The 118007-nt window shown below is 52.0% G+C and overlaps 1 protein-coding gene across 8 annotated transcripts; it reads left to right on the top strand.

Annotated features, from left to right (window-relative positions):
• Positions 1-26288: 26288 nt before the first annotated feature.
• On the top strand, positions 26289-115233 carry ARHGEF10 (Rho guanine nucleotide exchange factor 10). Of its 8 annotated transcripts, none has more exons than XM_022570866.2 (29): positions 26290-26369; positions 41602-41681; positions 47543-47731; positions 48347-48625; positions 50159-50222; positions 52895-52971; positions 54949-55005; positions 57102-57259; positions 59521-59637; positions 62368-62482; positions 65492-65598; positions 69591-69668; positions 69896-70075; positions 71746-71862; positions 73625-73717; positions 76564-76734; positions 78218-78363; positions 79249-79430; positions 88344-88459; positions 88843-88970; positions 89144-89244; positions 90604-90725; positions 91449-91535; positions 93357-93562; positions 94163-94320; positions 96447-96589; positions 103806-103980; positions 110935-111057; positions 113492-115233. In XM_022570866.2, exons 2-29 carry the CDS (start codon positions 41645-41647, stop codon positions 114001-114003), a joined length of 4038 nt encoding a protein of 1345 aa, XP_022426574.2. In that variant the 5' UTR covers positions 26290-26369; positions 41602-41644; the 3' UTR covers positions 114004-115233. The 8 variants fall into 8 exon arrangements, with proteins under 8 accessions (XP_022426578.2, XP_022426574.2, XP_022426571.2 ...); XM_022570863.2 differs by having other exon boundaries at positions 41602-41711; XM_022570867.3 differs by lacking the exon at positions 26290-26369 and adding an exon at positions 41292-41398.
• Positions 115234-118007: the final 2774 nt, after the last annotated feature.

Raw genomic sequence — 118007 nt, 5'->3', positions numbered from 1 at the left:
AGAGGCACTGCCTGCCCAGTGACAACTGTTAAACGGCCGCAGTATCCTGACCGTGCCAAGTAGCATAATCATTTCTCTAAATAAGGACTTGTATGAATGGCCACACAAGGGTTTTACTGTCTCTTACTTTTAATCAGTGAAATTGACCTTCCCATGAAGAGGCAGGAATAACAAAATAAGAAGAACCTATGGAGCTTTAATTAGTTAATCCAAAAATATATAATTAAACCACCAAGGGATAACAAAATTTCATATGGGTTAACAATTTTGGTTGGGGTGACCTCGGAGAACAAAAAAGCCTCCGAGTGATTAAAATCTAGACTTACCAGTCAAAACATAAGTATCCCTTATTGATCCAAAAACCGATCAACGGAACAAGTTACCCTAGAAACAACAGCACAATCTTATTCCAGAGTTCATATCAACAACAGGGTTTACGACCTCGATGTTGGATCAGGTGGTTCTGAAGAACCTAGGGGCAGGACAGGAATAAAGACGCAGACGTAGAGAATGGACTTGAGGACACGGGGAGGGGGAAGGGTGAGAGAGTGGCATGAACTTATATACACTACCAAATGGAAAATAGATGGCTAGTGGGAAGCAGCCGCATAGCACAGGGAGACAGCTCAGTGCTTTGTGACCACCTAGAGGGGTGGGACATGGAGGGTGGGAGGGAGACGCAAGAGGGAGGAGATATGGGGATATATGTATACATATAGCTATACAGCAGAAACTAACACACCATTGTAAAGCAATTATACTCCAATCAAGATGGTAAAAAAAAAAAAAAAAGTCCTACATGATCTGAGTTCAGAGCAGAGTAATCCAGGTCGGTTCCTATTATATATTTCTTCCAGTATGAAAGTACAAGAGAAATAAGGCCCACTTCACAGAAGCACCTTAAAATAATTAATGATATAATCTTAACTTAATTAACAAACACAAAATAGCCACCCTAGACCAGGGTTTGTTAAGGCGGCAGAGCCCGGTAATTGCGTAAAACTTAAACCTTTATGACCAGAGGTTCAAATTCTCTCCCTAGCAAGATGCTTATAATCAACATCTCAATGCCTATTATCCCTATTCTTTTAGCCATAGCACACCTAACACTAACTGAACGAAAAATTTTAGGTTATATGCAACTCCGAAAAGGGCCAAGTATCGTGGGACCATACGGCCTATTACAACCCATTGCAGATGCAGTCAAGTTATTCATCAAAGAACGGCTACTACCAGCTACATCCTCCATCTCCATACTCATCATCGCCCCAATCCTAGCTACCCCTAACCAGACGAGTCCCCCTACTCCTTCATTAATAGACGCCTGGGGTGTTATTTATACTAGCTACATCAAGCCTGGCTGTATACTCCACATGATCCCGATGGGCCTCCAACTCAAAATACACACTAATCGGGGCCTTACGAGCAGTAGCACAATTTCACATATGAAGTAACACCAGCAATTATTCTTTCACTGGTTCTCCTAATAAATGGATCTTTCGCTCTTTCAACCCTCATCACAACACAAGAACAATTATGATAATTTTCCCATCATGACCACTGGCTACAATATTTCTTTCCATTCTAGCAGAAACTAATTGAGATCCCTCGGACCTGACAGAAGGAGAATCTTGATCTTGCATCAGGTTTCAATGTAGAATATGCAGCAAGCCCATTCACCGTGTTTTTCCAGCAGAATATGCCAACGTTATCATGATAAATATCTTCACGACAATCTTACTCCTAGAAGCATTCCACAACCTATACATACCAGAACTCTATACAACCAATTTTATCATCAAAACACTGTTACTGGGTTTCCCTGGCAGCTCAGTGGTTAAGAATTCGCCTGCCAATGCAGGGGACACAGGTTTGAGCCCTGGTCCAGGAAGATCCCACATGCCGCAGAGCAACTAAGCCCATGCGCCACAATTACTGAGCCTGCACTCTAGAGCCCGTGCTCCACAACAAGAGAAGCCACCGCAATGAGAAGCCCATGCACCGCAACTAGAGAAAGCCGGTGTGCAACAAAGACCCAACACAGCCAAAAATAAATAAAATAAAAATAAATTTTAAAAAAACCTACTATTAACAGTCTCCTTCCTATGAACTCAAGCATCCTATCCTCGACTCTGATATGATTAACACATTTAACTCTGAAAAAATTTCCTACCACTAACGCTAGCCCTATGCGTATGACCCATCTCATCACCTATTATAATATCAAGCATCCCTCCACAAACATATGTCTGACAAAAGACTTTGATAGAGTAAATGATACAGGTTTAAATCCTCTTATTTTTAGGATCATAGAAATTGAACCTACCTTTCAGAATTCAGAATTCTTCGTGCTTCCATATTACACCATATTCTATAATAAGATCAGCTAAATAAGCTCTTGGGCCTACAAAATTGTTGGTTTATACCTTTCCTGCACTAATAAATCCCATCATCTTTATTACCATCTTAACCATTATCTCAGGAACTGTAATAACCAGCTCCCACTGATTATTAATCTGAATCAGCTTCAAAATAAATGTACTGGCCATTATTCCCATTGTAACAGAAAAATTTAACCCACAAGCTATAGAAGTATCCACTAAGTATCTTCTAACACAGGCTGCCGCATCAATACTACTTATAATAGCAGTTATCGTTAACTTGCACTCCGGCCAATGAACCATCACCAAAATATTCAATCCAACAGCAGCAACAATAGCCCTAACCATAAAACCAGGCCCATCCCCATTCCAGCTCTCAGTGCATCTCGTTAATAGCAGGCTCAATGCTATTAACACGACAAAAACTTGCACCCCCGTCAGTACTGTATCACATCTCACCACCTGTCAACCTAAACCTCATATTATCTATAGCCCTGTTATCCATCTTAATTGGGGGCTGAGGTGGATTAAACCAAACCTCATTCAACATGCATGTAGTGGAGGATATTTTGCAACCACATGGATGTAATAGAGGATATTTTGCTAAGTGAAGTTAGAGAAAAACATACCGTATGAGTCTCACTTAAATGCGGAGTCTAAAAAATAAAACTCGTGAACAAAAAACACTCAAGAGAATGAACTAGTGGTTCCCAGCGAGGAGAGGCAGGGCGCGGGGTAATGCTGGGGGATGGGATCAAGAGGTACAAGCTACTGCATATACAGTAAGCTTGAAGGATGTACTGCACAACACGGGGAACACAGGCGATGCTGCACAGTAACCGTACATGGAGCACGATGTACATGATGTCAAAGCTCGGGATCGCCGCACTGTATATCCGAAAGGAACGCTGCTGGCTACACCTCAGTGCGGTTATGCAGACAGGACCGTGAGGGCGGGGCAGGGGACCCACCCCTACACTATTCAAGGTCACCTGCAGTCCCCGCTGTCCTGGCGCTGCCGGGTCTTCTTCCCGTCTCTCCAGCCTCTTCTTCCTGGGAGGGGAGGCAGTTCTGGTCTGCCGCAGGCTGTTCCTCTCAGAGATGAGGACTCAGCCTAGCCTGAGCATCTGCAGGTGACCCTTCTCCAGCGTTAACGTGGCACAGCGGGTAGGTCCGTGCCCCCTGGGCTCCGGCCCCGGCCCTGCTCCTGAGATGGACGAGGTCTAAGCACGGCCACGTGTGTCTCCTGGCCCTGTATGCCTGCCCAGGAGAAGGGGGTGGGCGGCCTGAGAGCTCCGGCCTTCACTCTGCCAGCCACCCGCCCACCCACCGGGCTGTGAGGAGGCGCCTACGACCCGCCCGGCCCAGGCCACCCCCAGACTGGCGAGCACGGTGGGCGTTATAACTGAAGCCGGCCAGCGAGGGACCTGGGGCCAGCCCCGGCCATGTCGGGAGCCAGAGACAGTCCTCCGCCGGGTCCCCCCTTCCCTGTGACACGGGCTGCTACAGGGCCCCCTGGGACGACCTGCTCCAGGTCCCACAGCACGTGCTGCGCGGTACGCATTCAGTAGGCACTGAGCGCGGAGGTGACGGCATCTGTCGCAGCAGTAGCAGTGGAAGAAGTGTCTCTAGAGAACGCTCAGCGGGCGAAGGGCAGGAGTCACCAGCTCTGCGTGTGGTCACCTCGCTGGGGGAGGGGCAGGTGGCCGTGTTCCCAGGCCGGCCGCCCCAGTCGCCAGCATCCTTGCCCGCGGAGCAGAACGGGAGGCCTCCGTGCACGTGTGTCTGCAGAGAACAGGACGCAGCCAGGACCTGCAGGATCCGGGCTTCCCCAACCCGCAGCTGTGGCTCCGTCCACACACAGCCCCACGGCCCACCCTCCTGCATCCCACCACCCTCCCCACTCAGCTTCCCCCAGGCCCCGCCCAGCAGGGTCACGGAGCTGCCCAGCCTGGGGGTCATTCCAGGTGTCCACCTCCTGCATCACCTGGTCTCTTTCTGTCAGACTGGGGAGGTTGCTCAGGAAGCTAACAGACCTGCCCCACGACCCTGAAATCCTGCTTCTGGGTATTTATGGGTAGGACACAAAAAACAAGATCTCAGAGGTAAAGGTTTTACCATGTGTACACGCTACTGGGTACACGAGTGTTTACTGTGCACCCGGGAGTAGTCTGCACCTGTGTGGATACAGGCTGGGGTTTGGGGAGGACAGAGCAGGAGCTGGGACCCACCACGGTCAGAGGCAGATCAAGTCGGCCCTGTAAAAGGAGGGTATCCGGAGGGTCTCAGAGATCAGAGCCCAGGCGGCGGGGAGGGAGATCAGAGCCCAGGCGGCGGGGAGGGGGATCTGAGCCTCTGCACCGAAGAGAACATCCAGATATTCTCACCTTCAAGTTCACCATCTCCCGCTGCCTCGAGGGCCCCGTCCGCACCCGTCTAAGGCCTCTTCGCGCTGGCGCCAGGGGCCCGTCCAGGCCTTTCTCAGCAGCCGCCCTGCCCTCTCCCTGCACCTAACCATTTCCTCTTCTGCTTTATGAAGGTTACCCCACAAACGCAGCGACAGCTCCCGACACTGAGAGGTCCCGGGAGTTCACTCCTCCAACCGCCACTTTCCCTCTCCTCGGAACACCCGGCAAGGATCTCCCACACACGCAGCCCCCCGCGCCCTCTGTCCCCTCATCGACAGGCCTGGCTCCCTCACCACCTCCCGCCACCCCGCCCCGCCCCATGGGCACTGGTACTGGACCCTGACGGCGTTCACTCGCTCGCTCCCCCTTCGTGAGGCTCCTCCTGGGGGTCCTGAACATGACGGTCTTCATCCTTCCGTCCTCCCACTGCTTTCCCCCATCTCCCAACCTCTCCCATCGTGCCCCCCACGGGCGCCCCCAGCCCAGCTTTCAGCTACATCTGTTCCCCACAGGCTCCCAGGTTTTACCTCTGCCCCGGCTGCACAGCCAGCTTCCCTCGAACATCTCGTCCCCCGTGTTGGGCAGGTGTCGGGCTCCACTTCAACCCAAATAGGCTTTGATTTTCTCTTCGACAGCCTGTCTTCCTTCAGCTTCATCTTTACTGCCTGTTTACGTCACAACTCCTGGCATCGTCCTCGATTCCACTGTTTGATTCCTGAACATCCACTCCGTCAGCAGGCCCCACTGGCTCTGCCCGCAAGATGTACCCGCAAGGCACACCGTCACCGCCACCCACGTCTCCCCAGCTTCCCAGCCTCCGCCGTCGTCCCGCTGCTCCCTACAGCCTGGCCCACACGGCAGAGCGACCCTGGTGCTAGAGTGGGCACACAGCCGCCCTCGGCTGAAGGTCCCCCAGCAGCCCTGCTCTCAGGGTTGGAGCTACAGACCTCACATGCCGGCCAGGCTGCCGCCGCAGTTGCCCGGGGGTGGCCTGGGGCCCCAGAGGTCACAGTTGGGTTCCCATCAGCCCCAGGGCATTATTCCCTCCGCACTCACGTTCCCCCAGTTACAGGCCAGGGTTCCAGGCACTGGTACTGTTACGACCAACAAATTCAGAAACAGGTGTTAACACTTCTCGCTTCTGTCAGTCGAGGATAAGATGACAAAAATGTAAAATTTACTCTTCTCAGTGGAGAGCTGTTTTTGGTAAAGCAGTTCTCATAAAACAGGAAATGTTTTGTTAGTATGTAACGGGCTTACTATATTTTAGTGATTACTATAAATGAAAACCGAGACAACTATCGATGCAGCCCACCAAATCCCAGCTCCACACTCTCCTCTGTGAAGTCAGGAGTTGTCCAGTCCTGAGACCAAACACATGAGGACACTGCATGACAGGATGCACGGCAGCCACCCCTCTATCCTTAGGTCCCGTCGCTGTCCCACCCAACACTTGTCAAGACGGAAGAAGATCCAGGCGAGAGGGATTCATTCCTGCCCTGGGGTTGTACATAGGGGACAAGTCAGACTCACCTCCCACTGCGGGGGTGACAGCCGGGAGCAGGGTGGTGCCACCAACGGGAAGTCAGAGGAAACAGCAGGGGTGGAGGTGTCTGTCTGAGCTGCTCTAACAGGACCAGACTGTGGGCTTAAACACGAGTCGAGTCCTCACCACCCAGAGACTGGACGTCCAGGATCAAGGCGACGGCAGATTCAACGTCTGGTGAGGCTTCTTCCTGGTTCACAGACAGCGTCTTCTCCCTATGTCCTCACATGGGGGAAGGGCTGGGGGCTCGCTGGGGGCTCTTATCAGGGTACTAATCCCATTCACAGGGGCTCCACCCTCATGACATCATCACCTCCCAAAGGCCAACACCATCACGTCAGGCATTAGGATTCGACAGGAGCTTGGGGGATACACATTCCGATCACAGCACTGAACCGACGTACAGGATTCATGCTGAGGGCAGACCGGAGAGTGAGGCCTCAGTAGGGGAGGAAGGCGGATGAGGGATCCAGTCAGATGTTGATGGCGGTCAGAAGTTGAGCCTGGGGAGCTCTGACACAACAGGAATCTTGCTAAAATGAACCATGAAAATCCAGACGCTGAAGCCTGAAGGGTCAGGGCCTAGTTGGGAACTGCTCAGAGAAGCCCAACCAGTTTGGTCCAGGAGAGACTGTGACCCTCCTCTGCTCCAGACCACTTGTCACTTCTGTCACACTAGTCCAGGCTGTCCCTTCTACAGGGTGCAGGGGGACACAGTGTTCCTGGAGCCCCAGTCCTGTTCCCAGAGCTCCACAGGCTCCCCCAGGGCGTGTGACAGGCAGACCTCAGATGTGAATCCAAGATCTCTCCATCACCGGAAACTGATCACAATAACACGAATCACATGACTTGGTGGGTGTCCCGGTGCATATAAAGCTTGTTCACACTATGTTTCAATCTGTTATGTATACAGACTTACATCTGAACAGCCTATATACACCTTAACACTTCATCGCTAAAAAACACTAACCAGCACCTGAGTTTTCCAAATCAGAATCAATAAAATCACTGTCACACATCAACTAATGAAAGTTTGAAACACTAAGAATAACTAAGACACGACAAAGTGAGTAAATGCAGTTGAAGAATCGGCACCAGGTTTGCTCAACGCAGGACTGCCACGAACCTCGGATTTGTGAGAAACGCAGCATCTGAGAGCACAGAGCAGTGGTCGCCAGAGCCCGTGGGGAACAGCAGAAACGTGAGCGGCAGCTACCCGGGAGGATGTGCTATCTGACCCAGTGCCAGGAAAGTCACCCAGGGTCCCACTCAAGGAGCACCTACCCTCAGTGCAGGACCAGGCGGGGGTCTCACGTGCAGGAGGCACAGCTGCCCACCGCCCTCTCCTCAGCCCTGCAAACGACTGCATTTCCCACAATGGTCGGGGGACTCGGCCGTTGTCCTTCACATTCAGAGACTGCCATCTCTTGGAAAAGCGTTAGTGACCCTGAGTTTGCCTCGTACCTGGTTCCTCAGGGCTCCATCCTGCAGGTCGGCCCCTTAGGTTGATCGGGAGGGGCTGCACAGGCCAGCCCTCCAGACCCCAGAGGCCTGGGCCACCTTCCTCCCCTGCTGCCCCAGGTAATTCCAGAGAACTCTGTGCTCTGATGGCACGGGGTCCACTTCTCACTTTTAAAGGTGAGCAGCTTCCCCTGACGGAGGCTTTGCTGGGGTGAGACCCCCTTTCCAGCTCTGGCCCGGGGGTCATGCGACAACGCCCCAGGATCAGCCAGGACGTGACAACACGGCTCCCTGCATAGAGCCTGAGTGTCTTATCCTGACCCACCCCGGAGGGGAGCCTGCAGGTCGCATCTTCATTCTGAAGAGGCAGCACAGGCGAGCTATGTCTTGTGAAGTGACCCCACTTCCTCATAGCTCAGAAAACACTGAAATACGTACACCTGTGGTTTCTATTACGTTACATTTAAAACTGTACAATCAGAGACTTCCCTGGTGGCACAGTGGTTAAGAATCCACCTGGCAGTGCGGGGAACATGGGTTCGAGACCTGGTCCGGGAAGATCCCACATGCCGCAGAGCAACTAAACCCGTGTGCCACAACTACTGAGCCTGGGCTCTGGAGGCTGTGAGCCACAACTATTGAACCTGTGTGCCACAACTACTGAAGCCAACACACCTAGAGTCTGTGCTCCACAACGAGAAGCCACCGCAGTGAGAAGCCCGTGCACCACAAAGCACAGTAGACCCCGCTCGCCACAACCAGAGAAAGCCGGCGCGCAGCGAGGAAGACCCAATGTGGCCAAAAATTAACTAATTTAAAAAACCTGTACAATCAGGGAATGGAAATCCTGTGTCACAGCTGCTGATGAAATCCACAAACATGGTCTTACTGCGTTGAAGCCCCGGGCTGAGAATAGCATTCTGTCCGCTGCACCAAGGGCACACCCGCTCAGCCCGCAACACAGGACGGCGCGTGGGGACACAGCCCAGCACCCCAGGCCTGGGTCTCAGCTGTGACGACTGGCCTTGCGGCCACGGGTAGCTGGCCCTCCCTCCGGCTCGTTCCTCCACCTGCAAGCTGAGCCTGGCCCTCACAACCGCAGAGTTGTATCTGTGCTCCCAGGGACAGACAGACAGACAGGGCCCAGTCTGTGTCGAGGGTGAGGGGATGCGTAGAAGCCTCAGGTCCCCAGGCGGGCTGAGCGCAGATGAGGTTCCCTCAGCAGGTGACCTCTGTCCCCTGGGACGGCCTCCCTCCAGCCCACAGCTCTGCCTGCGGTGCGTCAGCCTCCCCCCTCCAGCTTCACCTGCCGTGAAGGGTTAGGCGTTAGGAAAGCCGTTTACTAGTCCTCTGTGCCGAAAGCCAGATGTTTACCTCAGGCAGTCACCTCCTCGCTCCGGGTCAGGCTCGCCTCCCTGGGAGCTGAGATGCTGGACCGGTCCACGGGACCAGCTGATGTCCATCCTGGCGGCAGCGGGGGCGGTCTCCACCCCCCGGATCCAGTGCCCTGGGCTTCTCCAGCTTTCGTCCCCCACTCAGGAAGTGCGCTAGCCAGGAGGGAGGGGAGGACTGCGGGCCTGGGAGGAAGGAGTTGCCTCCGAGTTCTGAGACCTAAACAACTGAAAGACTAGCTATTTCTGGTAACGAGTTACTTGTGTCTTCAAACCAGCTGGGAAGGCCCAGCGTCTGAGGGTGCTGAGCTCACCTGGACCAGGTTTCCCATCGGGGGCTTTCTGGAGATGGTGCATTCGAGCACCCTCCTAGGTGACATGTCACCATTAGTCACAGTTGCTGAACCAGGTTCGCTCTGCCCGGTGCAGAGCAGCCAAGACGCTGAGCTGCCGAGGTCTGCAGCAAAAAGTGCTCAACCGCAAGGCAGCCAAGCAAGGAAGCTGGAGAACAAATCCCAGATCTGCCTCCCAGAAGGCAAGGCGCTGGGGTGCTAATGGGACGGCGAAGTGGGCAGCCACAATCGGAAAAAGGTGTGTACTCGTCCTTCTGCACAGGCGTAACTAGGCTCCAGGCCTCTGCACGTTCACAAGGTCTCCAATGCAGGCGCAGGCCCAGCTGAGGGGCCGGTGGTCCTACCCCACCTCAACTGGCTCAGCCCTAACTCGACACAGCTGACTCCAATTCCTGGAGAACAACTCCGACAAACACTTACTAATGATTAGGCTGCCACGCCAGTCTTCACAACCTCCATCAGGGACGGCAGGTGGAGTGCGTTTAAGCCACGGTTCAAGGTTCAGCACCCCCGTCTTCTCATCGTTCCTCAACCTCAAGGGAGAGGGGTGAGGATGCCTCTGGCTACTCCCTGCTCGTAAGGGGCATAGATCCAACAAGGGCTTGAGAAGTCAAACTGTCAAGCACTCATTTGAGTGTTTTCTTGTTTCTGGTTTGACATTGACACTGTTCCCAATAAACAAATACCACCCAGACACCAGCCATCAAGGTAGCCACAGGACCAAGACTGGTAATTGAAACTGCAAAGACATACCCCTCAGGGGCACAGAGAAGACCAGCCAGGGTTAACATTTAGGATTTTTAGGGATCCAGGGAAAGACAGGGATCAGGTGATCAGCCTAATAGGTTACCAGCGCAACCAAAGTAGAAGTCCTTCCAAGCCTGGGCGATTAGAAACAAAGGACTAACAAGAGAACAGAGCCTTCTTATAACAAGTTATTTAAATTGCCTTCTGAAGTACCTGATGTGACCAAAGCCACCACTGCAGCAAACCCACTCACCTTGATTTCTTTCTCGCAGCTTCTGAAAAGCAGCTGAAGGTCTGTTGGGGTTCACCTGCCGCTGGAAGAAGTCAGTGTCGGGGGCTGGAACCAGGCAAGGTTTGGATGACCTTGGTCGCGGTTTCCCATCGCATTTCTCATAACGTCCCGTCCTGCAGGGATGAAGCCGGTCTCCTGTATGTTTATCCTTCAAGATTTCAGCCTAGGGTTTCTGTGTAACTGCCTTTAAAAGTTTCATTAAAAGGATTTTGCGGGGCTTACCCTGGTGGCGCAGTGGTTGAGAGTCCGCCTGCCGATGCAGGGGACACGGGTTCGTGCCCCGGTCCGGGAAGATCCCACATGCCGCGGAGTGGCTGGGCCCGTGAGCCATGGCCGCTGCGCCTGCGCGTCCGGAGCCTGTGCTCTGCAACGGGAGAGGCCACAACAGTGAGAGGCCCGCGTATCGCAAAAAAAAAAAAAAAAAAAGGATTTTGCTATGAGTCCAAACTTGGGGGTCCAGGTGTAGCAGCACCCAGTCGCTCCCAGGAATCCCACAGTTGTCTCCCGATGGCAACTGCAGTCCTGGCTAGAGCTTCCCTCCCAGCAGGGAGCAGCCCTACTGTCCTTGAGATCAAAACCCCAGAATATTTAACAGAGGGCTGAGAATCTACCTTTTTCTCGGACACCTGACAGCCTCTTTCAGCCAAGAAGTTGGAAGTCAAACCCGTATCTTGGTCTCAGAAGTCCTTTGTCTCACTGGTAATGAGGGCGTTGTCCACAGCCCGGAGCAGGGCTCCCCTGTTTAGTTCAAGGTCCCTCAGGTCTCGTCAGGATTTCTCCAAGTATTGTGAGAATTTTTAACTCCCTGAGAAAGCACTGTCCAACAGCGAAAGCAGACAAGTCGGGATTCAAAACTCAAGCGTGTGCAAAAAAGACCTCCTTCAAGTCCAAGATGGTAACCCAACAAGAGTCTGTGGAGAAAGTCAGTAGCAAAATATGGTTAGGGGCTAGGGATGAATTCCTACAACTTGTTAATTGCTCTTCAATCACGTAACATACATTCAGCTGTGGACCAGTCAATCACCACGTGACCAGCAAGAGCATGTTGGGTCATAACGCAGGGAGGCTGTTAGAAGTTCACCCCACGCTTTGCTTGCTACTTTATTGGATACTGCATTAAGTTTGGAATGTCTAGTCCCCTGCAGAGCCTGGCCCGTACAGGTGTGGCCATCTCTGCTCTCCCCAGCACCCCCCATCCGCCCATCCCCCAGACTCACCCTCTGTGGTATCGCTCCCGGAATCACTGCAGGCTGTTTTTGAGGTTAGAGTAATAGAGCCTGCAGCGTGCAGTTCTGCTCAGGTGGTGCTTTAATGTCCACTCAGCGTCCAGGTGCAAAGGTAACCCTGGCGTTTAATTCAGTCCATCTCATCCCAGAAGGGGAGTGAGGCCACCACGCATGTACAGAAAGCTATCAATGGTCCTTTCCCAGCCGGAGAAAAGGTTTTCTCAAGGGTTCTCCGCACACCCCTATTACTAACAGTCTCAAAACAAAGTTTAGAAAGCCAGATATTTAAAACCAAGTTCCCCCCCCCACCTGTGTTGATAAGCCCCACCCTTGACTCCCACTGCCACGTCGTCACCCATATGGAAAACAATAATGGACTCGGAGCGATCATCCTTGGTCACCGGCATCAGCAGTTACCTGGGGCACCTGAGGCGCCACCTGCTTACCTTCAAGAGTCTCAGGATGGGGCACTCTTCCAGCGTCCCTCCTGCCTGCAATATCCACATTTGGGGGGGGGCCCACTCTCAGGCTCCGCATTCAAGGAGGGGGGCCTTGAGGCCTCCTACCTTTTGCCGAGTCCCTCCTGGGGGTCTCCGTTTGGTCCGGCTCTTCCCTGGGTTCAGGCGGCCGCCAGCAGAATAACCTGTTTCATTCTCCTTTGTTCCCTTTTCTCCTGAACCTGGTCCCTGCGATTAAAAACAAAACAATCAGACACAGACAGACATGAACACATGAGACCAGAAACCAGAGCCCCAGCCTCCAACCCCGGTACCTCAGCAGCCGCGACCTTTCCTATTGTCCCCCAAACGCCCGCCAGCCGGGCCTCCAGCCCCCATCGGGTCAGGACCATCCAACGTTCGAGACGCAGGTGCGTTACTTTAACATCACTCACCCCGAAGATGTCTTCCTATCCAAACCCCAAAACCGTTTTTCTGGCACAAAACGAAACAAGCACAGGTCGGGGTGCCTGGTGGGGAACTGAGAGACGGCCCTGGAGCCAAGGGACCCGAGGCTCAGGCTCGGCCACCAGCTCCCGGTACCCAAGAGGGGCCACGACCCTCGGGCCAAGGTTCCTCTGGACTCCCTCCCGGCCGGCTTCCAAATCTGTTACCAAACCAAGTTCGTTTTGCTCAACGCACAGCAAACTGAGGTTTAGAAGCAAGGAGAGGTTTACTCACAGCCAGACCAGGAAAAGACAGGGAGCCTCAAGCCCACCTCAGCGAAGGCCAGGCCTTGCCGGGCCAGGAATAAAGCAGCTGGGAGGGGTGGGGCCTGAGCTGCGTGGGGCACGTGGGGGCGGGCTGAGGCGTGAGGCGCGTGGGGGCGGGCTGAGGCGGGGCGTGGAGGGGGCGTGGGGGACGTGGGGGGGGGGGGGTGGGCTGAGGCGGGGGGCGGGGCGTGCGGGATGTGGGGGGCGGGCTTAGGCCAGGCGGCGTGGGGGACGTGGGGGGTGGGCTGAGGCGGGGGGTGGGGCGTGGGGGACGTGGGGGACGGACGTGGGGCACGTGGGGGGGCGGGCTGAGGCGGGGCGTGCGGGAGCGTGGGGCACGTGGGGGCGGGCTGAGGCGAGGGGGGGCGTGGGGGGCGTGGGCAGTGCGGGGAGGGCGCGGGGGGAAAAGGATAAGGTGCGTAATAGACCTTCTGCGCAGGCGTAACTAGGCGCCAGGCCTCCCCAAGGTCACCAGGTCTCCAGTGCTTCGGCAGGCCCAGTTGAGTGGTCAGTGCTCCTATCCAGTCTCAACCGGCTCAGCCTAAGCTCGAGGCAGCTGAGCCTCCAAGCTGCCGGAAAACAGCTCGGGCAAACAGCTTACTGTTTAGGCTCCCTGCAGCTTGGAGGACATGAAGTCTTAAAAGACCTTGATTAGTGAGGGCAGGTGCAATGGATTGACTCATTACCCACGGTTTCAGTTTGAGCCTCAAACGAGGGACGTGGCTGTGATCCTTGACTCATAAGGAGGTTTTAAAATGAGATTGCTCACAGGAATAGAGCCTCCAGGAGACGTTCAATTGTTCACGGTCAGTGTCCGGGGTTGAAACCTGGCCCGACTAATAACAGGGTCTGGGTGGGGACACAGCGTGTCTCATGCCTGCTTCCTCCTCCTGAAACCCGGGGCAATACCTCTGACGAGTGTTTAATGACTTAATGTAGGAAAGCAAATATCTCGACTTGCTCTCATGTTTTAAACTGACAGCCAGCGCTTCTGAGGATCAGAACCTCAGGAACGGAAGCCTTAAAAATCATACAACCCAAGTTTAAAATGCGTTTTAGAGCATCACATAAGCAAACAACCTGACCTATAGGGGTTCAGAGAAAGAAGAAACCGCTAGGCGGCGGGGGCTACAACGGAAACAAGTCTTAAGCCCCGAGTTAGATGGGAGCTCTGAGGGCACAGGTGTGGCCTGTATGGTTGTTGACTGCACGAGGGACTTGTGGCAGCTGAAATCCAAGAGCTCCACTCACCAAGCCCCGTACTTCCACTTTGTGGACCAGTAGGAGAAGGGCAGTGATGAACCTCATTCAGGGGGTAGAATCTATCAGCGTGGGTTTAGGGAGAAGCGCTGCACCACCTTCTAGAACTGGGACTTCATGGAGGGAGAAGGGAGCAGACTGGGGGCCAGTTTCAGCAGGAATCTGCCCTGCTTTACTGCGGTGCCTGGCAAAACAGAATCCCTCAGCATCAGCTGGGTGCAAGTAACAGCGGTACAAGCAATAAATAGTGATACAAGTAATAAATAGTGATACAAGCAATAAATAGTGATACAAGCAATAGTGATACAAGTAATAGTGATACAAGCAATAAACAGTGATACAAGCCATAAATAGTAGTATAACTAATAGTGATACAAGCAATAGTGATACAAGTAGTAAAGAGTGATACAAGCAATAAATAGTGTTACAAGCAATAAATAGTGATACAAGTAATAAATAGTGATACAAGTAATAAATAGTGATACAAGCAATAAATAGTGATACAAGTAATAAATAGTGATACAAGCAATAAATAGTGATACAAGTAATAGTGATACAAGCAATAAATAGTGATACAAGTAATAAATAGTGTTACAAGCAATAAATAGTGATACAAGTAATAAATAGTGATACAAGTAATAAATGGACAAGCAATAAATAGTGATACAAGTAATAAATAGTGATACAAGTAATAAATAGTGATACAAGTAATAGTGATACAAGCAATAAATAGTGATACAAGTAATAAATAGTGATACAAGTAATAAATAGTGATACAAGCAATAAATAGTGATACAAGTAATAAATAGTGATACAAGCAATAAATAGTGATACAAGTAATAGTGATACAAGCAATAAATAGTGATACAAGTAATAAATAGTGTTACAAGCAATAAATAGTGATACAAGTAATAAATAGTGATACAAGTAATAAATAGTGATACAAGCAATAAATAGTGATACAAGTAATAAATAGTGATACAAGTAATAAATAGTGATACAAGTAATAGTGATACAAGCAATAAATAGTGATACAAGCAATAAATAGTGATACAAGTAATAAATAGTGATACAAGCAATAAATAGTGATACAAGTAATAAATAGTGATACAAGCAATAAATAGTGATACAAGTAATAGTGATACAAGCAATAAATAGTGATACAAGTAATAAATAGTGTTACAAGCAATAAATAGTGATACAAGTAATAAATAGTGATACAAGTAATAAATAGTGATACAAGTAATAAATAGTGATACAAGTAATAAATAGTGATACAAGTAATAGTGATACAAGCAATAAATAGTGATACAAGTAATAAATAGTGATACAAGCAATAAATAGTGATACAAGCAATAGTGATACAAGTAATAGTGATACAAGCAATAAATAGTGATACAAGCCACAAATAGTAGTATAACTAATAGTGATACAAGCAATAGTGATACAAGTAGTAAAGAGTGATACAAGCAATAAATAGTGTTACAAGCTATAAATAGTGATACAAGTAATAAATAGTGATACAAGTAATAAATAGTGATACAAGCAATAAATAGTGATACAAGTAATAAATAGTGATACAAGCAATAAATAGTGATACAAGTAATAAATAGTGATACAAGCAATAAATAGTGATACAAGTAATAGTGATACAAGCAATAAATAGTGATACAAGTAATAAATAGTGATACAAGCAATAAATAGTGATACAAGCAATAGTGATACAAGTAATAGTGATACAAGCAATAAATAGTGATACAAGCCACAAATAGTAGTATAACTAATAGTGATACAAGCAATAGTGATACAAGTAGTAAAGAGTGATACAAGCAATAAAGTGTTACAAGCAATAAATAGTGATACAAGTAATAAATAGTAGTATATGTAATAAATAGTGATACAAGCAATAGTTATAGAAGCAATAAATAGTAGTACAAGTAATAAATAGTGATAAAAGGGATAAGAGCGCAGCCACCACCACTCTTTTTCTTCCCCTGTGTCATGAAAGGCTTCATTACATTTACAAGGAAGTTCAGGCTTGACTTTTATTGGTTTTTTTCCAATTTTTTAAAAAAGATATATTTGACATATAGCATTGTATTAGTTTCAGGTGTACAACATAATGATTTGATATATGTGTATATTGTGAAATAATCATCACAGTAATTCTAGTTAACATCTATCCCCTTACATGGTTACAAAATGTTTTTCTTGAGATCTTTTAAGATCTAGTCTCCTAGCAACTTTCAAATATACAATATTGTTAACTTTGGTCACCATGCTGTACATTACATCCCCGGAACTTATAACTGGAAGTCGGTAGCTTTTGACCCTCTTCACCCATTTCGCCCATTCCCCACCCTCATCTCTGGCAACTGTCAATACAATCTCTGTATACACATATATATATGTATACATAAGTGTGTATATATATATACACACACACACACACACACACTACACCTTCTTCATCCAGTAATATGTTGATGGACACTTGGGTTGTTTCTATATCTTCGCTATTGTAAATAACGCTGTGGTGAACATGGGGGTGCAGATATCTTTTCCAGACAGCAGTTCTGTTTCCTTTGGATAAATACCCAGAAGTGGGATTACTGGACCATATGGTAGTTCTATTTTTAATTTTTTTAGGAATCTCCATACTATTTTCCATAGTGCCTGCACAAATTTACTTTCCCACCAACAGTGTACAAGGTTTCCGTTTTCTCCACACCCTCACCAACACTTATTTCGTGTCGTTTTGATAACAGCCATTCTAACTGGTGTGAGGTGATGTCTCATTGTGGTTTTGATTTGCATTTCCCTGATGATTAGTGATGTTGAGCATCTTTTCATATGCCCGCTGTCCATTTGTATGTCTTCTTTTGAAAAATGTCTATTCAGTTCCTCTGCCCATTTTTAATTAGTCTGTTTGGGTTTTTTTTGGCTACTGAGTTGTATGAGTCCTTTATATATATTTTGGGTATTAACCCCTTATCAGAAAAAGAGGCTATCTATTCCCGATTGTATTACTGGGGGGAAGTGTGAGATCATCCATCCCATCTCACAGGGCTGAGAAATTAAACACTTTATCCAGTCATCCAACTAGTTGAAGCATGGCTAAGGTGAAGACATACATCTTTCTATTTTCAGCCAAATGCACATTTTTTTACCACAGGATGGTGCTTCTTATGAGTAATGTTTAACTAGCTTATCATTTTCAATTAAGATTCCCATGTCTGTTTTCAGAAAAGGAAATGCTTAGGAGATTTTAGAAAATGGTATCGTTTTCCCCCTCAAATTAGTTTGTTGATTTTTTTCATCTTCGGCAACATGGTGGTCTTGTCTAAGTTTCATTTGGGAGGGAAATAGGAAAACAACCATACTGTGAGCATACACTGAGTCATGGCTTTTCCACAAATGCTTTCAAATCTTGGCTGGATCTGACCCAGCAGGGGCCAAGAACCAGAAAGGGTGGGGCTCTTTGTTTTTGAGAATAGCTTCTTTGTTGTCTGCTTGTTAAATAATTCAGTCAGATTTAAGTTTGGGGATAATTAGGTGAAAATCAAAAAAGGTAAAACGTGATAAAAGCTAATTAAAATCTCTGATTTGGGATGTAGTAAGAACACTGAATCTATTGCTACTAAGGGCTTGCCAGTAAAATTGGCACGTTATGGGGGAGTGTCTGGTAGACCGAGTGTCCCTAAGCTGAAGGTGGCTTGTGACACAGAACTTATCCTGCTCATTAGTTGAAGTTAATAATCTGTGACTGTATTGCTCTGATTGTTGCTTTACACCCAGGCAAGCGCACAAAACCTAACAAAGCTACAATACCATGCATTTGGAACTATAACATAGAACACAGTGTTTCTATCCACATAAGTAAACCAAAGAGAAAAATAATAGAATTGAACCTGAAATTATTTAAATTTTATATCAAATGTTGCTGCCCCCAAAGAAGTAAGTTTAATTAGAGAGGAAGGAGGGAGAGCCTTGAGAGTCTGAAAGGAGGCCGCAGGGATGATGAACTCTAACATTCACAGAGTTTCTTTATCACATTAAAACTCACTTCAGGGATTCCCTGGCAGTCCAGTGGTTAAGACTTCGCCTTCCAATGCAGGGGTACCGGTTTGATCCCTGGTCAGGGAGCTAAGATCCCACATGCCTTGCGGCCAAAAAACCAAAACATAAAACAGAAGCAATATTGTAACAAATTCAATAAAGACTTTAAAAATGGTCCACATAAAAAAAAAATCTTAAAAAGAATAGTCTCTTTAACAAAAAAGAAAAAACTCACTTCAAATTCTGCCTCTTCTTTACCTTGATATCTGACTCACTTAAAAAAAATGAACTCGGGGCTTCCCTGGTGATGCACTGGTTGAGAATCCGCCTGCCAGTGCAGGGGACAAGGGTTCGAGCCCTGGTCCAGGAAAATCCCACATGCCATGGAGCAACTAAGCCCATGCACCACAACTACTGAGCCTGCGTTCTACAGCCCTCGAGCCACAACTACTGAGGTCGTGAGCCACAGCTACTGAGCTTGCGAGCCACAGCTACTGAGCCCACGAGCCACAATTACTGAAGCCCGTGCGCCCATGCTCCGCAACAAGCAAAGCCACCACAATGAGAAGCCTGCACACCGCAACAAAGAGTATCCCCTGCTCGCTGCAACTAGAGAAAGCCCGCCCGTGCACAGCAACGAAGACCCAACGCAGCCAAAAATAAATAAATAAATAAAATAAATTTATTTAAAAAAAAAAAGAACTCCCTTGAGGTACAATTTACATACTATAAAGTCAATGGACCCATTTTAAATATACAGTGAGATGAGTTTAGAAAAACGCATACACCTATGTCACTGGCACGCCAGCCAACATCTCCATCACCCCAAGTGCCCTGGGGGGGCTCCTCCCAAGCCATCCCCCCTCTTGCCCTAGACTTCACTGTAGATTATTTTGCCTGTTCCAGAACTTCATGTACATGGGAATAGACAGTCCTATGTGTCTGACTTCTTTCACTCAGTTAACCTTTGCAGATTTATCAATATTGTTCTTTTTGATTACCAAGTAGCATTCCGTTGTATGGATGTAACAAGATTTATCTAGTCACCTATTTATTGATGGGTTGTCTCCATAGGGGCTGTTTTGAATAAAGCTGCCAAGAACACTCCTTGTACAAGTCTTTTTATGTAGCTGGGATAAATACCTAGTGGAATTGCTGGGTCAGATGGCACTTATACACTTAATTTATGAGACTGCAGGCGGTGTTCCCAATACAATGTCCTATCTGTGCCCCCATCACCAACATACAAGAATTCCAGTCGTCCCACAGCCTTGCCAACACTTGGTGTTGTCAGAATTCTCCACTTTATCATTCCAGGAGCTGCCTCATTAGTTAATCTTTTGAATAACTACAAGAATTAAACTGTAGTGTGATCTGCTAACACGGTCTAGTGGGAAAGGCAGAAACCAATGCAGCTGACCCTTGAACAATGGGGAGGTGGGAGCACTGACCCCCAAGCCATCGAAAACATGGGTACTGCTATCTCTGCCTCAAAAACAAAGGAAATGGTCCATGACTCGGCCAAGGGCGGGAAGCTGAAACAGTATGGATGGGATCAGGACTCCACCCCTTGTTCTTTTGATTCCACATATTGTGATCTCTAATCAAACACAAACTTTCCCCAAACTTAGTCAATTTAAAAATCTGTAAAATGAAAATACAGGTACTACGCTTATTGAAAAAAAAAATTCGCATATAAGCAGACCCTTGTAGTCCAAACCCGTTCAAACCCGTTCAAGGGTCAGCTGCAATTATACACTCCAAGCTGCCCATTTCTGTAAAGTAGAGGTTGGGAATTGATTCTGCCGGAGGTCGGGAGGGAACCATCCTAGGTCCCTGAGATTCGGCGTGACTGCATCCGATCTGCTTTGTGCATCTCTGGCTGCTGTGCAGAGACTGGCCATCAGGAGGATGAAACTTAAAAACGGAAAACAGAGACACATGACACAGACCAGACTGTGATCCTGAAAGCTGACTGTAGGGTGGGAGAGAGTGAAGGCGGAGAAACGGGCAGGTCTGAAAACACCTTAACCAGGAAGGCACCTTGTCAGCTAAGGGAGAAGGCAGCTTTGAGCAGCCAGGCCTCAGGGTGCAGAGCTCGGCACAGAGACAGAGCTGCCCGCTCGCTGCCTGGGGGCAGCAGCCGGGGACCAACCGGGTCCTCAGCCAGATGTTTCAGCAGAGTGATGGCAAGAGAAAGAACTTCTACTCACAACACTTCTGACAGCAATCGTGTGGGTTTTTCCGCATGCCAACCAATCCTCAGATGCCAGCTGGGTGTGCTACCATCCACACGGAGTTAGCATCACGTCCTGCAGTTGAGGGCTTGGTGCCACGATGCCCAGCTCCGCACACCAGCCCAGGTCTCTCACACTTCTGACTTGGGTCCCCACAAGCCCTTTCTTGGGTTCAGTAATTTGCTCACAGAACTCAGGCAAACACTGCTTACGTTTACTGGTTTATTACCTACTGAAGGATAAGATTAAAGGATACGGACGAACAGCCAGGTGAAGGGGCACAGAGGGCGAGGTCTGGGAGGGTCCTGCGGGCAGGAGCTTCCGTCTCGGGGAGTTGGGGATGTGTCCATCCACCTGGAAGCTCTCCAAACCCCATAGTTTGTGAATTTGTTTGGAGTCTTCATCAGGTAGGCACGATCCATTGTTAACTCAATCTCCAGCCCTCTCCCCTCCCCGAGGATGGGGGTGGGGCTGGAAGTTCCAAGCCTCTCATCCTGGCTCAGTATTTCTGAGCCATCCGGGAGCTGCCTCACTAGAACAAACATGCTCCCATCACCCAGGAAGCCCCAGGGGATTGCGGAGCTCTGTGCACGGGCACTGAAGGCAGACACACATCTGTCCGCTAGGTCACAGCTGTGTCACAACAGCCAGGTGGGACGGGGCGCAGAGGGCAGGGGAGCTGGGAATTGAAGCGGTGAGCATCTCAGGTCGGGTTCTGCAGACACACACCCTCGTTCAGAGTTCACGTGAAGGGTCCCAGAAACAGAGGTGGGGCCCGCCTGCAGGTACCGTGATGAAGGTCTGGAAGTCGGGGTGGGGATCTGTGGGGTGGATGGAAGCAGAGACAGAGCAGAGATCTGAACCTGGACTACAAAGTAACCGCGGTGGCCTTGGGCAGGAGCAGGGCGACTCGTCCCCGAGAAAGGCGTTCACGTCCTTCTGGTGTGGATGGGAGTGGACAGAGGGAGGGCACCCTCTGCCTCAGCAGTTCTAGATACAATGGGAGTCAGCGTCCTGCTGAGAGGGAGAAGCGGTGGTCAGGGGGTCAGCCCCGTGGCATGCTCAAGGCTGGGATCATCCCTGTGGGGATGGGAATGAACCCGAGCTTAGGAAATATCCTCCAGGATCGTCCTGGGTGACGCAGCTCCAGAAACAGGGGGGAGAACTAGAAGCAGGGACTGCGGGTGGGGTCGGTCTGAGCCCCTCTGTCCACTGCAGCCTCCTTCCTCTCCTCCGCTGCTCGGACCACTCGGCACCAGAATTCCCAGAGCCCAGACACGGTCCTCCCCAGCCCCCTGCTCCTCCTAGCAGTCCTGGATGATAATAAGGTCAAGGTGGCTGACTGCCCAACCCTGAGGTGTGCTGGCCTCTTACAGGACAGCAGGGGCTGCAGATGCCCTACTTCTCACCGGCGGAGAAGCTCAGGCCACCAGGTCAGAAAAACAGATGTACCTACACACAGGAGTGGGGTGCGGGGCGTTCCTTTGGGCTCCTCGAATCATGGCACCTTCCTGACTGCGTGTCTCCTCGACACCGACGACCCCTGTGCTCACCCTGCTGAGAATCAGAGCTTATTCTGGGCAGGACCAGGGCTCTCCGAGCAGGAAAGAAGCTTCTAGAACACCCGTCCTCCTTCTCTGTCCCTTCTTGGACATTCCTTTCCAGCTCCAGCTCCCCAAACTTTGAACCGTCCTGCCAGAGAAGAGGAGGGGAGGGCGGGATGGAGGGAGGGAAGAGACACAGCACTCCAGCCCACACAAGTCCAGGTGTCACCTGCTGGCCTCAGGGGAGCCTGCATGTGAACCTGAAGCCCTGGGATGGAGGCCTTGCACCCGGCTCTCGACCCACGTCTGCGGCTGGTGGGCGCTGCCTGCCCTTCTCGGGGCCCTTCGCCTCCCCCGCTGGACACGGAGCAAAGTGAGAAAACAGCTCGGGCCTCACGGCAAGGGCTCTGGGAACAGAACAGCCCTGTCTCCGCCTGGAACAATGCTTCCTTCTCGCCCTCCAGATTCCCGTGACGCCAGAAACAGCAGTCGTGGGACCCGCCTCACTGATCTTGCCGGGTTCCTCCGCCTCGTCGCCGCTTCTTGGCTTTCCTTTCCCTCTCCCGCCCCCTCGTGTCTCGTTGGGCTGCCAGCCCTCGGAGGGGACGCGGGTAGGGGCGGGGCGGCGGGGCGGGGCGGAGATGCTGCAGGCAGGCCGCGGAAGGGCGAGCGAGAGCGAGGGAGGGAGCGGCCCGGATCAGGGCACAGGGGCTGGGAGCCCCTCCCACTCGCCAGCCGCCTCCGGCCCAGCCCGCTGGTTTGGGGCTGAGCGAAGGCACCCACACACCCACCACGGCGGTCGTTTCCGTAGAGACGGACACGCAGCTCTGGGCAGAGGGTGTGCTCCAGGTCTGTCCTCTTTTCACGCAACGCAGTGTGTTTGAGGTTCATCTCAGCCACTGAGTGCAGTTTATTCCTTTCTGTTACTGTCCTTTCTGATACTGTTACACGCAGCGCTCTCCTGTGGGACCAGACCACACTTCGTGGCTACAGCCGCCCTTTGATGCAATTTGACTTTTCCCAGTTTTGAACTATGTGCACTGTTTTGAACAGTTTGAACTGTTAACGAATAAAAAAATTCTTTTAATGGTCTTTTTACGGGCTTATGTTTTCCTGTACCTTGAAGAAATACCTAAGAGGGCTGTTGCTGTGCTTGTCCTACGAGAAGCTGCAAAACAAATGTTCCAAATGATTGTACCATTTTACACTCCCATCAACAATGTGTAGTTGTGATGGTTAATATTATGGGGCAACTGACGGCCATGGGTTACCCTGAATGAACATTTTTTCCAGGTGCTCCCAGAGAAGATTGGCGTTTGAGCCCGTGGACTCAGTAAAGGGCCCCCACCGCATGTGCGTGGGGATCGTCCAATCAACTGAAGGCTTGAAAAAAACAAAAGACGGAGGAAGGAGGAATTCCCCATTTTTCTGCCTCATTGATGAGCTGGGTCATCTCAGGTCATCTCCTGTCCTCTGACTGGGATTCACACCATCGGCTCCCTTGGTTCACCGGCTTTCCTGAGTCAGATGGCACATCCTGGGGCTTGTCAGCCTCCATACTTGTGTGAGCCACTTCCTCATATTCAGTCTCTTTCTCTCTCTCTCCCCCTCTCCCTCTCCCTCTCTCCATATATGTATATAATATCCCACTGGTCAAAGAGGAAATTACAATGGAAATTCTGATTCTCTTCCACATCAGGGCTTACAGGAAATGGTGATATATCTGAAGAACACTAGAATAAACTAGACAGGACTGGAGGCTTCAATCAGAGTTCTTTCTGCCCCAGCACCATGCCGCACCCACTTCAGCATTGCCCTGCCTGGTGGCCCTGAGCCTAGGGGGTCAACACAGCCATTGTGGAAATGGGGAAGCTGCACTCCGTGCTTCTAGTTATGACGCTGCTACTGTATTGTCCCCATGGTCCAAAAGAGCATGATTTCTGAGTGAAAAATGATGACAATAGCAGCCTCCTGAACTTCCTTAAGTTTCTTAAAATGAACTTGTGAGCCATCTATTAGAAATAGTGATTCAATATGTTTTCTTGCTCCTGAAAAAAAAAAAGTTAGACCCAAATTATATTATGGCTTAGTGAGCATCTACTCTTCCCAGACATCATACTGCATTCTTTATATAGTTCTCTCTTTTAAACATCTTATCTATGATGTAGATATTATTAGTCACATTTTCTAGATGGTGAGATGGAAGCTCAGAGACCTGTGTAAGTCACACAGGATTTTGTTAGTGTTAGAAACCAAAATAGGATCCCCAAATCGACTCCCAATCCCTTGTTTCATCCATATACAGTATAATTTCCCTCTTATCTCTGCTCCACTAGATCAGAAACACAACACGTAACAGGATTTTCCTATTGTGTGGTGAACAGAACTAATTCACTTGGTCTTTCTACCTCTGTCCACCATGGCTACTAAGAAAATTGGGTAGGAGAACTTTGAATAAGGTACTCAAAGAGCCCGAGGAAAAGAGACCCCAAATAATGTTTCTGATACTAAAGACACTGAGAGGAAGTATCTTTTTCAATTGATTCAGGCTCTAGTATATTCCCAGGGTGCTCTAAGATAGGTCTGAAATAGTTTAAAAACAGCTCAGTCTTTTTCCATAAAGTTAGAGAATGCTAATAATAAACATTGCTAAAATATTCCCTTACCTACTCTTATTTTTTCCCAACCATTGTAGCCTTTATATGGTAGCTATGATTTATATGAGTCACAATTTCCAGGGAAAGAAATTTTACAGAGCATGGGGGCTTTAAAGGCACTCAATGTTCAAATTAGCTTTCTGACATTTAGCTACATGGTCTTCCTTCTATAAACCTAGTGAATGGTACCTCAGATCTTTAAGGTGTCTGGCAGTTCTGACGTTCTGACTTTAAATTACTTCTAGAGAGAGATTTGATTGAGAGATTTGGGCAGGAGATGGGAGAGGAGCTTAGGGCATGGCTCATCTGTTTACCTTGTTGACCAGGTAACAGGCAACATTCTTCAGCTGTCATTTCGGTTTGTATTCTTGTTAAAGATGCTTTGTCTCAAGTTTTGTCCTATAGCAGAAATTAGAGCAATAATATGCTTCCTTTTTTAAATTATAAAACAAAGAAATGCTCCTGGCAAACAATTCCAACAGCACAGAAGGAAATTCTTGTTTATCTTAGGCGCTTCTGTGAGGAACCAAGCATATGCGTGGATTTTTTTTTTTTTTTTTTTTGCGATACGCGGGCCTCTCACTGCTGCGGCCCCTCCCGCCGCGGAGCACAGGCCCCGGACGCACAGGCCCAGTGGCCATGGCCCACGGGCCCAGCCGCTCCGCAACATGTGGGACCCTCCCGGACGGGGGCACGAACCCGCGTCCCCTACATCGGCAGGCGGACTCCCAACCACTGCGCCACCAGGGAAGCCCTGCGTGGATTTTTAACCTCAAATGGGCTCGTAGTATAAGGATGCTTTTTAGGCCCAATAAGCGCTGTCCATTCCAAGGGTGAAAACGCAGGGTCAAGCTCTCCCTCTTACAGCATTGCTTTTTGGCTCTTACAAGATACGGAATTCTAGAACCCATGTTCACCATCAAGGTAAAGGTGAAAATGAGCGCTTTCCAGTAAAAGGCAAGCTTTAAAAATTGTCTCGGCAATGTGTGAAATCATTGCATTTCCAAACTCCAAACACTTGGCGGGCCTCGGGGCAGCTGACCTTCTGAGGAGCCAGGAACGCCCCTGCTGGCACGGCCAGCGAGCGAAGGGAGGGTGGGTGCTCTGGGGACAGCGAGGGGGGTGGGGAGATCTAGGGGTGTGATCTGCCCGGCGGACTCTGCCCACGCGCCCGCAGCCCGAGGGCTCCCCGGGGAAGAGATGGGGGTCTGGGGGTGCCCTGCCGGGCGCCCCCCTGCCCACGAGTGAGCAGCCCGAGGGCTCCGTGGGGAAAAAACACGGGTCTAGGGGTCCTGCCTGGCGCCCCCAGCCGACGTGGGCGCAGCTAGGCTGGGCTTTGAGCCGAAGGAGGGGGTGCGGGTGGCCACGTGGCTCCGCAGGAATGCGCGGGCGCGGGGGCGGGGCGCCGCAGAGGAACGGGCAGGCGCGGCAGCCAGTGGGCGCCCGGCATCACCCAATCCAGCCAATCACGGCGTGCGGGTGGGCCTGCCTCCCTGTGGGCGGGGCGGGGCTAGGGCGCATCCCGGGGCCGCGGACAAGAGGAGGGGAGAGGGGTCCTCGGAGGGACGGCGGGCCGGGGTCCTGTCCTGGCTGCAGGGTGAGTGCGGGCCGGGGATGGGCGGGGGTCCTGTGGGTTGAGCGCGGGCGGGGGGCGGATGGCGGGTGGGGGTCCTGCGGGGTGAGAGTGGGTGGGAGGCGGGCGGGGGTCCTTGAACGGCGCCTCCAGCGAGCCCACCTATCGCGGGGATTCGGAGTTTCCTTTTTTTCCTTTGAAAGTTGCACTTCTGCCTAACTCCCCCGAATTGGCCAGATACCACCGCTCCTTGAAGTCCGGGCTGCCCGCCCGCCCCAGGTTTTGGGTGACTGTGCGGGGGCCACTCGGGGTGCACCTTGCCCCCGGGCACGGACCGTGCAGGTGGCGGAGCTGAGGCCCGGGACAGCCCCCATTTACCGCGAATCCCGGCGGTAACGGGAGCCGGGTCGAGACCCCGCACGCTGTCAGGAGGGTGCAGGAGGGACCCCAGGCCGGGGCCCCAGTGACGTTGCAGGAGGAGTGGCGAGTTGGGGTGTTTAGGTGGGGAGCAGTCATGTATATTTTCCGAAAGAGGAAAAAGTCCTTGGCCCACTTTAGGGTGAAAATAATTACTATTGTACTTAAAAAACCCGTACGTGTTTCCTCCCCCTCCCCCCATCTACCATTCCTGGGGAGACTGAAACGGGTGTGCTGCCAGTGGTCGGCAGGTACCTTGCTCATCCCCACCTGGCCACACCTCCCCTCTGGGAGATCCTCAGTTTGAACGTAAAAATCTGAGTAAATGAAATGTTTCAGCTTTTAAAAGGACGTGAACATTCTTAGAAAGCAGCAGACGTACTTGGTGCAATGTGATATTCTTTTTAATTACTAGAGGTAAAAATTCTCACTAACTCAAAATGCAATGGATTTTTAGCTCTTCTTTGGTTGAGCCACAAAGAAAAAAATAAAGTAGTCATCAGTGTTCTGGATTTTGTGCAAGAGTTACTTAATATCCCTTCAGGTAGAACATTGGGAGGGATAACGTTTTCACTGTTCATTTATTGCTTAAAAAATATATTTTGGACATCTGTTTTCTAGGAAATAACTTTTATTATAATGGAAAGATGAGATATACTCTGTGTAATTTAAAAATATAATTTACCCCTTAAGCTCGCACGGTGTTTACTTGATTGGCCCTGGGATATGATTTAGTGGCCACATGTGCAGTTAGGTGACTCAGTGACTCTTTATGGTTTCCTGATTTCATGTCCATAAGAAAAGTCACTCATAGAAAGTGGTATTTCATAATAGATTAGTCTCTCCATACAGGCCAGATTCTATCAAAGCAGTTGTAGATATTTAGGGATGAGGTAAAATCCAAAGTTATTCAATATAGCTTTTTATCTTTTAAAAATCGAACTTGACTTTCTCGTTTTACCAAATTTGTCATCTTGATATTTTGACGTGCCGCGTTTTCTCTGCAGTTTTTCTGGTGGGGTTAGAAGAACTTCTTGACTCTTTGGGAATTCTTGGAGATCGAGGGGTTCTGGTGGCATTTGGACCCTGGGCTGAGTTCTGGAACTGCTCACCCCACCCTGGGGAGTCAGGTCCCCACAGAATTTGTTTACTCACTTTGGAAATTGCTGGACCGCAAGTGTGTGGAAATGTGTTTTAAAATAAGGACGTTCTGCATAAGTTAGAGCAAAATAAAAATGCTGTGAGTTTGGCTGTATTACTCTGGAATATCAATAATACAGACCCCTGTTGAAAACTACAATGTTCTTATTGCACAAGGCATGATAGAAAAGCTGCAACGAAAAATTCACATCTTGGGATATTCAGAGCATATTCATGTATACTTCATACATTATTCATAGTTTGCACAGGTAGAAACATACGTGGAGTGAAACAAGATAGAAGGGGAACATAGATGTTAAACATTTATGGGGTAGGATTACTGCTCTCTCGGTTAAGCCTTCTGGAAGTGTAATTTGAGAAAACGAGGTGGGAAGTTCTGGGAGCTTTGCGGTACAGAGGGGTGTGCAGGTCTGCGGGTGGGGGGCAGGGCCAGCTCTGGGGTGATGGCTGTGAGCAGTGAGGCACAGGAGAGCTGGCAAAGGACCCTCTTATCTGCCACCAGCCCCTACCCACCATACCCCCCCCCCGTTGTCTCTCCTTCCCAACTCAAGCTTTTCAAAGATCCAGACATCAAAGTTTGTTTTTGCTGCTGCTTTGTTTTTGCATGCACAGTTTCAAAACTTTGATTATAAAAATGAGCAGTCATGGCACTGGTGTTATTCTTTCATTTCCTGTTCTTCTTTATATCATGAAAGTAATGCGTACCTGCTAGTAGAAGTTGCTTTCTCTGGGTTGTTGATGTTTCATGGTTTCATTAAAGAGTGTTCAAAAGATTTTTTTTAAGTTTTTATTTTTTTTTTTTAGGTTTAAAGTGTTTCTCTTCCATGAGCTACGTTCTGATACTAGAAATTACTTTTTGAAGTAAAATGCAGCGCCAAAAGCTTCTCCAGCCTTGCAGTGCCCTTGGGAAAGGGAGCTGTAAAGAAAGGTCATGGGTGGGTGAGGGTGATGCTTTGCGCTCCCACACAGATGGCTGAGCTAGCCTTCCACTGGGGGTGCTGGTGACCTGGTGGCCTGTCTGAGACTCCAAGGGCTTGGCTCAGTGAGTCCCCTGTGACCCTGACCTGGGTATTTAGGAAGAAAACAAAAGGAATAGGTGAGGATGCCCGAATACTCTGTACACTGATAGCTACACGTAGCAGAGGACCTTTCGAGGGCAGGGCTTTGCTTCCTGGGCTGAGGTTTCGCTCTTTTTCTTGGGCTGGAGGCCAGCAGGCTGTGGGGAACCCGAGCCTCATGTGTGGACATCATTTTTTTTTTTTTTTTAAGAAAGCACTGTGGACATTCAGACTCCGAAGTCAAACAGATACGAACTTTGAACTTGAGTCATTTCTCAGTGGTGTGGAGAATGGGAGCTGACAGTACTGGAAAACCTGAGGAGTTTTACTTTGATAAACGTGTTTTGTGCACACCTAGTGTTTTATTCTGTTATTCGCCTTATTTCCCTGAAGGGAAGATGGGGGTGGGGGGTGACTTTAGCTGGTTTCTGACTTGACGGGACGGAGAACATCGAGCAGAAGGGGTAGCGTCTGTGCTGAGGCCGTGCTCAGCGCCCATCTCCACTGGGGTTGGAAGGCCTTAGACCCCCGGAAGGATGTAGGGGAGTCGCTTGGCTGCTCTGCCTTCGGGCCAGGCTCTGCCTTGCTTCAGCAGCGGCTTGCAAGGGCTGCTCGAAAGTGTAGGCATCTGCCTAGTGGTGGGGATGGGAGGCGGTGTAGGCCACTGTAGATACTGCCCAGGAGTTCCAGATTTAACCGTGATCCCATTTTGGGAGCCAGAGCCTGCTTCTGGGTAAGGAGTGCTGAGCTCTGAGGGCAGGAATCCGGCATGTTTCTTGCCTCCCTGTGTGTGCAGGTCTGAGCCTGGCCGGGTGGCGGCGCCTGCTCCGGGCTGGGGCTCGTCGCGGGGCTGGCCGCCTGCTCTCTCCCAAGGACGTGGACTTGGCTCCTGGCCCCGGCCAGCGGCCCTCTTGCTGCAAAAGTGATAAGACGTTGACTGATGCTTTGTTCTCAAGCACTTGACTCCACAGGTCGCTGGGAAGCGGCCACGTGGGCAGCACTGATTCACGTCCATTAGAGAAGCTTGGGCTGGACGTCACCTGCGTGGCCAGGGACTCAGCCAGCGGGGCCCTTCTCCCAGAGCAGTGCCGGGCGTGGGCCTCTGTCTCAGAGTTCTTGTCCCGGCTGGCGTGCCCTAGATCGCTTTTCAGTTGGAACTAAAATCAGACTCAGGCTGTTGGGGTCCAGGGTCTGCGGAGGACAGAGTCCCGTCTCAGGCCCAGAGCTGGGGTCTAGAGGGAGCCCACTGGGCCTGCTGCCGGCCTCTGTTCTGCAAGAGCGTTTAGACACATGCTGCTCCTGGTGATTTAATAGGAAGGAATGAAAGGTGCAGCATTTGCCAGACGACAGAAGTATTTGGGAAACGAATCCCAGGTAGTTGCAGGGGGGAGAGATTGTTTGCAGGGTGTGCGGCTGCTGCAGCCAGTCTGGGCCGACAGGAGGGCATCGGGACCCTGCCTCACCTCCTGCTCACCCCGGAAGAGCCGCCGCCTTCTCCACCTTTGTGGGAGGAGGGTGAGGACCCCGGGGAAGGTGAGGAGGGTTCACACCAGGGTGCTGTGCCCACGGCTCATTCCCTGCCGGCGCCTGGGTGTGCTCCATGGCCCCGTTCCCTGGGCGCGCCTGCCGTCTGTCCGGAGCTTCCAGCAGGGAATCTAATGTTAGGCCATCGCCTTAGGCCTCCGTCTCTCCCCAGATGAAATACATTCAATGTCATTTTGTTTTCATGCGTTTTAAAAATCAAGTTCTTGTACTTAAACTTTTAAAAAAAAGAACAACCTTTTTACAGATGGGAAGAGGTGCAGATGGTCACATGATGCAGCAAATCTGGAAGGGATTTATTAATTTGATGGATATTTAGTGAGCACCTACTGGGTGCTGACTACCAAGTGCCCTCAGTCCCAAGACTAGGCAGTGAGCAGAAGGCCCAGGTCCTTTTCTCATAGGGCTTGTGTCCTGTGCCCGGGAGACACTGTAGACAGGAAGGTAGATAGTACTTTAGATGATGATAGAAATAAAGCAGGGGACAGGCCTGGGGGTGCTGGGGGGAGGGGCCTGCTACTCACAAAGATGGCAGGTAAGGCCTCACCGGGAAGGTGATGTTCGAGTGAGGACCTGATGGAGAGTGACAGCTGCGCTCATGTCCACCCAAGAGCATTGCGGGCGGAAGGAGCAGCCCGTGCAAGGGCCCTGCGGCAGGAGTGTGTTGTGAGCAGCAGGAAGGCTGGTGGCCGCAGTGCTGAGTGATGGAGGCTGAGGCAGGGCTCCACCTTGGGGAGGAAACAGTGACAGAAAGGGGTGCGAACGCCGACTGTGCTTTCATGGGTCCTGCTGGGTGCAGCCTTGAGAAGGTTACAGAGGAGCAGGAATGGGGGAAGGGAGGCCAGTTATGAGGCTTTTACAGAAACTCAGGCAAGAGACGGATGGTGGCCATGGAGGGAGGGAGAGATGGCTCACCTCATTGGGGATGTGCTCTGAAGGTGGAGCTGACAGCATTTGCTGGTGGATTAGATGGTGGGGGGAGAGAGAGAGAGAGAGAGAGAGAGAGAGGGAGGGAGGGAGGGAGGGAGGGAGGGAGGGGGAGGAGAGAGGGGTCGTGGACAGATATCTTTGTGATATCCTGTTTTTATTTCCTTTGAATAAATACCCAGAGATGGGATTGCTGGGTCATATGGTAGCTCTATTTTCTATATTTTTGAGGAACCTCCATACTGTTCTCCATAGCGGCTGCACCAATTTACATTCCCACCAACAGTGCACAAGGGTTCCCTTTTCTCCACACCCTCATCAACACTTGTTATTTCTTGTCTGTCTGTTGATGGCCATTCTAACAGGTGTGAGCTGATATCTTATTGTGGTTTTGATTTGCATTTCCCTGATGATTAGTGATGTTGAGCATCTTTTCATTTGAATTTCTTCTTTGGAAAAATGTCTGTTCAGTTCTTCTGCCCGTGTTTTTAGAAATCAGATCGGTGGTTTTTCGGCTATTGTGTTGTATGAGTGCTTTATGTATTTTGGACATTAACCCCGTATTAGATAGATAATTTGCAGATACTTCCTCCCATTCTGTAGGTCGTCTTTTCACTTTGTTGATGGTTTCCTTTGCTGTGCAGAAAGTTTTTAGTTTGATGTGGTCTCGCTTGTTTATTTTTGCTTTTGTTACCTTTGCTTTTGGTGTCAAATCCAAAACCTCATCACTAAGACTGATGTCAAGGACTTTATCACCTGTGTTTTCTTTTAGGAGATGTATGGTTTCAGGCCATACATTCAAGTCTTTAATCCAGTTTGAGTTAATTTTTGTGTATGGTGTAAGGTAATGACCTATTTCATTCTTTTGCATATAGCTGTCCAGTTTTCCCTGCACTAATCATCGAAAAGAGATTGTCCTTTCCTCTTTGACTGTTCTTGCCTCCTTTCTTGCAGATTAATTGAACATATACACATGGGTTTATTTCTGGGCTCTCAGTTCTTTTCCATTGATCTATGTGTCTATTTTTTTGCCAATACCATTCTGTTTTGATTACAGTAGCTTTGCAGTGCAGTTTCAAGTCAAGAAATGTGATGCCTCCAGCTTTGTCCTTCTTTCTCTTGGCTATTTGTGTGTTTCCATACAAATTTAAGGATTGTTTGTTCTATTTTTGTGAAAAAAAACCATGGGAATTTTGATAGAGATTACATTGAATCTGTATATTGCTTTGAGCAGTGTATAGACATTTTAATGATAGTAATTCATCCAGTCCGTGAGCACAGAATATCTTTCTATTTATGTGTATCTTCTTCCGTTTCTTTTACCAGTATCTTATAGTTTTCAGTGTATAGGTCTTTTGCCTCCTTGGTTAAATTTTTTCCTAGATTTTTTCTTTTTGATGCAATTGTAAATGTGATTGTTTTCTTAATTTCTCTTTCTGACACTTCATTATTAGCATATAGAAATGAGACAGATTTTTGTATATTAATTTTGTATCTTGCAACTTTACTAAACTTGTTTATTCTAACAATTTTTTTGGTGGAATCTTTAGGGTTTTCTATATATAATGTCGTCAGCAAATAGTGACAGTTTTACTTTTTCCTTTTGATTTGGATGCCTTTTATTCCTTTTTCTTGCCTAATTGCTCTGTCTAGGACTTCCAATACTATTTTGAATAAAAGTGGTGAGAGTGGGCATCCTAGTCTTGTTCCTGATCTTAGAGAAAAAGTTGTCTGCTTTCCATTCTTGAGTATGATGTTAGATGTGGGTTTGTCCTAAATGGCCTTTATTATGTTGAGGCACATTCCCTCTGTACCCACTTTGTTGAGAACTTTTGTTTTGAATGGGTGTTGAGTTTTGTCAAATGCTTTTTCTGCATCTATTGAGATGATAATACGATTTTTATCCTTCTTTTTTAATTTATTTTTTATTTTATATATTTTTAGAATTTATTTTATTTTTGGCTGCGTTGGGTCTTCGTTGCTGTACTTGGGCTTTCTCTAGTTGCGGTGAGTGGGGGCTACCCTTTGTTGTGGTGCACGGGCTTCTCATTGCGGTGGCCTCTCCTGTTGCAGAGCATGGACTCTAGGCACGTGGGCTTCAGTAGTTGTGGTTCGCGGGCTCTAGAGCGTGGGCTCAGTAGTTGTGGTGCATGGGCTTCATTGGCCCACAGCATGTGGGATCCTCCCGGACCAGGGCTCGAACCCGTGTTGCCTGTATTGGCAGGCAGGTTCTTAACCACTGCGCCACCAGGGAAGCCCCTATCCTTCATTATTTTTTGAAACATGGTGTATCACATTGGTGGATTTGCAGATGTTGGACCATCCTTGCATTCCTGGAATAAATCCTTTTCACTTAATGTTGAATTGGGTTTGCCAGTATTTTGTTGAGGATTCTTGAATCTGCGTTTATCAGGGATATTGGCTTATAACTTTCTTTTCTTGTGACATCTTCATGTTCTGCAACTTTAGTGAATTTTATGAGATATGTACAGAACATTCCATCCAGAAGCAGCAGAATGGACATTTTTGTCAAGCACACATGGAACATTCTCCAGGATAGATCACGTTAGCTGACAAAACAAGTCTTGATACATTTAAGAAGACTGAAATCATATCAAGCATCTTTTCTGACCACGATGGTGTGAAACTGCTAATCAACCACCAGAAGAAAGTGGGAAGATTCACAGAAGGTGCCCATCCCTGTGGCTTGGCTGCCATAGTTGCACTTTCTGTGCCGTCTCCTTTGCCTCTCCCTCCTCATTCCCATCATCATTGTGGTCATGAGCCTAGCCTCTTGCCCTACAGCCTCCTGGGGGATGGCCTCCATCCACCTGGCCCTCCTCCCCGATGCCCTGTCCACCTGATGCCAGTGTGGCCTTGTGGCCTCTCCCGTTGCATGCGGAGCACAGGCTCCAGACACGCAGGCTCAGCGGCCATGGCTCACGGGCCCAGCCGCTCTGCGGCATGTGGGATCTTCCCGGACTGGGGCACGAACCCGTGTCCCCTGCATTGGCAGGCGCACTCTCAACCACTGCGCCTCCAGGGAAGCCCCAGTGTGACCTTTTAAAAAGGCAAGTCTGGCCACATCAGTCCCTGATCAAACACCTTCCGTGGCGCCTTCCGAGCTGAGGCCGAGGCTCTGCCCTGGACAGGCCCCACCTCAGGCCACAGCCTCCTCTGCCTGCCCTCGCCTCATGCTGCTCTCCCCCGAGTCTTCCTCAGGAAAGCTCTCTCCACTGCCCACACTGAGGCTGCACTCCGGCTCTGTCCTCCTTCCTCCCGTCCTGGGGAGTCTCAGCCCCCCTGCAGCAGGGCAGATGTGACTGCAGACGCTGCCTGGACACAGCCCTCCTTCCCACCCCACAGTGGTCCACAGTGTGGCCCAAGCCAGTGCTGGGTGTGTGCACGGTGCCAGCATCCCAGGGGATGGCGACTGTAGGGTGGGACCAGGTGGAGCCAGGCCGCCCCACACCTGGGCTGAGCTGCTGCCCCTGGACGCGTGATGAAAGGCTCCAGGGAGCTTTGCGAGGACAGTGGCTTCGTCTGCATCCGACTGCTGTAATTACACATTTGCACAGCACACTTCCTTCTCTGTGGAAGAATTTCATTGTGTTTCCTGTAAATAACGGGAACTCCTGCTGGAATATGAGCCCCTGGGCCAGGGCCCTCACAGTCCGTCACCCTTGACCTTGACCCACGTGCCCCTGCAAGGAAGGCAGGGGGATGGATGTCAGCCCCAGGGTTTTCCCAGGTTCCTTCCATTCCTGAGGCTGGATGTCCTTGTCTGTAAGGATTGTTTTTGAAAGTTGGGATTCACATCATGCAAGAAATTGCTGTGCGTGTGGGTCACAGGAGGAGGGGTGGGGCATTGCCTGCCGTCTCGCCTCCTCGCCGCCCTCCTCCCCTGATCCCTTGGGGTGATTTGGTGCCTGTTTGCTCTGCGTCCTTGGTCAAGTCCTGAACTGCCACCGGCTGGGGTGCTCTGTGCCTGTCCTTGGAGGGGCATGTGTGGCGGGGGAGGTGGCAGGGAGGCCTGGGCAGACAGAGGACAGGCTGCAGCCCAAGAATTAATCAGAGGAAGAGATGCCCACCAGCCGACTGAGAGGGCACAGAATGTCACACACGGAGATGGTGATGACCCCCTTGCAAGAGTAACTTTGTCCTGTTTTGTTTTATGAATATAATACCCCCTTTGATGAAAACATTTCTCAAGGACACTGCCAATTAAAGACAGAACTAACTTCGTCCTTGGTAAGTTTTGAAATGAAGCAACTATGCTTTTTGTCTAGGTGGTTTTGAGGTTTTGAGAGAAGGCTCTCAGGCTGGATTGTGTGGCCATGGACAACCGTGTTGGGGGCCTTGGATGTGGGCAGGCTTCAGGAGTCCGTGGGGCGTGAAGCGTTTGTGCTGAGTCTCTGGGTGCTTTGGTCCTCGGGGGGCAGCGGGGCAGCTGTCTTTCTGATGCTTGAGTCTGGCTCGGGGCGCATGCATCCCAGCTGATGTGGACCTGCGACTGGGGGCAGAGCCTGCTGGATTCTGGAGGGACCTGGCACAGAACAGCAGCAGTGCAGGCCAGTCCAGGCCAGGTCAGTCCGGTCCAGGCCAGTCCGGTCCAGGCCAGGTCAGTCCGGTCCAGGCCAGTCTGGTCCAGGCCAGGTCAGTCCGGTCCAGGCCAGTCCAGTCCAGGCCAGTCCGGTCCAGGCCAGGCCAGTCCGGTCCAGGCCAGGCCAGTCCGGTCTGGGCCAGGCCTGGCCTGTAGTCCAGGTGTTTAAGGGATGGAAGAGTGAGGGGCAGAGAAGGTAAGGGAAAGTGGGGACAGGAGCATCGCCCCGCCCCGCCCCCCCTCCCCTCCCCCTTGTCCACCCCTGACCCCCACAAGTGTTCTTCTGAAAGCAGACCCCGTGTCAGGCACAGTTCTGGGTTTTGTTCCTTATTAGGAGGCCCTAATAAATAATTAAATGCGTGTTTTCACCCCATAAAAGTGCAGATTATGGCCTGGGCATCAGCCAAGCTTCCACGTGTTCATTCTTTTGGGCCCGTGTGTCATGGCCTGTGGTGTTTGCAGGGACAGTGTCTGGGGAGGCTCCAGGGCTGTATCCCTCTCCCGAGCCACGTGGACTCCCCAGGGGGTGGGCACACAGAGAGAGACAGAGAGAGAGACACAGAGAGACACACACAGAGATACAGAGAGACAGAGAGAGAGACACACAGAGAGACACACACACAGAGATACAGAGACAGAGACACAGAGAGACACACACACAGAGATACAGAGACACAGAGAGACAGAGACACAGAGAGACACAGAGATACAGAGAGACAGAGACACACAGAGATACAGAAACAGACATAGAGAGATACAGAGAGACAGAGAGAGACAGAGATACAGAGAGAGACACAGAGAGACACACAGAGATACAGAGAGATACACAGATACAGAGAGAGACACAGAGAGACACACACAGAGACACACAGAGATACACACAGAGAGACACACAGATACAGAGAGAGACACAGAGAGACACGCACAGAGTTACAGAGAGAGACACACAGAGAGACACACATACAGAGATACAGAGAGAGACACAGAGAGACAGAGAGAGGACACGGAGAGACAGACACAGAGAGACAGAGAGAGGACATGGAGAGACAGAGACACACACACAGAGATACAGAGAGAAAGGCACACACAGAGATACAGAGAGAGAGACACAGAGAGACAGAGACACACACACACACCACACACACACGCAGAGGTGCCCGGGAGCTGTTCGCAGGGTGAGTTCGGGTCAGGAGTATGCAGGAGGGGGTTGGTTCATAAAGATTTGCAGGCAGGGCAGCAGGGCCGAAGCAGCGCGGGTGTGGGTGGCAGAGCGTGCGCTGCCTGGGGCGGGGGGGGGGGCACGATTCCCAGCCTCCGTCCAGGTGAGCACCCCTCCAGGAGTTCTGAGGGGTTGATCCCCTGGACAGGGGACCATTTGGAAAAGATGGTGAGCAGGTGAACATCTGTGGGTTGGATGCTGTGTAATAGCCATCGCCACACGGAATAAATCACTTCTATTCGCTTTTTTCCTTTCTGAGGGGAGGGGAGGAGGCCCCATGGAAGTGGCCTCAGTCTGACGTGAGCAGAGAAACACGGGACCCAGGACACACTCCCAGCGAGGCCCCATGCTCTGCACTCCTGTGCCCTTTGCGGTCCACATTCGATGAGCACAAAATAGACGTCCCTGACGGCTAAGTTCTGTGCTCGGCTTAGGGAGAAGCTGTGCTTTTCTTTCTTTCCCCTCCCTCTCTCCCCACTCCCTTCCTTCCTTCTTGTTTCTGTGAGCATTATGTCTACTTAAAAATCTTTGAAAATGTTCAGTGAAAAGGGTTGGTGTGTTTGGTTTGCCCTGGAGTTTGTTTGGTTAAACTTAGATGGAGCCTTTCCAACAGGACTCGTACCGTAAGGTCCTGTGAGCTTTTAGTTTTTCCTTCCTGGATCTCCATGTGGAGACAGAACCTTCCTGACGTGAGGTCGCTGGGAAGCTCGTGGTTTTAGGCAACGGCGAACCCAGCGCCAGCGGCCGTGAGCCATGAGGATTCGTGCGTCCCCCGCATACCCGGGCTCTGTCCCCGGGCTCTGTCCCTGGGCTTGAGGTGCACTGGCTCCCGCTGGGCTCTGAGTGGACATCCAGCCCTCGTACGGGACGCTGGGTGCCCCGACCTACCGCGGCGCAGTCTCTGGTGCGTGGACTCAACAGGTCCCAGCTGGGTGGGTCGGGGGCAGGCTCAGCCTGTAGTCTGTCCGCCAACTTTTTGTGACTGGACAGCACGGAGGCCGGGGTGGGAGTTGGGGAACCAACCCCAGTGCTGTCTGCTCCCAGGCCCGTGGCCGCCGGCAGAGATGTCCCTGTCACCTCGGTTCACAGCGAGGAGACCGAGCTCATCCAGCCGGAGGGTTGGAGCCGAGCAGGGTCTCCCCGGACTGGCTACCGAGTCCAGGCTCCCAGCCCCCTGCTTACTCGTCATGCTGCTTCTCAGCGGAAAGGACCTTGTGGAGAGCCCTCTGCCTTCCACACCCGCAGGACCCAGAGCCTCCCCTGCGCAGGGAATACCTGCTGGGAGGGGCGGTGGGTCCCGTCCCTCAGAGCGTCCACACGTCCACGGTGCTCTCCCTGCAGGTCTGCAGAGACGGCCAAGATGCTGGAAACCTCACTGGAGCAAAGACTCAGGCTATTTCCATGAAATTAAAAAAAATCAAGTGACTGGGGCACTTCTGTCGCCGCCCAGGCTCTGAGGCAGAGTCACAGCCGCACTGCAGGGACCATCTCTGTGCCCGTCTCTCCGGGCTGCTGCTTCTACCGCGTGTGTCATCTTTTTGTTGGAAACCACAACCTGAGTGCACAATGAAATCTCTCATTAGGATGCTTAAATTGGAAAATGGCAGTGATAATCCCCACGGCCCTGCAGCCCAGGTTGGCCTTATTTCCTGCTGCTCGTCTGCTGGGGAGGAGCCTTGTGAAAGCGAGACTTGTCCTCCGTCCCGAGGTCGGTTGTGGGCCGATCGGGCTTCATCCCGTCCCTAAAAACACCTGGAGGGCATCCGGGAGACGGCAGGTGCCCAGTTTCGGGGAGCAGGCTTCCTAGGGCTGCTGGGAGGTCCAGGGGCTGAAACTTCAGTGCTGGGTGATGCCTGCGTGGAGTGGAATTCAGATCACGGACACCCAGGCCCCCCAAATCCAGAGGCAGATCCTGTGTGTGTGTGTGTGTGTGTGTGTGTGTGTGTGTGTGTATGTGAGCTTCCAGGAAGGCAGTTTCCCATGGATGCTGATTTGGGAAGAAAACAGTCCCTGAGTGTCGTGGTCTGACTGAAATTAATAGGCAGTCACACACACAGACCGAGGCACCAGGGGCCTGGGTTCCAGTCCCAGCTCTGCCTCTGGAGACAAGAGCCGTGCTCTCTCAGCTTCTCACCCTCGGGTAGGACGACTAGGACGGCTGCGAGGTCCATCTTGGCATCCTGGGAGCGCTCTGAGGGTGAGCGGTGGCTGTTTAATAGGATCAGGCATCACAGTAAGAAAAAGCACAGGCATAGTCATTCTTTGTTTTGTCCCACACGATAGCAATGGGAAACGAGAAGTCAGTTTGACTCTGTTTTGTGCATTTTCAGTAGAAACAAATAGCATTAATGAGATTTGTCCAGCATGGTTTCAGGTGAGTAAATGACGTGATTGAGAAACCCGAATCTATAAGACACGGAAAGCCACATGGCTGGCAGGTCCCGCATGGCTCTGCGTCCCACTTGTTCTGGACAAGCCTGGGCAAAGTGCCAGCAGTGTCTGCGAGGGATGGTGCTGGGGTCACACAGAGGGGTGCATGGGGCGTGCTCTGCTCTGACGCCCAGTTCCCTGGCAACTTGGGCCCTGTTCTCACCGACCCGGCAGGTCCTCGGACTGCTCTGCATTTGGCTGGTTCGTGCTGGGGGAGTGAGGCAGAGCCTCCGTCCTCAGTCAGTGGTGCGGATGTAAAGTAACGTGGGAGCCCTCATCGCCCTGGGAGCGCCGACCAGTTCCTTCTTCCTCGCTTCCTCCCAGGACAGGGATTGCACTGTCTTCCTTCTGCGGACCCATGTCTGTCCTGCCCAGCAGTGCCTGTGGGGTCCTGGCACCGGGTCCAGGGCCGCCCAGTGGCCCCACCTGCTTCCTTCTTGGGCGTCACCTAAGGCTCAGCACCGTGGACACGGTCCGTGTGTCTGTGTCATGTCACTGCTGACCTGGCGCCACATGAAGCCGATGTGAATCCAACGGGATGTTAAAAACGCACTCGGGTATTTTGATTTACTTCTTGGGAGAGGACATGGCAGCGGACATCGCCCCGGTTCTGTGTGCTTCTGAGGCCCCGAATCCTCCTGTCCTCCCTCCTGTTCCTTCCCTGCAGCTCCCTGGGCCTCCGTGTGTGTGTGTGTGTGTGTGTGTGTGCACATGCACTCACCTCTGTGTGCATGTGTGTGCACATGTGTGAGCACGTGTGTGCACTCACCTCTGTGCACGTGTGTGAGCATGTGTGCGTGTGCACACACCTCGGTCACGTGGCCGTGCACGTGCGCATGCGTGTCCCCTTGTTGTGACTTCACAGACCAGGATGTGGCAGGTGTTGGTTGAGGGTTTGTTGACTGAAACGGAAGCAGTCGTTTTACGTTCGCTCTCAGGAGCCGGCATGTCTCCCCGTGGAGAAAGGTTTGGTCGTCTGCTTACTGTTCCAGGTTCTCCAGGACTCGAGTTCCCTGACCCCTGTGGTCTGAATGTGTCTGTCGTAAATGGTTTGGAAACCGCAATGCAGTTTCTCTCCGAGAGGGTGAACTGCCTCGGTTGGCGTCACTGAATGTCGTGTGTCGTCCGTGGGGCTAGGGTGTCACTGAGGGGCTTCCCTGGGCCTCATCTGGGACCCTGAGGACCGGGAAGGTGCTTCTGCAAAGTGCGGCTTCCCGAGTGAGGTTTGCTTTCCTGCAGCCGTTCGGGAAGAATCCAGGCAGGTGTCGGTGGCGTCAACACCCATAACCAGAGACCTCGGTTCACAGGGTGCTGAGGGGCATGGGACCAGCCTTCTCCCGGCCTGGCGGTTCACGCTCATTCTTAGACCAGCGTGCGAGGAAACAGGAAGAGCAGAAAAGAGAAAGGAAACAAAGCAGGATGCAGGCATCCGGCCCGGACCCAAGGGTTTACTGACCCGCTGGCTCGAAAGGGCTTGAGGAAACGGTCAGCCTCCTCCTTCATCCTCAGAAACTAATCCTTCACTCAGAACTGTTAAAGATTTAGTTGAAGGAGGAAGAAAAACCATTGGACTTGTGTGTCCATTTCTCCCCTTAGAACATGTGTGAAATTAAGCAGAGAATCAAGGCATCCTGGGCCGGGAGGGGTCCGGCCATTGAACCCAGCTGCAAAAATCAACGCCTGGCTGCAATTCAAGGTGACGTCAAGACACTGGCAGTCTCCATTTGGCTTTGCCCTGAGTGTTATTTCGAGGCAGTTTGCGGTCCTCACGTCCTTAGATCTTTCGCTGCAGCTATGGATGGAATCTGCGTTTTCCTTCTCTCAGGCTGTCGGTGGGGTGTCCAGAGGCGTCCGGGGCCACCCTCTCCCCGGCCCTGACAGCGTGTTTCATCCTCGCAGGTCCCGGATCCTCCGAGCCCAGGAGCGAGGTGGACGTGGCAGCATGGACCAGCCGGGCCCGCCGGCTCCCGCCCGGGAAGGTAACAGGTTGCAGGCCGGTGGCAGGGCAGGTGAATTGGGGCTGTTTCCCAGGCTCCATGCTCTGGGCATCACTAACCCGTGGCCTCTGGGGTGGGGCCTGGGCTAGGAGCTCCTGGGAGGGAGGAGGGTCTACCCAGGCCCTGGGGGTCCTGGCCGAGCCCCTCCACCCACCCCTGCGGTGCCCACACCAGTGTCTAGGGTCTCCTGTGTTTACTTTCACCCAACCCATCAGAACCCCCTGGAGGTGGTAAGGGGGGTGACGGCCCATTTCAGAGACGAGATTTAGGCCGAACCCTGCGGCCACTGGCCACCTGCCAGCGGAGCTTAAGGCAGCCTCCTTGTCGGCTCCCTCCAGGTCTGCCAGGGGTTCTGGGGCCTGTTTCGGGCCGCAGTTTGATCTGAGTGTGAGTGGCTGGCCTTTGGGGTCTTCCAGGCTAGACCTGACTTTGACTGTTTGAACTGAAAGCGAGACAGACCAACACCGCTCACCACTTTTCATCCCCGTCAAGGAGGTGATGCCCAGACGATGCCGGGCAGCGTGGCCTCTCGGGGACAGGCCTGGGGTCCCCACGGCCCCCTGTGCGCTGGGCCGTCTCCTGGTGCTGGCCGCACGCTCCCGAGTGTGGCCCGGGCAGTGGGCTCCCTCCTACCCCCCGACTGCCCTCCCGCCCCTTCCTTCCTGGCCTTTCACTGAAACCAGCCATCGCTGTCTTCTGTGCCGTTTCGCTGTTTCCGTGGGGCACCAGCACCCTCGGCACCCATGCAGGATAGGGAGCTGCCGGGCTCCGAGGTGTTCAGGGGGTGTCGGCTATTGGGGGCATCAGAATACAAAAGGCAGGCCCAGAAGCACCTGCACCTGGTTTTTAGGACTGTGGGTGACGTGCGCGCTGCTCAGACCTGGTGGCAGGTGCGTTGTCCTTCCAGGACACAGGGTCTGCTTTCCGCAGAGGAGGCCACGCCTGCCTGCCCTGCTCTCGACAAACGCCCAGTGTCCGCCGGTGCCCACCCCCCAGGGGCTCGGCCTCCCAGTCACGCCCCAAGTTCTGCAGAAACGCCCGTCCACCTTCACCCCCAGAGGCACCTCTGCGCTTGGTCCCGGGAGGAGAGGGCCTGGCCCAGCAGCACCACGTCCTGGCGGGCGGGCCTGCAAGCCTGGGACAGGCCTCGGCCCAGGGTGCATGGCCAGACGCCCGGGCACCACGAGGTGGCAGCCAGGCCTGTGCGGGGACTCAGCTGGCAGGAGGCCGCGTCCGAGGTCCAGCCGCAGGGATGAGATGCTTAGGCCTGTCTGCTGAGAGGGCAGCTTACATGTTCTGCCGGCGGGAAAAGCAGAGAAGAGAGAAGACGGTACCTGTGTGGGGTGGAGGCTGATTGCGGTGATTATTTCACAGAGCACAGGTGGATCAAATCATCCAGTCCTGCGCCATAAATACACAGTTTTTATTTGTCACTCATGCCTCAATAAAGACGGAAGAGGACAGGTGCAGAGAGCGAAGCGTCCCTCCGGGGGCTGGAGGGGCGCTGAGGGCCGAGCAGAATTCACCACCCTTTCCCACAAGCGCCCTCCGTCCTCTCCCCGCAGTGGGCCGCTTGCCCCCCCACCCCTTGCTACTCCAGCACCAGGTGCTCCTGGGCCCTGCTCGCCTGCTGTCTTCACGGTCGCAAGCGAGTCTCACCAGCAAAGCCCGTCGCTCCCGGGGCGCAGCCAGTCCTGCCAGGCTGTTCACGGGTGATTCCCCCGACCCTGTCCCCAGTCAGGGTCCCTCTTAGCTGGGAGGTGACTCGCAGCTGGGAGAAGGTGGGACCTTCTACGTGGACCACCTTCTACATGGGCCGCCTGGGAGGTTTCCTCTGGGGAGCCTGGGGAGGTCCCGCCGACGTGGGGTGTTGAGGATGCCGGGAGAGGACCAGCTCCATCTCCCCGGGCTGATGGCTGTTTCCTGGTTGACAGCCCAGGGCTAAGACCACAATTTAAACATGTTAGTACCATGCCTTAAACGTGATTATACTCTGATACAAGATTTTCTGGGTAGTTAACACTTGTGACGATTAGCAATGGGGATAACAGCCTGGCATCGTTTTTGATGATTCAGTGATGCTTTAGGTATAATTTCCCCCATTGTGAAAATGAAACTGTCCTCTTAAAAATTCCCTTGCGGGACTTCTCCGGTGGCGCAGTAGATAAGAATCCACCTGCCAATGCAGGGAACACGAGTTCGAGCCCTGGTCCAGGAAAATCCCACATGCCGTGGAACAACTAAGCCCGTGCACCACAACTACTGAGCCTGCGCTCTAGAGCCCGTAAGCCACAACTACTGAGCCCGCGTGCCGCAGCTACTGAAGCCCGCATGCCTAGAGCCTGTGCTCCGCAACAAGAGAAGCCACCACATGGAGAAGCCCGAGCACCGCAGCAAAGAGTAGACCCTGCTCGCCGCAACTAGAGAAAGTCCGTGTGCAGCAACAAAGACCCAACGCAGCCAAAAATAAATAAAATTAAATCTTAAAAAAAAATAATTCCCTTGAACATGACAGAGGGGCTGGAAATCACTGAGGCCCGTTCTCCCCAGCACCACTGGGACACTTGTGTTTTCATATGTTCTCTGTCTTTCCCCTCATATTTCTTCTCTGCATAATTGCAGCCATTGAATTTACATTTTTAAGATTGTTGAGTATACATTTTTATGTCGTACTTGAAACTTTACAAGTATTTTCCGCGTCACCACATAGCTTTCACAGCTGTCATTCTCAGTGGCTGCATAGTATCCTGTGCACAGTGTCATAACGTGTTCAGGTGAGGTAACGCTATCCATGTCCATCGTTACCTGTCATCAGGCACCTGTGCCTTTTCCAGAAGCTTCCTTGGCGACAAGTCAAATCGTCCGGGTAAAGTGGGATTTGGGAGGAGGTGGGGTGTGGCGGAGAAGCCCGCGGCTTCGAGGGTTTTGCACACAGCTGCTCGGGTTTGAGCGTGGTCCCTGAGGTGCGCGAGCGGATGACCGGGGGTATGTGTGCATCTCTCCAGGCCTCGGTTTCCTTCTCCTTTGGGATAACAGCTGGAGCAGCCCCGCCCTCAGGAGGTAACATCCATAAAGCTCTTAGAGGCGGGGCCTCTGGAGGCTTTCAGAGAGTCAAGTTAGAAGATGCTCCGGGATGTAAACACTGTATTACAAGATGGTCCAGGATGTCTCAGGATGTAGAACTCAACACTTTGATGATGGTAAAGTCACTACCAGCTAAAGCTTTTCTATAATTAATAGCAAAACAAAAGAAAAGTGAGTCATGGTGGGGAAAGGAAGTCAGCAATGTCACCATGTTCCTGCTGCTTTGGGACAGTCCTCACCAGGTGCCCGGTGACAGTGACGAGCTCGGGCAGAAGTGAAGGACAGCGGGTGGCGTGCCAGCGGGTGACAGGGGGCGGCATTGTTCCGCCACCCTGCAGCCCTGGGACCTGGTCCCAGCTGTGACACGCAGAGCCTAGAGGCAGCAGAGGACGGGCTGTGAATAGCCCCTTGTTGGTGGGGCTGTGTGCAGCCTGTTGCTTCTTAAAGCTCTCCTTCATAACAGTAAGAGGAATTAAGAAACAAATAGCCTTCATTTGAAATAAAGAGAAGCATATCTCGGGTTAAGCTTGCATATTATAATCAGCTATGGTCTTACAAGCCCCAGGAACAACATGCCTAGCTCCGATCTCTGAATTTACAAATACTCTTTTATTTTTTTCCCTTAATGTGTTAATTTGTGGCACATCTTTAAAAGGTGTTAATGGGTTTTCAGCTGTCCTGGAGGGTTGTCTGCTCACAGAGGAGGGATGACCCCTGCGGCCAGTGCTCTCCCACTGGGAGTGCCAGGGACCCCAGGCAGCCCATCCTGATTACCGGGGTTCCTGGTCAGTTGTGTGGACTGTGGCCTTTGGTCCTAACTTCTGCCAGGAGTTGCGGGCTGCTGGGCTGGGCTGGGACTGATGGATTCCCTCCCCCACCCCACCCCGCTTTCCCTACAGGTGCCGCCTCTTTCTTTCCTTCTTTTTTTTGCTAAATCATTAGGTACTCAGTTTATTCACTGAAGTAAACCGGCGAACACATATTAGAGCAAAAAATCTCTGAAACAGGGCTTCCCTGGTGGTGCAGTGGTTGAGAGTCCGCCTGCCGATGCAGGGGATGCGGGTTCGTGCCCTGGTCCGGGAAGATCCCACATGCCACGGAGCGGCTGGGCCCGTAAGCCATGGCCGCTGAGCCTGCGCGTCCGGAGCCTGTGCTCCGCAATGGGAGAGGCCACAACAGTGAGAGGCCCGTGTACCTCAAAAAAAAAAAAATAATAAAATAAAAAAAAATCTCTGAAACAGAAAAATAAAATTTTCCAGAACGTTTTCTAAATACAGTTGTCATCATTTCCTTAAATTCATGTTTGCCAAATACATGTGACAGGGAAATAATACCAATTAAATACCCTGACAAAAGTGATGGGGAAAAAGTAGCTTATGTTTTGACTTAGTAACAACAGATCATGCCGGGCAGTGTTGAGATTCTTGAGAGCACGGACTCCGAACTACATGCTGGGGTTTTCTCTTGTCAAACTTCTTGTTTGAGATTATATCGTACAACTGCCAGACTTTGAGAATTAGATAAAATATACCTACAAGTGAATTTATGAAAATTGTTAGAAAAAAGCTTTACAATATCTCGCACTAAATAGGCTCTAAAATATCTGGGAGGGGACAGAACAAAACGTGAGCCGTGGGACCTGAGACACAGGCTCTCCCGTGACCACCTTCACCCATTTCTTTTTAGAACAAAATATTTGTAAGTGTAATTTATTTAGTGTTTATGTACATAATGTACAGAAAACTCAGATAGACACAGAGGATTTTAATGCCATTTCACATTTTAATTCCAGCATATGCATTTTTTTTTCCTGAAAAGGATTTTTAAAGAAAGTCACCCCCTAGTGATTTGAGATTATGGCAGGAACAATGTTCTGATCCTTTAAATTCAACTGACTTTTTTTTTTTTCTTTTAAAAGTCTGCATGAGGGATCTTATTGCTTGTTATGTAAAAACTCTTATATCAGCAAACCCTTGCATCCCCTCTCACTTTCCCCCAAAGAAAGCAGTGTTGGAAAGAATTCTCATGACGAGGGTGACACAGGTAGCTCACAGCTGTGGATTTTAACCGTGAGGACGGTACGCAGCCCGCCGGGATGAACAGAAGGGATGAAATCATTATACTGATTGTGTAGGAACTGCTGAGTTACACGTTGCTCCTCGCCTGGTGGTTTATTTAATGTTATTCCAAGTTGATTTTTACGAATGGGGTTCTCAGTCCAGGTGTAAAGTGTGGGAAGTGCTTTTTCTCTTCCTTTCTGTCTCTCCTTTTTTCTTTCCAGACTGTGAGTTGTGGGTCCTTTTGAGAGGAAAGCCAGATCGCTGCCCCAAAGCCTGATGGCACGAACTCTCCCCAGTAGAAAGGCAGTGGGTCAGGGCTTCCCTGGTGGCGCAGTGGTTGAGAGTCCGCCTGCCGATGCAGGGGACGCGGGTTCGTGCCCCGGTCCGGGAAGATCCCACATGCCGTGGAGCGGCTGGGCCTGTGAGCCATGGCCGCTGGGCCTGCGCATCCGGAGCTTGTGCTCCGCAACGGGAGAGGCCGCAACAGTGAGAGGCCCGCGTACCGCAAAAAAAAAAAAAAAAGTCAGTGGGCCAGCCCGGCGGGGGATGCGGGGAGGGCGTGTCCTGGCGCCGCCAGCACCTCCAGGTGCCCATCTGGGTGCTCATCGCTGGCTGACTTTGGCTGTGGTGTGTTTAGGAGCGTGGAAGCCGTTTTCCCGGTAACGCTAACACTGTGGTTTACGTTACCTTAAACTTCAGAGAATGAAGTCAAGTACGACACTAACAACAATGAGGAAGAGGAGGGGGAACAGCTGGATCTCGACGGCGTAGATGAAGCTCCAGAAGCAGACAGACGGGCTCCGGGTGCCCCCGAGGCCAGGGACACGGGAGCAGACAGCCCCGCCTCCAACACCACCATCCCCGCCACCAACACCGCAGCCGGATCAGGTGCGTCCTCGGGCCTCCCAGGGACCAGCCGGCCCACCTGTGGGTTGGAACGTCCTGGGGAAGGTGGGGTCCGGGAGCCCGAGATGTGTGATGTTTCTGTGATACGATGTGAACTGAAATGACTTAACTCAAGTTTGGCCGAGATTCTCTTATTTGTTTTCTATTTTCCGTGATTTTCAGTCTTGTCTACCTACCTTTCTATTTATATTTTGGAGGAAACAGGTATTGTTATTTTCTAATAAAAATGGCCTCACCAGTTTGTCACTGTGTTGCATAAAACATTTTTTCAAAATAATGCCATTTGAGATGAAATGTAGACGTTTAATTTATATTTTAAAATTTGGGGGTGGAGTTGGTGACTTTTATTCACTCACCGATGGTCTGGTTGGGACCGTCACCACCTCTCCACGTGGTTAGTGACCCCTCCACTTCTGGCAGCTTGTCACCCATTCGCCTCATTGGAGGAGCCTCCCTGGGCTCAGCCAGGCTGCGTGCTCCTCCTCCAAGGTTGCGCTGACCCCACCGATGCCCCGAAGGACAGTGCTTCCAGGCCTGGGGCGTGTCGGCCGTGCCCTTGACGGCCGGGTGTCTGCCACGGTCTCCTCTCACCCTCAGGACATGAAAATGGCACGGGAGCGGACACAGACGCCCTGGCGGAACCACTGAGACCCGGGGTCCCGACGAGAGTCAACCCCTACTCCGTCATCGACATCACACCCCTCCATGAGGACCAGCCGCCGCCTCCAGACCCGGAGGCCGAGGGGGAGGGCGGGGGCCTGCATGTGCCCAGCGGGTACTCGGTACCTGTGCCCTGCGGCTACGCCGTGCCCTCCGGCCTGCCCCTGCTGCTGCCTGCCTACTCCAGCCCTGCCCTCACCCCCGCGGGCCCCGCAGGTAGCGCTGCCACACCTGTGCCTCACCTCGCGGGCAGGGGGCTTGGGGGGGAGGGCAGAAGGTGCTCTCCGTCTCTCAGGGCAGACTGCACACCTGGGGCATGTGTGTGCGTGTGCATGCGTGTGTAGCAGGCACACTGAGGACCCGGGAGAGGGGCAGGAGTCGGGAGAATCAGGAGGTTCCTCAGGAAGCCGGGCAGGTGCAGGGAGCCTGTGCCCGTACCTGTGATATTGGCTGTCGGGGGCCGGGGTGCTGAGGGGGCCCAGCTCCGTGACTGGGGTTTTGGTTCAGTGAGTCACGGCTTTCACCTCCACTTAGCGGGAAGAAGCAGGCGTGTAGCTCCGAGGACGTGGTTTAGGCAGCCGCCTCCCGTTGTCTTCGCAGATGCCCCTTGGCTGCATTGCTTCAGCATCACCTGTTTCTGCAGGGCTTCAGTTTTTAGGTTTGAAGGGAGAGTGAGTGTCTCCCCGAAAGTCACATGTTGAAACCTAACCCCCAAGGCGACGGTGTCAGGAGTGATGAGGTCATGAGGATGGACCCCCACGCATAGGTTCAGGGCCCTGATAAAGGACCCCAGAGAGCCCCCAGCCCTTCCTCCAAGTGAGGACACAGAGAGAAGATGGTCTATGAACCAGGAAGGGACCTCAGCAGACACTGCACCTGCCAGCGCCTTGACCTTGCACGTCCAGCCTCCAGGCTAGTGTCCATAAGCCGCGCAGACTGCAGTGCTTTGTGGGAGCAGCCAGGGCCCGAGTGTGCAGCTCACCGTTGTCCCGGCCGAAGCCCGTGGGCGGTTGCCACTCCCTCCTCACCTCCCACCCCCCGCACGTCCAGGTCAGGAGGGCAGCTGAAGACACGAACCATCCCTCCTCTGGAGAAGTGCCGTCGGTTCTGTTCAGAATGAGCCCAGTAAAGGCATCTCGGCTGAGTTTTCCCTTCTCTCACCTGCTCTGCTTCCATGTTCTGTGCTGGGACACACCGTGAGGACTGTCCCAGGTGTGGACGTCCTGATGGGCAGGAGTAGCCCCGAGGACATTGGCGTCACAGAAGCATGATCAGGACATATCTGTGTGAAATTTCAGTCAGAGGGTTCTTTCCTTCCCAGTTAAGACAGTTGAGGAAAACAGGGAGTTTGGTTGTCAGATATCACCAACTTCAGTACTTCTTCCTTGAGAATCTTTTGAGCTTGTCATGTAGACACATTTTCAAGTAAATCACAATTGCAAATTCCCATGAGAACTTAAGAAACAGGAGATAATTAGGGTGTTGCTCTAGCTTGGTTTCTTTGGGCACCGTTTTATTTCAGGTTGTTTCATAAGACCTTTGGGTGTCACTCTTCATTATAATCCTATTTTGAATACGTTTGATCTAAAAACTGAAAATCTTAAATCTATCAGTTGATCATCTTTACAATAAGGTAAACCTCTCGTTGATAAGAAAGGAAAATATGAAACCATTTTGAGGATAAAAAGCAACTTCCTCGACATTTCTTTCAGGCGTAAAACAGTGTGAACTTTTTCTCTTTCCTGGCAGAGACACAGGAAGGAGCAGAAGACAGCCAGTTGAATTCCTTGAGTTCTGAGGATCCAACAAACAGGTATCTTTACTAATTTTCCACGGATGTTCTGAGTCCCTGACCTTCTCCTGAAATGTCGTGCGCAGTGATTCCGAGGCTCTTACTGCCCAGGCCCCTCCCCCGCCCCGTGGTCTTTCTGTCCTCCGTACCCTCTGCCCTCTAGCCCAGGGACCCCAGATCGGGTCTTCGTAAACACCAGGACTCTTTAAGACGTTAACATTATGCTTTGCAGAAAAAGAGAAAACTGCGGGTCCACAGCCACAGAGAGCTGGATGACGCACCACTCCCGTCTCCCTGCCAGAGACGTTCAGAGTACTTAACCTTGTAAAGGTTCTCAGAATCCCGAGGGGGAGAAAGGATCTTTAACTTTGTCTAACCCAGCTTTCATCTAAAATTCTTGAAACTGACTTGATTATAAGCCTTTCTTTCATGCCACTTGCCTTCACAAATGCTGTTGCATCTGCTCGAAATTCCCAGGAAAATCCCCTCCCCTAGGCAAACTCTTACTCACCCTTCAAAACCCAGCTTAAATGTCTCGTTTCATGAAACTGTCCTCCTCTGTGCTTCCAGAGCTCTGTGCACACACCTCCATTCTAACTGATGGCTTTGTGCTCTCACTGTTATTTCTGTGTCCCTTTCTGCTACTAGATTGAATTCTTCAAAGACAAAGACCAGGTTTTACCAAGTCTTAGAGCACCTACCACCTAGCATGGGAACATGCTTGGTGCATGGTAGGTGTGCTTATTTTTTTGTTTTTAAACGGCTCTATGGAGTTATAATTCCCATACCATAGTACATTTCACTTATTTAAAGCGGACCATTCTGGTTTTTGGTATATTGCATTATTCATTTTAAAATTGTGACAAATATATATACCATAAAATTTGCCATTTTAACCATTTTAAAGTTTAAAATCTGGTGGCATTAAATACATTTACATTGTTGTGCAACCATCACCACTATCTACGTTTGAAACTTTTTCATCATCTCGAACAGAAACCCTACCCACAATCCCCCCTCTTCCCAGCTCCTGTAACCTTTATTCTGCATTCCGTCTCTATGAATTTGCCTACTCTAGGTAACTCATATAATTGGAATTGTACAGTATTTGTCCTTTTGTGTCTGGTTCATTTCACTCAGCATCATGTTTTCCAGGTTCATCCGTATTGCAGTGTATGTTGGAATTTCCTTCCTGTTTAAGGCTCAGTAATATTCCATTGTGTGTATATACCACATTTTGTTTATCTACCCATCTACTGATGGACACTTGGTCATTTCCACCTTTTGGCTACTGTAAATAACGCTGCTGTGAACGTTGGCATACAGGTATCTGTTCAGGTCCCTGCTCTCAATTCCTTTGGGTACATACCTAGGAGTGGAATTGCTGGATCACACAGTAATCCTATGTTTAATTTTCTGAGGAGCAGCCAAACTTTTTTCCGTCACAGCTGCACCATTTTACACTCCCACCAGCTGTGTGAGGGCTCCAATTTTTCCAAGCTTACTAAACGTATTTCCTGCTTTTTAAAATCATCGCCATCCTGGTGAGTGTGAAGTGGTACCTCGTGGTGGTTTTGATTTGTGTTTCCTTGATGACTAATGATGTTGAGCATCTTTTCACGTGCTTATTGGCCATTTGCATGTCTTCTTTGGAGAAATGTTATTCAAGTCCTTTTGCCCATTTTTGAATTGGGTTTGTTGTTGTTGGATTGTAGGTTTTTTGGTTTTTTTTTTCTGCGGTACGTGGGCCTCTCACTGTTGTGGCCTCTCCCGTTGCGGAGCACAGGCTCTGGACGCGCAGGCCCAGCGGCCATGGCTCATGGGCCCAGCCGCTCCGCGGCATGCGGGATCTTCCCTGACTGGGGCACGAACCCGGGTCCCCTGCATCGGCAGGCGGACTCTCAACCACTGCGCCACCAGGGAAGCCCTTGTTGTAGGTATTTTTTTATATAGTCTCAATATTAAACCCCTATCAGATAAGTGATTCATGAATTTTCTCCCTTTCTGTGGGTTGTCTTTTCATTCTCTTGGTAGTGTCCTTTGAGGCACAAAAGTTTTTAATTTTGTTGAAGCCCAGTTTATCTATTTTTTCATATTATTTCCTGTGTTTTTGGTGTCCTGTCCAATAAATCATTGGCAAGACCAATGTCCTGAAGCTTTTTCATCCTTTACTTCTGAGAGTTTTATAATTGTAGCTGTTAAGCCTGGTGGGGGGTGTGTTCTGTAGAGGTCTGGTGGGTCCAGTTGGTCGGTAGTGCTGTTTACATCCTCTGTTTCCTTATTGATCTCCTGCCTGGTTTTTCTATCCAATATTGAAAGTGCTGTACTGAAGTCTGCCCTGTTGCTGGAACTGAGAGGCCCAAGTCTCACTTGGGTGTGTCCGTACAACCCAGCATCGTTTGGGGCACATAGTGGACCCTCTGCAAGATCTGAGAAACAGGAGGACGAGTCAGGCCTCTTGGGACAGGGACTGCATTTCTTCATGTCTTGTTGCACTGGATGCTGTGCTAGACATGTGGTGTGTGTGTGGTAGGCATTCAAATGCACTTATTTATACATGGTTGTGGAGGAAATCTTGAACCTGGTGTATCCTGTAATGCTACCTGGGAAAGTGCCCAATTTGCACGCACAGTGACTTTTTAATCACTGGAGGGATTCTCAACATCCTGATGTTCTGGTGTGTTTTCTTTAAGTGAAGGTCCAGTCCATAAGGAGGACAGTGCCCTCGCCCGGTGGGTTGCAGATCCGGCCAATACAGCCTGGATGGAAAGTGAGTACCACGGCCGCCGGGAGCCTGGAGGGCCACCCCTGAGCCCCCTGGGGACAGTGTGTATTTGTCAGCCTCAGCCAGTTATTCTCCTGTCCTGTGTCCATTCACCTGAAGTACTGACCAGAGCTGACTGTGTAGATGCTTCCCCAGGGCCCCGTGAAGCTGTCACTTTGTCTCCCATCAGATCATCTCTGCTGTCTGCATCCCAGCATCTCCCTCTTCCTGATTGATTCTTTCTAGTACAGGTCTTGGTTTTTGTCATAAAAGTTAGAGATTTGGGGACTGAGGCCTTAACAAGGCATTGTTTCTTGTGATCCCCAATGAGATGATTTCTCATGGTGCCATTTTAAAGAGGGAGTGCTGGATGCTTAAGCCAGGCCACTGACCAGATGGTACAGCAGACCTTCCGTTCCACGTGTGGTGTAGAAAGCAGAGCTAATTTTGTCCTTTATTATTTTTTTTAAAGTGAGACTTTTCTAATTATCCCTTTTACTGTCCACTGGCTCACTGATTTCTGTGTAGTCATCTTATATGATTGACTTACAGGGTAGAACCATCTTAATCTCCTAATCACTAAATCCTCCCCTGGAATGTTCCATTCTGGTTTTAATTATGACATTGCGAAAACAAACAACTCAGCATAAGTAGATGCTTCTACTAGGGGCTGTCGCCTCTGGATCATTACGGGATTCAGTTGTCACCTCAGTATCCTCAAGCAGTTTTATTTCCCAAGTAAAATCTGACGTTCTCCCATGACTCGTTTTTTTTTTTTTGGCGGTACGCGGGCCTCTCACTGTTGCGGCCTCTCCCGTTGCGGAGCACAGGCTCCGGACGCACAGGCTCAGCGGCCACGGCTCACGGACCCAGCCGCTCCGCGGTACGTGGGAGCTTCCCGGACCGGGACACGAACCCGCGTCCCCTGCATCGGCAGGCGGACTCTCAACCCCTGCGCCACCAGGGAAGCCCCATGACTCGCTTTTATTAGCAGAACAGCTGTATTTGAAAGTAAGGTCTGTGCATCGGCAGCCCCCGCACTGTCTAACGGGGCTGCAAATACCGTGGTCACAGTCGAGAAACATTATTCCGGGACAGCAAGCCTCTCTGACGTGGGAGCTTGAGCGCAGCACGAGAAGAAGCTGGGTCCTGGGAATGTGGGGAGGGGACGGTGGCCGCACGTCAGAGGAGGGCGAGGCTGTATTTATGTCATTTTGGCTTGCGTTGGTTAGTAACCAGTCACCTTCGTGGGTTCCAGGATGGAGGACCCTATAGTTTGGTTGGCTTCCCTGTAGAGCATGGAGCTCTTACGAATATGTGCATGAACTTCAAACCCCATTGCTCTCCTGTAGGACCACTGACACGCACACGGAGTATCTGCCCGTGGAGGATCCCTCCTTTTTTTTTTTTTTAAAGAAAACACCTTACAGTTTCCTAGGATGCTAACGTTTCACGTAATGCAGTTTGAGAGGTTTTGTCCTCAAAGCTCAGCATTTTTATACGCGCGTGTGGCCACGTTTCAACTGCAGGGGTGAAAAATGAGATGAAGCCATCGGTTGATTTTGAAGCTTCCTACCCGACAGCAGCAGTGAAGCTGTCCCTTTGTTTCTGAGACTGCACGCCACCTTTGTAATTTTTGTGTATCAGAACACATCAACTGCAAAAGGTTAAAAATGTTTATAAAGAGCCGTGTAGAGACGTGTAATTGAATGCAAAATAATGGAATAAATTGGCTTGGAGACCGTAAAACTCCTGTTGGATACATTTCACAACCACGTCATTTAGACGTGTCCTTCCATCCCAAGGAAGTGTTCTGCCCTAAAAACAGTGCTCACGCTTTGGTAAGGCCCCACGAGTCATCCTTATCGTAACATTAACTTCTCGAGTAGCCGTAGCATCACAGGAGTCTGTAGCTCCGTGAAGTGCAGGACGCTCTCCCTGGGTCGGGGCCGGTTTTTAAAGTTCCCCTTCCTTTTCTTCCAGATCCGGAAGAAGCCATTTATGATGACGTGCCAAGAGAAAATTCAGACTCTGAGCCAGGTTTGATTTTTGTCTGGGGTGGAGTTTTATGAGATGCAGTTTACCGTCATTCCCTCTGGATGTAGGCGGGCAGGCAGAAACCTTAGGTGCACAGCTCTGTGTGTCTGTAATCACGTTTTGTAAGCTTACGGTGTCTCACCGATGTTGTGCGCTACAATTTTGTGTGTGCACGTGTTTATATCCCAGCCCTCAAGGTAGGGTAATTTTCTCAGTTACCCTGAAAAGAAACAGGAGGAGTTAAAGATGGGAAAAATATGAATGGAAAGGGAAGAAACATGGAGGCTTGAAGGGCCAGCATGTCTCTAATAAATGATATACAGGAAGTCATGGAGGAAGGAATTACTAAGAATTTTCCAGAATTACAGATGTAAGTTCCCGGGTTGTAGAAATACGAATTCAAAGCAGGTTGAGCATGAATCCGCCACGAGGCGTGTACAATTCCAACTGCCGAGCACAGCCCACTGTGCATATCTTAACAGCAGCAGGAGCGAGGGCGCAGTCACCCGGGAGGAACTGCAACTTCTCGACAGGCTGGGACACAGCAGGATAATGTTCCCCAAGTGCTGAAGAAAGCTCGGTTCCAGCCCGCATCTTCACATCCAGCCCAAGTCTTGTCCTTGAACAAGAGAGAAATGGGCGACCTCAGACGCAGGTTGGAGAGCTTCACCGCTTGTAGACCCTCGAGGAATAGTTCAAGGAAAAGGGTACTGAACCCCATAGAAGGCAGGAAAGAGTAGTGAGCAAGTGAACTGACCCCCTCTCATCCCCCTGAGGGTGTTAGCACAAACTTAGAGCCCCCTTTGCCCGAAAGGCGTGATGCAGAACACCCCAAATGAAATGTCAGGAAACCACGTCTGGCAGCATCTCAGCAAACAAGCCAAAGCCCATCCTAACCCTGGAGCTTTGTCTCCAGAGTTCAGGTATCTTTCAACATTGGCTGGTTCTTTAGATGTCATTTCCCACAGAACCAGGCGAATAACACAAACCACACGCTCATCCTGATACACGCTTAGAAGGTACTTGGTACCATGCCTTCCAGTGTTAAAAACTCCTGATAGGAGGGAACTTTCCCAGCCTAATAGAAGACGTGTTCTTAAAACTGACAGCAAACTTCCTAATTAAAAGCGTGCATTCATTTATTCATCCCACAAATGCTTTGGACGCTGTCAGGTCCCCAGCACCGTTAGGGCCTCAGCTAACGGAGGCCTCCTCCCGAGATTCCTACATGACAGGAGACCCGTGCTTACCTTCGGCCCCCTTTCTACATAAACCAGCCAGGTCCTTAGAATAAGTGTGCTCCGGGGTAGTTATTTAAGTACCTGCTGCAAATAACGTGGAGACTAAAGGCAGGTTGCTGTAAAACCAAGTTTGAAATGCATTTTTGAGTAATTGATCCTCCCTGGTAGACCTTTCCCAGCGCAGATGGGCTGATCTGGGGTCTCAAAAACCAAACGGCAACAAAAGGTGGGCTGGCGGTGCCCCTGCCGAAGGTGACAAATGTTCTGTTAGACCGGTGTGTCCCCTCTGCAGGCAGTGCCTTTGGCCTTGTATCTGGCGGTGTAAACAGATGTGCTCTTCACTAATTCTAAGATGACTGATGTGATGAAGATATTTAAATACAGTAACAGGTTATAGGTACTGTGGGCTAGTTTTAGCACAAAAGCAAAAATTATAGTTGTTTGCAGTAAGCTTCACTTGCATTCATATTTGAATATCTCTGTCATCCATCTGTTTGTGATCTGTTAATCTGTCTGTATGTCTAATCTGTTTCTATTCCATACATTTATCTAAAGAAAAACTTTCCTTTGTCAGAAGTTCTCTATGGGCAAGACATCATTTGGTATAATTGTGGTGGCTTCTCATAGACCAGTGGTCCTCAGGACGTGGATGGGGCTGGGGGGTTATCAGAGCTTTGTCACCCCACGCCCATCAGTCTAGCGCCTTTCCGGGGGCGGCCACACCTGAGGTTCCGTTCCTCCAAGCTTTTCTGAGGTGCCAGCCCCCAACGACGTGGTCAGATGATGAACGTGCACAGACAGAACAAGAGCCAGTGAGGGTCTACGTTTTAAATTTCCTTTTGGCATTTATGCATTCAGATGAAATGATTTATGATGATGTTGGTGATGAAGGTGGAAACAGCTCTCTGGAGTACGGGTGGAGTTCGAGCGAATTTGAGAGCTACGAGGAACAGAGCGACTCGGAGAGCAGAAACGGGGTCCCCCAGTCCTTCCTGCGCAGCGACCACAAAAAGCAAGTACGTGTCCAGTGTGTGTGCCTGAGAGAGAAAACGTTCTCACGTGGACATGTGGACGGGACTGTAAGATGTCATTTTCATTCACATACTATTTTAAACTGTCGTTTTTTAAGCTGTTGATATGTACTTTGAGAAAAGCACTAGATGTTGGCAAAAGAGAAGACTCCCCTTAGTTCACGTAATAGAATCTCGGCAGGATGGGAAAATTAAATTTATATAAACTAAATCCCTCCAAAGGCCCTAAGCGAGTTGGCTATCTTGAATAACTTACGTAAGTAAGCATTCCCTGGATATTTGTGTTGTGTACACATAATGCTGTCTGTGCCCAGCCCGCTGCATGGATGGAGCCTGGCCGGGTGGGACACAGCACAGCCCTGCTGTCCTTTACGGGCTGTTTTGAACCTCAGTGTTCTCAACACGAACAGGAAGATATAAAAATAGAACACGTTACAAAAGGATGTTATAGGACGAAAGCGGCTGAGCTGCCCAGGAGCACCCTTAAAGGGAGGAAGTGTGTGTGTGTGAAGCTCCCGAGACGAGGGTCCGGGGAGAAGCTCCAGGTTGCAGGAGTGGATTCCAGGGCTGGAGATTGTAGGGTGGGGACCTGAGAGAGGCCCTGCTGAGGGAAATCACCCCACTGAGGTGTCCGGTGTCCAGGGGTGACTGGCCACCCTGAATACTCTTGTCGTTGGGTGTTTTGGCTGTTGGTAAAAGGGTGATTCACACTGCCGTCCACGGTCACGTCAGCACGCTCCATGTCCTTTCTGTGTGAGGTCTAGATGCAGGCTGCACGCTGGTGGAGGCTGTGGCTAGTGCCTCGTCATCACAGCAGAATCGATAAGTCAGGGCAGGATCGATCAGTTACGCCTCCCCCTGCCTGCACCCCCGTAACCAGGCCGATGGGCCCCTGGACGTGGCCTCCACGTCGGTGCGGCTTACAGATTACTACGGGCGCATAGGGTTCGCATAGTCTGTAATCTTGTCCTGAAACTCAGGAAGACTCTGCCAGTTGGTGGTGGTCAACCCAGCTACTCAATATCATTAACAAGCTTCCCCAGAACTTAGCTGTCTCTGTCACCAGAGTTATTACAGCTGCGACTTAACCAGCGAATGAAGCTACAGCTGTAATTTTAAACAGAGCTGGTAACTAAGGTGACGCTTGGCTTGTTGTAGCCGAGTCCAACATTCCAGGTTTAAATGGAGATTTTAAATACGGCACTGGGGCCTGATTTCAGCAGGATGGGGCACCCAGTGGGGCCTTGGAGAGCGGTTAAAACGCTCGTAAATTTCGACTTCAGCAGGCCTGGCGGATGACGTGCAAACTGGGCTGGTCAGGCGATGGCCCCTGAGCCGTGGGCACGATTACTTAGTGGACACTCCGCCCTCTTGGCCGCCCAGCTGGACCCGTGTTCCCAGATGCACCCCCAGCAATGCTGATAGAGGAGGCCGGGCGGCCCAGCAGCAGAGACGGTGGAGGGCCAGCCCCGGGCGGCCACGAGTGCAGAGTCCTCACCAGGTCCAGCACGCGTCCGTCCTGTGGGGCAGCGTCCCGAGGGCAGCTCTAAGGAGTACCAAGTTTCCTAGTTTAAAAAGTCGTATTTCAGAAGCTGCCAAGATGACACTGTAAGTCGTTTCAGACTCCCCTCATAGTCTCAGATTTTATAAAAAAAATTGCTGAGGTGTCCTTGTCTGGGTTGACATGGGAAACACTCACTAAGGAGCAGGGGCCTCGGTTTGCATATTGGAGACGTTCGTGATCACGTGAGGACTGAATTACAAGATTTCACCCCATCCCCGTGGGCTGCAGAGAAAGTTATGTCAGTTTGGAGACTTAAAAATCTACGTGGTCATCCCCAAATCATTTCCCCCATCAATACAATCTTGAATTCAAGCTTCTTTTGCTTTGGTGCTGACACAACGGAATAATATTATATATATTTCTACATTTTTGATCATTTTAATTTCACCAAAACGTAAAGGCGTGACGGTACCCACATATTTCTGTGCATTTACTTTCTCTTGTTTAGCATAGAAGAGTCTCCAGTCTGGCTCACCTGGAGTCTGTCTTCTGATGATGTGTTTTCCTCACTCATGTGTTTATTTCTCGAGAGCCGGTGGGCTAGGAGGGGGGGCCCGGGGCAGTAGGACCTTGGTGCGTGAACATCACCCACCAGACGCTGCTCAAGCCCTTTCAATGTAAGATTGTCTCAAAGCACCGGAAAGAGCGTGTTGTGAAAAGCTTGTATCTCTTTGTACTGTAGCTTTCCCATGACCTAACCCGCTTAAAGGAGCACTATGAGAAAAAGATGAGACATTTGGTGGCAAACGCGGTGGGCGCGGTAGAGATTCAGCAGCTAAAGCACAAACATGAACTGAAGGTAGTGTGGTTCACGCTGAAAACGCTTCTGCAAAAAACAGACTGTCCTTTAACGAGAAAACTCAGCCCCAGAGCTGGCCAGTTCTGCCGGGGTGGTGGTTCTCACGGTGCGGTCCAGGGAACCCCAGGGCCACCCGGGCAGTGGCGAGTTCCTGTCAATTCCGGGGCATCCTTCGCCTCTGTCCCCCTCCATCCCCCAACGTGTGGACGGAGGCCCCAGGGCGTGACCCACGCCTGCTGGGACGTGGGATCCGCCGTCTCCACGCCAGACGCGAGGCAGGTTCCCCCAAGTGCAAAACAATGCACTTTTTTTTGTTGTTTTCGAAAATGTAGTAATTTTTCATAAAACGTTACCTGAGACAAAATGTCATAGGTTAAATATTTTTTAAATGAATATTAACAAAAATATTCAACATTTTTCTCGATTTTAACTCCTTACGTAGTGTAACATAGATAAAGCCGGCAAACCAGAACCGTCTGGGCTGCTCGATGACTTTTCTGAGTGTGAAGGGCTCCTGAGACCACAAAGTTGAGAACTGCTGGCTGTGAGTGTCGTGGTGTCCACTGTTTGAGATGTTTTAAAAGGGAACTGTCAAGTAACCTTTCCTTCACTGGGATCTTCGTCCTTCTGACGTTTGTGATTTGTTCACACGTGTTGAAAGGCACCTGAGGCAGGTGTTCACTCAGAAACGTCTCTGGAACATCACAGCTCTGTTCCACGCTTTTCGGTGCGGGAGCGAAGCCCCCGGAATCATGGCATCTCCTCCAGCACAGCGTTGGGCTGGTTCCGTGCAGGAAACAGGCGGAGCCCCTGGGATAATCTGGAGGCCGGGGTGGCGGGGGGTTCCAGGGAGCACAGGGCCGGGTGGTCCAGGGAGGGGTACGAGGCAGGCCAGCTCAGCAAAGAGAGGGGAATGTGCACGATCAGACGGCGGCAGAGCGGCAAGGAGCAGGTAGGGTGACTCGTCTGGGGCCGGCTACGCGCTGCCGTCCTCTGCAGGAGAAGCAGGGCCTGGCGTGTTGCTGCAGCTGTGCGACCCTGGGCGGCCGTTCCCTCCGCCCGGAACCAGGCACCTGTGTGGCTTCACCTGGAGCCGGGGCTCGGCCCCCTGCAGGCTCCCTGGCCATCTGTCTGTCCCTAATTCTCTGACTCCTTGGAGGGAGCATGGACAGCGTGTGCAGCCCGGGTCTGGGCGGCGGGATCTGGACGATGAGGGGGTAGGCAGCTAAGGAGGGGCGCCCGGCAGCCGGGCAGGCAGGGGCGCACAGGCAGCGCGAGGCGCCAGCGGTGGCTGCGGAGAAGCGGGGACAGCGGGCTGCTATCCAGGGTTGTCAGCAGACGAAGCCACGTTTGGATGAAGGGATACAGGAGTCGGAGCAGGCAGAGTGGCTTTGCCGCGTTTAACCTGGCGGGTAGGGCGGTGGTGAGTGGCTGGGTGTCCGAGTCGGGGTCAGCCAGGCAGTGTGACTTGGATCTGGTGTCCGTCGAGGTGGGTGGTGGGCCAGGGGCACATCCTCAGGGACGCAGCCTAAGGCGCTGGGACAGCGAGGAATTGCAGAGTCACTCGGGCTGGAGTTACAAGTGTCCGGCACCAGGCTGCAGGCTCCTCGAGTGGGAACCCCCCAGGGGCACAGCTCCCGAGTCCAGGGTGCACACTCAGCCCCCGAGAGCCCCTCAGCCGGCGCCGTTCTGTGCAAACGCGCAACCGGGCAGTGGCCCCGTAGAAAGGGCCGCCGGAGGGAGGCCAGGCGAAGCCCTGGAGGGGAGCGGGCGGGTGTAGAAGCCTCTCCCTCAGGGGAGGATCGCAGGAGGGCGGGGAGGCCGGCACCTAGACAGACCCGAAGGGTGTTGGCTTGTGTCATAAGAGGCCATCTGGGTTTTCTCTAAAGGATCAGTCGCTCCGTACCCAGTGGCCAATATCTCAGACGTTAGAGTCTAAGGATAAGAAATGGGGGTGAAATGCCAAAGCACATCATTGGAAGCTTTTGGCACCAATGGCCAGTCTAAGTGTTATGCCAGGAACCTGGCTTGAGGGAACCGGGATGGACAAACTCCCCTGTGGGGGCCGGCGGTCTTTCCAACCCTTCAGTCTCCGCGGAGGAGGGGGTCTGCCGACTCCTCCCGCGGGCCATCCCTCTGCCTGTATCCCAGCAGGTCTCAACATCTGGCCATTCCTGCGACCATCAGTACGAAAGGCCCGTGAGCCGCTGGACCGGCCTCCAGGGGGGAGCCCGGGGGAGGCTGGGGAGTGTCCAGCGGCTGAGCCGGCTGGCGGGTCTCCAGCCAGGGGCTCCACTGTTTCCTGCCGTCTGTCCGTTGACCTTGGGCAAACTGTTCACACCTGTAGCCTCAGCTCTCTGCACTCGGCTTCTGCAAAGCCCTTTGCAAGTGTTTGTAATAAAAACGAAGACTGACTTAAACACAGCAGGAGACTTTTTTAAAACTATGTTAAGGAAGGGCTCTGTTTGTAAATTTGTTTTTCCTTCTTTTTTTTAACCAGCAAAATAAAAACCAAACAGCCCCAAACCACACACACACACACACACACACACACACACACACACACACATACTTTCACAACAGCCAAGAAAGCTCTCCCAGATCAAAAAGCTAATTTCAGATGATGTTTCAAGAGCAAACTACTTGACAGTATTCTTTTAAAATGGAGTAAAAGCAACAAGGAGGTTTTACCAAGTCATCCCACCCTTACCCGGCCTCCCTTCCCCACAGATGCAGAAGCTCGTGAAGGCCGCCAAGGAGGGCACCAAGGATGGCCTGGAGAAGACGAAGGCTGTGGTGAAGCGGGGCCGCTCCTTCATCAGGACCAAGTCCTTCGTCTCTGCAGGTCTGTGGGGCGCGACCTGGGGGAGGCTGCCTGGGCTCAGGGCCGGCTCGGGGCAGCGGGGACTCCGGGGGGCGGCAGGAAGTTGAGTGAATTCTCGCAGGGGGTGGATTTCGCCCCCCCCTTAACTGGCTCCTCCCAGCAGTCGGGTGATCGGGGGTCCCCCCGGGGGCTTGCTCTCCCCCCACAGAGCCCCTGGATTCTCAGCAGGGTCGTTGATAATAGAACACAGTCGCGGGGGTGCGTTCACAGTGCCTGGGGCTCCTGGGCACGTTTCCCGCCCTTCACGGCTGAGTACGGTGGGCTCTAAGTGGGGCTCAGGATCCTCTGTGCTGGTGAGAGGATTCCAGAATTCTCAGGTTTGTGAAACATTTCACTCAGGGGCAGGAGCCCGTGGCGCTTGTGTGTCGGAAAGATAGAGCCTGTCTGGGCGTGTTCACGTCGGCAGCAAGCTCCGGGCGCGGGTTCTCCAGCGTCTGAGCCTGTCTGTGCGCTGGTGTGGTACGAGGTACCCGGCTGTGCGGGCAGCTGAGGGTTTACGTGCGGAATGACCGTCCTGACTCTCACTTGTCCTTCAGAAGCACGTTTCTTTGTTGCCGCTACGACCGTCTGATGTGCAAAGCCGGTGCCGGCTCAGTGCAGGGTTGCTGATTAACTGTGCAGGGAGAGGACTTGAAGGTCACGTGTTTCCCCTGCGAATGGCCCAGGAAGACTGTAATTGGCCGTAATGCCACCTGGGCCTTTAAAGAAGGTGTGATCCTCACGGAGCCCCCAGCCTCTTCACATAGGATGGAGAGTGTGTCAGGGGCTGAGACGGGGGTGTGGATTCTGATAGAGTGTGCTCCCCGGTGGGGCGCTGGCAGCGGGGCAGGTGCCCCAGAGGGGACCCGTCGTGGGAGGGCACACGGGCAGAGCCCCACAGGTGCCGAGGTTGGGGTTAGGGGCCCCGGAGTCTGGGGGCTGCTCAGAAATGCCGACTCGGGCCCACCCGAGACCCCTGAACCAGGATCGCAAGGGAACGGGGTCCAGGTGCACGGGGCAGGCCGGAAGCCAGCTCCAGGGGGAGAGTGACCAGAGTATCACAGGATCGTCCCTGGTTTGGGGGGAGGGGGACCCATTACACACACCCCTGAACCCTGTGGCCTTAGCTTCCTGAGCTGTCAGGTGGGAAGCCCGGGCTAAAGTCGTGGCTCTTAGCCCTGGAGTTCACACGGGGGAACCGGGAGCTCTTACGCATAGTGGTGCCAGGCCTCCACCCCCAGGCCGTCAGTGGACCTCTGAGGGAGACATCTGCACACTGGAATGTTGTGGTTTTTTTAAAGACTATTTTGTTTTTAGAGCAGTTTTAGGTTCACGGCAAAACTGAGTGAAAAGTACAGAGATTTCCCATAAACCCCTAGCCCCACTCAGGCACAGCCTCCCTCCCCACTGTCACCATCCCCACCAAGTGGTCCATGTGTTACAACCGTGAATCTACAGTGTCACATCACCATCACCCAGAGTCCATGGTTCACATCAGGTCTCACTCTCGCTGTTGTGCGTTCTGTGGGTTTGGACAAATGGAAGGAAGCATCTATCATTATAGCATCATAGGGAGTAGTTTCACTGCCCTGAAAATCCTCTGTTCATCCTTCCCTCCCCCCAAACCTCGGCAACCACTGATCTTTTTACTGCCTCCATAGTTTTACCTTTTCTAGTTGGACCCATATAGCCTGTAGTCTTTTCAGATTGGCTTCTTTCACTTAGTGATACGCATTTAAGGTTCCTTCATGTCTTTTCATGGCTTGATAGCTCCTTTCTTTTTAGCTGAGTAATATCCATTGTCTGGATGGACCCCAGCTTATTTTATCCACTCACCTACTGAAGGACATCTTAGTTGCTTTCATAGTTTTGGCGATTGTGAACACAGCTGCTGTAAACGTCCCTGTGCAGGTTTTTGTGTGGTTATAAGTTTTTGGCTCCTTTGGGTGAACACCAAGGAGCATGACTGCTGGGTCACGTGATAAGAGTATGATTAGTTTTATAAGAAAGCACTAAACTGTCTCCCGAAGTGGCTGCGCCATCCTGCATCCCCACCAGCACTTGGTGTAGTCACTGCTCTGGATTTTGGCTGTTCCAATAGGTGTATAGACACTGTAGGTTCTTTAAATCTCCTCTGACAGTTCTTCTGTGCAGCTAGGGTTTTGTATCTTTGAATTAGAACATCTCCAGGTTCCTATTACCTAAAATTTCCTGTGCTTTTCTGGTTTCTAGCTGTTTTGTGAATTCTTTTTTTTTTTTTTTTTTTTTTTTTGTGGTACGCGGGCCCCTCACTGTCGTGGCCTCTCCCGTTGTGGAGCACAGGCTCCGGATGCGCAGGCTCAGTGGCCATGGCTCACGGGCCCAGCCGCTCCGCGGCATGTGGGATCTTCCCGGACCGGGGCACGAACCCGTGTCCCCTGCATCGGCAGGCAGACTCTCTACCACTGCGCCACCAGGGAAGCCCCATTGTGAATTCTTTAGATTACGTAGCTGCATCTAAGGTTTTAGAAATGAAGTTAATTTTGGTCTAGAATTTTTGATCTTGGGGAAGTTGTGCTTTTTCCAGACTTCTAGTGAGAAAGGGAGAAAGTCAGGAAGGTACTAAGTCTCCCTTGGTTTTCCCTGACTATCGAGTGTCGGTTCTTAGTCATTCATAGCTGCTTTTCTTTGTTTCTGACTTTGATATGTTATAGATTAAGACATTGAAATATGTATTTCTACTCTGCCATCTAGGTGTTCAAATGACACCTCAGCTTTTTGAAGTTAGACTTCAAGCATTGAAAATCTCAAATATCAACAAACACCACATTCCTCTTGTGGGAAGGATATTTTCTTGGGTTTGTTAAAACTTCACTTTACTCATTGCTGGGCGGAAAGGAGACGTAGAACTGAGGTGTCTGCCCAAGGCGTTGCTTTGACAGTCAACTTGACTGCGCTGTGATGTTATATCCTGTTTCAGTGTGAAACCAGCACATTCTGTCTTCCTTTAAGACCACAGACCCTGTCTTGAAGAGGAACAGAACTTGTTCATCGACGTGGACTGCAAGCATCCGGAAGCCGTCCTCACCCCAATGCCCGAAGGCTTGTCTCAGCAGCAGGTAGGATGCGCAGGGTGGATACCCCCGTACTTACACCAGGACGGCTGTGCTGGCTGGGAATTACCTGCTGGCACAGACTCCCAGCCATTCTAGCCACCTGGGCTCGTCCACTGGCCTCTCCTGGTCCAGCAAGGAAGGGGTTAACCCAGCAGCGAGCCTACATATTTTGAGTATCAGCCCCAGTGTAATTGTGAAAATGCGTGGAGTATCTGCATTCTTTGTGAGGGTCATTTATACTCATTCACACTGATGGGACGTCTCCACGAAGGGACTAGATGTGACTGTGTAAAGTGCGTGTGCGTGTACACAGTGCCTGAGTCCGAGATTAAAAGATAGATTTCCAGCAGCTCACGAAGTTAGCCGAATATCAATGAATTTCTTCATCTCTGAAAATACTGTAGGTAGCAGAGGGAAGATATTCCGTGGTTTCCATTTGATTATCTTTGGGTAAAAGGAAAGGAAAGCTTCAGAAACAAGGGCGTCAGAGACAAGGGTGTACCACAGAGTTGGGGGCACTGGGGGGAGGAGTTGATGGTTTCGGGTGGGGTGTGATTTGAGTTTTTCCCACGTGGGCAGCCTGATGCAGGTCATGGAGACTGAGAGAGATGACAGATGTTGTAAATAGATGATGTAGGTAGATAGACGTAGGTGGGTGATAGGTATACAAGGTGGTTGATAGATGCATGCATCATACACACAACACGCGTGCACAGATGTGGTGTGCAGACAGAACCACATAAAAATCCTCTGTGGTAGGTTCAGAGTCTAGTAAGAAAGATGACAAGCTGCGTTGCAAAGGCTGCCAAGGGGCTGTTAGCCATAGGTCAGGCTGGAGCGTTGCAAAGGCTGCCAAGGGGCTGTTAGCCATAGGTCAGGCTGGAGCGTTGCAAAGGCTGCCAAGGGTCTGTTAGCCATAGGTCAGGCTGGAGGAGGAAGCTGGCTCTTGGTTGGGTTGCAGGGGGCAGCAGAGTGGGTTGAACGTGCTAGTGAAGTGTCTGGTGTGTGGGTGCTGGGCTGTGAGAGGCCGGGCTCGTGTGCTCAGGAGGGGACACGTCAGGCAGGTGTAAAAGTCGCCCCCCTCATCCTTGCATGACCCCTGTGGAGCACATTCACAGGAGGACACCCAGGCCCAGAGGGGCCTCGTGGTCAGGCGGCATTGGGCGACGGGCGTGTCCGGGTCCGGTGCCCCCCTGGATCCCGCGTCCTCAGCTCCCTCGTGCTCCTGGGGTTGAAATGTGGCCGCGTTGCTGGCAGCGACGTGTCGACGGTTTTTGCAGGAGCAGAGAGGCTGCTCTTCACTGCCCCCCTGCTCGCTGCCCAAGTTCCTGGCTCACCCACCTCATTTTAGCCTCACGAGTCTGAAAAAGGGCATTGATTGCTCAAAAATACTCTCGATATTTCTGGGAGGCCTCCCCTGGGGCTCCAGGACTTGGGTCCTCTTCCCGGACAGTGTGGGGGTCACGTGGTTGGGAGGCACGTGGAGCCTCCCCATGGGGGGCCCATGGGTGGGGGACTGTGGCCGTCGTGCAGACGCATGTAGCTGCAGGGCGTCCCCGGCCAGGCCGAGACTTGGAGACAGCAGGGGCATGCGGGTCGGCCAGGGGACGGGGGGACAAGGGAGTTTTGAGCCCGCAGGATCTCAACAGACACACACACCTGCCAGTCAGTTTTGTCCCCCAGAGGGCCGGGTGGTGACAGCGAGGACGGGTCCCTGGTGTAGAAAGGGCACCTCTGTAGGCGCCCCCCCCAGCTCAGTTCCCACCCCGGGCCCCGCACTGGGGCAGGGGAGACTCCAGCCAGGCCTCTCACTTGTTCTGCCAGCGCCGTCCTCCTTCCCTTGAAACGGGGACATGGCGTCTGCGGTGTCTTCCTCGTGGCCCGACAAGACAGTGACGCGACGCGTGTGGTGGCCCTTGGCTGAACGCGCCACGCCAGGCGCACGACGGCCAGAGAGGGTTTGTGTTTTGGTTTCTGCGCCGCTCCCCGCAGGCTCCCTTCTTACCCCCTGGTTCACAGAGGTTGCTTTCCCCACTGGTTACTGCTTGTTCTCCGGAGAGTTTTCCATTAAAAGATTAAACCCAATGTCAGTGCTCTTTGAATTTTTTCTTCCAAAGTTGAAATAAGGTAACATATCTGTCAGGAAAAATGCTGCATGTGAAGCGTTCTTTACATGCCCAGTTTGGTGGGAGGAAAGCCTTTATTTCCTGGGTTGTCGTTTACTTGAAAGGTGGCACTGAAGCTGAAGGATGAGGCCAGCATCCTCTACCGTCGGGCCTCTGATCCAGGGTCCGGGCACAGGGAGGGGCTGCTGTCCTCCTCCTCCTCGTCTCCGCCCCTCCCCTTTACCCCCTCCTCCTCTTCCCGCCCCCCATCTCCCTCCTCTCCCCCTCCCCCCTTACCCCCTCATCCTCCTCCTCTCTCCCCTCCCCCTCGCCCCCTCTCCCCTCCCCCCCTCCCCCCTTTACACCCTCCTTCTCCTCCTGCATTGCTCTAATCACCTCCTGGCCCAGACACATCTCCCGCGGGTCCCCGTGGCCTCGTAGGAAAGCTGGTCCAGGGCTGAGGTCTCCCTGCAGCCTCGGGGTCAGGGTCCCGGGAAGCCTGAGGCCTGGGGACCCGTGTTGGCTGTGCTGTCCACGCACTGAGTTTAACTGAGGGGCTGACCCGACCTGCGGGAGCCCTGGGATCTGGGGGAGATTTGGGGTTTTATTTTGTATTTTTCAGTAATAACAGTTCCAGGTCCTTTGACCTGATACATTAGTGTCATCTCAGGACTTATAAAAAACATTTAATTCCTAGGTTAGACCCCCCCCACAAATCCTCAAATATCCTGACCCCAGAGTTGAGACAGTGTGTGGGAATCTGAATTTTGGGAGAAGGCTGGTCCACATTTGACCATCCGCAGTTTGGGGGTGTCTGGGTCGTGGGGTGCCACCCTCGTTTCAGAGGGAGGGGTCATCGCTGCGGCCGCGTGTGCTTTTGCTTTAATTCCAGACTCATCTGCCTTTTACACACATCACTTTCTTCCTTAAGTGTCCTTGAAGGTTGCTTTTTGCCTTCATTTTGCGAAGGAGCAGCCCTTTTGTAAGGAGAGGAGTCGCTCCCTTGTGGATGTCGGTGACTTGACAAGAGGCGCGCCCTCGGAGGATGTGCCTTCTGCCGCCAGGTGGCGTCGCGGTTCCTGGGATGGGGCTGCCGGGTGGGGTTAGGAGCAGCCTTGTCATTTCTATGCTCCACTTGCCATTTATTGGCAAAAACAACTTTGCAAACGGTGTGTAAACTGGACAAAAGTGCCCAGTGTCATCATTGGCCTTAAACAGGCATCTTACAGCCAGAAACTTGTGCTTGCGTGTCCTCTAGTCATGAAAACAAATCCCAAAGCGATGTCACTGTTTGAAATGCAGGCATCTCAGGTCTGGAGGAGTTTTTGCACCTGGAATTGACGTTGGTCATTTACTCTCTGCGTTCTTAGCCTTGGAGGCTTCGAATGGCCTCAAAACAAAACAAAACTGTACCTCCACCTTCCAAAAGTTTTTTTTTAAAATAACTTTGGAATAATGATTTTAGATGTGTTGGTAATAGCATTCTTTGAGTCAAGACTGGAAGGTTTTTTTTCTATGCTTAATGTATACATGAAATACCATGTAATTCCATACTCGGCACATAAAATACAACCCGTTAATTCAGTTCATTATTGTTGGATGAGTGAATGAAATTGTTGTTAATGCCATAATTTAATTGTGTTACTGTAGTTGTGGTTTATAATTTGAGGTTTACAAATAACAGAATTGTAGTGATGGGGAACCAACGTTTTGTGCCCATAATGGTCGGTAGTTAATGCACTAATATATTTTAAGGCCTTGGGAGGTTTCATTTATGTACTGTCTTGAAAACAAAAAACTTTTTTGTCCACAAGCCTCAACAGAAGTCAAATTTATCTGTTGTGTTTTCTGAGGCAGGTTTTGACTGTTGTCTTTTCAAATTCTCAACAGGTCGTAAGAAGATATATTCTGGGTTCGGTTGTCGACAGTGAAAAGAGCTACGTGGATGCCCTTAAGAGGATTTTGGAGGTATCTAAATGCCACATTGTATAATGGATATGTTTTGTGAACCTATGAATTATAAAATACTCAAATTGGCAAAATTCTTAAAAGAATCTGAGAATTGTGTCTGTGTATTGACATCAAAGGTCGCCTGGTTTGTTTGGGCACAAACGTAGTTGCACAGGTGAGTTTCTCCGCGTTCTTTCATGAACCCTGGGAAAAGCCTGGGCCGTCCTTGTGTGTTTCTGCCTCAGCAATACGAGAAGCCGCTGTCTGAGATGGAGCCCAAGATCCTGAGCGAGAGGAAGCTGAAGACGGTCTTCTACCGGGTCAAGGAGGTCCTGCAGTGCCACTGCATGTTCCAGATTGCGCTGGCCAGCCGCGTGGCCGAGTGGGACTCGGTGGAGATGATCGGAGACGTCTTCGTGGCCTCGGTAACTGAGCCGGCGTGCCCAGAGGGTCTGTGGGGCTCCCCTGGGCTCAGGGCCCCTCCCTTCTCCCACGGATGCCTCAGGGTGGGTGTCCTGCCGGCCTGAGCTCAGCTGCACCCCACAGCGCCCCGGCCGACACTGCGGAGCTCTCCGCGGGGGCCGGTCTGAGGTCGGGAAGCTGAGCACGCGTGTGCGCCCAGGGGAAGGATGTAGAGAGAAACGTCCGGAGGCTCCGGTGGAGCTGCCCCTGGAACACTTCAGACTACACACCGTCAAGCTTGGGAGGCATCACAGGAAGAGTCAGGGCCCTGCTTGTGAACGGTTTTGTGGGGTTGTCGGCTTTAAGCCCTCACAGGGTCTCACCCCTCCTGGGAACCGCCTTGTGGGAAGATACCCACCTGTTTCCCTCAGCCCTGTGCTCCCTGACCTGGTGTCCCGTTGTGCGGACGCAGCCTCCAGGCCCTGCTGTGACACAGGACGCGAGGGGACACGAGCTGGTCCCACAGCTGTGCTGACCTTTCCCAGCAGGAGCCGCCGCAGCCCTGAGCTCCAGCGCTGGGTGGCTCCAAGCCATTTATCTTCGGCCCATTTGTGAATCGTCCACACTGTGGACTGGCTAGTTTTCTATCTAGAGGTAGCAGAGGGATTCTGAAGTTGATTGAGGACAGCACTGTCAAGGAACAAGAGCCTGAAAGATTTTTAAGTGTCCGTATACTTAGAGGAATGCTATAATGTGATACGTGAAACCTTTTTCTATATATTCTGTGCATGTGCTTAATGGGGTATATAAAGTATGCTTTGAACATAACATGGAAAGAGAGTTCTAAAATGAATTTGCATAATCCCCTTCAGTGATCTTTATGAAAAACAAAAAAGAGATATTGGACATTTACTTCTTTATTGCATTTCTGCCTATTTTATATATTAGTTTCAACTCTTAGTCTGTCCTTCTTAAAATGTTTACCTTGGGAACATTTTTTTAATGTAGAAGAAAATCTTTTTAAGAAATATATAATTTAGATGAAAGCATTTCTTCTCTAAGTGGCTCCACATCTACTTATGGGACTCGCTGTCTGTCCTCAAGAATATGTGGGATCTTAGAAGCATAAACGGGAGTGAGGCCAATGTCTCCGCCTCTGGAAACCTTTGCGCTTCTGGGAAAATTGGGCAGTGGACCTATGTGGCGTTGCCCCTCAGCCTGGGGAAACAGGTGTGGTCAGCTGTCCTCCCCTGAGCATCTCAAGGGGGTGGTTAGGTCAGTATGCTGGGACCTCCACATGCTGAGGTGCAGGACATTCTGTCCTGGAGGTGAAATCCACAAAATGCCAGTCAGCAGGAATTTAAAGGAGGATGTCTGTAAACACCATCTTTATACGACTGTAGACTGTAGTCAGGAACATTTCTTAACTGAAACCCAAACTTGCCACAGTTTTGAGCAGGGCAGCCTTAAAGAGCATTGGCAAATAAGATCAACCAGCCAGTGAAAAATTCCTAGCAGGTCTCCTTAAGAAAACAGTGATCACACACAGTCATAATGAAGTTTATCCTATGAAAACATCACAGTGACCGAGAGGTTATCGTTAGCACGGGTTCCGGCCTTTTACTGTAAGCTTGGAGAGGAAGCAGATGGACTCTGCATTATTTACGTTTCTCAATTTCCTCTTGTATTTCAGTTTTCTAAGTCCATGCTGCTGGATGCTTACAGCGAATATGTGAATAATTTTAGCACAGCTGTGGCAATCCTTAAGAAAACGTGTGCTACAAAACCTGCTTTTCTTGAATTTTTAAAGGTAGGCACTTGAAAATTTTTTTGTGTGTTTTACCACCCTCTGATAACAGCTTTGATGTCAAAATACTTTGTAATGAAATTTCACCAAACCTTCCCTCTAAATGTATAATGTTATTTATTGTAAAGATTTTAGCACCAACAGGACCCTAGGTGTTGGGTCAGTGCTGGAAAGGATGATGAAGTTTTTAGTGACAACATAGCTCTTTGAATATAACCTTCATTTGCACATCCTTAGACATATGTGGATAGATGGGAGGGGTCAGAAAGTGGAGATCAGACCCCAAACCAAGTGGCCAGCTGTTGCTCAGCACAGCGTTAGGAGTAACAGAAGGGGGGCTTTGGAGTCGGTCGGGGGCTCCGTGGCTTCTTTGGGTCAGGCAGTGAGCAGACCCCCTAAAGATGAGCCCCCACGGTGGGTAGGGGGGCTGCATGGTCCGTTCCTCCTCTGACATCGGGTGTTGATGGGTGACATTGAATCAGCGACATCCCTGTCAAAAGACGCCCGTCTCAGGCTGGGACGTAAACGTGCCCAGAGGGCTCTCTGCCCGTGGAACCAGGATAAAGTTTCCCTTCAGATACTGAGTCCCCGAGGCCGGGGCCGGGGCCGGAGTCTCATCTGCCTGAGGCTCCAGTTTGCATTATGACCTGGGACCAAAGCCTGTTCCTGTTACGTGAACTGTGTTCTTGGAAGGTTCTGCCACCTGCACAGTGAACCCTGGGGGGTGTCCTCGCCCAGGGTGAAGGCTTATTTAGGCTGAGCTATACCCGCTCCCTCTCATGTGATATGGTGGTTCCCACTGACGCAGGACCGGGGTGGAGGTGGCCCGTCCTTAGATCGACCCCACTCTGGAAAGCTGCGGTCGGCGCTCTGGCCTTGCCCTGTCACAGCAGGAGAAAGGAAACACGGGACGACCTAAAGTATACTTTTTCTGAGGACTTTGTTGTGGTCCTGCTGGTGCCGACAGTACCTGACAGGAGGCCACCGCAGCCCCACCGTCAGGCCGCCAGCCCCTGGCGGCCTGGGAAGGCAGACCATCCAGTCCCCTGTCCTACCCCAGGTGCCCGGTGTCCACGAGGTCAAGCCGGGCTCCGGGCTCTGCACCGCGTGGCCCCTCAGCTGGAGAGAGCTGGGGACTCCTCCCCAGTTTGTAAATGGTCACCCTGGGGCGTCCCCTCCTGCCAGAGAAGCCTCCCCTACAGAGGGAAGGGGGCGCCTGGCCCTGGACTCCCTCCCCCCTGGCCTCCCCTGGGGAGACTTGCCAGGACACGGACACGCCCCAGCCGCGCCCCGAATCTCCACGGCAGAGCGAGGGCTGAAGTGGGGAGGTTTGTCCCAGTGCAGGACAAGCCGCGGCAGCCGCAGGGACTGTGCCCCAGGCGCAGGGCAGGTGCCTTTAGGGGCCCGTGCTGCTCCCACTTGGGATTCTGTCACTTTCTTCCTCTTCTTTCTTTTTTTTTTTTTGTAGCTGCCCTTCGTTGTGATTGTAGAATCTTAGAAACTAGTTTGACTCTTAGAGTATTGAAATTAGCTCATAAATGGCTCTTAAAACATCAAATAAAAACATTGAAGCTTTCAGTTCAGAAACCAGCCAGGGCTCGCTGTAGCCTGAATGACGTCAGCGTGCATTGGCGGTGTATGAGGTGTAGAAGGTGTTTGGAGCAGGTTTGGAGGCAGCCTCTCCGTAGAGGGGAGCAAGTGCGAGCTCCCCCCGGGGCGGCGTCCAGGCGGGAGCCGCGAGTGCCGGCCCTTTGTCACCCCGCAGCAGTGCCAGGAGGCCGGCCCTGACCGCGTCACGCTGTACAGCCTCATGATGAAGCCCATCCAGAGGTTCCCGCAGTTCATCCTGCTGCTCCAGGTGAGGCCTCCTGCGCGATTCGGCCAGTGGTCCTGTCTTGCCGTCGTCCGTCCCTCCGTGTCCAAGCATCTCCTCGTGGAGATGGCAGGCTCTCGGCTGCCTCCGCTCCCAGGCCGCTTACATCAGGGCAGGGCCGGGGGCGGCGAGACCCCAGCCTGCAGCTGCCGGTCCCTCTGGCCCCCACCCGTGCTGAGCTCCTCTCCTGGGCCCGTCGGGACTCCCCTCGTCAGCATAGACTCTGGGGGGGTGAGAGGGACTTGTTATGAACACCAGACGCCCCTCCCCCCATCACTCAGGAAATTCCGAGGGCTTTAGGGGCCCCGGGCCAGGGACCTGAACTGGGGCAAAGCCGAGTGAGTTTTCATTAACCACACACGCGCTCGTGCACTGTGGGAGGTGGGCTGGTCACCAGGCAGGTAAACACAAGATGTCCAGGGTCCTGCTCCGGGGTCAGGTGTGTGCCCAGAGTGGAGGGGCAGGCCCAGAAAGCTGCCGGTCAGCTGCGGAGCCGACCGGCTGCTTGGAGAGCGGGAGCTGTGCAGAGAGATTTCCCAGATACTCCGACCCTACGTTTTTTTAGACTAAGAATTCTCAGTTAGGTACGTGCGTTGATCTAAAGAGTAGAGCTGGCTTTGAGTGCAGATATAAAGCATCGTCGGATCAGGAAGGCCTTGCCCTGCCGTGTGATGTGCTGTCAGGCCCCCGAGACCTGGGACCCGTGCACCTTGCGGGCTCAGGGCTCACCCTCCTTAGATGAGCGTCAGGGCGTTTGAATTGGTTATTTCCGAGGAGGGTCTGCAGTGGCCTCTTCCAGTTTCTCAGTGAACACTCAGCTTGTTTCTAGAGTTAAATCAGGCGACTTGTTGGCTCCCCTAGTCATTAAAAGTGATGAAAGATGAACCGTGAAATCATCCCCAGGGACAGGGAGGGTGCATCAAAGGCCTTGAGGCCTCGCTGGGCCCGCCCGTCACATGGTTCCAAATTTTAAAAATTGGTTCTTGTAAGAAGTTTGCTCTTTCCTTTTATTTTTATTTTTACTTACCTCTAAATGTTTCAGTTTGCTGAGCAGAAACAGATGAAAATTCTTAAAGTCCGAATCCAGTTACGATAGACTCCGGGGTTTTGGTTTAAGCACACGTCCTCGTGGACAGATGCGGCCCCTTGGCCTGGCCCTTCCCAGGTTCCTTAGAGCTTCCTGTACAGCTCGTCCCCTCCCACGCCCCCGCCCCACCTGGGCGCCAGCCCCCGACCCTCCAGGGCAGAAAATAGCCTTCACCCTGGCCTGATGGCAGCATAGCACCCAGACGGCTGGTCCCAGGTTTGTGTGAATGCAGTTCCCGTGGGGAGGTGTTCAGTCCTTCCTGCTGTCTGAGCACAGGCAGTTCGCAGGGGCAGGGGGCTCAGACAGAGCAGGGCTGGTTCCCAGGAGAATGCTGTCGGCGTCAGAGAGGGGCGGTGTCTGTACTTCTGTATTTCCGTACTTCAGAGACACCTACAGGTCCGTGTGCAGGGACCCCGCTCTGCGGGTAAGATGCTCCTGGGAGTTGGTCCTGGAGAGGAGTGGGGTGGAAGATGGGGCGCCTCCCTCCCGCCGAGCTCCGAGCCCTGCTGCGTCCGCGTGCGCCGAGGGGGCGGTGAAGGGGGACGGCGTGGAGGGGCCCGTGCCTCTGACCCCCAGCCACTCCCCTGCCTCTCCTCCTATCACCACACCTGACCCTCCTTGGCTCTCGGGGCCTGTTACCTGTAGTTGCGATGACCCTATAGCCGTCCCCCAGAGCTCTGGATCAGGCTGTGGCCGTGGCTTTTCTGGGCCTGCCGGTTTCCACTACGTGGTCCCCCAGGAGCCTTTGTCTTTATCCTGACTCCCGTGTTCTCCCCCGTATTGTACCCCAATAAGTAACAGCCTGGCAGCCGCCGCGCACCCCGCTTTCCTCCGCTCAGCTGTCCGTCCACGTGCGGCGCTGGTTCTGTGGATGGTGCTGGGATCCGGGCGGGCGCGACCCAGCTGCGCTGCTGGTACCACAGCTGCTGTGAAGATGATTCATTTTGCCTTGTAGGGTTTGACGTGGCTCACAGGGAAACCATCGCGTGGAGCAGTGTGTGTTGTTCATTCAGACGGGGAACATGCGATCGTTAGGCGAGTTCTTTCCAGACCGAAGAGAACAGGAAGCTTAAAAAGACAGGGCTGCTGAAGCTCCCGGGGGGCGGGTGGGCCGGGTGGCCCGGGCAGGGAGGCCTTGGTCTGGCTCGCCCTCCTCTGCGAAGCCGGCAAGGTGACTGCACCCGGCGCGTAGACGTCCCCCTCGAAAGTTGACTCAGAGCCTGGAGTTGGCTCTCACCACGCTCGCGGTGCCATTGGTGCCTGTGCTGTGCTCCTGCAGGGCCGCCGCGCTCCGCCCGAACCAACGGCTCAGAGCTGGGCGCTCAGGACGCAGACCCGCCGGCGGGAAGGGGACTCCGGCCGTCTGTGGGTCCACTGGTCTGGCTCACACTGAGAACAACAGCCTGACCGTTACCAGAGAGCAGAGATTTCTGAGGTCCTGGAGAGCTCGCAGTAGGGATGGGTCCCTTCCTGGAAAATGGTGTCTTGTTTCCATTCCCATCCCCGTCTAATAAGGCAGTTTTGTTTTTGCAAAAGGAGCTTTGAACGTTCAGCCAAATTGTGACTCACTGAGTTTGTTACCCTTTCCCAGGGCTTACTTTATTCCCCAGAAGCAGCGGATGCCAGGGCCAGCCTCCGGCTGCCAGAGTCGCGGGATGCTGTCGGCGGGGGTGCGCGGTGACCGCCCGCTGCTCCCACCCCCACATCACACGTCCGCCTCCCCTCTGCCTTGTTCCTCCTCAAGGACATGCTGAAGAACACGCCCCGAGGACACCCCGACAGGCTGCCCCTCCAGATGGCGCTGACGGAGCTCGAGACACTGGCGGAGAAATTAAACGAGAGGAAGAGGGACGCTGATCAACGCTGCGAAATCAAACAGATAGCAAAAGCCATAAACGAGCGGTACCTGAACAAGGTTGAGAGTTTTCCTCTCTGTGCTGAGGCTGCTCTGCTTCGTGCTAATGAGCCTTCGCTCTCTGAGCCACTTATTACTAACCTCCTGGAACCTCTCGGCGAGTCCCTTGGCCCAGAGTTCTTGACTGAGGGTCCGTAGAGAGCCTCGGGGTCACGAACGCTGCAGTGTGCACAAAGCCTTCGTAGTCTGTGCATTTTCTCAGGAAAGGGGCTCGCAGACTGACTAGGTCCTCACATGGACCCAGGACCCCAGAAAGGTTAAGAGCCACTCTTTTAGCCGAATTTTACTTTCAAAATGCAGCGTTTCATCCTAGTCCTACTTGAAGCATAGATACTCACGTGCGTTCTTACTTGTATCCACGGTGCGTGGACTGGGCTGTATTTATAGTGAAGAAGGGACGCAGAACACAGCATGAAAGCAGTTCCTTGGCAAAGCTGTACCTCAGCTTCATATTTACAAAGCCATCTTCCTGCCACCATAATCCAGTTTCACATAGGCTTTGCCGTTTTTATCTGAAGCTCTAGTCCACAGGAAGAGGTTAATGGATATGAGCTGTGTTAAATAATTCTGTTTTGTCAGCAGGGGTACTTTCCTACTGGATACTGACATCCAGTGATTTAACTACAAGAACTTTATTGTCATATGTTTTAAGCTTAGGTTTTCCCTGATTCTCCAAAGGATTTGTACAGGAATTTTTACAGGCAGAAAACTCCCTTCACTGATATTCTCGAGGTGGCTCATGTTGTTTAAAATCCTGCTTCCCTGTGGTACCCGAATGTCTGGGAACCCCCGACAGTCCGAGGGCCCTCAGAGGTGATGCATTGCTTACCGTTGCGCTAGTGAGGATGCAGCCTCATCCCCGTGAGGTCGGCCGGCCAGTGTGGACGTCTGGGCCAAGGACTCTGGATTTCCTTCTGGGCTGAACGGTTAAAATAAGTTCTGTATGACCTGTGTCACTTTACTAATAAATATGAAGCCTCTTTCCAGAGAACCAAGAGTACTTTGTTTGGCCCAGAGAAGTAAAACATGGCAAACCATGAGCAGTCAGGAGGTTTTCTTCAGTTTGCTGTCCTTGGGAAAAGTAAAATCACAGACATTCCCGGTTGATACGGTGTCCTAAGTAACAGAAAGGTTGGGGTGACCGTCTGTGAGGATCGGAGCGTGTATTCTGAGGAGTGACTGAAAGAGAGAGAGCACATTGAGTGACGGGTGAAAACCAGCGGAGCCCTCGTGGCTGCGTCAGCATCTCATAGCTAGAGAAACTGCTCACGTAAGGAAGTTAGATCCCTGCCACTGTGTAGATTCCTTAAAAAAAAGCCACTTTTTAAACTCTATACCGTATGTGCACGAAGCGTGATTGGGAATATAAGGATTATCTGTAGAGAAAAAAGAATCTATAAAACCCTGACGTTGTCTGCTCGTGTATTTTGCCAGGCTTCATTCTCATTGTTCTTCTTTTTCTCGGTGGTCTTTGAACGTCCAGCTTCTCAGCAGTGGGAGTCGCTACCTCGTCCGCTCCGACGACGTGGTAGAGACCGTCTACAACGACCGGGGGGAGATCGTGAAAACCAAGGAGCGCCGGCTCTTCATGCTGAATGACGTGCTTATGTGCGCCACGGTCAGCGCCCGGTAGGTCAGCGCCCAGCAGGTCAGCGCCCAGTAGGTCAGTGCCCGGCAGGTCAGCACCCAGTAGGTCAGTGCCCGGCAGGTCAGCACCCAGTAGGTCAGCGCCCAGTAGGTCAGCGTCCAATAAGATGCACGGCCCCGTGGGGAGCTCCATGGTCACAGGCGGTCTGTGTCTCGGTGAGCGGATGCCTTCGCTTCCCCTTCACTCTGGACAGATGTGTATTCAGAGCTCAGCCTCTCATCCTGTGACTTGCATGGGTCCAGGGAGGGTCCCCAACTCACCGCTGGTGGAGCTGAGGGACGTGTGGGTGGGTTTTCTCTGTAAACATCAGGCAGATGTCAGAGCTGGAAACTGAACCGAGCTCCGTTTCTAGCCATCCTGAATCAACTATGGTTCCTGTCCGTATCATCGTTCAAATCCTTTCTCATTAGTTGCTTCTCTATAAATATGTTTTTGATGGTTTTTCTTATAAAGTTCGGGTATATTGGGCTTCCCTGGTGGCGCAGTGGTTGAGAGTCCGCCTGCCGATGCAGGGGACACGGGCTCGTGCCCCGGTCTGGGAAGATCCCACATGCCGCGGAGCGGCTGGGCCCGTGAGCCATGGCCGCTGAGCCTGCGCGTCCGGAGCCTGCGCTCCGCAACGGGAGAGGCCACGACAGTGAGAGGCCCGCGTACCGCAAAAAAAAAAAAAAAGAAAAAGAAAAGAAATTGGGTATGTTTATACTCTCTGAAAACCCACTGTGGAACCGTGTGGTCAGTCCTGGTGAGAACACCAGAAGCACCCAAGCCCGCAGTTCAGAGGCGTCTCTCTTGAGTCTCCAAGGGATGAGGCGTCCCGTGACTGATTCCTTGGCTGTGCCTGACACGAGGGTTTCTGCCCCTTGCAGCACCTCCCATGACAGCGGTGCCCTGACATCGACCGGCCAGAGGTATTTGTTGAAGTGGAGCGTCCCTCTCGGGCACGTGGAAGTGATAGAATACGGCGGCAGCGAGGGCGCGGGGGAGAATGGCAGGGGTCCCGTGGTGCCCGCGCCCGAGAGCCTGGCAGTGGTGGCCGGCACCAAGCCAAGTGAGTGATGCGTCTCGGACACACTTGCAGGTCTGGGGCCGCCATGGCTCTGATGTAACCTGCTCGGTCCTCAGCCCCTCACCGTGTCAGGAGACCTGGTTAAGACGGTAAATCTGTCGGGTGACACGGTCCTAGAGCCTGTGCTTATTAACATTGGCTGGCGCACGTGGACACACGTGCCAGCTGGGAGGCTCCTCTCTGAGCCTGTCCCCGTCGGGGTCCAGGGGCGGGGGCCCCGCCCTTGGGATGCATTCCATCCTCCTGGTTCGCGTCCTGTCCTGCGCTTCCCGCCAGCAGCTGCGGCGGGGGCCCTGCTCTCTCCAGAAGGTGTGTTGAGTGGATGCAGAGAAGGTCCCAGAGAGCGTGGGCCTGGGCGGTGGCCTCAGCTCTGCCACCCCTCCCCCTTCCGTCTCCGCGGAGGTGGTGCCCGCCTGTGCCTTTCACAGAGAATTGGGGGAAGAGGGTCCCGGCACTTGCCCAAGAGTCTTATAATACAGCTATTGTTACTAAACGGTCTGAAGATTCTAGATTTTGAACTTGGTGTCATAATCATTACTTTCTTCTTCTGTTTTCTTTTTGTTTTGCTTTGTTTTTATCCAAGTAAAGCCTGGCTAAATTTTACTCACTCACTGGCCTTGGCCTCTGAATTGTGGAGCACTTAGAGCACAGTGAATGGGAACTTTCCATAAATTGTTTTATATATAAAATGAGCCTTTATATTTAAATTTATAATACTAAAAATAAGTGTGTCAGGGCTCCCCTGGTGGCTCAGTGGTTGAGAGTCCGCCTGCCGATGCAGGGGACGCGGGTTCGTGCCCCGGTCCGGGAAGATCCCACATGCCGTGGAGCGGCTGGGCCCGTGAGCCATGGCCGCTGAGCCTGCGCGTCCGGAGCCCGTGCTCCGCGACGGGAGAGGCCACAACAGTAAGAGGCCCGCGTACCGCCAAAAAAAAAAACAAAGTGTGTTCAATAACCTTTTAGACTGTGTTGTTTCTGACACGGTCAGAAGGAGGCTGCTTTTGAAAGATGCAGCTTTTCTGAGCGAACATGCACGTTCATTTAGGTTTACAGGAACAGGTCGCGGTGACTGTTGGGTCCCATCTGATGGGGCGTCTCTTTTATTGTTTGTTCTTCTGCGCCTGATGTTAACAGTCTTGCTGTTTGGTGGTCTGCTAGTTCCTTGAGCATGTGCTCCTAAACTTCTGAATTGCTGATGAAAAAATCATGCTCCTGTTTAAATAACGTGCATACCTTCTCAACTAACAATCGAAATACCAAACTGTACCACAGACTTTTGTAAGGAGGGACCAGCTGAGGAGTGGTTTTGGGAGGGGGACAGAGTGGGAAAGGGCAGGAGGGAGAGGCGGTCTCCCAGTTGACTTGATTGATTAAAATTTTACTTAGTAAGAGCAACGTGAAGATTTTGTGTGTTTAGTGTTCTTAAAAATCCGTTTAAATTACTTGGAAGTATAGCAAATCCTATTTATGTCTTGGTTTTGTGAACAGAAATAATGCCTTTGTGTGTATTACAATGGAAGCAATCCCAAGGTGGATTTGTGATCAAGATTGCCTCATTGTGTTCAGATCTCCAAGGATGCCTTCGATCCATGAAGTAGATGCTGTGTTACAGGGAACACTGAGTTCTCACGTTCAGCTTCTAATTTATGGTTCGTGCTGAGCCAACCCAGAATAAGATTCAAGTCAGCGGTATTAAAAAGCAGAAAGCAGGATGACTTAATTTGTAAAATGTTACACGCGAGAAAGAACCTGGACTGTTTCCTGCTGCATTTGAGCCCTAGACGTTATCTCGCGCTCCTGTCAGCTATGGCCCTAGATGTTATCTCGAGCTCCTGTCAGCTGTGGCCCTAGACGTTATCTCGCGCTCCTGTCAGCTATGGCCCTAGATGTTATCTCGAGCTCCTGTCAGCTGTGGCCCTAGACGTTATCTCGAGCTCCTGTCAGCTGTGGCCCTAGACGTTATCTCGAGCTCCTGTCAGCTATGGCCCTAGATGTTACCTCGAGCTCCTGTCAGCTATGGCCCTAGATGTTATCTTGCGCTCCTGTCAGCTATGGCCCTAGATGTTATCTCGAGCTCCTGTCAGCTATGGCCCTAGACGTTATCTCGAGCTCCTGTCAGCTGTGGCCCTAGATGTTATCTCGAGCTCCTGTCAGCTGTGGCCCTAGATGTTATCTCGAGCTCCTGTCAGCTATGGCCCTAGATGTTATCTCGAGCTCCTGTCAGCTATGGCCCTAGATGTTATCTCGAGCTCCTGTCAGCTATGGCCCTAGATGTTATCTCGAGCTCCTGTCAGCTGTGGCCCTAGATGTTATCTCGCGCTCCTGTCAGCTATGGCCCTAGATGTTATCTCGAGCTCCTGTCAGCTATGGCCCTAGACGTTATCTCGAGCTCCTGTCAGCTGTGGCCCTAGATGTTATCTCGAGCTCCTGTCAGCTATGGCCCTAGATGTTATCTCGAGCTCCTGTCAGCTATGGCCCTAGATGTTATCTCGCGCTCCTGTCAGCTATGGCCCTAGACGTTATCTCGAGCTCCTGTCAGCTGTGGCCCTAGATGTTATCTCGCGCTCCTGTCAGCTATGGCCCTAGATGTTATCTCGAGCTCCTGTCAGCTGTGGCCCTAGATGTTATCTTGTGCTCCTGTCAGCTATGGCCCTAGACGTTATCTCGAGCTCCTGTCAGCTGTGGCAAATGTAGATACGTAATCCTCATTGTCTGTCAAAAGAAAATGTCACTCTGTAGAGTACATCTTTTTCTTCATTCTGAGTTTAAGGAGAACTTTGCTTCCAGGTTATCTAGCTGCTCACTCTGGCTTTACAACTGGTGATACTGCTAAGTCCTTAAAGGCAGGACCGAGACCACTGAGTGGTCCCCAGGTAGACCTCAAGACCTGAGAAGTTGCTGTAGAATCAGGGACCCTGGATCCATCTCCATCCGAGGATCCTCTTACTCTTATGGTTTCCATTACATGTGTGGTCGGACGCCAGGAGAACAAAGGCTAAGGTCGGAGAAGGAAAACAAAACAGTTGCTGATAACGCAGTAGAATATCTGTCTCTTGGAATAAAGGAGAGCAGAGTGAAGGGGATTGTTAATGTTTAGGCAATGCTGGCTTCTTGAGGAGAAAGAATTAAGGGGCCCATTCGTCCCTTAACAGGTCTGTGTCGTCAGTAGATTGTGACAGTGGGAGTTTGACTGGCTGGTGTCTTGGTGCAGGTGTCCAGGCGGGGAGACTCCCGGGGAGGACATGTCTCGGTCCAGCTGTCCTGGGAAGGGTGCTTTGCAGAGGCGCTGCCCATGCTGGTGTTCACGTTGTCCAGAACTCTTTTAATAGTCCTAGACCCGTGTTGCCTCTTAACTTTTTCTTTTATGTTGGAGTGTAGTTGATTAACAATGTTATGTTAGTTTCAGGTGTACAGCAAAGTGATACAGTTATACATATACATGTATCTATTCTTTTTCAAGTTCTTTTCCCTGTAACATTTAACCTTATAGGTTATTACAAAATATTGAGTATAGTTCCCTGTGCTACACAGTAAGTCCTTGTTGGTTATCTATTTTAAATATAGCAGTGTGTACATGTCAATCCCAGACTCCCTAAGTATCCTTCCCCCCGATTCTTTCCCTCTGGTTGACCTAGAGATTTGTCATCCTGAGGGAAGTAAGTCAGAGAAAGACACATATCATATGGTATCACTTATATGCGGAATCCGAAAAAAAATGATACAGATGAACACAATTCACCAGTGTTAAGTGCAGGGTGTTACCAGTCGAGGTGCCAAGTGGACAGACAGTGCGGGGGGCGGGCGGGGGACAGGATGCTCTGGGTACCGAGTCTGGAGATCAGGGGCGATGCTGGCAGAGATGCAGTCAGCGCCGTGGGCGCAGATGTTTGCCTGGGATCCTGGTTTAGTGCGTGCCTCTGTAGCTTCCTCATCCTTAAAGTGGGTTTAATTTTTTAGCTCTGAGCTGTGAAAGGGGAGTGTGGAGTAGATGGTTTTCAAAATGCCTTCTAGATTTAAAAAAAATGGTTTTTAACAAACTGAAGTTTGCTAATTCTGAATGTGCTGGAAGACGGGACTCAAGCCCCGTCAGCTAAGTTAGAAGTTCTGTTCCCCGTTGATATTCATGTGACTGTTCTGCTGTTTGAACGACTCTGTTCTGAAGCCCAGTGCTGCAAGATTGGGTCTGCTACTCAGCGGCGGAGACAGCGTGGCCCCTGCTGCGTGCCTTTGCTTTGCACCCTCCGTGTCCCTGGGTTGTGACACGTGATGGCCTTAAACGTTTCCCTCTAGTGCAGGGCCCTGCAAGCTGGGCTCCCTGGGTTGGTTTAAGCTTCCAACCCCCGGAACTGACTTTGCAAAATTCTGTGCTAATAGCGTCTTATTTTCACCCTGCTCCACGCTTTCTCAGGAGGTGGGTTTATGAGAAAATTTCCCTTTTGCTAGAAATAAGGTGACGCTGTAGAGTGTTTTCTTCATTTAGTTCCCACAAGTGGGCCCTAAAGCGCCCCCAGTTTGCAAGGAATTGTGCCAGGTGGGCTCCGTGGAGGGTGTGAGGGGCCGTGGCCACAGTGCCGGCTCTGCAGGGGCCTTGGGGGGATGAGCTGCCGGACCCTCGGAGAGTCACGTACACAAGAATGAGAAACCTTCACCACCCAGCAGCAAACGCTTCCCAAGGAGAGGTTCCTGAGACATTTCAACAGGTGAGAAGCAGCTAGATCTGGTTTAAAGGGAAGCACTTTTTCATGTGTAAATACTGATACATGTCGTCTTGTAAAAATCGCGCCCATTGCTCTCCACTTGGTTACTTAATCCTTAAAATGGGCAGTAAAAGCCAGACGCGTAGCTGGGCCTCTTTGTCGCACAGTGAGACACACTGTAGGGGCACAGGACCGGCCTGGGCTCTGGGGCGCTGAGCGGCTGGACCAGCACCCAGCTGTGGAGCTTTCCTGTCGTGGGGCAGGGACGCAGGCCAGGGAGAGCCGTGGTGGACATGGCGCTGACGTGCGTGTCGGCGGTGGTCTGCCCTGTGCCCCCCGCCCCTGCCGGCAGCCTGCAGGAGAACAGGTGGCAGTTCTAGGGAGCCAGGCACCCCTGTTTGGAAATGGGGCCCTTGTTTGCCATCAGGAACTTTGCAGAGAGAATGGAAGGCCAGCCTGACAGTGTCACTTCCCATCCTGAAGCATTTACTGCGTGTCCCCTGTAGGCTGAAATCTAACACAGGTGCCCGGATCCCTGCTATCTGGCTGTGAAGGGGGAAGCCGGGGCAGTGGGTACAGCAGCTCAGGAACGAGGGAGGGGGCTACTGCCATGATTAAAAGTAAGCTGGAGGCTTCCCTGGTGGCGCAGTGGTTGAGAGTCCGCCTGCCGATGCAGGGGACGCGGGTTCGTGCCCCGGTCCGGGAAGATCCCATGTGCTGCGGAGTGGCTGGGCCCGTGAGCCGTGGCCGCTGAGCCTGCGCGTCCGGAGCCTGTGCTCCGCAACGGGAGAGGCCACAACAGTGAGAGGCCCGCGTACCGCAAAAAAAAAAAAAAAAAAAAGTAAGCTGGAAGAGGGACTTTCCTGGCGGTCCAGTGGTTGAGACTTCACCTTCCAATGCCGGGGGAGCGGGTTCGATCCCCAGTCCGGGAGCTAAGATCCCACATGCCTCCTCGGCCAAAAAACCAAAACATAAAACAGAAGCAGCATTGTAACAAATTCAATAAAGACTTTAAAAGTGATCCACATCCAAAGAAAAAAAAATCTTAAAAAAAAAAAAAAAGCTGGAAGAGCCCTAAGCATCCTTACACTCCAGGGAGCAGCATCTGGGCAGGGGATGCAGGGGACAGAGCCCCTCTGGGGACGCAGGGAGGGTCTCCACAGTCAAGTGCAGAGGCCGGGTGGGAGAAGGGCAGATAAAACCGAAGACCGGAGAAGTGAGCCCAGCTGAAGACAAAGTGTGAAGAATAAACAGGAAGCAAGTGCTCAGGGGCAGGGAGGAGGTGCTCTTCATGATACAAACAGAAGTGAAACCTGCATGAGGTTGGCTGCAATCTTGCACGTGAGGCCAGCTCTGAGGCAGACAGAGGGGCCCTGGACCCAGGGTCCAGGGCCGGAGCTGATGCTCGCTCTGCAGGGCGTCAAGCTTTCTTTCAGCCGCAGATGCGACTTTGGGTCGACTCCATTCTGGAAGGAAAAGGAGGGAAAGTTCTCTGTTAGACCCGGGCTCCTTTGTAGGCACCAGCCTCGCCATCAGAGGAAGAAGAGAAGTGTGTTCCCCATGCGGAAGCAGCTGCCCGAGAGGGACAGGGTACTCGGCGGGGGCTGGCCTGCCAGGCAGAGGCCACCGCGCGGTCCAGGCGGGAGGGTGGGAGAGAGGCTCCCACAGAAGTGTGCGTATCTGGTCGCCAGACTGTGACCCGAAGATGTGTAATTTTTAACAGTCCATTCTTCCTCGGTAAAAAAAAAGTCCTTGATTTGTAAGATAGCAAACTTTTCTGAATGAAAGGAAAGTTCTGGAAAGGAGAGCTTGTCCCGAGGCCTGCTGACTGCTGGGTGGGGCAGGTCTGCCTCTCTCGTTCAGTGGGGTGTTTACTCAGCCCCCGCCCTGCATCCCTCTCGCCACCCCAGAACCACCCACTGTCTCTGGGTTGGATTCCGTCTGCAGTGTCTCCGTACCCCGTTTACTCCTCCTTGCCGCGCCTCCTGCCTGGAGACCCCCGGGCCCGGACTCTCCCACCACCCAGGTGGCTGGTGTGACGCAGGGGCCTCGGCCTCAGAGCTGCAGCCGGTCCATACCTGCCGGGGCCTGAGTCCGCACCACGGGGAGTCTTTGGGCAGTGTTGCTGTTTCCTTGGCCACATGGACTCCACTTAGCTTTCAAACCCTGAATTTTCAAGCCAAATTGCAGGGGTTTCCATGGAGACGGGCGCAGTGAGAAGCCGTCTGCTCCCAGAAACCCAGGGTGCTGGGCATTGTGACCAGATGGTAGGAAGTCCACCCAACAAAAATCTTGATTTGCAGATCTGTTGTTTATATGAATTTAGCCAGAAAAAGAGATTCTTTCCTAAACTGAAAGTAACGTTTGGGAAAAGAACGACGGCTCTTTGTTCTGTCTTGTGTGACTTGAGTGGATGCTGTGGTGTTTCGTGCGCGTCCTCTGGGTTCATTAGCATCTTACTCGCTGTTTGTGTGTTTGTGTCCCCAGCGTGCCCTTCCATAAAGCATCTCTGACGCTCACCACATGTGTGAACTTTGAGATGTTTTCACGTTGGGTAAAGGCAGAGAAACTCTTTCTGCCCAATAAGGAAGATTCTCTAACCCGCCAGGAAAAGTCCTCTTCTCCCTCTGGGGATGGGGTGACTCAGGCAGCGTTGGTTTTATCCTTGATGAGATAGGATGGGGCTGGTGGGGCCTCGTGAACGCAGCTTTAAGGAGGAACCAGGCCCAGTCCTGTGACCTCCCGTTTCCTGTCCTTCCCCGTCTCCAGAGCCTGTCCCGGGCGCCCGCCGACCTCTCTGCTCCAACACGTGACTCTAGACCACCCTGGACGCTGGGCCTCGTCCTCCCTGGCTCTCACCCTGCCCTCCCTCTGCTTGGACAGGCTGGGCCTGTCGGGTCCCAGCTGCCGGGTGGTGGACGGCATCAGTCCAGTGTGTCGGGTTGGCAGGAGGCTCCTGGTGACCCAGGAGTCCGAGTGCGGCTGCCCTGGGGCTGCCCGAGCCCTTCTTGTTTTCACACCGAGGACCATCCGCCCACCTCCAGGGCGTCCCTGTGCGTTCAGAAGGTGCACAGAGGAATCTGCCCTTTCCTTCCTTCCTTCCTTTTCTTTCTTGTTCTGCCGTCTCTGTGTGAACCTTCCACTTTACCTACTCTCTGATAAAGAGTAAAGAGGCTTTACAGGTACCTATTCATTTATGATCCTCTTGGTTACAGACACAGAAGGCAGAGTTCTAAATCAGCTCCAAATCTCTGCACTGTCCCCCCCGGGATGGCTGCTCACACAGGGCTTCCAGATGACTCCACTGGTCAGGCAAGAGTAACACTGAGGTGCGTAGAAAGTCACCATCCTCACCATCCACCCACTTCACTCCCGAAACCCTCCAGTAGCTTCAGAACTCTTTGTGTGCTAACCGTTTGCTTAATGTCCCCCCAGACTTAGATCATTTGGCTAAGTGATCAGCCCGAGTCAGCGGTGGGTGCTGTTCTCGCGGGCGCTGGGAGCCTGTGCACCCACCCAGCTCATTGCAGGCCTCCTCTCCATCCTTTTAAAAAAGCGTTTAGAGAAGGCTCACTGGGGCGCTCAGGTTGGCGTTGGGAAGAGCGCGGTTGTTGAAACTTTGGTTGCGATTAAAGGTCATTTCTAGAGACCAGGGACCTTTTACTAATAGTGATTACATCAACGGTGCTTTAAAAATACAAATTGTGACACATCCGATGGACTAATTCACCAGTGTCCTTCAAAAATGTCAAGGTCATGAGGGAGAGATGGCCTGAGGCACTGACCTAGCAGACTTGAGGAGACTTACGGAGGTGTGACAGTTTCATGCGTCATGGGACCCGCCTTCGCGTCCCTGGGAAACTGGCCTCCGTGCGGAAGCCAGTGAGGTCTGAGTAGAGCCCGCACTGGTTGGTGTTGCTGCAGCAATGGGAATTCCTGCTTTGCACGATGCTTCTGTGGTTCTACAAGGTTAACATCCAAGACCTGGTGCAGGGAGCTCTGTGCTGTTGCAGCTTTTCTGTAAAGTCTAAAATTATGTCAAAATGAAAGGCCGGAAAGGGAAAAGCATCTACTTACTTGAAAACGTTCACTTTTAGAAAAATCTGGATGAACTAGACTCCCTTCTTGTGTCTCCTTCCTCAAGCCCCGGCGTGAACACGCCTGAGATTTGTGCTCTTTTTGTTGTCTTGTTTTGCAGACAGAGTTTACATGGGGCCGGGGCAGCTGTATCAAGATTTACAAAACTTGCTGCATGACTTAAATGTCATCGGTCAAATCACTCAACTGGTTGGAAACCTCAAAGGAAGCTATCAGGTGACAGTCGAAGCCACTTGGCTTAAAATTCTCTTTTAATTTCTAAGTCGTTGTCAGCATGTGATCCCACCTCCCGGTTCTATCAAAAGCAAGAACTGATGTTACTTTAAGAATCCATCTGATCGTGTATTTTCTCCTATTTCGGAGAAGGTGAAGCGCTTTTGGTGTAACTTTTGTTCATCCGGAGGCTGACTTGAGCGTCAGTTCTCTTAGGAATGTCCCAGCACCACGTGACCCGCCTCCCAAAGGTGCTTTCTTCCTGATCAGATGAGTGTTACTGGTCTCCCTGGGTTTTTCATGTCTCGGCATCACTTTTTTTCTCTCCCTCGGGATGGTCCTGTCTTATTAACATCTTTACGTGTGCTTGTGCATCTCCTTCCTAGAATTTGAACCAGTCGGTAGCCCACGACTGGACCTCGGGTTTACAGAGGCTTATTCTGAAGAAGGAAGAGGAGATCAGAGCGGCCGACTGCTGTCGGATCCAGTTACAGCTCCCGGGGAAACAGGACAAGTCAGTAAACGTCGGAAGGGAGCCTCCGGGCCAGCACCGAGAACAGGGCCCTTTGTCATGACGTGCATGTCTTCGCGGTTTGGGGATTGTATCTGAGGGGCAGGCCCCGTGATTGGGTTTCACACGATGGAGCCCACTGCGTGGAGTGCATTGTCTTTTCTTCTCCCTGGCAGGTCCGGCCGGCCGACTTTCTTCACTGCCGTGTTCAATACCTTCACCGCCGCCATCAAGGAGTCCTGGATCAACAACCTGCAGATGGCCAAGCTCGCCCTCGGTAAGAGCCGGTTGATCTCAGCTAAATGAGGCATGTTCGAACCAGACACAATGTCCGTTCCTCTTGTGTGATGAAATGCACGCCCAAGAGGATGAGGTCACGGCTGAGAAGTAAACTTTACAACAGGTTCATCCATTCACCTGAAAGAATGTTTCCACGTGGGAAAAATCAACCCTAGTGCAGCGATTTTTAAGACGTTTGTGTTATAATTTAAGGGTTGTAGGGGAAAAAAACCTCACTTTTATTATAACAAAACATTAATATGAGTTGAGATGGTTCAACACAAGTAAAAGTCCTCTGAGTCTGTGGCCTGTGAGGCAGGACCCAGTCCCGGGTCTGGCCCACAGGATGAGAAAGTGATGGCTCGTCTCAGCCTGTTTCCTCACCCCTCACCTGTGAAATAAAACACAGGAGTGGACCGAATTGTCCCTGAAGACCCTCTAAGCACGAAAAATAAGTCCTGTGGTTCTATCAGAGATGGGAGTGACTCTGATTATTTTCTTGTCCCTACGTCCCTTTAGCCTTGCCTTCTTTTGATCTGTGTAGCAAACGTTTAGATAGATGGGTGGGTGGGATAAGATACCTGGATGTTATTTATACACACACAGGTCTGTTACTCAGGACACGGGGATGTCCTGCATCCATGTGTGTGTAAAACTCTCATTCAGGTGCAAAACAATCCGAAATGTTAACCGAAAATAAAATACGGAAGAGAAATAGGCCTTGTGATCTGAGGCTGGTGGCAGGAAGGCCATCCGGGATGGCCTGTGATCCTCGGAACAGGGCTCCCTCCCTCCCTGAATGACTCAGTGGTTTATCAGGCCAGCTTCGGGGTGACCCCGTGAACAAGGACACGGATAGGCTCTGAGGATAAGCTCCCGTTTATCTTCAGATGCGTCATGTTTTCAGAGCTGAGATGGATGACTTGCTTTGTAGTAAAACATTTCTTCATTTCGTCGTACTTTTTTATCCCATGGTTTTGTGCCATGTTAGAAAACTTCTCACTCAGTCCCTGGTGTTTAAATCTAAACATCTCAGCTAGTTTGAAAAAGGGACAGAGGAAAACAGACCAGACCCAGGTGGCTTGCGCTTTGATGATTCGCAGTGCCCCCGCCCCCAGCGGATGGCTGGTCCACAAGGTGGGAACGGGGCGGTGGGCGTCCATTAGACTCGGGGCAGAGCACTTACCTCATAAAGCCGCAAGTCTGCAGCCTCCCCCGTGAGAAGAGGCTGTGCTGTTTTCCAGAAGGAAAACCCTCAGTTCTCCAGTCTTACCCAAAGTAGGGGCCAGACTCTCCCCCTGCCCCCGGGCCTGTGCTTGTTGCCCACCTCTGTTCCCTTCCCCCGGCACGGGCACAGAGGAGGAGAACCACCTGGGCTGGTTCTACGTGGAGGACGACGGGAATCAGATCAAGAAGGAGAGGCACCCCCTCCTCGTGGGACACATGCCTGTGACGGTGGCCAAGCAGCAGGAGTTCAAGGTGACGGGCAGCGGGCGGTTACCAGGAAGGGGCGCCGGGGCAGCCTTGGGCGTGGCCCCTCCAGGGCCCGTTTGTGTAGAAGTCATTTAGGAGGGTGGTGGTCTGAAGCCAGAGGCTGCTTATCTGGAGCCGGTGCTGGGCCTTCCTCCGAGGCCCCGCGATCAGGCCCCGCGGCTCAGGTCTGGCAGCTCTGTGCCCGTCGCTGGGCGGCTCGGCTTCCACGTGGTCATAATTGGAGACCTTCCGGTGGCCCGAAGCATGGTGCCCGCTCTTGGCTGAAGCAGACCCCGTCTGGGGTGGCGTTTTGTCAGTGTCCCTGTGCAGTGGACTCAAGCACTGCGGCCGGTGTCCACACAGACTGCAGAGACGTGTGGGTGTGTCTTTCTCACTTTGGTCTCTGGCCGACACTCAGTCCTGGAACCCGGGCTTCCTTGGAGCTCCCTCAGCTGATGGGGACCATTCCCGCTGGCAGAACCTGCTCCCCGGGAGAGGCAAGGGCCCTGTCGGTGTGGCCTCAACCCAGAGCTGCAGCTGCCCGGGGCACACTTAGGTGTTGCTTCTAAAAAGCAAATTTCTGAGACTCATACATCGATCTTGCCCTCTCTTAGCCTTTGGAGTTGCCGTGGTTTATGTCAGAATGCTGTCATCCCTGTGAGACGTGGCCTCTGGCCTCCTCTGAGTCCCATTTGAAATTCGGGCCTTTGATTTCTTTCTCCCCTTTAGATCGAATGTGCCGTTTATAATCCTGAGCCTTACCTAAATAATGAGAATCAGCCAGACTCGTTTTCCACGGCTCATGGTTTCCTGTGGGTAAGATGCTTTTGTTTGTTTTTTGTTTGTTTGTTTGTTTTTTGCGGTACGCGGGCCTCTCACTGCTGCGGCCTCTCCCGTTGCGGAGCACAGGCTCCGGACGCGCAGGCTCAGCGGCCATGGCTCACGGGCCCAGCCGCTCCGCGGCATGTGGGATCTTCCCAGACCGGGGCACGAACCCGCGTCCCCTGCATCGGCAGGCGGACTCTCAACCACTGCGCCACCAGGGAAGCCCCTTTTGTTTGTTTTTAATGCAAGTTCACGAAGAATCCATATCCACAGCTAATGAGATGAGAAATGACAGATTTGAGTGGTCCGATAGCTCGTTGTGGCTGGTGTGTCCCAAATTGTGTCTATAAACATGGGGGTCACAAACAGGAAAGGGGGCTGATCACTTTTGGAAAAGGTGTCGAGTTCTAAGGCATTAAAACATTTCTCTCTTTTCTTTTTCCTGTAAAACTTACCCAGATTAAATTCAGTCCAAAGTCCATGAACTAATAGAAGCATTGGAATATTTTTTCAGTTTGGACGGTTAAATAGCATGGAGTTTTTTCTCTTCCAAGACCATGCTGGCTGTTCACGCTGGGAACTTAGCAGTTAAAATTAGTTTCTTCCAAATGAAGAGCTGCCTTTGAACGGTCCTGCGTTTGCAGTAGACGCTGCTGGCTCGTGCAAACCAGAGGAATTGCCCGTGCGGTGCGTTTTCAGGTCTCCTGGTGCCCCCCTTGTGGGGAGCCGCCAGACCTCCTCCACGATGGGCCCTCTGTCCTTTTGCAGCCCCACCTGGCTCTCTCCCGGGTGTCCTGACCCCGCGTAACTCCCCACGCACCCCGCCCCGTCTCACAGCCAGAGCGCTGGCCTGCTTGGAGTCCCTGGTTGAGTTTTGGAAAGAAAACAGCCTGATGAGCTGATAGCTCTCTGCACTCAGCCCAGAACGAAGGGATGGGCTGAATTCCCTCAGGGTTTTCGAATTTTAGAGGAGGTTTTTTCCATTTCAGGACCTGCACCTGGTCAGACCCCGGCTTCCTGTCGGCCCGAGCGGGCTTGGCAGTTTGACATTGTCCCGGGAAAGGCAGGATGCTTATTGATCAGAAGGGGAAAATCCGTTAGAATAAGGAGAGGGTCACGACATCCTCAATGTTGATGGAAAAGAAGAGGAATTTGTGAAGAACGCACACCACCCGGAACCAGACGAGCGTTCTCGTGTAGAGCCAGGCATGCTCTTTCCTGGTAACAGGATCCGGCTCCTTCCCACTGAAAAGACAATCAAATTTAGGTTTAAGTTGGGAAGCAAACCTTGCTGAGTGTTCCTAAGTGATCCAGCAAACGGGGGGCTCATAAATATCATGGCAGCAGTAGTACAAGTTCTAGAAAACAACAACACTCCCTGATGTGTTAAATGCTGGGGACCCACTTTGAGATCCATTCTCACCCCATTTTGTCTCTTTTTAAGTCCTTGTTTTTTCAGGCAAGGCCTGGTTTAAAATTGATACCAGCCTGCTTTTTCAGACTTTGAATTGTGCACGGATAGGCCTTTACCATCCTGTGGTGCTAGGTGTGTGGTTTTTAAAGGATATAAATATGACTTTTACAAAAACAAAACTGTGTTCTTGTTATTAAAATTAAAAGAAAAAGATGACCTAATTAAACATGTTGCAGAGGGAGCGGGGCTCTGTGAGCAGACTGTTTAAAGGTTATTTGGTCCTCATCGGCCAGCTGGTTCCCACGTGGGAGCCGGATCTTGCCGTGGCTGTGGGGTGTCAGCCGTGCACGTGCTGTGGAGCCCCTTGCAGCCCACTTCTTCCCTCCCGAACCTCCCAGATCGGAAGCTGCACCAGTCAGATGGGTCAGATAGCCATCGTCTCCTTTCAAAACTCCAGCCCCAAGGTCATCGAGTGCTTCAACGTGGAGTCCCGCGTCCTGTGCATGGTGTACGTGCCCGCAGAGGACAGGCCACGGGAGCCCGAGAGCACGGGGGGCCGAGTGCTGGGCATCCCCACCGTCTGCCTGGGGACGGAGGAGGGGAGGTGAGCGTCGCACACGGGCCCCTTGGCTTGGCCAGCCGCGAGGCGGCAGAGTCCGCCGGCCCCTCCCTGACCCCCCTCTGTTGGGACGCGGGTGGAGACTGTTGGGTCCAGGACTTTGAAGGAGCCAGTGACTGAGGAAGTCACCCTAGGAAACCCAGGGGGGCAGCAGCTCCTTGCGGGGAAAGTTCTAGTTCTTCCTGCCCTTTGCCGTGGACACGCTTCATTCTTGTTCACGCTTTAAAGTGCACATCACTCTTAACACTTTGCAATGAGACAGAGCCTTGTTCTGTGTTATTCTCACACGGAACATGGTCAGAGTATAAAGGAGAGTTACGATGATTTTCCTGATGTGAAGTTCCTAGATCTACAGGAAGAACTAAGGTGTTTGTTTGTTTGTTTAATAACGTAGAACTTCTCTTTTAAAAGAAAAAAGAGGGAGATCAGAGTGGTAGCAGTCTTTACAACACGGCCAAGTGGGATGTTTCTGGGAGGAGTGGCAGGATGCGGGGGATGGACAGGAAGGTCGAACGTGGTTCTGCTCGGCAGGCTTGCACTTCTTGTGAGCAAACGTGCCCGTGAGCTGATATTTCTCTTTTCCAGCATTTCCATTTATAAAAGCAGCCAAGGCTCCAAGAAGGTGCGGCTCCAGCACTTCTTCACTCCCGAGAAATCCACGGTCATGAGCTTGGCATGCACGCCCCAGAGCCTGTACGCCGGCCTGGTCAACGGGGCCGTGGCCATCTACGCCAGAGCGGACGGTGAGCGTGACACAGGCGCGTCTGCAGGGCGGCAGGGGCCACTGCCGCGCCTGGGGTGGGCCGAGGGAGTTTCACTCTGCACCGAGCCTCGCAGAATGCGAGGCTCATCGGCTTTTATCACCCCTCGTCCTGAGGCACCTGTGACTCGCTCGGTCCTTAAAGGAGGGTGTGAGATAGACAGCCACCCGCCATCGTTGCAAAGTCAGCCCTCCTGCTGGCTTCTCCGTGTTCCTCAAAGTGGTGAGTTCAGTGCAGGCCTTTATCCTGCCCTTGCTCAAGGCCCTCGGGGCTTCTCTTTTGGGATGGAGTGAGGTGCATGCCCCTTCGGTGTGGTGTGGCTGTCACCAGGCTGGGGGCCCGGTGTCACCATCACCACAGGGAGAATCTGATTGTCAGCTTGGTTCAGGAGACCCTGGGCTGATCCCCTGTGGCCACAGATTCTAGCAGTCCTACTTTTCACACCCTGAGGGGTTGTACCATAAACAGACCATAAAACTAGGGCTTAGGCCAGCTTCGGGGGGGAGACTGGGGGGCTCAGGAGCCCTGGGAGGAGCGCCTGCAGGCATTGGGGTCTAGGCTCTTTGGAGAACGGCAGTCAGGCGAGCCCTGGAGGATGAGCATCCATCCCACGAGTCCTGAGGCTGGAGCCACTGCAGGTCCCTGGGACACGAGGGGCTGGAAGGGCAGAAGCAGTTCCTTCTAAAGGCGGATTCCGGGGGTAGGGGGTGGGTGTCAGGATCAGGGGCACCTCGGGGCATGATTACTCTGCCGAGGACGCGTTGTTTCTCTCCTGCTGGATGTGATTTGTGTTTAAATACACGTTTATTTAGAACCATGAGAGTGTTTATCGTGGGATTCTCTGTTTCTCTTCTCTGCGACCTTTATCTGGCTTTGGTAGCACGGCTTTGCTCATTCAAGTTGTTTTTTCCACTGCTCCGGTAGAGATTAAATTTCATGGGAATTATTAACTAGTTGAAATTTTGAAATTGCTATAATATGTCTGGTCTAGCAGGCCTCCCAACTTGATTTGGAGTGTCTGTGTCCATTTCTTCCAGTGTTATGAATTTATTTAGGCTTTATTTTGATGTATTTAATTGGGGAGGGGGGTATTTGAACCTTTTTCCCCAGCTTTATTGAGCTATAACTGACATACAACATTGTGTAGGTTTAAGGCGTACAGTGTCTTGATTTGATGCATATTGCAAAATGATCACCGCCGTCTGCCAGCTCACACCTCCATCACGTCACATACTTACCGTTGCTTTTTTGTGGTGAGAACGTTTAAGATCTAGTCTCTTAACAACTTTTAAGTGTATCATACAGTGTTGTTAACTGTAACCATAATGTTGTGCACTAGATCCTCAGAGCTTATTCATCTTATGACCGAAGTTGGAACCCTTTGCCAGCATCTCCCATTTTCCCACCCACAGCCCCTGTCAACCACCCTTCTACTCTCTGTTTCTATGAGTTTGGCTTTCTTAGATCCCACATAAAAGTGAGATCATACGGTATTTGTCTTTCTCTGTCTGACTCATTTCAGTTAGCATAATGCCCTCAGGTTCCATCGTGTTGTCACGAATGGCAAGATTTCATTCTTTTTTATGGCTGAGTAATATTCCACTGTATATAGGCACCACATCTTCTTTATCCATTCGTCTGTTAATAGACACTTAGGTTGCTTCCACGTCTTGGCTGTTGTAAATAGTGCTGCATTGAACATTGGGGTGCAAGTATCATTTCAAATTAGTGTTTTTGTTTTGTTCGGTTATATACCAAGGACTAGAATTGCTGGATCATACGGCAGTTCTATTTTTAGTTTTTTGAGGAACCTCTACACTGTTTTCCACAGTGGCTGCACCAATTTATTACATTCCCACCAAGAGTGCACAAGGGTTGTCACTTCTTCACATCCTCACCAATACTTGTATTTTCTTGTGTTTTTGAGGATGGCCATTCTGACAGTGTCAGGTGACGTCTCATTGTGGTTTTGATTTGCATTTCCCTGATGATGAGTGATGTTGAGCATCTTTTCATGTACCTGTTGGCCATCCGTATTTCTTCTTTGGAGAAATGTCTGTTTGAGAAACTGAATTTGAATGAAATTGAAAGAAATATCTTCTTTTAAGATGGATCCTGGAATTCCGAACCTCAAACAGTGATAAAATTAGGCGTCCTCCCAGTTCGAAGTCTGCTAATGATGGAAGACACACTGTGGGCGGCGTCTGGAGGTCAAGTGTCTGTAATCAGTGTGGAGACTCACGCCGTGGAGGTAAGTCATTTTAAGTGGCTACACAGTGCGGGAAGACGCACTTCAGAACCAGTGCGACTAACTTCCCAGGCTGATGTCGAGGATCGCCTCTCGCGGGTAGAGAGGTCAGGCAGTGTCCTGCCTGCGGCTCTGTGCTGAAAGAAAATCCCTCCTAGTGTGGCTTAGAAGGAAGGATTAACTCAAAAGTCCCACAGCCCTTGTCTAGCCACATCCATGGACTGATTGTCTGTTATTTACCTTTAATACAGACGTTACTTTAAAAGGTGTATTCAGTATGAACATACTAGTAAGTCTTCAAGGACATGTGGAAAATTAGTGTTTGATTGAAGAGGCGTTTCAAGTCAGTGTGATAAATGGATTATTCAGTAGAGAGCATAGTCACTGGGAGAAACCAGACTGCGTCTCAGGCCCCAGCTCTTCACCGTTGTAGGCATTCCGGAGCCAGGGATGTTAGAGTTACAGACAAAGCCACAGACTTACAAGGTACAAACAGTAGGATGGTTCCGTTACTTTGCAGCGGGGGGAACTTTCCAGATTCGTCGTATACCTAGAAGTTGCCATGGTAAAGAATATGATAAATTTGGTAAAGTTTTAGAACCTTTTTTTTTTTTTTTAGCATCTACTATGTGTTGTTTGTATCAAAACTCTCGTAAATGAAAACTGATAAAATATTTGCTGCATCTGCCACCAAGTGTTAGTGTTCTTATATAAAGAGGACTCTTGCTAAATTAAAGAGAAGAAACCAAGCTAATAGAAAACGTTCAAACGACATGAAAAGGCAGCTCACAGAGGAAGAGGTACAGGTAGGCGACGTACTCACAATACACACACACAGATAGTGTACTCACACGTGGGTGTACGTAAACATGTAGCCATACACGTGTATATGTGTATGTACATATATACACATGGAGAAGATGGATTTCACTTCTCATTGGACCTCTTGAATGTTTTAGCCACGTTACTAAAACATGCGATACACGTGTAAAATGTTTAGCCATGTTACTCCTTTATTGTTAAAGATGAGACAGACATACTTATTTCCTACCTGTTCATCTTCGCTCCGCTCTGCCCTAAGGAAACTCCTATAACACGGGTGCTTTTGCAGCCAGTGAACTACCTCACAAGTGAAAATCTCGCGACCCTCACAAGGAAGGTAGTGGGAAGGGAAGTGTGTTCAGGTGAGGGTTGCGGGGGTGGGCCCACCTCTCTGTGGATCTGGGGCCTCTTCAGATGCCCCGAATCCCTGTGGGCGGCTTGGGGAGCAGGTCCGCGCCCAGGAGCCGAGGTGCTGCGGCCAGGAGCTCGGTCCTGCATGGACTCCAGGCTGGCGCTCTTGCTGTCGGACCGCAAACCGTTCTTCCATCTGTGTTGTTTCCGACGTGACCTCCCCAGGGGCCCGCAGGGCGGAGCCTCCTCAAGTGACAGGGGGTCAGCGGTCAGCCGTAGAGGAGATGGGGCTGATGTCCAGAATAGGAGGCAGGAGACAAACCTGTGAAATTGCTTTTGCTTGTTCCCCGCCCCCCCTGCCACCGCACCGCATGGCTTGTGGGATCTTAGTTCCCTGACCAGGGATTGAACCCAGGGCCTTGGCAGTGAGAGCGCAGTCCTAACCACTGGACCGCCAGGGAAGTCTCTGCCAGTATTTTTATGGTAACTTCTTGTTTCTACTTCTCTCCACCTGCTCCTTTTTACTTCACATGCCTCAGAGTAATAAGAAGCCCTCAGTGGGGTGTGGAGAGGTCATTAACCACGGCCCCTGTGCAGGGCACTTGATAGACGCTGTAACCACTGCTGGGCTGTATTCCACTGCCTTGTACACCAGCAGTGTCGCACCTTATCGGTGACGTAGTGAGGGTCACAGTCCAGATCCTAACTCAACCCTGCACTGCACGGTGGTCGCAGGTGAGCCGCTTACCTGGGCCTCAGGCTCTGATCCACAAGCTGGCGATCAACCAACTTCGTCATCAAAATGGGAGGTAATATTGCCAGTAAAGAGCACCCCAGTAGTGGTTGCTATTTATTACTAGAATAAATTATTATTAGAGTAAATATACAAGAGCCAGAAATAGCATTCTGTTAGCTGTATTTCAGTTTCTTTTCACAGAGAAGGAATAATAACGTAACAATCTTTCTTTAGAACATCTCTCCAAAAGCAATACGTTAATTTTGCCATAAATTCGTACCGAAAGCCGGAATGATGGTTTCTGTAGCTGCCGCCAAGGCGATTCCAGACTAACAGAACGTTATGACCTTATTATCATTAAAGGGTTATTTCCACATGCTCCAGAGGCTCCATATGCTGTAAATCTTGAAGACTCAGAAGTAACATATTTGGATTTAAATAAAAGCCTCCTTTCTGTGTGTTTTTAGTACCAAAATGAGTAAATGTGTTTATGGAGAGAGAAGCAAAATCTACTGTTATTAAAAAAACGTAATTTATCCAGTTGTTCCGCCGGGCAGGGAAACCACAGTTGGGGTACCGGTGCAGCTCTGCAGGCTTGAAACCTCAATGCGTCTGCAGCCTCTTTGGTTGGGGTGAGGACAGCTGCTACAGGGAAGCTCCCTGAATGTGCCCTGTCTGTAGGGCCAGCGACGTGGGGCCACAAGGCTGCACTCGCTCTGCGGTGGGCTGAGCAGGGTGTGAGTTCTGATGTCCAGGGGCATGAATGTTCTCGCGGTGGCCTCTGCACGGCAGTGGTTGGCACAGTTGCAGCGGGGGCAGCGGGACTGCAGTGCCAGCTCGGCGTTCTGATGGGGCAGCGCCGAGCACCTCACCCAGAGATGCCGAACCAGGCGGGCTGTGCGTGCCCAGCGTGGCAGGAATAAAACTCCCCGCCTTCCCGCCAGGTCCGGGAAAGCAGACGGGGAAGCGTAAGTGTTAAATGCACGTAATGAAGCTGCAGTCATTGCACCTGGATCTGGGGTGGGGGGCGCCTTCTTTCTTCCTTCCCAGCTACGTAGGGCCTTCTTCACGGGGTTTACTTCATGCCTTTTAAGAAAACGTTGAGCTTTAGGAACACGGACGCAGCTCTGAAAGCAACCTGACGTTGAAGAGCGGGCAGTTTGGTGGATACGGTGGGTGCTGACCTCACAGCTTTGTTTCTTGGAGCCCCGATTTCACAGGTAGTTTCGGTTTAATTACTGGAGCTGTTTAAAGTAAGACCTGTCCTTCCTTACTCTCGATTTTCTGCAATGTGCAGTGTTCCTGACTCAGGACAAACAGACAGAAGGACAGGAGAAGAAGAAAAAGCTTTCCTTCCAACCCTACCCCCGACGTTGAAGAGAAAAATAGAATGAAAGAATGAAATGGATACGATACTAAAGGTGACCTAGTAGCAGAGCGTTTTCTGAGTTGATGCGTTTTTTTCCTAATGAGATAAATTCCCGTCACTGTATAGAAAGACACGAATGCAGGGCACAGAGGCGACAGGCCCAAGCTGGCAGGCAGACCAGTTCTTGAACACCTACTGCCGGTCCCGGCCCTGCTACCCTGCAGAGACCTTCAGATCCGCATGATTTCAAGGTGGCAGGAGACTCCGACACCCTGTTGCCCAAAGTTCCTGTTTTCACACAGAAGACCAAGCCTCTGAGAAGGTGGGAGACAATGGCCAGCATCCCAGAGATAAATTATTGTTCACATCACCCATCATCCAGCATAAACGTGTCACGCATTTAAGAAGTACAGTGCTATACAAAAAAACCCAAAGCCCAGGAAGAACTCACAGGCCAGGTGCCGTGCCTGAACAGGTGAGGGCAACACCAGGTACCTGGCCCCTGGGGGCAGGTCTGGGGTCAGGACTGGCTACGGCATCTGCAGGGCCCCACGTCCAATGTCAGTTAGCCCGGACTCCGAGATGCCAGCAGCCCGAGCATCATGCCAGGTGCGGAGCCCTCTGAGCCTGAGACCCCGCGAGGGTCACAGGCCCGTAAAGCCGCCCTGTCCGGGGAGAGGAGGACTTCAGCAGGCGGCAAAAACGCATGACATCTCAGAGGAGGAGTGCTGTGTGTCAGGACATGAGAAGGCAGTTCCTGGAGGACCTTTGCCCAGAAACAGGGTGAGTCCGAGCGTGGGGACGTGGGGTTGGCGCAGGTGTGGTCAGAGGGCACCTGGTCCCTCACACGCAGGAGCGTGCGGTCCCCGCCTCTGTTCCCGGGGTTTCAGCCTCTGTTGCCGTGAGCGCTCACGGGGCCCGTCTGGGCAGCTCTGGCGAGGCCAAGGCGTGACTGTGAGGGCAGCCGTGCTTGGCTCGGTTCCCAGGGCAGATCGGTGCGTGACGTCCTGAGCCCCGCCACGCTGTGCGCGGCGGGGGCCGTGTGGGGATTTAACCAAGGGACAGATGCCAGGAAATCTGTCTTCTCCGAGGACTTTTTTTTGCAGGGAGTTGAAAGGGGGGTGAGATTGGGGACTGAAGACTCACTGAGAAGGTTGTTCCAGAGCTCTGTTGGGAGAATTCCACTCCCCGTGGGTGGAGGACAGAGAGGGAGAATCTGAGGTAGATTTTGCAGAACGAGGCACTTCTGTAAAGAAAAACAGCCAGTTGTGAGACGCCGAAGACCCGTGAGCAGACAGTGGTGGACCCGGGCAGCCGCTGCAGCGGTGGAGGTGGCCACAGGACGGCCGGGAAGCAGCGTGCAGGACGCGTGGGACAAGATGGCCCGCAAGACAGAGGATGGGAGTGGGGTGGCCAAGGCAGTAACCGAACAGAGCCGCTGGACGGCAGGGACGGGGTGGGCCCCGACCAGCAGCGGCTCTGGGCTGCCTCCTCCCTGGGCTTGCTGAGTTCTTAGAAAGAAGCGGGGGTTGAGGACCAGCAGACCGCGAGTTTCTCTCTTCTTCCACAAGAAGTTTCAACAGTAACTGTGAAAGAGCCAGCAGCCAGGAGAGCGAGTACCTGTGCTCCTTTACGCTCAGGTAGCACAAGGACTTCTCAGCATCACGTGACGTTTTTCTTCCCTTTTTAACCTCTCTTTGGAAGCCGCCTTGCTCTGCCAGAGATGGCCTTCCGGGAGCAGTGAGCGCTTTGTCCTGAGCTGACCTGAAGGACCAGCTGGGCTTTTCCTCTTCAGAGACGCAGAGCTGTGAGGCCGAGTCTCAGCGCACGTGGGAGGGGTGGGCCGCTTGCCCCATTCCTCCCAGTCAGCCCCGCTCTGCTACTGAAACCTTACTGCTCGGTGATACACACACAGGGCAGTGGGACGCGAAATAGTGCTACCGCTTCCTGCAGCCCTGGTCTCGGCAGTGGGCTTCCTCCGAGGGGATCTGTACCGGTTCACAAAACAGCATGGAAGCTATCCCCCTTGAAGCCTGCCAGAGAGGAAAGCCATGTCTGTTTCTGTGGTACAGGGCAGCCCAAGCCACCTCAACGGGCTGTCCGCAAAGTGAAAAGGCGACCCACGGAATGGCAGAAAATACTTAAGAATCGTGTATCTGCCAAGAGTGCATAACAAACAGCTTATATAACTTACAGCTCAACGATCAAAAGAAAAATAGTCCAGTTCAGACACGGACCAAGGATCTGAACGGACATTTCTACAAAGAAGATACACAGTCGGCCACACAGGGAAGCGTGTGCACCATCCTTAGTCCTTAGGGAAATGCAAACCAAAGCAACCATGAGACACCACGTCACGCCCACGAGGATGACAGCAATAGAAAAGGGACATTAACAAGTGCTGAGAGGACGTGGAGAAGTCGAGAGCTGCACACATCGCCGGTGGGGACGTGAAATGGGGCAGCTGTTGGAAAACAGTCTGTCCTTCCTCAAAAAGTGAAATGTGGAGTTGCTGTGTGGCCCAGCATTTCCAGTCATATGTGTTTACTCGGGAGGACTCACTCTGTAAGAACTCGGGGCTCCTTCCTAACCCCCGGCACCGGCTCGTCCCCACTGACGCGTGTTTAAATTAGACCTGTGATGATCGGGGTCGCTTTGTGGGAGGGTGCACACGTGCACGGAGGGAGGTGTCTGTGGAGGTGAGCATAGCATGGGCGCCTCGGAGGAAACGGCGGCCCCCCGGCTTTGGCTGCAGGAGGGGCCGAGGGCCCGAGCCAGTTGTCCGCCCTGAGAGCAGGGTCCTCATCTTCCCTCCCGGGAGGTGCGCGGGGACTCCGGAGGGAATGCGCAGCCCCGGGCAGGTGGTGATGGCAGGACTGGGCGCTCAGGCCGTCGGGGGCGTCTGCGAACTCCAGAATCACTGTCACGCCTGAGTCCCGGCTTCAGGACGACCCCCAGGCCGCTCTCCAGCCCTGCCTGTCCAGCTGCAGTCTTCACTTAAAACAAGGTGTGGTGCCCTTGGACGGGCAGCCTCCCTTCCGACAAAATCAGAGACTCACGTGTCCCCCTTGGTCCAGCTTGGGAGTGCCGCGCGGCGTGGGTGCAGCGTGAGGGGCTAACTGGCGAGCCCTTTCCACGAGGGTAGGCGTGCGAGGATGGCGCCTTTGGCCCCCTCGGCCGCATAGTGGGTTGTAAAGAGCGTCCCGCACTGTTCTCAGTCCTTGAGGAAGGGGACAGAGGCATAAGCCTGTTTTTTCCCTAGGGGGTTTTAAGTTACCTCTTTTCAGGCTAGAGAGCTGTGCAGGATTGTGACCTGCTGTGGGCTAAGAGGACTTCTTTGAGGGTAGTGTTTCTTCTCACTGTGTCTCCAAGCTTCACCCCACCTGCCCCCCGCCAATCCCTGGTAGGCAGTGACCACAGCTGCCCAGCACCAGCCCGTCCACCATGGGGACAAGTTCCAAAAGTTCCCTCTCGGGGGCCCCGTGGAGCAGGGTTGTCAGGATGGAGACCTGGAGCAGAGCACAGCCCAGAGGCTCGGGAAGGGCCTGGTCAAACGGAGAAGCAGCAGGTGGCCACCCGGGGACCGGACAGGGCTGGACACCGAGGGGACCCTGCGAGCTCGGCGGGGGCTTAGCTGCCCGTACAGGCCTCCTCGCAGGCAGACGTGGCCCTCGTTCCCGCTCAGGTTTGGGGGTGCTGATGGTCCACGGCGTCCAGGGCGCTGCTCAGCACCTGCGGATCTGGGGTGACGGTGCCCTTGCTGTAGGTGGTTGAGGGCAGGTGAGATCCGGGGCGCCAGCTGGACACGCTGGCATGGTGGGGACGACAGCGCCACCCGAGGCTTCACGCGCAGCCCAGAGGGCGGGTCCGTGACGGCGACGTGGGGTGCAGCTCCGTGCTGTATCCCTGACACGCCCTCGCCTTCTCCTTGGTCTCCGCAGAGCCAGCTGGAGGCCCACCAGGAGGAGGGCATGGTGGTCTCACACATGGCCATTGCCGGCGTGGGCATCTGGATCGCCTTCACCTCGGGGTCCACGCTCCGCCTCTTCCACACGGAGACGCTCAAACATCTCCAGGACGTCAACGTCGCCACCCCGGTCCACCACATGCTGCCAGGTGGGCCCTGGGGCGCTGGGGGGCGGTGCCACATCCCCCGGGGCCGGCGCTCGGGGCTGTCGGGTGACCCGAACTAAAGCGCCCTTCTTAGAGGTCAGAGCCGCCCATCGCAGACGGTTTAGTGCTGTTAGTAAAGCACTGGGGCGGGGGGCAGGGGCAAGGATATGAGGTTGAAGGGCAGAGAAAAGGAGACTCTCTGGTGGGGGGGCTCCACGGGGCTCCGACAGCCCCACGCGGGAAGGGTGTTCCTGGCAGCGAGAGTCAAACCAGCCAAGGTGCGGGAGTGGGGTGTGGGAGCCGCATGTGGCTGGTGTGTGGCTAATATGTACACGCGTGAGCTTGTTAGGTACGGGCATGTGGCTAGTATGTACACGGCTTGCTATGTACTGGCATGTGGCTAGTATGTACACCTGGGCTTGTTATGTACGGGTGTGCGGCTAGTATGTACACACGTGAGCTTGTTAGGTACGGGTGTGTGGCTAGTATGTACACACATGGGCTTGTTATGTATGGGTGTGTGGCTAGTATGTACACCTGGGCTTGTTATGTACGGGCGTGTGGCTAGCATGTACACGCATGGGCTTGTTATGTACGGGTGTGTGGCTAGTATGTACATGTGTGGGCTTGTTATGTACGGGCGTGTGGCTAGTATGTACACCTGGGCTTGTTATGTACGGGCGTGTGGCTAGCATGTACACGCATGGGCTTGTTATGTACGGGTGTGTGGCTAGTATGTACATGTGTGGGCTTGTTATGTACGGGCGTGTGGCTAGCATGTACACGCATGGGCTTGTTATGTACGGGCATGTGGCTAGTATGTACACCTGGGCTTGTTATGTACGGGTGTGTGGCTAGTACGTACACCTGGGCTTGTTATGTACGGGTGTGTGGCTAGTATGTACACATGTGGGCTTGTTATGTACGGGTGTGTGGCTAGTATGTACACCTGGGCTTGTTATGTACGGGTGTGTGGCTAGTATGTACACACGTGGGCTTGTTATGTACGGGTGTGTGGCTAGTATGTACACCTGGGCTTGTTATGTACGGGCGTGTGGCTAGTGTATATAAGCATGTTGCAAATGTGTGTATGTATGTAACTCGTATGTATACGCGTTGCTTGCTGTGTACAGGTGTGTGTGCCTGGTGTGTATTGGCCCACGTCTCCACGGGGCTTTTAAGGACCAGGCTCATGCCGCATGGCATTCCCCTCCTTTCCCACGTTGGCTGCGTCTCCTGGCTCCTGGTTGGAGAAGAGAAAGATCCGGTGTGCAGCACATGGGCTGCCACCCACACCGCGTGAACAGACCTGTGCAGGAAGCCCTCCCAGGGCGCTCAAACCCCCAGTCCCTGTTGTACCAAAGCCCAGCGGTCACGTACCTGTGACCACGTAACCTGTTTGCACCTGGGCCACCGGCTGTACTTCATCTTGTTTTCTTTCCTTCTTTCCATCCCCCAGTTAACGACTCCCTTGTTTCTTATCCACCTGCGTGGCTTTCACTGTTCAGGTCAGGATCCGCCTGGGTTCCTGTGGAGCCAGGAGACCGTGTGGTCAGGTGGGGACACCTGGCGGCCCCACGTCCCCGGGCCCCTTGGCAGGTGTGCCCCCGCCTGCTGTCACCGTCACCACACGCAGTCCCTGGCCCCCCCCCCCAGGGCCCCCGCCTCCTATCCTTGTGCCAGGACTTAGGGCTCTTTCTCCCGAGCCCGTGTCCCATGCAGAAGGAGCCTTTGGGTGGCGTGTTCTCCCGCATCTGCCTGCTGTGTGCGAAATACCTCCAGTTTCACCAATATCCGGGGATTCTGTGCTTTCTCTGCATCTCATGTTTTACTCCCAGGTTTGTAGCTGCTAGACCTGGCGGACGTGAGGAAGGTGGACAGTTAGAGCAGAAATCAGGGACACTTAGAATGAGAGTCCTCTTGCTACGCCTGGGCAGTGGTTCTTGAATGTGGTCCTCAGAAAGGCATCTGACGTTGGTCTGATTTTCTTGCATTTTGGGGAACAGGGAGGCCAGACACCCATGTCTTGTCTGTCCTTTGAATCGCCTTACCTTGGGCCAGTGTTTCACGGTGAGAAGTGTTTCATTGTGTCCTCTCTGACACTTAGATACTTGTGTCAGTGCGTGTTTGCACCCTATGTGAGCCTGTGGAATTGCAGGTCCTTGGACCACCATCATCCTGGACACATGTATGTAAACCTCATTCTAGAGTTGTGTTCGTGATGTTGCCCAAATGGGTTTTTTACGTATATATGGCAATAACGTGTAAACTGTCCTTTCGTGCTCTCACTGGAATATAAAATTCCAGTAGGTTCTAGAGATGAAGCCTTCCCAGGCCAGAAAGAACGCAACTGGAAAAAAAAATCACTACACTGTACTGTAACTCGTGACTTTTTGTAGCAGAATTGAGAACCCTATTTAGTTCCCTAGAGGTCTCAGTGTGCTTTCCCCTGTGGACTGGGACTCGTGTGATGAGCTGCATCTTTCTGTCCGGTTTGGAGCTCTGTTCTGAGCACCATTAGTTCGAGCGCTTTGCCGTAAACCACATCATACTTGGCAGACACAGTGGATGACGGCGCCTGGGGTCAGCACACACGTTTCGAGGGGCCGTCAGTCAACCTTCCCGGCCCCCGAGGTGGTTACAGCCCATGGTTCAGAGGGTGGCATCTCCTCCGGGTCATGAGGCTGCATGAGTCACGTCAGGATGCAGCTGTTTCCTCTTCGTCCAGAACAGTCAGGGGAAGGTATTTGGATGAAAAAGTGCTGAGACCCCCCGCCCCCTGTCAGATTAGCCTTCCCAGGTCCCCGCGGAGTGAGCACGTTGCTTTCCAGGGGTGACGTAACCAAATAAAGTGGCACAATTTTCTATGTAATACAAAAGTCAGTGTAACTCTTCTAAGTACCATCAAACCACATCATAAGGGAATTCAGCAACTTAAACTAGACTCAAGGTTATTTATGAGTTAGGGAACAGACCGAGGAGTGGATTTCGTGTCCCTTGGGCTCTGGTGCCATCCCGCGCTAACCAGCAGCTACTCAACCAGCAGTTGGTCCTGAGCTAACTAGCAGCTTCCTTAACCAGCAGTTGATCCCGCGCTAACTAGCAGCTTCCTTAACCAGCAGTTGATCCTGCGCTAACCAGCAGCTACTCAACCAGCAGTTGGTCCCGCGCTAACTAGCAGCTTCCTTAACCAGCAGTTGATCCCGCGCTAACCAGCGGCTCCAGTACCAGCAGTTGATCCCGCGCTAACCAGCGGCTCCTTAAGCAGCAGTTGATCCCGCGCTAACCAGCGGCTCCTTAACCAGCAGTTGATCCCGCGCTAACCAGCGGCTCCAGTACCAGCAGTTGATCCCGCGCTAACCAGCGGCTCCTTAACCAGCAGTTGATCCTGTGCTAACCAGCAGCTACTCAACCAGCAGTTGGTCCTGCTCTAACCAGCAGCTCCTGTACCAGCAGTTGATCCCGAGCTAACTAGCAGCTTCCTTAACCAGCAGTTGATCCTGCGCTAACCAGCGGCTCTTTAACCAGCAGTTAATCCTGCGCTAACCTGCCCGCCTCCCTGGTCTCTGTCCCGGGTGGGAGCCAGGAGTGGGTTCCAGTCATAGCCTTTCCAAGCACACTTGGAAGGCTGGCTGCTTCTCCTATTCTCTCCCCTGTTTGTGTGTTTCTTGTGAGCATTTGAATAAACCTGGCCGGCCTCTCCTGTGCTCCTGTGTCCCCGTGTGAGAGGACAGCAGGGTCCCCAGAGAGCGTGCATCACACAGCGGCCAGCTCCCCCGCCCCTTCGTGTTGATAACTCACTTCCGCCCCATGCCAACTGCAGCCTTTGTCGGCATCTCTGCCCCGCCCGTCCCGCCCCGCCTCCCCCTTAGATGCTGAGTGGGTGGCCCCTCTGCCCGCAGCTTGGCCAGCTCAGAAGGCCACAGCTGGTGCTTCCACAAGGAGTAGCCTGGACGCCACTCAGCAGCTCTGTCTGCAGACCCTCCGGAATGGGAAAATCTCCCCGTTCCCTAATTACCATTCAGTTAAACTTTCATATGTGAAATTAAAGATGAATCCTAGACTACTTTGAAAATGGAACAAACCATCACGCGCTGGAACTGAAGGCTTTCAAACCAGTTAGAAAGAAAAACATCCCAGTTTTCCCTGCTTTCGCGTTTGTTATGATGAAGTGAAGGTTTGTGGGTGTCCTCCCAGGAGCACCACCCAGAAGCCCCGGCGTTGTTTCCGTTGGTCTTTCCCACCGACCGTGTAGTTTTTCCCCTTCTCGTCATGTTTCGTAACCTTTCCCCACACGGTGACTTTTCCCCATCCCGATGCCACACAGTGCACCTTCTGTACCTTTGAATTGTTTTGTCCTTTCTCTTTAGAAAGATCCACTTCTGGAGAGAGCAGTTTCTTTACAGAGACTAGAGAGTTTCCCAGATTTTCACTGCATATAACGTAACACAGATGTAAAAGCTGGAGACAGGATGAAAAGTCAGATGTTCCTAATATGCTATTTACAGGCAAAGAGGCGGGAAAATTCCTAAGGGGGATAAAAGGTCACTTTCAAAATGCATTTATGAATGAAAATAAGTAGTAAACTTTTATCCTTTGTAACATCTTCTTAAAAACATCTTCTTAATGTTTTTATTAGTGGTTGGAAATATTTCACATCATATTTTACGAGGATCTGTTAATCCTCACTGTGGAGGTGGGCTGTTTGAAATTCCCTTTTCCTCATTAGTTTTCTTTAAAGCCAAGTGGTAGATTAAAAGTATTTCAGATGCTTCTTTAATAGTCCTAGGCCGATATTTTAAAAATGATATATTCTCTGTGAAAGAAAATTTAACTCACAAATTCCTTTTTTGGAGAAGAATGAAAGGAAACTCAGTTTCCCAGGCCAAAATATTTCAGGATGATCAAATAAATCACAAAACAGTTTATTCATACAAACAGTTTTCGCTTATATGCAGGACTTGGCTACCAAAATGAGGGTGTGGGTGGACTTAAATGATATAAAAACCCACAGCCAGCCTCGGAACCGAGCCCTGAGACCACGTCATGAGAGTCTGCTTGTTTTTATTGTTGCCAATACTTTCGTGTGTTAAAAAGGAAATTTATTCACATCTAGGACCACAGGGCTATACCACTGCCCCAGTTTCTGTATTCCTTCCAGGAGGGTGGCTTCAGAAAGTGGCTGCAAAAGGGAAATAATAGCTCTGTCCCCCGTCCATCCCGTTGTCATGACATTCTCCATGTTGGTGTTGAGAAGTAAGATATCCAGATGGAATGTAACCTGCTGCCCCTGTGCACCAGGGCAGTGGCGGAGGCCGTACGTCACTGGAACAAAACAAAACACAGAGCAGTGAGCCAGTCCCAAAAGTCGCCTCCACCAGCTGCTTCCACCAAAGGTTCCCGGAGGGTTGGAGAGGAGGGTCTCTGCTTTGCGGGTTTGCTTTCTGTCTCGGCTGTAGCTGTGGGGAATCTTTAGGTCACGTGGCATCAAGTGAGGCTTCTGCTCTGGAAGGCACACCCGTGTGTCCTGGGACGTTCCCTGGTCCCTGGAGCTCCTCTCCGAAGGGCTGCCCCACGGTGGGACCACCTGCCCCTGGATAGCAATCGTTGTGAGCTGTGCCCAGAGCCCTGTTTCTGAATGGCTTCTGCAGTTCTCCCTGGCATTTGGAAATGGCAGCTCCCGGCCCAGGTGTAGACAGACACGCAGGTCCTAGGCGTCTCTAAAGCCCCAGCTGCTCCCATGGGCACGCATTTGGATTCCTGGGAACTTAATACATTAGCTTTTCTTCAAAAAATATGCCTGTATTTAGAGATAAAACCAGATCTTTAGTTTTTGTAGCTGTTGTCTCGGTTTGGTTTCAGTGTTTCGTTGCCTAAATAATCATAAAATAACTTCAGTGGACATGGTGACCTGGCTTTGGTGTTTAGACCATTTGTTTTCATGCTTTTTATCTAAGATGAACTTAGGTCAAACGCAGAGATACTGAAAATGACTCATTTCCAGAGAGCAGAAGAATCCAGCTGTTTTGAAGCGCCCTCCATTCCTTCCTGGGAGCAGCCGCATAACCCTTCTCTGCTCTCGAGCTTCAGTGCTGAGCAGAGATGCCAGGAGGGGCTTAAAGCCCCTGTCGAAGGTGGTGGTGCTGTGGGCAGGGTCAGGGCAGAGGTGGGATGCTCGGGGCCCAGACTCAGTCCCTGAGACGAGAGTCATGGGGAGACACGCACCTTTCCCTCCACTTCCTAATGTTGTCAGGCTGACCCACCTCTCTGGGCCGTAGAGCCTCGACTGCAAAACAAAACAAAACAAGGCAGAGCGAACAGCCAGAAGCTCCAAAGCCCTTGGACTCCAGCGTTTGGTGTCCGTGTCTCCCGGACTTTCCCACCGAGGCCGTGAGTGGTCTCCTTCAGACGGAACCTTTGGGTGGTTGCTTGCGTCTCTCCCCTGTGATGCTGAGCGCGGGCTGCACTGGGAGCCCGTCCTACCTGCGAGGTCCCCTCTTACCTGCCTAGGTGGGCTCTTGCGCACACGGGGCTGCCGTCTGACGTGCGTGTGTGTGCTTGTGTGCGCGTGTGTGTACGTGTGTGTACGTGTGTGTGTGCAGCTCTGCCTGGAAGTGGATGATTTACATGGACGGTTCGGGACGGGGGTGTGTGATCGGCTCTGGAAGGGCCGCACCAGCAATGCTGAGAGCACCGTGCACGTGTCCTGAGGCCGTGGCCGTGCTCTGCCGGGGTGCATCCAGGACGCCCCCCAGATCTCTCTCTTGCTCGTCCGGCTGAAGGAGTCGCGGTGTGTGGCTAGGGCTCCGATGACACCCGCTGGCCGGGAGGGCTCGGGGCTGCCCGGGGAGCATTCTGGCGGGTCTGTAGGGTTTCTGGGCTGTTCCCGGGGCCCCTGCCCCAGCGTGTGGGCTGCAGAGGCCAGACTGCGGGGCACAAGTCTCTCCTGTCCCCCAGGACACCAGCGGCTGTCTGTGACCAGCCTGCTCGTCTGCCACGGCTTGCTGATGGTCGGCACCAGCCTGGGCGTCGTGGTGGCCCTGCCCGTCCCTCGTCTGCAGGGGATCCCCAAGGTGACCGGTGAGTACACCCCCCGAGTGCCTGCGTCTCCCAGTCCTCTGTCCTGTACTGTACTCTCGTCAAGCCCATGGGTCTGTGGTCAGCTGTGTCTTTGCTTAAACAGTGTAAATTACTTAGGTGGCTTTCTCTCTCCCTTCGTCCCTTCCTTTTTTCCTTCCTTTCTTTCCTACTATAAAGACTATGTCTATTAATTTGAATCATCAGGTTATACTTTTGTCTTCCTGTTTCTGACGTCAGTGGTCCAGGGAGACCCTTATCCCCAAGACGAGTTTTCACGTTACCTTTTTTGCCGCCTGTTGGTTTTGATCATTCTATACAGTTTTGCCCAGTGAAAATGGATGCTTTTTAATGTTTTGCAAAGAAGGAGGCCCAGCATCTGAGAAAGCTCAGTTGTGCTGTTTTGCAGTGTTGCGGGGAGTTCAAATGGGCACAGCCTTTTTGGAAAGCACTTTGGTGTTTAGGACTTGAAGATGCTTTTGCATCAGGAGTCAGGGTTTCCAATTCAGGAAATTCTGTCTCGTGAAGCAGCCAACTCTAGGAATAAACCATGATGCAGAAAGAACAGGAAATGGCCTAAACATCCAAAATTAGGAGTAGGGAGACGCCTAAGACAGTGGTCGCGTTGCCACTTTAGAACGTAACACAGCCAGGGAAAATGATGTTTGCAGAGAGCTTGGAATGATACAGGGAAATGTTAATTCTGTAAGTTAAGGAAAACCAAGATCTTAAAATTTTATGTCGATTATGTAATAACTGTCAGAGAAAAAGATTTGTAGGAAACTCATTGAAACGTTTATAAAGATCTCTGTCTATAGTTTCTTCCTACTGTCAACGCTGGAGTATTTCACTCTGACCACAGGCAGCCCTTCCTTCCCTCAACAAGCGTTCACGGGTCTACTGCAAACAGGTCTGTGCTTTAGATAAATGCCTATTTTGCCGTGATCCACCTGTTAGGGTCATGGAATTCCAACTCGGTTTGTTCATTCCCTAACTGCTGTCTTCGCTGCGACCCGCCTGTGATACACACAGAAGCTGTACGTGATGACTACGGGCATTTTGAGTGGTAAAGGCTCAGGAGTCAGAAGCTCTTCCCGTCCCAGCTGGGGACGCTTCTCCCCGACAACCAAACGTAGCCGTTCTCCTGCTGGGTCTCACGTCACAGTTCCATTGTTTTTTCTCCATAGTTTTGCCAACTTATACCTTTTTTAAAAAAAAGAAGTCTTTAATTGTGCCATTTTCACATTTTCTATCATTGTCTCGTAGCGTATGTATTCCTCTCTGACTGCTTTCTTTCCACGTTATTTCTGAGGCGCATCCTTGTTGGTCACGTGACTGTAGCTCACGCGTGTCACTGCTCTGGAGCGTGGCTTTGTTCCCCATGTGACGTACAGTGGGTATTTAGTTGTTTCCTGTTCTGTGTGTTACGTGCTATGCCTCTGTGGGGGTTCCTCTGGCCACCCCTTCTCATAGGGACTCGGGTTCCTCTGGCTGTGTGTCCGGGAGGGGACCACAGGTGTGTAGGAAACACTCACATTCAGGTTCACCCGGTGATGCTGGGATGTTCCCCTGGGCTGTCGCGTCAGATCTCACCTCCATGCCCGGTGTCTGGGCGTCCCCATCCCTTCACCCTCCCCCAGTACCCGCTATTGGTGGAGTTCTTGACTTGTCCTTCAGCTCATGGAGGAAGTCACCTCGCCCAGCTGAGGAATCCTGTAACGTCCTCTGCTTCGGCCAGAGTGGGAGGGAGGTGCTAGGGCCCTGTTTCAACCTCAAAGCATTTGGTGAAAAGGGCATCTACCCCCCATTTCTGTCACCTCACCTGCGAGGCGCTTAAAAATGGACATCCCGTTTCCGCCTGGCCCTTGGAGCCCCGGTGTTATGGGGGAGTCTGCATTTCATAAAAAAGGCCTACAGGGAGTTTCTGGTGCTTCTTTTAAAATTCAATTCACATCACCCTTGAACTGAAGAGCCCCCATTTTAATCGATACCATAGGACTAACTTATTCTAAACCACAGAATCTTTTTAAAGTGAAAAATGGCGGGAAACTACTTAGAGTTTAGGCATCTTATTCCTAACATTGACATGTTTCAGGCATTTAAGTTTTTAAAACCAAGATTTAGGGAAACTTTTCCTAAATATATTATCTTAGAGCAGGCGAGAAGGCATTTATACAGAGAACAGGAAAATAGATACTTTATCACTTTAAAAGTACCACGCAAGTACCAGAACTGAGATACTGCTGACGAAAACCACGGTTGTATTTTAGACCATGGTTTTGAGAGCATTCTTGGACTTCACTAGAGATCCACGAGAATGTGGTCTGGGGGCTGTTTTTGCTCTGAGCTGTCGAGTACAGGGTTTTGCCGTGTGGACGGGGGGTGCCCGGGGCCCTGCCCGGCATGCGGAGCCCTGCTGAGCGCTGTGCCCTTTCAGGTCGAGGCCTGGTCTCCTACCATGCTCACAACGGGCCCGTCAAGTTCCTGGTCGTGGCCACAGCCGCCTCCAAGGCGGACAGAGACAAGCCCAGGGACAGCCCGCCCCCCGGTGCCGACCCGCAGGATGAAGACCAGAGGGACACGCTCCCCGGTGAGGGGCCCGGGCCCTGCCCGAGCCGCAGCGGTCCCGACGCCGTCTGGCTGGGGGCTTCGCTGGGCTCCCTCGCCCCGGCCAGTGACGTCTCCTCCACGTCTGGGTCCCCGACGCCTTCCCAGGGCTCGGGCTCCCTGGGGCCCCGCTCAGAGGAGAGCTTCGTCCAGGACCCCCTGCGGCTCCCCTGCAGCTCTCCCGGCCGAGGGCGGCGGGCCAGGAAGGCCAAGGCCAGCTCCGTGCTGGTGGCCTGTGGGGGACAGGGCCACCGGCGGGTGAGCAGGAAGGCCAGGCAGCAGCGGCCGGAGGAGTTGGCCTCGTCCGTCATGGTCTGGCAGATCCCCCTGCTGAATGTGTGAGCCAGGGTCGAGATTCGGGGGTGGCCTTTCAGCCAAGTCACACACCCCGAGCGGTCCCGCCGCATCTGCACTGGCTGGGTGTGAATCGCCAGCCGTCTCGGGGCCGAAAAGTGCAATATCGTCACGGGGGCATCTCCGGCAGCCCCTCCCTCCACCCCAGGCAGGGGAGCCCCGTGTGAACGCGCATGAGGAAGGGGGTGGACGCCGTGTTTGAGTGGGTGGGGGTCCCGGGAGGATGCTCCCCCTCTGACCCCCGTGGTCCTTAATAAACACGGGACGCTGCAGACCTGTTCTCGTAGCCTGTCACCTAGAGAACTCGCAGACTCAGAACTCACGGGGAAATACAGCGTATTCACTGGTGGAGGGGTTTATTAACAATTCTTAAAGTAATTGTCCTTGATTCAGATTCACTACTTTTATTTATATTGTATATCTTTTAACTCCAGAATAGAATTTGTAACAATGAAGAAAGCCACGTAACACATACCAGGCCGGGTGGCGTTACGTGCTATCTGAGTTGAACTGAGTTTTCCAAAGAGGTATAATGCGTGTACTGTATATTTTTAACAAAGTAGTATTTTTATATCGCATTTTTCTATTAAAAAAAATTAACAAAGTTTTAGTCACTATGTTATCTGTAACGTTTCACAAATAACGTTTGCTTTGAACCAAAATCCTCAATGCCTGTCAACATTTAGACTCAAGCGTCAATGCCAAAATACCCACGTTGGAGATGTGTGTGTTTTAGTGTCTCAGGAGACGTAGAAGGTGTCTTGGTCCATCCTTTCCTGCTGTGTTTGCATCTGTCGACCAGGAGCGCTTCTAGCTTTGAATGCATGTCCTGAAGGATGCACGGTGCTGGTCAGGGCGGGCGCCGGTGCTGGCGGCGGACACAGGACACAGGAAAGGTGGCCCTTGGTCGGCAGACTGGCACTTAGGGCCCCTTCTGCGGGCGTCGTGCACGAGTGGTCCGTGAGTTCGCTGTGCTCCACGTGTAGTTATCTATCAATGTTCTACTTACTGGATGGTTAAGAAAAACAATGCAAGTCCACCCGAGATTAACGTCTCAGCACTTTACAGGTGACTAAAAATGCTAATTTTATGACTTTGCCAAATATTTTCCAAGGTGCGTGTGTGCCCCCGTGTGAAAGAAATATCTCCCCCAGCCTTCCTTAAACTATTAGCTGTTACCTTATTTCACGAATAAAGTCTTTTTATTTAAAAATACAATATCGTGAGTTGCTCTTTTTCCTGTGAAACGGAAAGGGGCAGTTAGGTTCGAGGGACGGTCAGGGGGTCCTTTCCAATGTGGCATCCCCACGTGCTGGTTTGGGAGTTTACGTGTGGATTCCAGAGACGGGCACAATGTACGTGTCAAAGAGCGCTTTGAATCCCAAGTCGGTGCTGAGAAACTCTCTAGAGGCGCGTGTACTTGCCAGTTTTTATTTTGAGTGACATCATGAGTTGAATTAGTTTAATATAAAATATAAAGAGGAGTGTCTAAAGTCAGCTCCATACTGTTTGCACTGATTAAAAATATACAGTTTCTCCGTGTTTTCAGTGTCCACATAAAACAGAAGTACTTGGATATGCCTTTTACTCAAACCTTGATGCTCAAAGACTGTTTGGTCTTCATCAGTACCTCAAAAAACTCAACTGCCACATTTTCTTATGGGATAAATAAGTAAACAATAAAAATGGTGCTAGCCGAGGTTTCCACTTACATTGTAATATTGGTGACGTATTCAGGAAAGCCTTGCTGTCACTCACGCCCATCTGTCACTTCACCAGGTTTTACTTTCCAGCTGTGTGGTGAAGCTTTCAATATCACTTTATTCTATTCCCATCTTTTAATTAAAATGTGAGTAGTCACTCCGGGACCCGGCCCTGCCGAGAGGCCCTGGTTCCAGCGCGGGGGAGGGACGCGGTGCCTTTTGAACCTGCAGTGCTCACAGCAGGAGTCCGGACCCTGGAGCCCGGAGAGGTTTCCTTCCAGACGGTCTCTTTCCGGTGACCGGACTCCGGGCCTGAACAGAGTTCATGCTGGTCTGGAGGACTCCCTGAATTAGTACATGCAACTGCTTCTCTCTCCGACAAGCTGCAGGAAATGGGATTCTTTGCAAGTGGAATCATCTGATTTGATTCTCTAAATCACGTCCCAAAGTATCTTTTTCTGTAAATATTTTCATATATTGAATTTGATAAAAATGTTTTAGATCCTGAGGACAGAGGGATAATTTATAGCCACAGTTTTCTCACCTGTCAAATGGACATAATTTAAGCCCTAGCGACTGCACATTTTTTTGTTGGCTTTTAGATTTATACATGCGTGAAAGCATTTCATAAAACTGGGTATTTTTCAGGCATAAAGCTTTCAAAGTAGCGGGAGCTCTTCATTGACGTAGAACCGCCATCAGATGCCAAGTCACGGCTCCTGAGGGAAGCAGTGTGTGGAGATTGCAGCCACTTCACTTACTTGCTTTAAAAAAAAAACTGAGTGAGGGCTTCCCTGGTGGCGCAGTGGTTGAGAGTCCGCCTGCCGATGCAGGGGACGTGGGTTCGTGCCCCGGTCCAGGAAGATCCCACATGCCGCGGAGCGGCTGGGCCCGTGAGCCATGGCCACTGAGCCTGCGCGTCCGGAGCCTGTGCTCCACAACGGGAGAGGCCATGACAGTGAGAGGCCCGCGTACGGCCAAAAAAACCAAAAAAACCTGAGTGAATGTGAAAGAAAAACTGAGTAGATGATTGCGTGGTACTCTTCTGGAAGTTTCCTTACCCGTGTGTCAGTTCTATCCGGGCCCAGGGCGTTTCCTGCTCCCTGGGAAACCTCTTCTCCCTTCATCCCCTCCGCCACCCTGCGGGCGGGCGCACACACCCCTGCGGCCCCCGCCCAAGGCCCCAGCGGTGCAGTGCGTTTGTTGGGCTGGCAGGGCCGCCCTCAGAGTCTGAAAGAATTAACCCCTGCAAAGCGTGTTAGTAAGTTCTTTGCTGCCTGACAGCTTCTGGGGGTTGAAGGCACATTTCTGCAGCATCTTAATGGGGGAAATGCCATCCTGGTCCTTCCAGGTGGATTCCTGGTGCCTCCTTCGCCTTCCGGGCCCGTATCTGGCGACACTTCTGCCTGGTTCTGGTAAGAACAGGCCGAGTCCTGGTTCCGAGGTAGACAGGGGCCAAGTCAGGGCAGAAACTTCCGTGTTGTCATGTGTAAATGGAAGGCTGTGACCCTGGAGCTTCGCCTGTCCCCCGGGCCCCCCTGCAGTGTGGGGCCCAGGGCAGCTCATTGCAGCCTCGCAGACACGGGGCCGGGACCGCTGTGCTCACATCCCCCTGCAGATGGACACTGGCTTGGAGAAGGGCCAGCGGGCTGGGCTGGGCAGCGGGGAGGCCGGTTGGTGGGTGCACTGAGGCTGCAGGAGATGCCAGCAGAGGGGCTGGAGTAGGCCCGCGTCCTTCCCCGAAGTTACCAGATCTTGGATGACAGGGCTGGACTCACAGAGGAGGAAGGAGGGAGACAAGGGCTGGAGCCTCTACTGGGAGGCTGGGGCGTGGCCAGGACTGTGTGACGGGCTGCCTGGAGCCCAGCCAGGGCACGGAGCAGGGAGACCAAGGGCTGGGAGCACAGACCTCAGAAAAGCCGCCCACGGAAATCGGGGATCCAGTAGCTCTTCCCTCAGTGTTTCCTGCCACTTGCTGCGATAATCGAGCACCTGTTAGCGCGGCTTCCCTCCTGGAAATTCTGAACCCGGTTGCGTCCACCTGCATGCAGAGGGTCTTGGTAAGTCGGGGTCACGTAGACCACCTTGTCTGGCGTGTACAGCCAAGGACGTAGGGCTGCCTTCTAGGGGATGACCTTCCTGAGTGTGCAGGATGCTGTTTGCTGCCTGACGGCAAAGCCAGGGTGTGTGTGGAGCACAGGCAGCAGGCTGGGGGCAGCAAAACCGAGGCCTAGGCGGTGGGGGCCTGCCCAGAGCCAGTGGAGCACCGGGAAGGGATGCTGCAAGACT

The sequence above is a fragment of the Delphinapterus leucas genome, chromosome 21, assembly GCF_059928025.1.
Source record: "Delphinapterus leucas isolate spDelLeu-1000000601 "Yukka" chromosome 21, BTC_Dleu_Yukka2, whole genome shotgun sequence".
In the NCBI taxonomy this organism is placed as follows: domain Eukaryota; kingdom Metazoa; phylum Chordata; class Mammalia; order Artiodactyla; family Monodontidae; genus Delphinapterus; species Delphinapterus leucas.
The sequence above is the reverse complement of the archived record's forward strand: the minus strand, read 5'-3'. Positions and strand labels throughout refer to the sequence as shown.

Bases quoted from the DNA above. Each gene is read 5' to 3' on its own strand.
- ARHGEF10 (XM_022570863.2), top strand. From the start codon at position 41,645: ATGGACCAGCCGGGCCCGCCGGCTCCCGCCCGGGAAGGTAACAGGTTG. The intron at 90,726-91,448 runs GTGACGGGCAGC...TCTCCCCTTTAG, and splicing joins CCAAGCAGCAGGAGTTCAAG to ATCGAATGTGCCGTTTATAA. The intron at 111,058-113,491 runs GTGAGTACACCC...GTGCCCTTTCAG, and splicing joins GGGGATCCCCAAGGTGACCG to GTCGAGGCCTGGTCTCCTAC.